The 144,179-nt window shown below is 48.1% G+C and overlaps 1 protein-coding gene across 4 annotated transcripts; it reads left to right on the forward strand.

The window, feature by feature from the left end:
• Positions 1-19,724: 19,724 nt before the first annotated feature.
• Positions 19,725-77,207, forward strand: SYT6 (synaptotagmin 6; the record flags this gene model as incomplete). 4 transcript variants are annotated; one of them, XM_082673455.1, is made up of 7 exons in its annotated part: positions 19,725-19,887; positions 30,467-30,815; positions 32,610-33,165; positions 65,746-65,866; positions 70,324-70,495; positions 71,704-71,854; positions 77,136-77,207. In XM_082673455.1, 7 exons carry the CDS (start codon positions 19,725-19,727, stop codon positions 77,205-77,207), a joined length of 1,584 nt encoding a protein of 527 aa, XP_082529581.1. The 4 variants fall into 4 exon arrangements, with proteins under 4 accessions (XP_082529581.1, XP_082529582.1, XP_082529583.1 ...); XM_082673456.1 differs by lacking the exon at positions 77,136-77,207 and adding an exon at positions 75,389-75,406 and having other exon boundaries at positions 71,704-71,833; XM_082673457.1 differs by lacking the exon at positions 19,725-19,887 and adding an exon at positions 20,589-20,713 and having other exon boundaries at positions 30,550-30,815.
• Positions 77,208-144,179: the final 66,972 nt, after the last annotated feature.

Below are 144,179 nucleotides of genomic sequence, written 5' to 3' on the forward strand. Positions count from 1 at the left end.
CAATATCCCTGTGCCATGTGGCTGCTTCCCACTAGCTATCTACCTTACTACATTTGTTAGTGTAGTAACACTAACACAGCTCACCCTTCCCCCTCCCCATATCCTCAAGTCCGTTCTCCAGTAGGTCTGCATCTTTATTCCTGTCTTACCCCTAGGTTCTTCATGACATTTTTTTTTCTTAAATTCCATATATATGTGTTAGCATACGGTATTTGTCTTTTTCTTTCTACTTCAGTAAAATTTGAAAAAATCAAAGTCTTCCTGGAAACACCCCAGACCAGGTTACGTGCCTTGCTGCTGTGCCTGCCACGTCCTTGTACCTATTATAGTGCTGCTGTTATAATAGCATAATTGTGTAAGCATGATTGCTTACTTGTTCTCTGCCTACTGGACTATGAACTCTCCGAGAATGGAGACTGCATCCTATTCAGTGCCATCCCCTGGGATGTGACACACGACACATACTTGATATATTTGATGGAAAGGATGGGTGGATGGGGTGACTCATTTCAAGTCCTCAACTGAAAACCCTTTTGAAATGCTGTGGAGGGCTGGGCTGTGTATGCTTTATTTAGAGCAGGAATCCTTAATCCGGAGTCTTTGTACCCCATGGGAGGGCGTGCGGTTCATGCATGGGAGGGGTGGGTAAGTTTGAAAAAATTGAATACGATATTTATGTGCATGTTCATTTTTCTGGAGAAGGTGCCCAGAGCTTTTTATCAGTTTTTCAAAGTGATACATGACCACAAAAAAGCATGAGAAATTCATGTGCTTATGTAATCTTTGGCCTTGACCCTCATGGAGGAGGAGGGATGGGAGCGAGTTCTGGCTTTGTTGGGCAGCACCAGACATCTGCTGGAGATACTGAGTGGTAGACAGTCACTGGCAGGCCCTGAGCCTCTGCAGATCATGTGTCACTCTGCCCAGTGTTTCCTTAACACAGTGAGATAAACACATGTCTGAATTTGAGTTGCAATCTTAGAGTTTTACCATTTTGGATTTTAGAAGGCCACGGGCAGCAGAAGAGACCTTAGAAAATGGCAATCCCAAAGAGAAGTGATCAGAGATGTTGGACCCAAGGGAGATGGAAAGGTTGCCTTTTGATACATGAAGAATTGCTGTGTGTGGGAGGCTCTGGAAAATAGAACTGGGATCAACAGGTGAATGTGGCAGAAAGTCCATTTCTGCCCTTACAGAGGAAGAAACTTCTCCCAATTAATATTGCTTAAAAATGGAACAGTCTGTCTTCACAGGTAGTGAGTTCCTTATCACTAGAGAAATTCAAGCAAAGGCTGAAGGAACAAATATCAGGGATATAATGGGAGGAGGTATTGCTTCTAAGGCTCTGAGTTTTCTTTTCATTCTCTGCTTCTCAAGTAATTCCGTTCATTTTGAAAGACATTTCACTTTTCTTAATTTGATTCCTGTAAGAGATTCTCTTTCACCAGCCTCACCCACAGTCTCTAAGCTTTTGTCTTCAAGTTGAAGTCAAGAGCTTGTGCCGGCAAGCTAACTCTAAATAAACTGATGAGATTCTGAGCAAATTCTCTCTGGAAAATGTACTGAAATATATTCTTCTAAACAATGAAACAGATAAGCAAAATAGCTTTTATTCTGACGTACTGTTTTCTTGAACACCCTAGAAGCAACCACTCTTGAAGATGGAGCTGTTGGAGCCAAAGGCTCTGAAATTAATAGAATGCAATTTCCTGTCATTTCTGATAAATTTCTGGCCTTTCTATGCATATGAAAGTCATAGGGATGAGCAGAAGCAAAACTAGTAGCCAGGAGGTTATTTTGACAAGCTTCTTCCAGCCATCCCCCTATTGTCTTTTCATGATCACAGCCTTTTGTTTTGCACTGAATAACAATAAAATAAAAAATGAGAACAAGTGAGAGAGAAGACCAACGACGCAATGTTCAGCCAACAATGCAAACAGAATAAAAATGTTCTTCGATTTTAGACAAAGATAGAAGAATTTGGTTAAGGGCAAAAAAAAAAAAGTGAAACTTTATAAAAAGCGGGTATTGGGAATACTATAACTTTTCTGAGCCACACAGAGATTCATCAGGAATGTTCTTTTCAGTTCTAATACATCCCAAGGCATTGCGGACAAACAACTCCAGTTCAGTTCTTATTTCTTGGGGGCTCTGTTTGGCTAAGTTCCTCTCTCAGACTTGGAGCCCAACCCCCTAAGTCTGCAGGATCCTGACCTTTTCTGATCTTGCTTCAAGCATCATGATTTTGAACTTGTCTTTACACTTGCTTTTCACTATTCCTGGGAATCTGATCCCCACAGGCAACTCACTGAGATCACCCTAACTGGAAAGCAGCTCTACCCCACTCCCAATGGCCAGACACCATCAGTAACATCACCATTTTCATTTCCATCATAACACTTCTCATTTTCTGACATTATCTTGTATATTTATTTATGCACTTGTATATTATCTGTCTTCCTCATTTGAAATATAATCTTCATAAAATCCATGCCTGTCCGGTTTGCAGCATATTCCCAGCACCAGGAATCCAATATCACATACATCTCCCTGGACCCAGACCTAGGGTCGGTGCCCTCACTCCTCTTTGCCACTTTCAGATGATTTTCTCTCTTTCCTTCCTAGAACTCCTCAGCTGCTTAGGAGCACAGGTTGTCATGTCATACCACCAAGTATCTTCCCTTTTTGTAATTATCTACTGTCCCTCCTAAAGACTCCTCCATTCACTGACTAGTTTATCACCTGCTTTACTTGCTCTCTCTACGTGTCATGATTCCTGGTGACTTCCACAGCCATATCAAAGTCCCTGGCCTTTCAGTTTCTCGGTTTGCTCACTGCCCCAGCCCTGCTCTCCTCCTTAGCCACTTGCTCCCATTCATCTTTACCTACAATGTCACTCTGACTTGATCACCCCTCACTCTCCATTCCCCAGCTCATGCCTGCCTTCCTCCTTATGTAGTTTAGATTCCCACATCCATTTGTAGCATCACCACCTGGCATCATTGTAATAAACTCTCTTGCCCTGTCTCATTCTTGGTATTTGCCTGGCAAAATCCCAACCCTGATTAAATCCAACTCTGCCTACCCCTCACCTGCAATCATGGCTGAAAAAAAAAACCCCACACACCCATATTGATTTGTCTCATTTTAAATTCATGACCGCAAACCTCAAGTGGGCCCTCAGTGCTGCTAGGCAGTGCTCCTACATTCGTCTAGTTGATTCACGCTCATATGCTCCAAGGGGACTTTTTCATACTTTCTCCATCTCCTCAAACCCCCTATACCCATGATGCCATCCTCACTCTCAGCTGATGACCTAGCATCACTGAAAGAATAGAAATTCCCACAGCTGTATCCATCTACCCACCTGCACGGTGAATGCATGAAGTCCACCTCCCTCCTGTTACCAGGAATGAAGTGTACATGCTGCCATCAAAGGCTAAGCCCTCTCTCTCAGTACTGGACCTCTCCCACTCAAGGTCATCGCTTCTGCACAGACTCCTCTTTTTGCTGCATCATCACTTTCCCCTCCCTCCTTGGTCATACTTATCAGCATACAAATGTGCTGTAATATCTCTCATCTTAAAAATAAAGGTATCCCTTGACACCACAATCTCCTTCAGCAGCTGCCTCCTTTCTCTGTGCCCCTTTATAGCAAAACTCCTTGAAAAACTTGACCATTCTTGTAATTTCCACAACTTCACCAACTACTCTCTCTTGCATGCTCCCCAATCATGTTTTTCTCCCAAACACTCCACCCATAGAGTGATTGTCAAGGTCCCCACTAGTCTTAGCTTTAAAGGTTGCTACTTTAAAAATGCCATGGACTGCATGACTTAAAAGAAAACATTCATTTCTCAAAGTTCCAGAGGCTAGGAAGTCCAAGATTGAGGTGCTGGATGATTCAGTTCCTGGTGAAGGCTCTCTTCCTGGCTTGTAGACTGTGGCTTTCTTGCTGTATCCTCATATGGTGGAGAGAGAGAAAGAGAGAGAGAGTGAGCACAAGCTCTGGTCTTTTTTTTTTATAAGGGCACTGATCTCATCTCAGGGGCCCCACCCCCATGACCTCATCTTAACCTAAGCGCTTACTTCTGGAAGTCCATGGGAGATGACTTAGCATTGGCAAAAAATACTTGTATAATGTGGAAGATCCTGTGGGAAATGCTGGGACCTCCACTGCAATCATTGAGTGCAGTGTGTGTGGGCAGGTCTGCAAAGTTTGACAAGGAGAGCAAAAAGTGATGCAAGAGAAGCTTTCCTGAAGAAGAGTGTGTGAGGGGCACGATATGACTGAAAGGATTTAGGCAGGGTCCCTAAGCCAGGAGAACACCTTGAGCAAGAACACTGAGGCCACAGACTAGACTGGAAGCCTTTCTCTCTCTTTATGTGTGAGACCTCACTGAACTAATGATCCACAGCTTCTCCTGGCCCATGCTAAGACAAACTTCTCAACATCAAACTCCAAGGTCCACTCTAATGAAGCTCTGACCTGTTTACAAAGCATTTTACAAACTGCCTGGTATTTCTTTAATGTTGCCCTCTGTTCTCTGCAGCCTCAATGCTTCCCTGTTGCATTTAACTTAAAATCACTCAGGACGAGGAGCAGGTAGCCCCTTTGGGCCTTGGATCTAAGCTGTTTTCTCCAATTCAGCTTTACCTCTGATAAAGTAGATATTTGATCTCTTTCTGATTTCCATGTCTGCTTCTGATTTAAAATCTGCAGATTTGACTTATTGGCCCCTCAGAAACCACAGAAGCAGTTCAAAGTGTGACCCCTTCTGGAAGTCTTCCCTGACTCCCAGTGGACTCAGTGGCTCCCTCTGGCTTCTGCTGCTCTTTGCACACACTTGCCAAGGGGCTTAAGACATTGTCTTGTGGCAAGCTCTTGTAGCACCCAGACTGTGTCTTCTCCTTGTCTGTTCCCCGAGCTCTCAGCTCAGAACAGATGCCCATAACCATCCCTTAAATCCATGAGTGGAAGAGACAGCACAACTTCTGAGACAGGAGCAGTACGAAGGCTCTGGCAAAGCCCTTAGCCCAGTTTGTAGTGATCACATGAGACCTATCCCAGAGGATGGCTATCGTACTATGCCAAAGGGGTATCTCTGTTCCCAAGACTCCGAGGCACACTCCCCAAATGCCCAAGCTTAAAACAATTTTCTGGGGCTCAGGCCTTGTCTTTGGAAAATGTAGATTGTTTTTCCCCATGTCCCCATCCCCACCCTACATTAATGACTACGAGATTTTTCTCTAGGTCATTCCATCGGGTCACCAACTTTGGCTAAAAAGCCATTAAAAACCAACCACTTTATGTGGCACATATATACAATGGAATATTGCTCAGCCATAAAAAGAAACGAAATTGAGCTATTTGTAATGAGGTGGATAGACCTAGAGTCTGTCATACAGAGTGAAGTAAGTCAGAAAGAGAAAGACAAATACTGTATGCTAACACATATATGGAATCTAAGAAGAAAAAAAATGTCATGAAGAACCTAGGGGTAAGACAGGAATAAAGACACAGACCTACTGGAGAACGGACTTGAGGATATGGGGAGGGGGAAGGGTGAGCTGTGACAGGGTGAGAGAGAGTCATGGACATATACACACTAACAAATGTAGTAAGGTAGATAGCTAGTGGGAAGGAGCCGCATGGCACGGGGATATTGGCTCGGTGCTTTGTGACCGCCTGGAGGGGTGGGATAGGGAGGGTGGGAGGGAGGGAGACGCAAGAGGGAAGAGATATGGGAACATATGTATATGTATAACTGATTCACTTTGTTATAAAGCAGAAACTAACACACCATTGTAAAGCAATTATATCCCAATAAAGATGTTAAAAAAAAAAAAAAAAAAACCAACCACTTTGAGGACTTCCCTGGTGGTGCAGTGGTTAAGAATCTGCCTGCCAGTGCAGGGGACATGGGTTCGATCCCTGGTCCGAGAAGATCCCACATACCGTGGAGCAACTAAGCCCATGTGCCCCAACTACTGAGCCTGCGCTCTAGAGCCCGCGAGCCACAACTACTGAGCCCGTGCACCACAACTACTGAAGCCCACGTGCCCTAGAGCCCACACGCTGCAACTATTATTGAAGCCTGCACGCACGCTCTAGGCCTCGCGTGCCACAACTACTAAGCTTGTGTGCTGCAACTACAGAAGCTCGCGCCCCTGGAGCCCGTGCTCCTCAACAAGAGAAGCCACCTCAGTGAGAAGTCCACGCACCTCAACAAAGAGTAGCCCCTGCTCGCCGCAACTAGAGAAAGCCCGAACACAGTCAAAAAAAAAAAACCCAAAAAACCAACCACTTTGGATCCTAATTGAAACAAGGCAACTATAAAAAGACATTTTTTCAGACCACAGGGTAATTTGAATATGGACTGGGTAATATTATAGAATTATTATTTTGTTAGTTTTATTAAGTATGTATAATATATATGGTTTTTATTAGTTAGAAGCATATGCAGAAGAATTGGTTGACGAGTGAAATGATATAAAATCTGTAATTTGCTTTAAAATACTTTAGGAAAGTAAAGGGATGGGGGAAGAGATGAAACAAGATTGGGAGGATGCTGATGACTTTTCAAGCTAGGGGATAGGTATGTAGAATTTCATATTACTCTCTTACATATGTTTGAACTTTTCTATTAAAAAAAAAAAAAAAGGTCAACATCTTGGTTCTTCCCTCTCAAGGCTGCAAACTAACAAAATACCCCTCAGGTTCCAGAGGGTCATGGAGTGCCCTGAGCATTTTTTGTCTGAATGCATTTGTTTCTGTGTATCAGTTCAAGAACACATAGATCTATTAGTATCTCAGCTTCATTAATAACCCTCAGGTTCAACTTAAAAAAATAAAAAAAGAGCTGGCAATGATATCAAGCTTAAAAGAATGATAAGTTAATTCTGCAAAGGTCAAGGGATTAGAAAAGCCCAAAGGGGGACAGCCCCTGACCTAGGGTGTGACATTCATCACAGTGAGAGAATTTTCCTCCCACCAAAATAGCTACACGAACTAGAGTGGATGAAAGCAGAAGCTCGAGGCCATGGGCTTGCTGACTGTGAGAAGAACTTGCACCCTGGGGGCCTAGCACCAGAGCCTGGACCACCCAGCAGCAGGAGTAATTAAGCTAGGAAAGGTCACCCATTCATAATTTATGTCAAATGGCTCGATTTAACCAGCAGCCCCCTCCTCCACTAGTGCCCACCTCAGTGTTGAGGCAGAGGGGCCATCTGAAGATTTCCAGGCCCGCAAAGACCCTGCCTGTCTTATCTGGGGGCAGAGCACTCCTGCTGGACCTGAGGACAAACTGGGGCCGGGGCAGGGGCGGGGCATGACTGTCCCCATGTGGTTAAGGTGTTCAGTTGGGGGCCTAGGATAGGGGACTTTACCAAGGCCATCCCCTTGTACTTGAGGTCACTCAGTAATCACTTACCAAGTCCGAATCATCATTATTATTAATAAGTGTTTACTGTATGCTGAGTGTTTTTCAGGTATTACCACATTCGATCCTCCGGACAACTCAACAGGTGGTCATATTAGCCCCTTTTACAGATGACAAAAAGGAGGTTAAGTTGGGGGGGTGGGGTTTTATATACATTAAATGAATAGGATCCCCAGTATATATAATGATCTCTGCCTAACTCCAAGGCCCATGCTCTTAGCCTCTGCTGGGTCTTGCCCAATGACAGTTGTCTTGGGCTGAAAATGAAGGTCATCCAACTCTCTTGGTGACAGTTTACTGTGGTCCTATTTCATGTTTTGATCAGAGAGGTCAGTGTAGCGTGACCAGCTCATCTGAAGATTGGCAGTGGCTGGAAGGAAAGGAAGCTTTCTGATCAGCCCCAAACTCTCTCATCTTGCTCAATCCACATAGCCCTACTCACACCACAACCACTCCGTAAAGGCAAGTTGCGAACATTCACAAGTGTTTGTGACACTTGCCCTGGGGCCCAGCCTGCTTTGTGTTGACCCCATCCCTGCTGGCCTCTGACATTCTGGGTCTGCAGCAGGGATCTCAGCTCCTGCCCCTGGTTCTGGTAGCCTTTCGCTTTGACCTCTATGCTATTGCACAAGCAACCAATGAGCTGCTGCTGCAGAGCTTACAGTGAATGTCAGGACTCCCTCGTTCCAACCATTTAGTTGGTGAGCCCTGAGAACCCAGCCCTACTGGCTCAACCTCACCGGGCCAGGACCCCAGTGAGGCACTGGTGACATGCACCTGCTCTTTCTGGCTTGAGTGTGGTGACTCTGATCATAGGCTCTGCTTTGGGAATCTAACTACCCAAAGCTTTTTATATGATCTAAAATTCCTTCCTTAGTTGTTCTTGAGGTTCTTTTTCAAACTGCCAACCTGTCATTGCACCCTGAGAAGACCCAAGGAAGAGAATTCTGTCTTCACTTGGGTGGGACCACTAAGGGATGGAGCAGCTCCTCCCGGAAGCAGAAGGTGGCAGCAGAAATCTGCAACAGCTCTCAGGTGAAACTGAGCAGAAGCAATGAGGCTCCTGGTCCAAGAAGAGGATTTCCAGGGTGTGGAGCCAGTCAGGCAGCACCTGCCCTGAGCTACATCTCTAGAGGCACCTAGCATTGGATCCTGGGAGATCAGAGAAGGAAGGGAAAGGTCTCCTCTGATGGTTGCCCCTGGCTCTGGTCCAGGTGACTGAGGTTCTGAGAAGGTCTCAAAGCTTTACCTGGCAGATCTTCAAAGCAGTTATTCTCACTGTGCAGCCGATTTTAGGAATTTCAGGTTGAGGACACGCCCCTCTCCCATCCTGTGGTCCACAAACCTATCCTTTGCCTTCAAACACTTCATGGCTATTCCCTTCTTGGCAAGAAAGAATCAATCAAATTAAAAACAACTCCCCTCATCACTACCACCAATGTTGAAACTCTTATCTCAGTTAATCCATCTGATTAAAATTGATTGAGCACCTACTAGGCAACAGACCCTAAGCGAGGACTGAGAAAACCAAAGTGAACAAAACAGATGCAGAACTTGCCCTCACCCGGCTGATGGTCTGGTCCTTATCTGGTCTAGGAGACAGATAATTAGGTAAGTCGTTCCCATGAAGTCTGAGGGCAGTTAAGGCAGCAGATATATAGGGTCTATAAAGGGTTCTCGGGGTCTAACCCAGATAGGAAGATGGGACCGTCCCCTCCTCCCAAAGCAGATCCTCAAAATGAGGAAAGGCTCAACGTTTGTGTCTCTGGGCCGTGTGGGGGAATGCAGAGGCAGTCAGAGCTGAGGGAGGTGCATGGGAATTGCTTTCTCGGCCAGGGAACTGTCTGAGCAGGGTTTGAGGGTAGCCAGAGGGAACTGAGGAAAGCAGAGCCCAAATTCCGCTCACAAACCCCACGGCAGCCTCCAGGCCAATCAAGACGCCTTTCAGGGAGAGCAACTGACTTCCTTTTGTTATACTGTTTGGCTCTAACAATTTAACGCAATGAATAGTGGAAAGCCCCCCGCCACCCTCCCTGCCACCTTCCACCCCAGATGAGCACAGCTGTGAGGAAAGCGATTGGTTTTTGGCAGTTTTCACGTGCAAGAATCATGAACAATTGGATATGAGACAAGCCAGGCTGTTGGCGCCTCCTGTAGGGGCTAGAGGCACTTACCTCACTCTCTGTGGCTTCCCCGAGCTATGGCGCTGTGGCCTGTCTGCCACCCCAATGCCTGCTGTATCTGGAAGTCTCCTCTGCATCCAGATCCCACTTCAGCCACCTCCTGTCCCTGATTCCTCCTCCTTAAGCCCTAGGCTTAACCGTTTCCTCCTCCTGCCTTGTTTCTTCCTCTCTGCCCACCGCCCCACGTCCCCGCTGCCCCCACGGTGCTAGGCTTGGGCTCCATCAGCCACTGTTGGTTTCCGCTGGCTGGGGCAGTTGGGGGCTCTCCAGCCCTCCCCCCACCCACTGTGAAGAAGCCCACTCAGGAACTGAGGCCTCAGTGGGCTCTGGGCCTCCCCTCCATGATTTTCTCAGCACTTTCAAACCTTGTCCCACTCCATCCTACAAAGACTGCTGAGATTTCCTAAAAGCTCAGTAGCCTCCCAGAGGGAGAGTAAGTCAGAGAAGCTGTCAGGTGCTTTCAGGAGCAGGGCTGAAAAACCCCCCTGGCGGCGTGTGTCTGACTGTGGCCCGTGTGTGTATGTCCCTGTGGCACGGGAGGTGCGTGTGCGCAGGGGAAAGAATTGGTCAGAATGAAGCAAAGCATGTTCCCGTCAGCATGTTCCCATGTTAGCTGCTGTCCTTACCAGCAGCCTGGACCACCCAGGTGAACAAAAATGCATCACCTGGGGCTTCCCTGGTGGCGCAGTGGTTGAGAGTCCGCCTGCCAATGCAGGGTACATGGGTTCGTGCCCCGGTCTGGGAAGATCCCACATGCCGCGGAGCGGCTAGGTCCGTGAGCCATGGCCGCTGAGCCTGCGCGTCCAGAGCCTGTGCTCCGCAACGGGAGAGGCCACAACAGTGAGAGGCCCGCGTACAGCAAAAAAAAAAAAAAAAAAAAAAGCATCACCTGGCTTCAGCACTGGGCCATCTCCACACTGCTGGGGCAAATCCCCCAATTTCCAAGGTGCTGGACAGGGTCCTGGGGGGCAAATAGCTGTCAGGTTGCTCCCCCAGGCTACAGGGCTCCTCCCTTTTTAACTTTACAGATGTTCTCATCCGAGGCCAGCCTCCACCTCCCCTTCATCCAATGCCCTTTGTTCTCTGCTCCCCTCCCAGTTCCAAGGGCACTTTGCTAATTTGGAAGGCCTGAGAGTCCCACCCTGGGCCCTCTCTTCTCCCACAGCCAGCTCAGCAGTTAGAGGGAGAGATGGGAGGAGAACGTGTGTGCAGGGGTAAGAAAGAGCAGAGATGGTAGAAAGGGAGGGAGGTGAGTGGGAGGTGGGGTGTGTACTCCGAATTCCCCTTAGCAGCGCTCATTGCACAGTAATGACTTGGTGTTATCATCAGAAACGTTTGCTCGAAAACAGTGAGCTGTGCCAGCAGACACACACTTGCTTCCCAGAAATGGCTTGATACCTGGAAAAATGAGCAATTTCTTCTCATGAAGAAACTTTTCAGGACCCAGACTCTGGTGTGGTCACAGAGGACTTTGGAGCTGGTTCCTCCCCCCAGCTTCCTGTAGCTTCATCATAAGCTCTCTGAGGGCAGGGTTTGGGTCTTCCTCAGCTGGCCTCCTGACTGGCTGGAACAAACTGGGCTCTTTGTAAAAATCCAGCCAAGTGAGATTGAGCTTCCTAGAGGTGAATCTGGGAATGCGTGAAGGCTGGTGGTTCTCTCTCCCACCTGTCCCTCACCTATGCTCCAGTCAAGAAAAGCTGCTCACTTCCCCTTCACATGGAGGGCTTATTTTTGCCTGAAAGCCTTACCCCAGGCTGTTCCTGCAGCCTGGAAGGAAGGTGTTCCCCCATTCCTTCCAGTCTCGCCTGCCTAAAAAACTCAAAACTCTACTCCCCCAGGAAGCCTTCCCTGATTTGGCCCATTTAATTGTATTCTGGGATTCTTCTGGCACTCACATCCTTGCTTTGCACTGCATTACATTCACATATGTACCTGTCTTCAGAGCAGTAGTCACTCACTGAATGTGGATTAGGTGTGAGGCACTGAGGAGATGAAGATGATGAGATCCAGACCCCAGCTCAAGGAGCTCATAGCCTAGTTAACCAAGTTAATGGTGTGCTGTTGCAAAACTCTGTGAAAAAAAAGTGAGCATTGGGCTGACGAGAAAGGGGACATCTTGAGACAGCTTTGGAAGTCAGGGAAGGGGCTGTTCTGAGTGCTTCATGTATGTCAACTCATTTAAACCTCTTGGTAAACTGACGAGAGAGGTACTGCTATTATCGTCTCCATTTTATGAAGAGGAAAACTGAAGCACAGATAGGTTTAGCAACTTGCCCAAGGTCACACAGCTACTACGGCAGATCTAAGATTTGAACCCAGACAGCCTGGCTCCAAAGCCCACAGTCTTTACCTCTGTACCCCTCTATGTCCTATAGGAACCAGCTGGGTGACGAGGAAAAGAGGAAAGGTGTTCAAGGCAGAGGGACAAGCAATTGCAAAGTTCCAGAATCTAGAGGGGCCATGGGTAAAGGAGAGAGGATGTGCGGGAACAGTCAGCCAAAGCAGGAGGTTGGGTGGGGTGGAAGGATGAGAGACAGGGATTATCACCCTGTGACCGCAGCACAGGCAGCCTCCAGGGATACCCGGAGTGTCTGGAGAGGAGGCTACATAAGTGGACGGAGGCCATGTCTGGAAGGGACTTGTATGCGATGCTAGAGAGTGTCAACCTCATCCTGAAGGCCCCGGGAAGTCTGTGAAGGGTTTCAAGTGAGAGGATGACATAATTACAGTATCCCGTAAGGTGACTTCCATGATCCAGAAGAGGAAGTTTGAGTGTCTAAGCTGGGACAGTGACAGTGGTGCGGAGAACAGGGCTTAGATCATTTTAAAGATAAAAACAAGAGGGTTTGGTGACAGGCCGAATATGGGTAGAAAAGGAAGAGGCAAGAATCAAGGTTTTGGGTTTAGTTTGGTTTGGTTACGTCCTCCTTTAAGGAGGTACGGCAGGTTTGTGAAGGAAAATATGAATTCTACCTTGAACATATTAGATTCAGGAGGTCTGGGGTGAAAGTGTTCAGAAGAGGAATTTAGAAATGCATGTGTAGGACCAAGGAGAGACTGATGAGTCAGAGCAGAATTGGGAGTCCTTAGGAGCTAGGTTCTGGAGTGAGACTGCCTGGGTTCAAGTGCTGGTTCCATCACTCGATACCTATAAACTGCAGATAATAACAGGGTTGTTGTAGGAATTAAATGATGTAATCCATGTTAAGCAAGCAACATAGACCCTGAAACACAATAAGTCTTAATAAGTGTTTAGTACTATTACTATTCGTATTATTTAGTATTTAAAGCCCTAGGAGTAGATGAGATCAGTGGAGAGAATGTGCAGAGACAGAAGAAGGGACGAGAGTTGAACCCTGGAGAAAATGGAAGGGCTGGGAGGAGTCAGAGGAGAGAGTGAGAGAATCAGGAGAAAAGAGCGATCCAGAGAGAGTCATGTCACAGGAGCGAATTTCACAGTCGATGTGGGCATGGGCAACTCTGCAGCAAAGAGGTCGGAGAACTCATCTTAAACCAATTTCATGTGTGGTCTCTCTCTGCAACCGATTATGCGCACTCCCCCAGGACAAAGGCCGTATGCTTAGGACTCTGCACACTGTGTGTGATGGAGGGCTAGTGCTTATGGGAAACAACACAGGTCTGTTCTTATGTGCCTGGTCCAGAACTGGGACTTAGTAGCACCTCAATAAATGCTGAATGAATGAATGACGTAAAAAGACAGGCTCAGGTTCTGGCTCTGTCACTTGCTAGCTGTGATCCCAAGTCAGTTATTTTTAGCCTCTCTTGAGACCTCACCAGTAAAAGGAGGATAATAATATTCACTTCCTAGGGCTGTTGCAAGTATGAAATGAGACAACATACGTGAGACCGTTGTATAAACTGTTCCACTTTACAAACGTACAGGAGTAGTAATGAAGGTGGGGGCTGAGCCAATAAAACCACTCACTGTACCTCTAGCAAACAGCAGACACATAGATGATGCTTGGGGGCTGGGATGGAAAAAGATTTTTATCCTACTGAATGGATGGAGGCTAAAATTTAGGGAACAAATTTGTTCTCTCCAGGGGTTCCAGCCCTTCATTGCACAGGGGGCAGTAGGCCCCTGACCCAATGCACACTCTGTTGATTCTTCCTGCTTGGGTTCTGTTGAAATCCAGTATTAAGACTTCCTAGTTTTGACAGGGCCTTTTTTGGATTTGTGACTTTAATTAGTTTTGGCTTTTTTTTTTTTTTTTTTTTGCAGTATGTGGGCCTCTCACTCTTGTGGCCTCTCCCGTTGCGGAGCACAGGCTCCGGACGTGCAGGCTCAGTGGCCACGGCCCATGGGCCCAGCCGCTCCGCAGCATGCGGGACCCTCCCGGACCGGGGCACGAACCCGTGTCCCCTGCATCGGCAGGCGGACTCCCAACCACTGCGCCACCAGGGAAGCCCAGTTTTGGCATTTTATCCGGTTTCTTTTCATTAGTGGAACAGCCAGAGTCCTGAGACTACAAACTCCCTCCAGGCTCCTTGGGGATAATTCCAGTCCTTGGGGTCCTGGTCGTACAAGAATCTTGGCTTGGACCTTTCCTGGAAGCTGTGCTATGACCACAGGACACAACCCAGCTGTAGCAGAGACTCCCTAAGCTGTCCTCTGAGGAGCCCTATCTCTGTCGAGTGAAGCAGCCAAGCATGTCCTGAGCCATGAAGCTGTCTGGTCCCAGCCCTGTGTTTCATCAATGACACTGTCTTTTCTTAAGACCAGCAACTGGGTCCAAGGGGTAATTGGATGGCTAAGGTCAGAGGGCCAAGACCTTTGCAAAGAGACACAGGAGTGAATCTTTCAGTACTCTGTAATTTCTTTCCAAATACTTTTTATTTATTATGAAGTCAATTTGAAAATATTATAACCTTTTTTTGTAAAAGAAAAAAGTTATTCATACCCTCACCATCCTCCCCAGTAGAAGGAAGAGACACTCACCAGGGATCAGAAGGCTTAGATTCCAGTTATCTGCTACATCCTAGCTTGTATGACCAGGGACCAGTCACTTAACTTCCTCATTTACCAAATGGACTACTAGCACCCACCCATTCTGCCTCTTAGGGTTGTTATAAAACTAAATGAGGCAGATTTGCTCTTGGCAATCTTCAGGGTATGGTTAACCTTTAGACGATGCTCCTGCTGGCTTTCCCTCTATGATCTGAGAGAAGGAAGAAAGGGATAGGAACTGTCATTTGTTTGAACACCTGCCATGAGTCAGCCATAATATAGTAAGCATTTAACTCCAGGTACTTAATCCTTGTACACTATAAAGCAGGCCTTATATGTCCCAATTTACAGATGAAAAGTTGAGGTTCAGAGAGCTAAGTGCCTCAAGTGATACAGCTACTAAGTGACAGAGCCAGGATTTGAACACAGGTCTGTCTGACTCCAAAACCGATGCTCTTTCTTCTATCCAAGGTCAGTGTGAAGAAGGGAACAATTGGCTTCCTTCCCAGCCCTTCCCCTCCAATATCCTTCTCACTTCTCAAGTAATGCAGAGAAAGCCCTGGACCCAACATTGTTAGGTCCATGTCTAAAACTGTTTTAGGGAGGATGTTGCCTTCTGACCTTGAACCTGTATCTGCTTTTCTGGTCCCCAGCCTGCTTTAGCCCACAAAGCCAGGCTGGAAGCAGCAAACTCTGTCCAGTCTTCCCAAGTCTGATCTGGAACTCTGTATGCTTGAGCAGAAAGCACAACAGAAATGGGGCCTCTGAAATGGGGAAGAAATGAGACAGGGGCAAATATACCCTCGGCTCAGGAGGTTTGAATTGTCAAGGACCTTTCCTAGAATAAAAGCAAGACTGGACTCTCAAAAATACCTGGGCATCGACTCAGGGCTCTGCAATGTCTTCTGCATCTTTCAGGCAAGGAGGAATTCCTGAAAACTCTTATAATGGCTTGGAAGGGCATGGTTTGCAGAAGTCACCCAGCTTTGGCTAGAGTTGCTATGTTGGTGTGAGGTTGGGGGCATAGGGTGATATCTGCTGGAAACACCAATAAAGCTGTTTTGGCAGAAACCCCATGTGGATTCCATAGAAGAGCGTGTTCCAAAAAATGGGATAAAGTTACTCCCACTCCCCAATTCAGGACGTCAACTGAATTCTCCACCAGCAGTAGAACAGGTTCAGCTGATGTCTGTTTTCTTTAAGTTAAAAACCTTCGCAGAAAGTGGCCAGATGCCTCAGTAAGCAGAAAATGGGAGAGGTGGAGAGAGGCGATCAGTGGTCCTCAAGGTTGGGTCACAGTCCCCTTGGCTCCAATCTGCTCGGCAAAGCAGTGGGTCTGCTTGTGTCTATTTCTCTGTATCTCTCCCTGAGCGTCAGACAATCCACCTATGAATATCAGACTGATTCCTTCACATCTCTGCTGGGGGTTTGGAGGGGAGGAGGGAATGGGGAAAGGGTTCCCTATTTAGAAATTGCATTGAGATGGAAAGACAATATGACACATCGGCTCATGTCAAAAGAGCTCATTCTTCCCGCCTACAGCATTAGCAATTTCCTACTGAGGTTTAATTTCTTTTTTGAAATTATTATTTTGTTTTAATTTATTTTATTTTTCGTATAACTCAACAGGACATTGCTGCTCAGAACAGGTTGGGAAGCTTCCAAGGGCAGTCAGGCCACTGCCTAAGAGACTTGGGGTGGGGGGCGAAGGGGAAGTGTACTTTGGCTATTTCTGATCAGAGGACGGACAGCAAAGCAGCGAGAGGCTGCTGGTTTTTGCCTCAGGTCTCTTCTCCTTCTTCCTCTCGCCTCACCCCCAACCCCCTCTCCTGCTTCTGAGCAGTCTGGCCTCGGGGGCTCCAGGCTCAGGATGCTCCAGCCATGACTGTACAGGAGATGAGGGTAATGAGGGAGGAGAAGCCCAAAGTGGGTCTGAACATCTGTGACACACTCTTTTCTTGAGAGCCAGAAAAACCTGCTCCTCACTCCCTCCTTCCTTTCCCTGCTCAGCTTCCTCCTTTCCCCTCCTGTAAAATCCTAGAGTGTGGTTGCTGGACGGAGACTCAAAGAGCTCCTTATCCCACTTCATTGTCTTGCCAATAAGAAAACCTAGGCCCTGGCAGGGGAGGTGACTACAGGGGAGGGGCTGGTTTGGTGCACCAGTCGTGGAACCCAGCCTCCTGTGCCTTTGTTTGCCTATGCCATGCTGGCTGTTTCCACCCCTCCTTCTCTTCCCCACCCCTAAATAAAACTCAGAATGGTCTTCCTGTGAGAGGTAGCATTGAGGGGCAACAATTTCACTTCTTCCCTCTCCTTCCCTCCCCAGGTCTGAGTAGGACGGACCCTGGGAGCCTGAATTTGGTCTCTTCACATGGGAAGAAGCATAGATGTGTTTTGGGAGTGGGCTTGTAAGGGAAAGGGGTTCTAGAGAGGAAAGGGTCCCATCTTTACATGAGGATATTTTTTCTGCTTTGTGTCTGGTTATGTGACCACAAGTATCAGCAATTAACTGTGGAGGAGAGGGCAGGAAAATGACTACTAAGGCAAAGCTTTGTTCTTAATGTAAGAAAAACCACCTTTCTCTTTTATCTCTCTTTCTGAATGAGTGTCCCTTTATACATCCCTTTACATGCATGCCAGTTCTGTCTCTCTCTGCTCTCTGAATCTATCTCTTCTATTTGTCTCTTTGTATGTCTCTCTCCTTCTCTGCCTCTCCAGGTGTCTCTGTCTCTTATCTCTATCTCGGTCTCTGTCTCTCTTGTTTCTCTCTCTCATTCACAGGCACACAGTCACTTGCACAATCCAGATTCAATGGTTATTGACTGGGGAGCCCCAGCCCCTTTCCGCAGCCCTGTCAGAGCAGAACCTTTTTCTCCCCGTTAGGATGAGAAATGCCAGGTCCGGAGCTGCTGCCGGGGCACCAGAGACGCTGCAGAACCGCCTGCCGAGTGTGGAGGCAGAATCCTGGAACAATGAGAAATTATCTGTTAATTCTCAGTTCCTACCACCTGCTCTGCTCCGAACAGGCTCCTTTGCCTTCAGTTTAGATGCAAATTCCCCCACTCGTTGTAAAGCAAAATATTGATTTCCCTGCATCAGGGGCCTGGGCCCTTGGAACAGACCTGTGTTTTTTCATTTTCTGCAAAGGCAACACAAGGCGCTTTGTTCTGCAAATTTCCCCGGGAATTTGAGAGGGGGAGGGAGAAATCGCCGCGGAGTGAGAGTTGCCATAAACATGGGCAGAGAGCGGTTCTTCTCCATTTGTTGTTTTACATAAACACAAACCAACCCCCTCGGAAACTGCTAATGAGCGTGTGACAAGGGGCCTCTGAGCTCCAGTCTCTCCCAGCTACTGAGCTCTGCATCGGGTGGTGGAGGGAAAAGTGATGGGGCCTCTGGGCCCCTCAGGTGAGTTCTAAGAGCACTGGGAGGAGAATGGGGACTCCACAGCCTCACCAGTTCTTGGAACAGCAGCTGAGCACCTCCCACAGGAAGGCAGCCTGGATTGCATTGTGTGGCTGGGATCATGCCTACTCAGTCCCTCCTGCCTGAGTTCCTAGCCCTCCCCTGTCGCAAGTTCCTGAAGTCAGGGTGGAAGCTTCGAACCCACCGCAATTGCCCGCCCCACCCCCCATCCCTAACGGGGTGCCCACGCGACGGTCGCACCAACTGGGCCTTCAGCACCACGGACAGAGCTAGGAAGCACATGGGGGAGAGGAAAAACCGCCCAGTTAGGCCACGGTCCTCTTAGGCCTTGGCTTGACCCTCTGTACCCAGGGCATGCCCAGGGCAGTCAAGTGTCGGCTAGCGCGGCTGGTGCAGATGGAGCACGATGGACACCGCCAGGAGCTGGGGCTCCGAATCTCCTGCCTCCGGAACGCGAGTCACCTCCCGAGCCACTTCCAATTAGCGTGTTAATTAGGAGGAAAGACCCTCCTCCTCCATCCGCCACCCAGGTACACACCAGCCCCGTGGCTTCCAGAGGCTCCAGCTAAAGTTTCCTTCCCAGCTCCGGGAAGGCAAAGGGACCTGAGCCTGGGGTTTCAGGTGAACCGCACAGAGGAAGAGGCCCACCCGCCGACCAGCTGATGACGCAAGACTTTTGTGACAGGGCCCCCTCTGGGCCGCGACCCGGTGGCTCTCCACAGACATCCAGGCTGAGTGAGGCGCCTAGGAGCCCCTCAGTCAATCTGCTCCTGGACCTCACGCCACGATTCCTGGAGGGAATTGTTCTGCCCTATCTAGCCTCAATCCTCCCGTTTAGTTTTCGGTCTTCCTGGACCTTGTTACGCTTAATAGCAAGCGTAACATCAGTGGTGTTGCACGGATGCGGAGAGATGGGTCTGGCGGGAACTGAGAGCCCTCTTGAAACACCCCCCATTCCGATTCGCCAGAAACTTTCCCTTCCCGTTGCCATGGAGAGAGACGGCCGCTGCCTCCCGTCGCCATAGCAACGTGCGGGTACCGCGGACCTCAGGATTGCGGGGCTCAGAAAGTCTTTTTGCAGTTCGCATCGCCCCACAGTCTTACGGTTTTCTGTCTTCGAAGCTGCGACTTGGGCCAAGTCTGACTAATTTCTCCCATCAGGAACCTTGGCCAAGGTCCTCCCACCCCCAGCGGGGTCATCCTTCTTTCTGTAATAGGTTTGTCTATTTCGTTTCCGCTTGTGTGGCATGTGGCAATTTACCAAGTGTTTTCACAAACACTATCTTTATATCCCCAGTCAACCCGTGAAACACTCGTAATTATTATACCCCTTATAGAGAGAGGAAAAATTGAGGCTCAGAGAGGCCCAAGGTCACACCAGGCCGTGAATGTGGAGCCAGATCCCAGGCTCTTTTCCGAGTGTTGCACCCTCCAGGATGCAGAACAACCTGGCTCCCCCGCCTTGAACCGCCCGGACTCAGACTGGTCGCTGAGTGTAGAGGGGGCGGCCGTGAGGCGCCAGACTTGCCAGCTGCTGCGGGATGCCACGTGAGGGGCGGAGACCCTGCGGGGAAGTGATTAAAAGCCGAACGGAGCCCGAGGGGGCCGCTGCGGGGAGGGTCTTTTTGGGGACGCCTTGCCCCGCCCCAGTCCGGCCGCGGCGCGGTTTCGGGCGGCTGCTTGGAGGACTGGGGTATCCAGGGCATGAGCGGGGTGTGGGAAACCGGGGAGCCTCGGTGCCAGGCGGCGCTCGCGGTCCTGGCCTCGCTGTGCCGGGCTCGGCCGCCCCCTCTCGGGCTGGACGTGGAGACTTGTCGGAGCTTCGAGCTAGAGCCCCCAGAGCGGAGTCCGAGCGCTGCCGACGCAGGTAACAGAAAAGCCGAGGCCCCCTCCCTTCCTGGATTCTCGCCCTGGCTGTCCCCGCTCCCCAAAGCCCCAACCCCGGGAACCCCGGAACCTAGATGGAGAACTCCGGCGCAGGATTCTGGATTCGGATCCAGCCTCGGCCAGTGCCCTGGCCCATCGCCTGCAGGGCAAGCAGAGAGACGTGAAGGGGACCCGGGAGGGAGAGAATCCCACTGCCCCCTCCTGTGTGACTCTGCGGGACCCCCGCGGAAAGCCGGGCTCCCGGGACGCGGCGCCCCAAGGAGCCTCAGTTTCCCTCCTGTCTCTCTGCTCGCTCTGCGGGCGATCTGCCAGTGGAGGGGTCTATAGAGCGAGCAGGAGACCAGGGACATCCCGGCTGAGGAAGTAACTCGTCTCTTCGGGGGTGTCGACGTCCCTGGGTGCGTCTGTCGGTCTGTCCGTTAGTTTATCTGTTCTCTCGGGGAACGTGGCCCGAGCCCCCTGGGTCTCTCAGGGAGAAACTTGGATCTGCGGCTGGCACGAGGTCTTTGTGTCCGGGTGTCTCCGGCTGCGAGTGGCTTTCTGCGTCTCCGCTGGGGGGCGGGGGGCGGGGTGGGGGAGGGTGTCTCAGCACCCTACCCCCTACCCCCCGCCCCTATAACTTGCTCCCTCGGTCTCTCTCTGACTCACTCGGACTCGGGGCCGGTGCGCGACTGAGCCGGTGCCTCTTGCCGACTTTGCCAAGCGGGCGCCTCCTGCCCGAACGGTGCGGACCCGGCGCCGGACGCAGTCCCAGGCGGCCGCCGAGCCCAGGCGGGAGCCCGCGCCGGTCGAGCTCGCCGGAGCCGGTGAGTCTGGAGCCCGAGCCCCGCAGGGCCCGGGCCCGGCGCACAGCTGCGGTGTCTCCCGGGAGTCGCGACAGCGGGAATGGCGTGTCGCGCCCTGGCGGCCGGAGCCGCGGGTGGGTGGGCAGCTTGGCGGCCGGCCGGTGGCGGGTATTTACCTGCTTCACCGGCGCCGCGCGGCCGCGCTCTCCCGCTACAGCCGGGCTTCTTTGTCCGGATCCCGACGTCTGGAGGGTCCTGGGCGGAAGGGAGTACCGGGTCGCGTTCCCTCTGCGCGGGGAGAGGCTGGGAGCAGTGCGAAGCCTCGAGAGAATGCGGAGTGGGGGTGGGGAGATCCTGCAGGGACCAAGGCGCCGGGGTTCCTTTGGCTCCGCAGACTGCACCCCTCCTTGTACCCCGGCCCTGACCCCAGTGGCACTGGGCCTAGAGATACGCTGGGGTCGCCCCGCGGCTGCGCACCACCCGCGCGGGAAAACGAGGAGGGGGCCTCGAGAGGCGGGAATTTCGTCTCCACACGCTTCTCCTGGGACCGGAAGCCGCGGTTCTTGGAGGGAGGTACAGGTGGGGTAAGCTCCCCAGAGGCCGCAGGTTCCAGGGCCCTGTTTTCACTTGAGGTTAGAGATCGGAGATACAGATAGGTCCTAGGTTAGGAACAGTGCCGCTGGGGGATGGGGGAGAGAGAAGAGGGTGGTGGGCCAGGGGAGGCTTGTGTGCGTGAGGTGGAGCTCTGTCCAGCATCGGGGCGCGTGGAGCCCACCTCGGCCCTGTGTAGGTTGTAGGGGGCGCTGCTCCCTCTCTCTCTCTCTCCCCGGCCCTGGCAATGTTTAATCAATGGGTCGATTACTGCAGCAGAAGGGACTGAGGTTAGACATGCAGAAGAACTTTTAGAGGGTGGTACAGTGATGGAGGTTGAAGAGGTTGATTCTTCTTGAAGAATCTCTGAGCAAATTAGGCCCAGCAAGTATTATCAGACTTTGGTTCTCCGTGCCCTCACCATCTACACCACCCAGCTCCCTATATCCAACAGACACACAATTTTCCCCAAGTCAGGGTGTCTCTTCCTTCCTGCCTCCCCAGCTCCTTCCATCCTTTCCTCCAGTGATCCATCTCCAGTGGGGCCCTTAATGCTGGTTCTGACCCCTCCGATCCTAAAGGGGCTAATTCAAGGTGAGAACTCACCTGTCGAGTTCCGTCGGGTATGGAGGCTCTTTCTCCTGTCTGTTTAGGGCAGAAATGCTAAGAGTGGGGGGGGGGGCGGCTGGCATATGTGTGTAGCACATCCTGATACAGGGAGGCACTGGTGTTCTGACTCCAGAGGGACACCCCATAGTCTGGAATGACAGGTACCTGGGTGGCCAGGCTGCGGGTGAGAGAAGGCTGAGGGGTGAGAGCCAGCAGGCCCAGATGAATCAGTATGCCTTTCCTGCAGGCTGCTTCAGAAAGCGAGGTTGAGTTGTCAGCCTTGGGGAACTTTAACTTTGGCTGCTGAATCACAAGTCTCAGTAAGCCCTGGGGCCAAGCTGGGGCGGGGGAGGGCTGAAAGGGATGGGGAAGGCCGAAGGACACCCTTGATCAAAGCAGAAGAAAGAAAATGGTTGAGTGTGGCTTTGGGATCTTGGGGGTTTAGGGGAGCATGGCGTCTGGGGAGATGCTGTGGTATTCGGGACCAGGGCCCGCAGGTATCACATCTCGCAGCCTACTCCCTGCATCCCAGAGCCACTGTCTGGGTCCAGATTCTCCAGTCAGAGAAACGCTGCATCTTTTCATTTGCAGTTGTATGAAAAATGCAAGTGGCAAGAGCATGCCCAGTTCCCTTTACCATTGTATGTTTTCCCCTGCCTTCACTCCTTCTCTAAGTCTCTAGCTCATGGGATTTCTAGTAACACCCTGAGATTCAACAACAGAGATTCAGACTCTGTTATCATTTACTGGGACACTCCTATATGCTAACGTCTGTGCTAGGAACTGCACAGGAAATCTCAATCAGACCCTGACTGGGAAACATCTCTACACAAACTGTCCAAGCTGAAAGCAAGTCCCATCTTTTTTTTATTAAAAAAAAAACTCTAAAGGTAAAGGGTCTGCCCTCCTTCTTAATATCCACCCCCACAACCCCACCCCAGGGGAAACTGGCAGGCAGTTCGTCACCTTTCTTTATGTCATTTGCCTTATGGAGGTGAATAAACTTTTTCCATGAGCCAAGTTGCAGAGAGTTAAGTGTGGGTAGCATGGGTTCTGCGTTGTATGGTTCTCAAGGTAGTGAGCAGAAGTACAGAGTTGTTCCAGAAAATGCAGGAATCTGTTGAGAGAGCCTGAGCTGCCCTGCCCCTCCCAGACTGGTAGGCAGGAATGGTTATTCTCCGGCTTACCTATGGCCATGAGATGCATGTGATGTTTGTTCACTTTTCTAATGACTATGGAGATGTTCTGTGATTCAGCCACCTGGCTTTAAAGTTGGCCTTTTGCAGCACAGGTATTTTTCCTGCTTGTGATGCCAAATTAAATGCACAGCATTTCATCAGAATACAAAAGTCCTGTTTCTATAACTGAGTGAGTCACTCCCTCACTCCTTGATGGAAGGAAGGAATTCTGCAGATTTCGCCTTCTTTGGGGAAAGGTGCAATCCACAATCCTTTAGAACCCATGGTGATGCTATTCGGACACTACGGTGTGTCTTGGGCTTTACAATTCTAGAACCAGGGTCCAGTATCTAGGGGTTGTAGAGCCCTTGGATGTACAGGTCTAGAAGTTCTCTTCTCTCTGTGTGGAAACTTCAAGAGTGGGGATGGTAGATCCAGAATGCTGCATCCCTCCAAGCTCTGTACAAAAGATGTGTTCTCTTCTAACTGTCCTAATGTTACTCTGTCCTCCCTGTCCATAGAGTTGGGATATGATGTATGACTGAAAATAAGGAGGAGTAAGACTGAGGCATGTGGATCAGGCCAGGTTTCCTTGGTCTCTGTAGGGCTGTCTGGAGCGGGGCACAGCAGGCTAAGAGAAAGTCCTGACCCAGCTAAGTGGCACCCCTGCTGGTCCAGCTTAGGAAAAGAAGCCTCTAAAAATGGAAGGACTCAGCCACACTTGAACTGAAGGCAGAGGGGCTGAAAGTAGAAGTGAGCAGGGCATCCAGCCCTGAATGCTCCAGGTGTCTGACACTACCTCATCCCTCCCTTCTCTCTGTGCGGGGCGCTGAACTGTTTTTCTCGCTCCACCCAGGCAGAGGACCCAGGCAGACCTCTCTTCTCACTAGTTGCAGGTATAAACAGGGAGAGGGGAGTAGAGGGAAAAGAATGAAGCTTTCTGTCTGCCTCTCCCCCCATCACCCCAGGCTTGATTGCCCCATTCAGAGGGGCTGCATGCCCTGACCAATCAGGCAGAAAGGCACAGTTATACCATCTGCCAAAATACTAATAATTGCTAAATTAACGCCAATGCTCTGTTAGCTCTAACACTCCACATTAGTCTCTGATTTATCCCTGAATCCCCTAATGATGGTGGAAACAGGCTCCCGGTCATAAAGCTTGGTGCGGCCGTAATTAACCCAGCATTGTCTCTCCTCATCACAGCTTTTCCAAGAGCATTAATTCCTTCTCTGTCTGGACTCTGCTAATTATCCCCATTGGTAGTTCGGCCTGGATCTCGGAAAGGAAGCCAAGGCTTTCTGCTCCCCCCCCCCCAACCCTACATTTTAATTATACTACGTTCTCCTAATACATTTACAAGCCACAGCAGAGCTTATTATTAATGGAGAACGTCTGTGAGCCTCAGAACAGAATAGCCGCTGTTGCCCCAACACATACACACACGCTCAGGTATTTCTCAGGTACATCTCTGAATGGGACTTTTCCAGGGGCCATTGGTTATTTGCCTGGTGGCTGTAGTGTCTGCATCTTCCAGGGAAGGAGAAAGAAATGGAGGATGGGGAGGCTGGTCATAATCCTAGTCCCCGGGGCTCTGCCCCGGTTCAGAGGGTCAGGCCAAAAAGTAGATTATGCAACCCACCCTCTCCTGATTATAGTGAAGAAATACCTCTCTAGCTTCTCTGCCCAGGCTTCTCCTCTGTAGTTCTTCAGCTCAGCCTTCAGACCCCTCAAGGGCCTGGCTCAGGAACCTGGGCTTTGGCATCAGAAAGTCCGGGTTCAAATACCAGCTCTTCCACTTAACTGAGGTACACTTGAACAAGTTATTTTGTTAACATCTCTAAACGTAGTTAATTTATCTTTGAGAGGTGAATTTCTTAGGGAGGATGTGAAGGTTAAATGAGATCACTGAGGGCCACAGTGCTTACCATGTAGAAATAAATAACAAATACTATTACTAGTATTAGCAGTAATGTTTCTGCCCAGAGTCTTTTCCCTTCCCAGACTACCCGCTGCTCCTTCCAGGCTTTAGGGCCTCTGAGTTTCTTGCTGGTTGGTCTCTGGGTTGTGCTGGTCTATCTCTCCATCTGTGTCTGAATGGCAGCTCCTTGGCCAAGGCAGCTCCTGCTCTGCAGAGCCTGGCATTGCCCGTTTCCGAGGGTCCATCAGCAGCCCCAGACCCTGAAGCCAGCCTTCTCCAGCTTTGAGGGGAGCAGGGAAAATGGTCCTTTCTTTTCACTTCCTCTCCCCAGTTTATCTTTTCAATTACAATCTGTTAGCGAGAATGTCTGTTACTATTACAAAATGGATCTTCCTGACATGGAGGCCCATTAGAAAAATGGAAACAATAGCAAGCGATGAGGACTGCTGATAAATCCTAACACTGTGGGTGGAGAGAAGAGGAGGGGGCACCGGGGCACCAGGGCTCTGTCTCTGGAGAAAGAAGTGTCATTGGGGTGATAAGAAAGCCCTGGGTTGCTAATTAATAGCTTGCCATTTTCCAGAAAGAGAGGGAGGCCATGAGCCATCACCCCTGTCAGACAATCTCACTTAAGGTGACAAGCAGGTCCTGCCTTGATGGCATTCAGGGGACCTTAACTTCCCAGGAAAGAAGGAGCCTGAGGTCTCTCAGGTGCTTTGCCCTCTGGTCCTGGGTCCCCTTCCCTGCCTCAGATGGCCAAGCTTTGGGTCCCTCCTGTACCCAGTAAACTATTATCCTCCACCAGACAAACAAACAACAGACAAACACAAACAAAACAAAACAGGAAGAAGTAATAGCAGCTTACTTTTTGGGAGCATTCACCATATATTGGGCACTGTGCTCAAAGCCTTAGTTTATTTAATATTCACAATGATTCTGTGAAGTAGGGATAATTAGAATCCCCATTAAATAAAAGAGGAGACCAATGTTTGGAGAAGTTAAGTAACTTGCTCAAGGTCACGCAATTAGAAATGTGGGCGGGTGTGCTCTGTGGTCATTCTGGCACTGGTGCTCAGCTGAGATGTCTGCCTGGTGTCTGAGCACCCAGTGATGCCCACTTCCCCAGCCCAGGCCAGAAGCCACGTGCCCTGCACAGCGCCAGGTCACTGGGTGTGTTTCTGAAGCCGAATTCCACAGCTATTCGCTCTCCCAGAGGCTGCTGGGTGACTGGCCAACAGGGTTTCCCAAACCAGGGACCCATGGAATACTGGTCTCCTCTGATACCTCCATGAAGATGTTTTGCACCTAATACTGAGTAATGGACTTCTTTCCCCCAGTTTCCAAGAAGACTTTGCAAAAGCGGAGCATGTTCTCGGTTGAACATTTTTCTTCCATGAATTTCTTCTCATTGCTTTGGAGCTTGCTCCTGTTCACCAGCTGGCTGGTGACAGTAATGACAAAACAACTGAACAAGTAGCAAGCAAATGAGTGTTGACAGAAAAACTTGGAGATGTGAGATCTTTGATATATTATGTATTATGCCTTGAGATACAGAGACACCTAGCTATATATGAAATAGTTATATTATTTCTACTAGTAAGGCGGTTCCTAGTTTGTAATGATAAAGTTAAAGCTACCTCTGTTTATTAGTGTTCATGGTTTGCACGTGTTCTGCCCACTAAACAAATTTCAGAACTAGGAGATGTCCAAAATCATATTGGGCAGAGCTAGATAATTCTAATAAAAATAGCAAATATTTATGATATGGCTTACTACATTCTAGGCACTGTCCTGAGCAATTTTGATGCACTTGATCTCGTTTAAATCTCACGATGACCCTATGAGGTAGATACTATTACTGTACCCATTTTACAGATGAGGAAACAGAGGCTGGGAGAGATTAAAACCAGTAGAGATGGACATTGAATGAGCCCAGTCTGACTTTAGAGCAGTGCTTCTTTCTCTCCAGCCTGAAGGGGAAATAAAGAAGGAAAAAGGCAGGGAGGAAGAATACAAATAAATATGAAGAGCACTGGGTCAGGACTCAACAGGTGGCTGGATTGCCCGTCAAAATTCTATCTGCCTCATAAGGTTGAGGTTCAAACAAGACATGAGTGGAAAGAAGGCTTTGAAGGCTGCTATGCACCTGTGATTTACTAGAGGGCAACACATCCTGGTGGGCTGGTCCCAGCAGGCCTAGGGTAGGAAGGCACATATCTTAGGTCATCTGGGCCTTTGGACAGCCCTTGGGCCATTATGTACCTTCAGCCAGGCTACACGGGCTGGCTGAGTTCAAGGCCACATGTAGTGATTTTAAAGGGGCTAAATCCTATACAATCATACCCATCCTGGCCTAATTCTGGTCTTACCAGCCTTGCTCACCACCTTGTTCCCCTGTGTGGGTGAACCCACTCAGCATCAGGACCTAATTCTCCTTGCACTGCCTGCCTGCGAGATATCCCGGAAGAAGATCCTCCAGGCAGAGGAAGGGCCTCCTGGTCTTACATAACCAGTATCGAGCGCGGGGTGCCAATTCCCAATAATCCATACCTCTGCCTTCCCTAATCACATCTCCGAGGGAATAACAGCCAGGGCGGGGGTCACGTGGAGACGCATTCAAAATAGCAACCACACGGAGGAAAAATTGATTCCTCCACCTCTCTTTTCATTTATGAATTCAGTTTTTTTGTCAGGCTGAACATTTAAATGCACTCTCCGCTCTCTGGATTTCCCCCATTCTCCCCCTTTCTCATTAAAATTCTAATTATTACCAGAGCAAGCAAGATGTATGATCAAAGGAAAGCAAAACCCTAGAAATACCTTTTGTTTTAAGGTGACCCATATTGCAGAGACTGCACCCGGAACAGCTGTAACAGAGAACAGATGTGGAGGGCCCAGAGATGGCCAGATGCTTAGAATAAGGGCACCCATACCTGTGGTAGCGTTCCTGGTGAACCCCAAGGGGATCCAGGCCTAAAACACAGTCTTCAAACCATTTAGATCATGAACTCATAACAGCAAAAATTATTTTGATTTAATACCTCCAATATGTGTTTTTTGTTCCCACGTTCTATACACACGTACAGAGGGGGTATTGTAGAGCTGAAGTGTCTGGGTTGTATCTCAGTCCAAACACTTACCAGCTGTGTGACCCTGAGCAATCTAGTTAACCCTCTGTGCCTCAGTTTTCTCATCTGCAAAGTGAGGATAATAATCTTTACGTATTTCACTGGAGAGTATTAAATGAGTGAATACATAAAAAGCGCTCTGTACCTTGGACATAGTAATGTTCAATAACTTGACTAAATCCAACAATAAAATGGTATCATTCCTATTACTGTCAACCTGTGTATTACAATTTTGCTTTCTTATTTTTAAGATAATAAATAAAAATAAATATTTATTTATTATAATAAATAAATATTAAGCAATCTGATATTTTTTCTCTTGTGCTCCCAGGATGCATGCACACCATAATTGCAGATCTTCAGTCTAGAAGTTAAATAGGAGTCAGTTTTCCTGGTCCCTGGCGGTCTCTGGTGGACTAACCTCAGTTCCTATATTGGGGAAAGACTCTGCTGTCTCCATGCAGGGACCTGGGGGCTGGAGTAGGTTGCTAAGGACTTGAGGATCCTGTGCTCTCATCCCTTATTCCTGAAGGTGGTAGCTGGTCAAGGCCAGTACCCTCCAACCAGGGAGCTGGGAGGCAGTGCTAACTCCCCAGAGAGGGTGGCTGATGTTCTGGCCTCCTTCTCAGGTGCCTTTGGATGGCGGACAGCTTTCACGGGGGCCCATGTGCCGTGAGAGTACTCTTGATCCCCCAAAGAGGGACTGGGCATCTCTATACTCCCAGTCTAGCTTAGCACCTGGAACATGGCAAGTGCTCAGTAAATGTTGGCTGAGAGATAATGACAGCTGTTTTATGTGCCATTGATTGACTCATTCATTCTCATGTGTCAGTTTCTATGCTGAGCCCTGAGTCAGACAAATATAAAAAACACAGGGCTATAGTAGCCTATAGTTTAATCAGGGACAAAGAGTCTGGGACAGTGGAATGAGCCCCAGGCTGGGCAGTGGACATCTGGACCCTGGTCCAGGCTCTGTGTCTGACCTGTGACCCCAGGCAAGTCCCTTCTCTGGACCACTGCTCCCATCTGCAAAAGCACAGCCTCACTTGTAGGGTCATTTCTCATCTTAAATCCCAAGCTTCTTAAGGCATGGGGACAGGATAATCCAGAGACTACAAACTCACAGGCCTGCAGGGGCCAGGCAGGTAACAGGGAGAGCAGCTGGTGAGCATGCAGCCTTCCGAAGGGCATCGCCAGTTCCCACCATGCGGGAGCATAGGTCCAGTTAGCAAGTCCTCAGGCCTTTTCCAGAGAAGCCAGAAATCTGGTGTGATGATGATGATAGTGATGACGGAATTGCTCAATGTTTCAATCATCATGTAAGCCAGGCGAGCCTCCTCTGCTGGCTTGTCTACAAGTGACCTTTGTGCAAACCCATCATTGGTTCAAGGCCTCTGACATCTCAGAGTAAGAAGAGGCCTTGGGCTCAAAGTTTCATTCCTAAAGATGGGGTGGGAAGCCTGCTTACGAATTTCTCCCAGAGGGAGGCATCCTTCACAGTTCTCCTGGGGTATTGGGCATCCTACTGGGGGCAGAGGTGGGCTGGGTGTGGGACAGTGAATGCCTGCCTCTGAACGAATCGCGACATTCAGTTTTACAGCAAAGCTCTCACATAGCCACAGGAATGGGGGGAAAGGACAGCTATCGGAATCATCTGTATTTAGCTTTGAAGTCAACTGTGTGGATCAGATTCCGACTTAATACAAGTATTTATTGAGCCTACTGTGTGCAGAGTTCCGGGAGTACGGCAGAAGCATTAGACCTAATCCCCCTCCTCGAGGAGATTATGCCCCATCTCATTCACTTCAAGTCAACCTACTAACTATACATCAGCTCCTGCTGTGGGCTTGGCAGGCGCCGGGTAAGGGAAGGGAATGAGGGTCCCCGAGGCCCCACAGCCTGTGGAGGAAGAGAGCTGTCTGCAAAACCAACCCTGCTGTAAATCTGGCCATAGTAACAGCTCTAATAGAAATTCAAACAGCATCCAAATGTGACTGCTTCACGAATTTGCACATTTGCTTAGGCTGCTATTTAAATTACGTTCCCTTCCCCATACACGTGCCCACGGGGAGGGGAGGCAACCCAGGTGCTCCCCAAGCTGGCGGTGGGGGGAGGGGCAAAGCTGGAGAAATCAGACTGAGGTGAACCCGAGGCTGCAGATATTTCACAAGGTGGATACGGAGCATCAGCCCTACAACCATCCCTCCTCTACCTGGGCAGCCTTCTCATGACCACTCTTCTCTCTTCTTCCGTCTCTGTCCCTTCTGTGTGGCCCCTCTTTGAACACCCTTCCCTGCTTCTCCCCTCCTGTGTCTGTCCCTGTCGCTCCCCGCCTGGCTGAGGGCAGGCACCTCTGTCAGCCTCCTCACAGTGGTAGTTATTGTGTGTGGCGTGGCCCTGGTGGCAGTTTTTCTCTTTCTCTTTTGGAAGCTGTGCTGGATGCCCTGGAGGAACAAGGAGGCCTCCAGCCCCTCCTCTGCTAACCCCTCCCCGGAGGCCCTCCAGAGCCCCAGCTCCAGAGGCAACATGGCGGACAAGCTGAAAGACCCCAACACCCTGGGCTTCCTAGAGGCAGCCGTGAAGATCAGCCACACGTCCCCAGATATCCCTGCCGAGGTGCAGAGGTCGGTCAAAGAGCACATCATGCGTCACACACGGCTGCAGCGACAGACCACAGAGCCAGCGTCATCCACCAGGTGAGGGGTGGACCCCTCCCTTCCCTACCTCCACATTCCTGGATCCAATACATTAATGAGATTCCAGCCTGTGAGGATCAGAGACCAGAAATAATCATGTGCATATTCTGGTTGGAGAATATGTCCGATGATGTGCTCCTTGGTGGGTGGTCAACTCGGAGGTGGGCGCCAGGAGAGGGGAACCTTTGAGGTGGGGTGCTGTGCAGGTGGTAAGCCCTGGGATGTGTGTGGGTGCGAGGTGTTGGCTTATCCGGAGGGAAGGAAAGACTTCAGGCTGAGGGAAGAGAATATGCAAAGGCGCAGAGGCAGAGAAGTTCATGATGTGTCTATGTCAATACAGCCTCCTAGATGGAGGCTGCAGTGCGTGGGAGATAAAGCAAGAGATTCCTAACACTTTGAGAATGAGGATAGCTTTTGACAGCGTTCCCCGTATGACAGCAATTGTATACATGGCATTCTTTAACTGAAAAAACAAAATGACAACAAAAAACAACCACCACATAATGACAAAAACCTACTCCAAATTCAGAAACACTTTTCAATGATGTGGTACGTGCAGGTATAAGGCATTGTATTTGTTAAAAACTTGGGGCAATGCAAGAGGGAAGAGATATGGGAACATATGTATATGTATAACTGATTCACTTTGTTATAAAGCAGAAACTAACACACCGTTGTAAAGCAATTATACCCCAATAAAGATGTTAAAAAAAAAACAAAAAAAAACTTGGGGCTCTTGTGGATTCCTGGGTCCAGGCCCCCAGGGGACCAGCCAAAGGGAAGCAGGCCTGGTCTTCAGATTGAAAGCCAGAAATGATGAAAGTGCTGGGTCACGTTTACAGTGTTTGTTGTTTGACCTCAGGCAAGTTGCTCACCTTTCCTGAGCCTCACTTTTCCCAACTGTAAAATAGGGCTAATGACTCTCATAAGGGTATCCATGAGGAGCCAGTGAAAGAATCCATGTGATAATAAGAGCTTAGTATAGGGCTTCCCTGGTGGCACAGTGGTTGAGAGTCCACCTGCCGATGCAGGGGACACGGGTTCGTGCCCCGGTCCGGGAGGATCCCACATGCCGCGGAGCGGCTGGGCCCATGAGCCATGGCCGCTGAGCTTGCGCGTCCGGAGCCTGTGCTCCGCAACGGGAGAGGCCACAACAGTGAGAGGCCCGCGTACCGGGGGGGAAGAGCTTAGTATATGCCTGGCCCTGTTCTAAGCACTTCATTGTATTTATTCATTTCACCCCCACAGCATCCTATGCAATTACTACTTTTATTATCCTCATTTTATAACACAGAGAGGTTAAATAACTTGCCCCAGATCATACAGCTAGAATGTGGCAGAGCCGAAATGAACCTATGCAGTCTGACTCCAAAGCACAATAAATGTTAACTATGGTGGTGGGGATGGTAGTGGTGGGGATGAAGGAATGCCACGTGGAGGGTGGGAAAGGATGGTCCTTCTCAGTCGGGGAGTTTATGGTTTAATGGGGGAACCAGAGTCATGCCTACCAGGAAAGAAACCTAGAAAGCAGATAGCAGAAAAGCAGGAAAAATGATAATGATCACAATGGCTAACACTTACTGAAGCTTGTTATGTACCAGGCTCCATTCCAACTACTTTTCATATACTAAGTCACGCACACCGAGTGTGTGCAGAGGGAAAGGGGGTCAACTGGCAGGAGGAAAAGGGGGCCTCACAAGGGGTAGGATGAGCCAGGGCCCCGAGCCATGCCTGCCGGCATTCCCCCACTCCTTCCCCCACCTCACTCTCTCACCCCCTCCTGCCCTCCGCCAGGCACACGTCCTTCAAGCGCCACCTGCCACGGCAGATGCACGTCTCCAGCGTGGACTACGGCAATGAGCTGCCCCCTGCGGCGGAGCAGCCCACCAGCATTGGCCGCATCAAGCCCGAGCTCTACAAGCAGAAGTCAGTGGAGGGGGACGACGCCAAAACCGAGGCCAAGACCTGTGGGAAGATCAACTTCAGCCTGCGCTACGACTACGAGAACGAGACCTTGATCGTGCGCATCCTGAAGGCCTTCGACCTCCCCGCCAAGGACTTCTGTGGCAGCTCTGACCCTTACGTCAAGATCTACCTCTTGCCTGATCGCAAATGCAAGCTGCAGACACGGGTGCACCGCAAGACCCTGAACCCCACCTTCGATGAGAACTTTCACTTCCCCGTGCCCTATGAGGAGCTGGCTGACCGCAAGCTGCATCTCAGTGTCTTCGACTTTGACCGCTTCTCCCGCCATGACATGATCGGGGAGGTCATCCTGGACAACCTCTTTGAGGCCTCTGACCTGTCCCAGGAAACCTCCATCTGGAAGGACATCCAGTACGCAACCAGTGTGAGTACCGCCCTGCTCCCTGGGCTTCTTGAGGACTTGCAGTCCTGGATTTGACTGGGATGTGTCCCGCATCCTCCTCACCCCTAGAGACGAATGGGCCTCTGCCCTTCAGGGTACGAAGGGGACTCTGACTAATAGCCCAGCCCACTCTGGGGAAGTCCTTGCCCTGGGGCCCACGTTGTGGGGGTGGGGGGGGCAGGGAGCAGAGCCCCCATGTGGGTGGGAAGGGAAGGGAACATATCTATGGCTTCTGATCGCATGTTCTGAAGTGGTTCTCTCTACCTGCCAGGCCTCAGGTCTACCACCTATAAAATGATATATGTCTTTAATCATGGGTAAGGATCGGGCCAGGCCCGTAGCCTGACTCAGACAGCAGTGCGAGCCAAGGGCCTCGGTGTGTGCTGGAAGCCCGGCACGAGCAATCAGGAACAGGCTGTATTAATTGGGATAAACCAGGTTATGCCGTAGCCACAAACCATCCTAGGATTTGGTAGCTTAACGTAGCCAAAGTTTAGTTCTCATTCATGTTACATGTGCTTTGCAGCTTGGCCGTTCTTCCTTGTTACTTAGGGACCCAAGTCAACAGAGGCTCCGTTTTGACCTGTGCCCCTATAGTTACCACCTGAGGAGGAAGAAGATGTGGCAAATCATGTGCTCGTTCTTAAAGCCTCCATGCAGAAGTGGCACATGTCACTTTCACTCATATTTCATTAGCCAAAGCAAGACACATGCAACTCCTACTATCAAGGGGGCCGGGCAAAGCAATCCTACCACGTGTCCAGAAGGGGGACTGGAAGTACTTAACGACAGCACTAGTGACTACCATGCAGCAGAGCCCCTGCTCTTAGGCCCTGCCTGCCTGGGCCAGTCCGGGAGTTGGAGCGGGGCGGGGGGCGGGGCTTGAAGGGAGACCTGGCTAATCCACACATGCGGGAAGGGGATGCTTGCCTGTTCATGATCAACTGGAATTAACCATGACGGTGTCAAGGAGCTGGGGCTCAAGTTGGCTTTTAAGAGGGAGGACAGGTTTGGCACAGAGAGTTAAGAGGGCATCTCCAGAGCCCTTTGGTCCAGTGTAGACAGTGTTCTCCAGTCCCTTGGTTGGCTGTTGAGGAAGCTGTGTAATTGCATCCCACAGATGTAGGTGGCATGCCTCTCTCTAAGCCCAGCCAGACAGCTGAGAGCCCTGCAGGGGTGTTGCCACCAAACACCAATGGCCTTGTGTCTCGTGTCTTGAACTCTAACTGATTGAGTGTCTCCTGGGATATTTCTTGCACTATTTCCCTGAGTGCAGACCCTCCCTTTGGACAATCAATACTCAATATCTATGGGCTGAACTTGTAAGGAGAGAGGCTGGGAGAATCAGCCCCACTCTGGTGGGAAAAGGATAAGAATCGATTTGTTCAAAGAGAGAAAGCTTGGTGGGCTCCGTTTCTGCTCCAGAGAAGGTCTCTGGGACAGCCCATTCTCCTAGCTGCTGCTGACTTTGACCAGCCCTGTCCGATGTCTCACTGCCTCCCCTACTTTTGCTCTCCCGAAATGTCATCCGCAAGAACAGCACAAGCAGCGGGGCCGGCAGACAGGGCGGGCAGACGGGGCGGGCTGGAACAGCAGCTGTGTGCCCGCCTGAAGCCCAAGAGCTCCGCTTTATAAATCACTCTGAAGTTTACATCTGGTGCAGCTCTTCCCTTGTGGGCTCGTAAGGCAGCAGCTTCATTATCGTGACTATACGGGTAGAGAAAAGCGGCTCAGTCCCCCCCATACTGAGGCTGAGGCCCAAGTGCTCAGAGAGAGGTAGGTGTGAGGGCCAGGGGCTGTGGGAAGCAAGGCTCAACTCAGCCCTCTGAAGAGCCTCCCTTCTCCTCTCCAGAGGCCTCCCTTTCCTGTAACTTGAGCTCCAGGCACGATGAAAGCCCTAGTCCTGGAGCGTGCGGTCCGTGCCCAAGGGTGCCCCTCCCCTGAATGCTAACTTCCTACATCCTAGAATTCCGTGGCTGTCCCTGCACTCATCCCACACCCCTTCCTCAGCCCAGCTTCAGAAAAAGGCAGGTCGTCCAAAAGGAGCTGGACAAATCATTGCCACCCTCATCATCCTCAGTCAGTACCACTCTAATCCTCCATCTCTTTCTAAGCAGGACTGTGCCAGGAACTCGGGAGCAAGGGGGGCTGGGACAGAAGACAGCCTCTTTGAGCCGCGGAACTTTAATGCAGTAGCTAGTGATGCAAAGTAGCAAATACTGTGAGGCTGTAAGATCTGAGAGTTAGGACAGCCAGGGAAGGTTTCCTGGGTGGGGAAGGAGAATTCAGGTGGGTAGGGAGGGACTGGTATATATAACTTGATAGTCAAAAGCAGGAGGAGTCTGGGCCCAGGAGTTTCTGGAGCAGAAGATCGGGTCATTTGCTCACACTCTCTGTCTTGCTCGCAGTTTGTCTGCACTGAATGTTCTGCGTGGTGAGGCCCCTGGGGCCCTCCCATCCACAGCCTCTCCAGCAGGCCAGCTCTCAGGGGTGGGCTCTTTATCCTGGGGGGTGAGGAATCAGACAAAGGAAAGGAAAAGGTAATAAAAGGCTGGTGCTTTTACCTGGGCTTACTCTAAAATTGGAATTATTTTGAGGCCAGAGAGGCCCAAGCCCTAGTAACGGGCAATGATTGAGCACTCAGTGTACGTGAAATCCTGCAGCCAGCATCGTGGGGCGCGGTGCACATGAGCACAGCCGGCTCCCATCTTTCCTGCATGCCAGATTCCTGCCAGATTTCATTCCTAGAGCTGCATTTTGGCCCCCAGCTCCTCCGGCCTGCAGGCTTGTCGCTGAACACGTCCAGCATTTCTGCCTCTTGCCTTTGCTCCCAAGGTTTTCTCTGGCAGACAGGCTTTTCCCCCACCTCTCTGCGTGGCCCAAACCAATCCACCTTTCAAAGCTTCCCTGAAGCCCTTCCGCTCTCACAGCAATCACTCCTCTGGATTTATTTTCTGGGTCCCTCATTTATACACTGAGTCATCTTATGCCTTGCAGAGTCCCCAGTGGCTCAGGAATGGCTTGTGTCCCACATTTGACTGTCTCTTGTATTCTCCCTCAGGGCTGAGTGTGTCATTTTATGCAAACGTAAGAACTCAGCAGTTCTTGTTGAATGACAGATGGCTTAGTTAATTCAAACAAAACTATGTGTTGGTGCACAAGGAAAGGATTATTAAAGAAGAAATGGAATTTGGGTGCAGTTAACCTGGGAAGGCTTCCTGGAGGAGAAAGTCAAGTAGTATTTTGAAAGTGAGTAGAGCCAGGCGTGGTGGGGAGAGACCTGGGCTGTGCATTCCTACAGAGAGATGGTTTGGGTAGATGGTTTATGTCTGGAGTAGCAAAGAGATTAACCAGCCTGGACTGAAGTAGAGGGTCAGGGACCCACAGTCTGGACTGAAGTGGAAGGTCAGTGACCAAGAGTCTGGGTAGAAGGAGAGGCCCTGTGAGAAGTGGGTTCGGGAGGCTGCTCTGATGTCACAGGAGTCCATGAATGCTGCTGCCCTGGTACTCCTCACACTTGTATGGGAGAATCAGGTGCGGCCCTGGCAGGTGGAACCAGACAGGTTCCTTGTTTTGGCCCCCGCCCCAGTGCCCAAGGTGGTCTGAAGTAGCAAAGCCTGGAGCATTTGTGCTGTTTTCTTACAACTACTGAACATGGAGCTTCAAGGCTCGTGAAGGGGAGGTGTTCATCTGGGGAGGCTGGCCCTTCGTTAATTGCAAATCTTCAGCCCCAAGGGCCGCTCCCCCCAGCATCCCCAGGTTGTTCTGGATGGAAGCCTAGGCTGTCATGGAGCTAACATACACCCCACCAGAGGGTGAGCAACAGGCAAACAAGATGTGCTAGCACAGTCAGAGGTCTCTGCTGTTCCCTGGAATCCAGAAGCTCAGGCATGGGCAGGTCTGCCACTGAGGCTTCCACCTCCTGCCTGGCTTGACTAAGGTCCTCTGCTGGTCTCCTGGGCATTCCCCGTGGTCTGTCATTTTCTCTCCACACACAACTTCGATTGGCTGAAATCATTCTGTTCTTCCCTTCCCCCCTCTCCAGCCCCCAGTCTCATTATTTCTATATGAAGCTGTAGATTTATCATTAAAATAGAGCCGCCATCACCAGGGTTTGGTAACATCTCTGTATTCTTGTAGTTATTGTTACAGAGGCCTCAGACCCCAGTGCACACAGGTATTCCTGTTGCCATCCCAGCTCCTTCATGGAGGCTGTCATTGGGGCCATAAACATGTGTTGTGCTTGGTGGCATTGATGGACTCGGCCAACTTCCTGCCTTACCAGGTCCCCACCAGGTCAGAATGAGTGTGTGTGTGTGTGTGTGTACAGGTATGTGTGTGTTTTGGGGGTGATGGAGTACTCTGTATAATTCCAGGGAGCCTGGACTCGGAGTCTGCAGAGAGGAGGGGGGGCCTTATGTGGTAGAACAGTCTCTTTTCTAGCCTGGGAACGAGCAGAGTTGTGTACAAAGAGCTCAGGCTTTGATACCAGACAAACCTGTGTTGCATTCTAGCTTCTGCGCTTTCTAGCTTTGAGACCTTGGGGACATTGTCTAAACCATGCCTCAGTTTCTACATCAGTAAAATGGGGATAATGATGGCACATACCTCATAGCGGTATTCTATGTAGTAAATGAAATAAAATGCACAAGATGCCTAGGGCAGCACTGTCACAGCGCAGCCTCCTGAGCCCCATTCTTACAGTGCCTTTCCTTCTAACTCGGCCTGTGGGTCACTATTTGTACCACTCCCAGGCCTGATCCCCCACTTTTTTCCAGATCACCTATTCCGACAGGTTGTTGGTTGTTATTATTCCTGTTTTATTTATTTCTCTCTTTTACTTCTTGTCCTATCATGTGTTCTCTGTGTGACCTTGGAAAAGTGATTTGCCCTCTCTGAGCTGTGGTTTCCTCAGAAACTAGTTTCCAAGTTGTGAGATTCTGAGATTCTCAGCTTCCCCTATAGAGAAGTGGTTGGCTCTCTTGCTTTCAGAGCAGGGATACCCAGTCGCTGGAAGTGTGGTCTCCCTAGTAGAGGCCTAAACCCCAGGCTGACAGGCCACAGGGCAGAACTTCCAGACACACCCTCCTCCTTTCAGTGTCAGTGAGAATCAGTCCTCTCTTTAAGCCCCTTGGAAATGTCCTCCGGGGAGTTCCTGCCACAAGCAAGTCCCCACCAGCAAGCTTCCTTCCTCCTTTTCCCATGAGGCACAGTCCTGCATACAGGCTCAGCGCCCTCCCCACCTTTCAGGCCCCCCATTTACTGGTTATTAATACGCAGGTTATTATTTGAGCTCCTACTGGGAGCCAAGAGCACAACCAACTTTATCCCATTTCATCCTCACCATAAGCCTTATTATTGTGCCCTGTATGTAAGTAAAGAAACGAAGGTTCCAGGTTCAGTGACATCCAGTGTCACCCAGACAGAAGGTGCTAGAGAGCCAAGACTCAAGTCCAGGTCTTCAACAGAGCCCACATCCTTGCATGGCTAGAGGGGAGTGAGTGTGATTACATTGCTCCTTGGACAGAAGACAGACCCTGAAACTGTGCAGCTCGTCAGGGGACCCAGAAGAGTGACTGGTTGGATTTTCTCTTTGTGGCCTGGATCATTCCTCTCGTTTCAGGGGGCAGCTTTTGTGCTGACACTTGGATTCCGTTACCATCTCCCCAGTGTTCTTCCTGCGGCACTGAGTTTGACATTCATTCCTCTTTCATTCAACAAACATTATTGAGTGTCAGCTATGTGCTCTCAGTTTGATCACTGAGCATGTGTTGGATACAGAAGCTGGGCCGGGCTGTGGAAAGGATGGCAAAGAAAAAGCCCCACCTCTGACCAAGCTACTGGGAAGTGTGGAGCATGCCCAGTGACCCCCAAACCCCTCAACCCCCTTGCACACAGGGCACATACTTGGGGACAGAGCAATTCAGGAAGCTCACAACCAAATCATGCAAGCCACTGCACTGCAAGCCATGTGCAGAAGTGTTGAGGCGAGATGGAGAAAAGAAATCAGAGCCAGATGAGACTGGTCTGGGAAAGCTGCTAGAAAAGGAAAGTTTTAGGCCAGGCTTTGATGGCAGTGAAGGAAGAGAGTGTTGAAAGAGGGAGGGGAGTGTGTTTCTCTATTTTCTTTGGATTGGGGGAAGGATCTAGAAAGAACTTCTCTCGAAGACAATGGGTTTCTTTGCTTTGTGCAGTAACTACTTGTGGTGTAATTACCGTGTACCAGGCACCAGGCTAGCACAGGGGATACCATAACTTCAACTCAGTCCAGTCCTCAAAGCCTCACAGTCCTATGGGGAGTCAGGAAAGCACCTCCACCATCCCAGGGGACACACAGGTCCCAGCATGCTGATGGAAGGCTGGCCTCCTGGAATGAAACTGCCTTCCTTGCCAGAAAAGAGTTACATTCTTTTCTCACACCCACATACTCAAGTCTAGTGTGATCCAAGGGTAGCTTACAAGAGGCCTTTTCGAGTAGAACCAAAGAATCGGCACAATTGATTCGCTATGACTCAGTCAGTCACCTGGGATGAAGCCTCCCAGACGCTCACTGACCAGCAGCTTGATGCAATGCCGTCAAAGTACCCACCTTGGATCTTAGGATCCCAGTTCTATCCTGGCTAGGAGCCGGGCAGGAGAAGGAGGGAAGCATCATGAACCTTCATCCACTCAACATGTCTTCAGTGATCTCTTCAAGAACTTATTCGGGTCCAAGAACACTGGGTATTGAAGGACAAATATAGTCCTTGCTTTTAAGGAGCTTACAGTTGGGTGGAGCTTTCGGAGCAAGTAAAAATGTAATCCAAAGGACACAGTTATTTAAGTTGCACGAAATGGGAGAAGGGGAAAATAGAGGTCATTGCTGAAGCTGGTAGAGTAAGGGAGTGGAATGGGAGATGCAGATGGCAGAAGGAGAATTTGAGAACAAGAACTGAGTTTGGGGAACACCCAGAGTCAAGAAGAAGAAGGACAGGGGCCAGAAAAGGGTACCAAGCAGGGGGAGATCCGAGAGAAAAGAAGAGAACTGAGGAAGGCAAAGGAGGGATAGTTCGGGAACTAGGCAACCAGAAGTGATGTGTTCCAGCATCTGTGGGGTACCAAGCACCGTCTTAGACACTGCGGATGCAGTGGTAAATGAAGCTTACAGTCGTGTGGGGGAGACCATGAGGGTGTGAGATAAATAGTGTGGCTGAGGGTGGTAAGTGGCCTGGAGAAAGTAAAGCCGGGAAGCAGCGGGGTGGGAGGGGGGTGGTATTGGGGTTGGGAGGGTGGCTAGAGGAGAGGATTGCAGGGTAAAACAGGGTAGGCAGGGAGACATCCCCAAGAGGAGGCCATCTGAGTAGGCCTGAAAGGCAAGAGGGAGAGAACCATGCATATATCTGGAAGAAGAGAGGTCCAGGTGAGAGAATGGTAAATGGAAAGACACTGAGGTGGGAGGATGCCTGGCTTGTTCAAAGAACCGTAAGGGTCCAGTGTGGCTGAAGCAGAAATGGGACTGGGGAGGAGAGAGAATAAAAGATGAAGTGGGAGAGGTAAAGGGGCAGGAAAGGTTCATGGTGTTCCACAGTCAAAAGTTTAAAAGCACCACTAGAGTTGATGGGTTGGGAACAGACTCTACAACAAGGGCAAAGACAGGGAAGTCCGTTGGGAGGCTATTGCCTTGAAAAAGAGACAATGGTGGCTTGGACAAGGATGGGGGGTAGAAATGTAAGATGTGCTTCATTCTGGATGTATTTTGAAAGTAGAACTAGCAGTATTTGTTGACAGATTGGGTGCACGGTCTAGGGTGTAGAGAAAGAAAAATCAAGGTTGTCGGCCTGAGTAACTCAGGAGGGAGTCGCCATTGACTGAGCTGGGGAATGCTGGAGGAAGAACCCATATGGAGAGGAAAGTCAAGAGCTCGGGTTTGAACATGTTGTAGTTGAGATACCGTCGGGACATCCAACTGGAGATGTTGGATAGAAACTTGGATACAGAGTGTGGAATCCAGGGATTTCCCTGGTGGTCCAGTGGTTAAGAATCTGCACTTCCACTGCAGAGGGCACGGGTTTGATCATCCCTGGTCGGGGAACTAAGATCCCGTATGCTGCGTGGCCAGAAAAAGAGTGTAGAGTCCAAAAGAGAAGCCTCGGCTAACCAACTGAATTTAGGGGATGTCAGCATATAGATGGTGTCAAAAGCCATGAGACTAGTTGAGATCCCACATTTAGAGAAAAGACCTAAGACTGAGCTTTGGGACACTCTAATGTTTAGATGTGGGGACCACGAGGAAGTAAAAGAGACTGATAACACCCAGCCAGTGAAATAGGAGGAAAACCAGGAAAGTACAGTGTCCTAGGAAACAAGGACAGTGTGTCCAGGACGAGAGAGGGAAGGATCAAGTGTATCAGACGCTGCAATGGATCAAGTAAGGTGCAGACTGAGACGTGACCACTTCGTTCAACGTCAGCCTTGCCACGAGCTGTTTGGTGGAGCCCTGTTGGAGATGAGGTCATTTGCGGAATATTGGGACATGGGTTGTATCATTTGGGGGGAACTCTTTTTTTATCATTTATGTATCATTTAGGGAGACAAGATTTCAAGGCCTAGGAAGGCTGGCTTTGCAGTGTGCCAGCAGGCTAGCTCCATGTATGGGCCATACTTGGGGAAAAGGTGGGGTGGGGATGGGGGAAAGTGGGTGAGCAGCCCCAGTTCACGCAGAGCAGATCAGGCCAAGACAGCACGTTGCATCAGGAATTTGCAGCAAGTCTAGGTATCCCTAGAATTCTGCCTTGAATTCCCGAGTGTCTGGACTCTTGCAAGCAGAACCAAGCCAGGATAGAAGCAGAGAGAGAGAACCTTCTAAAAGAGATCAGATCAGGGTCACATGGAAGCCCCAGGAGGTGTGAAAGAAGCAAGGCTGGGCCCGGGCTGCCCGCCAAACCCATGAAGACTGTTCCCCAAGCCCTCCAGCCGGAGCTGCTCTGAACCATGTATGAAGCCGGCCAGCCCTGCCCACTCTCTGAGCGGCCTGGCCCCCCGCGAGCCCTGGCTGTGCCCTCCCGGCAGCCTGACCCCACTGCCCGGGTCAGAAGCCCTGGGTCACTCCAGGGCTGCAGGCCTCTCTTGTTTACTTTCTGCTCAGCTGGAGCTCCTTGTCTCTGCTAATGTTCATTTACCCACACACTCCCCAGGGCCTGGCCTCCTTATACTCATTATTCTCTGGAATGCTGAGCTCTCCTGCACCCACACCCTCAGGCTGGGGGAAGGTCAACAGTGTCCAGTCCCTGCCCCCACGCAGTTTATTCCTTCAGCTCCTGCCAGTGCAGAGGGCAGCTGGCTGGGCTCTTTCCTCTGCTCTCCTCCCTGAAGAGAGGAGGAGGGGAAGGGCCTGGTTGGTTGCCTCCCGCAAGGATGCCATGTGATGTTAGGGATGTCGAAGCCAGGAGCAGCTTTTCCTGCTCCAGAATAAGACCTGCAGCCCCGCCCTCCAAGCTCATGTCCTGTAATGACCAGGAGGAAGTTGGAAGGGGGTGCGCCAGGGGTCCCTCCATGCTTCAAGCTCAGGTACTGAGAACGTGACTCAACCCGCTAGGCTCCAGGTTCTGCAGCCAATGTGACCTTGACTTTTCTGGGAAATACTCAAAGGGCCAAGGCTCCTCTAGCAAAGGGTTGCTGAAAATCTATCAAGAACCCAGAAAGGGGGAGGGGCGGGGTGTAGGGTCCGAGCTCCGTTCCACAGGCAGTGTGTCTGTTCAGGAGAGAAAGGGGATAGAATCCCAGAATGACAACACGGTCCCTGCACCACAGGGGAAAGCTCCAGACCTGCAGGTTGTCCCTTCAGCAGAGGTGACAGATGTGCACCTTCCACACCCTCTCACTTGGGCCAAGTGTGGCCAGTAGCCGTTCTTGGGTACATGGGGTTAAAGGTTTCCCATGCAGGGCTGGAAAACATAGTTCATCGTTCCACGCAGGGCTCTGACCCGGCTGTAAATAACGGCTCCACTGGCTTCTTTTAAGTTGTTTCTAAAATCAGCCTTTCACAATAGGTCCTTCCCTGCAGCTTCGGAAGAAGTGGCCTTAAGAGACTGCCAGAGGCTCAGAACAGTGGAGACAGTTCCCTTCTCACCCTTGATAAATTCCTAGCTTCCGGACAGCCCCACTGCCCACTCTGGCCAGCTGCCTGCAGAACCCAGTTCCCACTGGCAACCAGACCGCAGCCCTGTTCTGCCTCCCTCCTCTGCCAGCAGCTTGCCATAGCTCCGAGCTGGCTGGGCCAGCCAGCACTGCCCTGCCCCGGCCCCACGTGCCCTTCATTAGTATGCTGTGCATCTCAATGGTATAAATATCCAATCTTTCCCTTACAAGAGAATGAACGGGAAATCAGTAGGCAACAGGCTCACGCATCAACAAAAATCTGTTCCTCAACACTGGTGCATTTCATGCTCCCCCCACCTTGCCGTGCAGAGCACGCACTTGTCTTACGGCTTCTACCACCTGATGACTCACAGGGACGTTTTTCTCCTGGAGAGAGATTATTTGGTCACAAGGGAAGCAACAGCCAGACATCCCTTCTGGACGCTAACAAGGACATTCAAACTGCAGGATTCATTTGGGAGGAAGGGATTGCAATGGGTTCCCTACATCAGCAGCAATCCAGAGAGACTGGGGCCACTGGGTATAACTACGACCAGAATGGCAACTGACTTGGAAGAACTGGGGCAGTTCCTGAGGGGTTTCTAATTTCTGCGGATCCCGGTGTTCCGACTCTGCTTTCTCGTGGACTCGGGGAAGGTCAGAGCTGGAAAGGGCCTCGGAGATGATCTGGCCCAACGTCCTCCTGCCACAGATGAGCAAGTTAAGACCAGAGAAATTGCACAACTTGTCTGGGGTGGCTCAGTGAGTCTGTGTGAATCTGGACCCCAACCCCGGTCTCATGAGACCCAGCCCCGTGCTCTTCCGACTGACTTCCTTGCCTCTAGGCTTTTATAGGGAATTCTCTTGGCCTGGTTATTTTACTCCCTCCTTCCTCCCTTCCCTTCCCAGGCCTCTGCCCACTCCCTGGCTTCATTCTGTGCCTGTGAACCTCTCTATCCTGTAGGGAAGAGGGCCAAGACTTGGAGTCCAAGGCATGAGGTGTCAAAGGGCACAGAGCAAAGACGACATTCTCTCTGTCGCAATTAGTCTCTTCCACGCAAGAGACGTCTAGTCTCTACTGGGAGTGGAAATAGGCAAACCAACAGGCAACGCCAGCAAGGAAACCAAGGAGGGAAGAGAAACTACGTATCAAAGTGCCTCGGACCCTAAGCCAACGAACCCCCACCTCCAGGCCTCCCACTGCGCACACATATTTACTCCTTGGAGGAGGAAGGAGACAGAGCTAGCTGTAGAGTCTGGGTCAGCCTTGTCCAAGTGCTAGCGTATTTTAATGATGTTTCCATGTCAGCAACAATGAAGAAAGATGTGGCCTCTTCAGCAGGCAGCTCCCATCCCCACCCCACTCCCTTGCCAACCCCGTGCCCAACTGGTCCTCATTCATCCTCATCAGTCGTCCCCTGTAGCCACGTTTTCTTTGCAGGTCTGAAATGACACCTACTCATTCTCCATGAATGTTTAATGCCTTCCTCTCTGGACAAAGTCTCTGAGACCTTGAGGGTTTCTCTAGGGCTGCAGCGAAACTTGGGATGGAGGGTTTTCCATGGAATCCACTTGGCCTTGGGAATTCGAGTGGGGGAGACAGCCCCTGGGATGGGAGGGGCTGGGGCAAGATGTTTAAACCCTCACCCCTCTCTGGCCAGTGCAGGCTGGCATTGCCCTCGATCTTGATGGCCGAGAAGTACCAATGATTGCTTCAGAAGACTGCCTGTCTTCCTGCTAATGGTCTGGACTTGGCAAGGTTTGGATTTCAGGGAGGGCGCCAACATCCTTGACATTGGGACCAGTTTCTCCAGGAGCTGTTTTCTATTGTGATAAGAAATCGTGTGTCTGAGCACGTACGTGGTGGGAAGGAGTTGAGGTGAGATGGGAACCGATCAGAGAACAAGATTGAGATCGCCGTCTGTGCACACAATTCCGACTGCAGGCATGAGCGGGGCATCAGCTGGGGCCTCTCTCCCTCCACGTGCCAGGCTCTGTGCACTTACCTTTAACCCTCACTACCACCCTGCAGAGCGGGTACTGTTGTGATCCACTGCTCACAAAGCCAGTGGGAAGCAGAGCCCGGAGTCACACCGGGTGCGTGGGCTCCACTGTATGTGCCCCTAACTCTCTCTGCTGCCTCAAGAGCTGGCTCGGGGGGCTGTCCCCGAGAGCCACCTCTTCCTAGGATGGATGGGGACAGCAGATGTTCTCCGGGTCCCTCTCTGGTGCTAATTGTCTGTCTCTTCTGAAGGGTCCCCTTCTCAGCCTTTTCTTTCACTGACCCAGTCACGGGATGCAAGCCCAGCTCCACTCCACCCCAAGCAACACAAAGGGAGTAGCAGAGCTCGATTGGAGGTTTGTTCTCGTGGGAATCGGGTATCTATGCCCCTCTGCCCAGTGAACAGCCTCGAGCGGCAGGGGAGGCTGCGGGAGGCACCTGCTCCCAGAGGTTCTTGCTGCCCTGCCTCCCATAGAATGCCTGCTCCCCTCAGCCTAATGGCTCCTCTCCACCTTCTCCAGGCTCTCTGCCTCAATCACAAACAAACTGTGCCCCTCTTTAAATTGCCCTGGGAAATTTTGTTCTTGCCAGTCCTTAAGCCGGGGCTCAGTTCCAGCCCCATCTGCAAACATTCAGAACCCAAGAAGGTATTCAACTGAATGACGGGCCCTCTTCCCCAGGAGCGGTGGAACCCTGAGACTCTTATATTGCCTTTGCTGGCTCCACTCTCCATAGAAGGCAATTGTGGTTTCACATAGCATTTGTTTTCTCTTTTTACCTAATAACTGCTGTGGCCACTGGCATTCCTTGAGCCCACAAAGGGGCATGTAGGGCCGTCCCTGTATATGCAGGAGAGGCCCCTCTTTAGGGGGACAGGTGAAATTGCTACCTGAGATAGGAAGGGGGACCCACTTTCCAACTCAGCTCTCCCAGTTCTGCCAGTAGGCTGAGAATGAAACAGCCCCGCCCACCAAAATGAGGCCTAAGTGGGAGGCCCCAGGTGGTAGGATTGGATGAGGTTTCAGCCAGGAAGGATACAGGCTGTTAGGAGACCACAGATGAATGTCCGGAAAAGAGAGGGTGCCACTCCCCAGAAATGGGCAGAGGGCTTCCGGGGAGGGGCCTGTGAAGCTGTCCCAGCCCTTTGGGCCTGGAGCCCAGTGGTGAAAGGCTTCGAAGGCGCCCTGTCTGTGTGCCGTTGTGTTTTCTGTGGTTACTTCTTTGGTTCACCTTCAGCATTTGGAGTGCTTTTTCACATTGCAGGGCTATTTCAGGGAGGCCGTGGGGACCAGGAGTAGACCAGGTATGGGTGTCCACTTGGGTTGGAGCTTTAAACAGAGTGCAGAAGGTGCTAGGGCAGAGAGAACTGAAGAGAAAACCCCAAAGGGAAGATGGGGCAGCTCAGGGTCGGGGGAGAAGGGAGGTACCGCTTCAGCCCTTCCCCCCCCCCACCCCCGAGGCTAGCCTCCTCCAGAGCCCTTGTGGGGAGGGATGGCGGGCGGGGTTCTCCCAGCCCAGCCCTAGAACAGCACTGGCATGCAACTCCTTCCCCGCGGGGCTGATTCCACTTTTGGAGAGCCTTCAGTTGACTCACAACCCTGTAGTGACACATTGGACCATGTGCTTGGAACAGTCCAGCTTCCAGAGAGAGAAAAACAGCTCTGGTGGTGTGTCATGAAAACACAATAAGCACGTCCCTTCTTAAGGAGTTGGGGACAGGCTGGCTTTGTGACTGGCGGCACCTGCTTGAAAATGCTTTAAGGGGGAAAACATGGGACCAAACTTTCTTCTTGCTTCTGGGCTGTTTTGGTAGGCCTGGGGAGAAAAAGGGGCCATGGAAAAAAGGCAGGCAGCGAGGGCCTTTGTAATTCCAATTCCCTGACAGGGGTTTTTTTTGTTTTGTTTTGGTTTGGTTTGGTTTGGTTTTAGTAAATCCTATCCAAGGCTGGGCAGATGCCCAGCTCACTTTCGGGAGTGACTGCACCCTAAGGAAAACTATTCCCCCAGCCCAATTTGGGCAATGTTTACCAGAGAAACTCTGGTTGAGCAACTATTCCTCTTGCGTGAGAAAGGAAGGGAGGACTCAGCAGGGTCCCCTGACCACCTTGGGTCTGGCCAGCTGGAGGCAGCCTGGGCCTCCCTGGGCCAGACCTCGGGCAGCCCTGTACGCACGCGCGTGTACACACACACACCTGCACGCACGCTCCCTCCATCAGACACTGGGGACCCAGCAAGAGGCTTCTTCCCATTCAATCTTGCTTAATTGGCTCTCTGGGACTCCAGTCCCCCAGAGAGAGACACCTTTTGGTTGCCCCGAGAAACTGCATTTGGAAAAGAAGAATTTCAGGAAGACCTTGCGTCCTGAAGATTATGCAGCTTGTGACATACCCATATGGGTGACGATAGTAAGCCCACAACTGCTTCCACAGGCTGTCCCCCACATGTTGAGAAGGGAGGATAAGGATTATCTCTTCACTCTTGGGGAAGCTGAGGCACTGATAAGGGAGCAGGACTGTTCAAGGCCACACGGCCAACTCTGGTCTGTCAGTCAGGATCCAAGAGGCCTCCGCAAGGCATTAGGCAAACACAGTGCCATCCCCCAAGAACCTGCTGGTCAGCAGGACTGGGAGTCAGGAGACCAGAGCGAGAATCCTGCCTCTGCTGTGTGGCCTTAGACAAATCACATCACCTCTCTGTTTCCTCATTAGAAAAATGTGGGAAATAACCTGTATTTCACAAGGTTGAGGTGAAATGCCAATGAGAAGGGGCCTCCAGAGGTTCTTGCCGCAGTTGATTGTTCCCGGGACTAACAACAATAACACCTAATGTGTTTATAAAGCATGTTCCAAGTACGTTATCTCATTTAACACTCTCAGCACAGTAAGAAATCAGCATTTCAATTTTGTAGATGAGGCAAACTGAGGAGATTCTCTGGAGTCAAGTTTTAAAGCAATAGAACAGAGAACCAAAAGTGAGATCATTTTCTTTAAAAGCTGTAAGACTGTAATATATTTTATCCTTCCTTGCCTCAAGGCAAAGCCTTATATTCTTGTTTTAGATATTCTGGAAAATACAGAAAGCCACAAAAAAAGAAATGCAACGCACCGTAAGCCCATTATCCCAAGATAACCTCCATTAACATTTTGATGAAATCCAGAATCTTCCTCTTAGAAAAATCACCTGAAGGTAGTGAGGGGCAGGAATGCGCTGGAGACCGAGAGAGGGTTGAAGCATTGTCTAGGTTAGGCCTGGAAGTTCCTGGGATTAAGCGATTCTGGAAGAATGCTAGCATGAAGGGAAGGATGCGGTGTGGAGAACAGGAGGGGGAGACTTAGGTGAGCAGGGCCGAGGCTCAGAGGTGGGGTTGTGAAGACCAGGCTCAGGAACCTGGGCCCCCCAGGCCTGCCTTCTCACCATGGACCATGGCCATTGCTCATCTTTATCAGTGAACCCCTGAGTTCCTAGGGATGTGAGGAGTGGTCTCCTCTTCCCAGCTGAATGAGGTTGGGACATCCTGGAAGACCCTCTGGGGAGCCCTACAGCCTCACAGTGAATGCTTGACCTTCTTCTGGGGCCCAGGGGTGGCCCTGGGGATATTACCTCACCCTCTTCAGCCAGCTGGCTTCCTAGTGGGCAGAGCCCCAGGGACAGCCTCCAGGTATGGGCAGTGTGGTGTGGTACAGCTCTAACCCCACCACGGCAGCATTTGGGCCACTCTGAGAAACCCATCAGCAACTCTGGGTATCTTCCCAACATGCAGGACTGGATCGCAGCCGACCAGACCCTCCTCACCAATCCCTGGGTCCAGACCGCTCATGGGGCACGTGCCCCAAGGGCCCGGACCCCATCTTGCTATTAATAACAATATTACAAGTCCACCTGGCCCTTACATAGCATTATTGAATTTACAGGACCCTTTTACACACATTGCCTCATTCGGTCCTCAGCAAGTCTTCGCAGGGACATTCTAATTCTGCAGATAGAGAAAATTAAGCTGAGGCAAGACAGAGTGAATTGTCTGAAGGCTGCACAGCAAGTACTAAAAACTTTCATTTATTTGTGTCTGTCGCTTTGTGTTGCTCTAAAAAGGATTTAGCTAGCTCACAAGACCTATAATATGATTACAAATAAACTTCAGACAACATACAAATGTGGCAAAAGAATAAATGAAAGAAAGTCAAATGGAGTCCAGAGAGGCCACCACCCAGCACGTGTGCCCCACCATCCGAACGCTGTACGGAGCAGACTCACACTTGCCTGGAAGCATTCCAGCAGCTTGTGAGAGGGAAGCCTAGTCCCAGGGTTCTGTGTCCATGAAATAAGTATAAACCAGATGCTTGGGGAAAACAAAGCTACCCCCTGCTCCTGGGACCAGAGGGAATAATGAACAACATCACGGGGCCAGTTCAGAGCCTGGTCTTTGAACTCCAAAACGTTATGAACACCTCTAAGCTTCAGTTTCTTCAAAGGGGGTGGAGGTAATCATAAGACCTAGTTCATGAATTTGCTATGACATGTAAATGAGGTTCTTAAAGACACAGACCTACTAGAGAATGGACTTGAGGATATGGGGAGGGAGAAAGGTAAGCTGGGACGAAGTGAGAGCGTGGCATGGACGTATATACACTACCAAACGTAAAATAGATAGCTAGTGGGAAGCAGCCGCATAGCACGGGGAGATCAGCTCAGTGCTTTGTGACCACCTAGAGGGGTGGGATAGGGAGAGTGGGAGGGAGGGAGACGGAAGAGGGAAGAGATGTGGGGATATATGGATATGTGTAGCTGATTCACTTTGTTATAAAGCAGAAACTAACACATCATTGTCAAGCAATTATACTCCAATAAAGATGTTAAAAAAAAAAGATTTATAAGAACAAGTAACTGAGATAACAGACGTAAAGCACTGACACACACTGCTTCACCAGGGCTCCAGAAGCATTAGAGGAAACCAGAACACTGGCTAGTGAGGGTAGCGGATATGACCCCCGAGGACAACCTTTCAGAAAACCAAGCTGGTTTGGCACGGTGGTTGAGCGGGTGGCCCTGTGGTCCGGCTGCGTGGGTTTGAGCCACATCTCCCTCCTGTTTAGCAAAGTGGGCTGGTTAATATCTTTGTGAATATCTCTGTGCTTGCGTCCTCATCTGTAAAATATGGCCAAGAGTAACCCCTAATCTATAAACACAGAGCTCTTAGCCACTTGCCCAGCACACCACGTGTGCTTGATGAGTGTGAGCTACGAGTGGGACCTTGAAGGCTCTTCCCTTGTAATCATCCTCACCGTGGTGGAGGTTAGCAGTCTCTGGAGTCCAGGGCTCTCGACTTTCCACTGCTGCCCCTCGGGGTCTTGTTTATTTGCATGTCCTCTGTAGCCCTTAACCCTGGCCTTCACCTGTAGGTGCTCAATTCATACATGTGGAATGAAACTGGAAAGTGAAAGAAGGGGATTCCAAAGTGGTTTAGGGGTTAAAAAACTCCATCTAGCGTCAACTGGGCCGCCCAGGCTTTCAAAACCTCTGTTTTCTGATCTGTAAAACGAGGAGGGATCTTTGTAATATCCAAAGACCCTTGAGCTCTTATACTGATTATCACAGAGAGGTCTTTGCTCTCAAACTGCTAATTGCGGTAGTTGCAGAAGGTGCTTGGCTGGGAATTCTATAAAGAGACCCACTTCCCACCCTAGTCTCTAAGAAGGGCGTGGGCCAAAACAGAGTGGCGGGTGCTCTGCAGAGCCGTGGGGTGTGTGGTTGGCGGTGAACGCAGGTCCCGGAATCTGTGATTTCGCATTGCCTGGCCTGGCAGGAAGGGGCCCGGATCAGCCTGAGAAAGGCCTACCTCCTTGAGGACAGGTGGCCTCACTGCTGCAGACAGGAGATGGTGCTGTCTGGCGTGAGAGCAGAGGCAGGTGGAGGTGGGGTGAGAGGAGGAGCTGAGAGAGGATGGCAAGGAAAGCCGGGCTGCAACTTGCGTAAGGAGCCTGAGAGGTGGGCCTGAGAGATGGGGGTGTCCAGGGAGCAGCAGGCCCCCGGTCAGCAGCAGTCGCCACAACAGGAGTAGCGGGAACCCTGGGGATGCCCAGCATGAGGGGCTGAGGCTGGGCCGGGCCAGGAGTACGGCTGTGGGGTATGGCCTTGCCTTAATGCCAGGCTGGCCTCTTCCTGAACCTGGGGGCTGTCCAGGCTCATTCAGTGCCAAGAGGCAGTCCCTCCGGGAGAGGGAAGGAAGGATTTGAAAGAACGTCCGCTCTGGAGCTCAGGCAGCACTAGCCGTGGCTCTGGTACCGGGCAGTCAGGAACACTGATTGCACGAAACCTCTCTTCCCCACCCCCGGGGCCGCCTCCCAGCCTGAGCCTCACTCTTTGTTTCTGCCACTCTGCACTTGGTGCCTGGAAGAGAGGAAATAACCATTAGTGTCACCTGCTCCCCAGTGGGAGACATTAGCTGGCTCTGGCAGAGCATGTGGCCTATAATTTTTGGAGGAGTTACAATAACGGAGCTAATTTGGTGTTTCATCATCATGCTTCTGGGTGAGCAGAGGGGGAAGGGAGGCCCTGGGCCTGGTGCAGAGCAATCTCCCGGCACAGAGCTCTGTACTTCCTTGGGCAGCTTTAGGGGTCCTGGAGCCACGCTCCCTCCTCCCTTGCCCTCCTCTTCCACCAGCAGCTTCTCCTTCCAGAGGTGGATTGGAGACTCCTGAGGCCAAGCCCAGCCCGAAGCAGCGCCACAGCAGGACAGAGCAGGAAGGGGCCTGGGCGTTTGAGGAAGTGTATGAAGAGCCTGTGCTGCACTAGACACCCCGTGCGAGCGGTTTAAGTGCACACATTCATTCATCTTCACGGTTAAGCCCATTTTACAGATGAGAAGGTGAGGTCATCTGGTACAACGCTTTCATTTTACAGCTGAGGAAACCGCAGCTCAGGGAGGCCCCATGACGCACCCTAGATCACTCGGCCAACCATCAGCAGAGCTGGGATTTGAACCTAGGCCTCCTGGCTCTAAGTTCAATGTTACCCCTAAGTTTATCCTGTTGCTGGGGACACCTGAGCTGGTGCCTGGAGCCCAAGAAGACCCACAGGTGTCCTTCCCTAACCCCACTTATTGAAGATGCTTCTGGGTGGGGAAGCCCAGGGCTGGGAGGAAAGAATGAGGCAGGCTGCTAGCCAGCACAGCTTCCCATGGGCCTTGAAGTCAGGAGCTGTGGCCTCTGAAACCCAGGCCAGAAGATGTCCTCGTTCCCACCCTCTACCCAGGGATGTGCCCAGGGCAGCTGCCCCTCTTCCTCTTCCTGACTCAGATGTCCACAGAGCACACCTGGCCCCTCAGCCCACCAGGTGGGCTTTGGATAGCACATCCATTGGGTGCAGGGCCACCGCCTGCCCCAATATGGCAGGAGAATGATTGTATGCTCGCTGCATGTAAATCTTGATTTTTCTACTAGCAGCTGGCAAAGTCTTCCCTGTGGTTTCCTCCTATGCCTCCAAATCAGGGGCTTAGAGCAGCTGCCCAATAGGAAACCACCTTGAGGATGGCTCGTTGTCAGAGAGGGTTAGACAAGTTCAATGGCGTTCACGGTTATGCAGCTGGAATGGAGTAGAGTAGGGATTTGAACCCTGGGTTCTGCCCCAAACCCCATGCATCCCCCACTGGGGCTGTTTTGTAGCAGAACTGTGATGCCCTCCCCTCTGGTTGGATGAAGAGCCGAGACCTCAGCTTCCCACCAACCCCCCAGCTGAGAGTTCTTTGTTGATGACTACTGTGGGTCTGGATGAGGGCCACTGAAATGCCTGGAAACTTGAGAAGCCCAAGGACACTGGACTTCCCAGCTTTGGAGAAGGGAAGGCAGTCAAAACGGATACTGTCTTCAAGACTGTGAAGGCATAATGTCTGCGTTTTGATGAAACAGCAGGTGGGAACTAGGAGGGAAGGGTGTAAGTAACCTGGGAGGCACTGGGTTGCACGTCAAGGAGAACTTCCTGAGTTCCAGGATGATGGAACACTGCGAAAGGTGTGAGTGAGATGTCTTTAAAAAAGGCCTCATTTGTTGAGTTTAATGTGGTCCTGCTTGGAAGCTAGGCTTGGATGAGTTGACCAGTCACTCGTGGTCTCTTGCTGCCTAGTGGCATGTGGAGCTGTCTTGCTCTGATCCACGAAGATCCCACCCCAAGGGAGTGAATCCCAAGATATGATGCTTGCAACTCTCCCAGGAGGCCCACAGGGCCTGCAGACCATCCCCTCGCCCCACCTTAAGACCTGAGGAAGCCGGAAAACAAAAGTGAGGAAAATAACTCCAACTCTGCAGGACACAGAGGGAAACACTTTACCTGCCCAAAATTTCTTCATGAAGGGTTTCCTCCTCCCAGACCTGGTGTCTGCACCCCAGAGAAGTTCAGGTGGGAAGATCCGTGTAGAGAGAGCACAGGGTCCTTCCACTGCTGGCCTGGCTTCCTCCTCTCCCAATCTTCTTGCATAAGGCAGTGTCCACTGGAGCAACTGAGCACTGGGTGAGATGATGACATATAGGTGCATTTCATGAGGAACGGCTGACTGAGGATGCCGGCACTGGCTGGTTGAAGTGAGCAGGAGATGGGTCCCCTCACATCACACACTGGTCCCCTTTCAAGAGGAAGCAGACTGGGGCAGCCAGAGAGAAGCAATGACTCTGAGTCTCAGAGCCTTCCTCTTTAGGGCTTCTTGCTTCCAGAATACTGAAAAATTTTGCTTTCAAAACCCAGAGGGACTTCCCTGGTGGTGCAGTGGTTAAGAATCCCCCTGCCAATGCAGGGCACACGGGTTCAAGCCCTGGTCCGGGAAGATCTCACATGCCACGGAGCAGCTGGGCCCATGCACCACAACTACAGAGCCTGTGCTCTAGAGCCTGTGAGCCACAACTACGGAGGCCACATGCCACAACTACTGAAGCCCGTGCGCCTAGAGCCCGTGCTCCTCAACAAGAGAAGCTACCGAGATGAGAAGTCCGCACACTGCAACACAGTAGCCCCTGCTCGCTGCAACTAGAGAAAGCCTGCACGCAGCAACAACGACCCAACGCAGCCAAAAATAAACAAATAAATTTATTAAAGAAAAAAAAAACCCGCACGTGTCCTTAGCCCACCTGATCCTCAATAACCAGGAGCAGAAGGTAGGTGGAGTGGAGCACAGTTCCAGAGGAGGCTGGGTGGCATGAAGGAGGAGAACAAGGCCTCAGAGTCAGCAGACGGGAGTCCAGATCCAGACCTGGTCGATCACTCTGAGACCCTAGGTGATTACTTAACTTCTGTGATCCTCAGTATGGCAATAATTGTGGGTTCCTGCCAGGAATGTTGTATGAACGAAATGAATTAAGTACAGTATGATAAGTACCCAGCATGGTCTCTACAAACAAGCAGATGCTTCATATCTGTCAGTCCCCTTGTCTCTTGACTTTGGCTTTGATCACGAAAATAAGGAGACAAAGTGGAAGCAACGTCAAAATCCCGGCCAGAGTGTGCGTGGTCAATTGGTTCTTCTAACTCCGCAAGGCAATGGTTCTCAGCCCCTAAGACTTCCCTACAGGGCTTGTTAATATATGGAGTGCCAGGTCCCACCCCCTGTGAGGGTGGGCCCAATAATTTGCATTTCTGGCAAGTTCCAAGTTCTGCTGCTGTGTCAGACCTTTCTAGAGCGCCATCCAGTTTTCTTAAACCACCTAGATTTGGGTGAGGCCCCTTCTTGCTAAAACTCAGCTCTGCGGAGTGCCTGAGGCGCGTAGGGAAGAAGTGGAGGGTGACGGTGAGCAAGCGCTCCAGGTGGGTCAGCGTGGCTTTGATCCATCGGAACTTTGCACCTAAAAAAGGAGAAGAGGCCCTTCTATGATCCTAACTTTTGCTTGGCAACACTGATATTGAAGGACTTTCGTCATACTCCACGTCACAGAGGCTCTAATAGGGTCTTGTCCAGGGCAGCCTCGGAATCTCCTCGTTGGCCTTACGTTACAAACCGAGCATATAGAAGAATCACCTGGGAAGCCTGTCAATCACTCGCACACGTAGGTCCCACCCTCAGAGATCCTGACTCTGTAGACCTGGGGCGCAGCTCAAGAGTCAAGTCCCCACCTCCCCAAGTGAGTCCAACTCAGGAGACCTCCAGACCACACCCTGAGCAACAACTTATGAGGCTCCACCCCAAGCTGTCACCCACATGGACACTGCCGGACAGACCCAAGGCCGAGGTTATGCAAGGGCCCACACCCGTCCTTTTCACCGCCTTCTAACCAGGTGCACCTCATGAAGCTGAGTTGCTCATTCATTCAACAAATATTGGTGAGCCTGTGTTATTTATTTACCAGGCACTGTGCTCAGTCCCGGGAATATCGTGGTGAGTAAAATACGGGACAGGGACCAGGGTACGGTAAGCCAGGCACCGAGAGGGCAGAATGTATGGAAGCATTCGCTCTTGGAGGCATGCGTGAGTGAAGCTAAGAGTGAGGGCCTCCACCGCCTTTGCTTTTGCAGCCTGGGCACTTTGGTTTACTCTGCCCTAGTCCTGGACCTGGTAAAACAGATCCAGTCCCTGTCCTTTGGGAACACACAGTCTAGAGCAGGGGCTGTGGCTTTGGAGGAAGCGGCCTGAAGGATGAGAGGACACCTGCCATGTGAAGAGTTGTGAAAAGAATGATCAAGCAGAGGGAGATGAATGTGCAAAGTCCCGGGGGCACAGTTGAGGAGCTGAAAGAGCCTGAGGGGCTAATGCGTAGTGAGGAGGGCTGAGGCAGGGGGAGGGGGAAGCGTTGGGCCCTGATCACGTAGGGCCCTGTAGGTCTTGGGAAGGGTTTTTGGCTTTTATTCTACCACAGGGGGAAGCCACTGGAGGGTTTCAAACAGAGGAGTGACGTGGTCCATCTTACAGTTTTGGAAGTGCTTTCTGGCTGCTGTACGGAAAGTGGGGCAGGAGAACAAAGGGAAGCAGCGGGCCTGTTAGGAGGCTGTGGCATGTGAGCAAATGAGAGGGGATTTTGCCCTCTGTGTGGCACTGGAGGTGGAGAGAGGTGGGTAGACTCAAGATTGAATTGAGAAAGAATTGACAGGGCTTGGTATTGAACTAAATGCAAAGGAGCAAGGCGGGCAGGCATCAATGACGAGGTCTTGTTTCTGCCTGGAGAAACTGGATGGATGGAGGGCCCATTTCCTGAGTTGGAGAAAACGAGAGGAAAATGTAAACAGAAGCAGCTCAGAGTTCACCCTGAGCATCTGAGAAGTTTGAATTTCTGTGAGATGTCCAGGATGGGATGTCATGTTGGACATACGAGGCTGGAGTCTAGAGGAGAGGTCGGTGAAGACGCCATAAATTCGGGGGTCACGAGCATGGAGATGGGTGTTAACGTTGTGGGTGAGTGAGGAGAGAATGAGCATTTAGAACCCACTGCTTAGCGGTAGGGATGGGAAGAGGATCCAGCAGGAACTGGAAGGTAGCTGCAGAGGTGGGAGGAGAACTAAACGAAGAGAATGCTTTAAGAGCAGCATAGGCAACCCCATGAAAGGCTGCAAAGAGGGTCTTCGGAGAACAGCCTCATCACAGCAAGACCCAGAGGTCTGGAGCATCTGGAGACAGGTGAAAACCTAAACCTTCAGGTCAGCAAAGATATGAAGAAGCTAAAGCCCCCATCACTGGTGGTTCAAGCACGTGCCCTCGTCTGGCACCAAAGCCCTGCCTGTTGGCATCCCCGGGGCCCTTGTTTGCAGAAATGTTCCTCCGCTGTCCCAGGAGACTTGCCCCACTGGGACCAGGGCAGCTTCCCTCCTGCTGAGAGCCCCGTGGCCACAGCCCTGCTCGGGCAGAGAGCAGATCACTCACCGCTGAGCTGCCCGCCCTTTCCGGGGGAAACTGACACAGTTGTTTGACAGCCACGCAGCAGGACGACTTGAGGCAAGAAATGAAGACAGATTCTCATCATTAAGTTCATTAACGTGCCATTAACTCCTCTCTGTCATTAGTGAAGATGCCCGTGGATGGACCAGAGAGGAGATGAAGCCCTCGACCCTGGCCCCTCACAGAGAGAAGCACCCGTGGTGCACACTTTTCCACTTGAGCAGGCATTGCCTCCATCTCTTCTAGAACTTCCCCAAACTCTGCTCTGCTCAGACTCCTTCCAGCCCCTCATAGCTCCTCTCCCTCTCTACCCACTTTTTTTTTTAAGTCATTAGGAAGAGATCTGTACCTCCCAGTGTGTGATTCTGACTCATGGATATTTGCCCAAAAGTAATGGTGCGTGTGAAATGCTAAACCTCTTTTCAAGGGCAGGTTCACGAAGGAGAGGCTGTGAAAAAGTTTCCTAAATAAAACCATCCGTTTCCCTGAAGATGTTCAGAGAGAGAAACATTTGTCTCCCACTGATGTGCTGTAGTGTCTCAAGGGGTCCCCCGGGACCAAACCCCACCGCGAGGGTCTCCCTCACCTCCCCGCTCCCTGTGAGCTGGAGGGCCTCCTTCTCCATGGGCCGGGCCGGGTCCCAGGCTTTCAGTGTCCACAACACAGGCTGCAGCCGGAGTGTATGGAGTTCGTTTAAGGCGCCTCCATTCCGCTAGATCATTTATTGATAACGCTGCAATGCCCTTGGGGCAGAAAACACTTGAGAGAAAAAGCAGGCATGGAAGTCAGAAGAAATAGAAGCTGCCCCAGCTCCCAGCACAGCAAACACAGCCCACCCTTCTACCCCGGCCACACCCAGCGCTGGGCATTCTCCCCAGCCCTGCAAGCCCAGGCCCGAGGGGGAGCAGGGAACAGCCCGGGGCTCACAGCCGGAGCCCTCTTCTGGCACCCGGGGAGAAGCACCCCCCCCTCCGCTCCCCTCCCCCAGCAGAGAGTTGATTCAGCCATGCGGGCATGGGGCAGCCGGGGTGCCAGTCTCTGCCCTCCTCCACTGCATCCCCTTCGGCCAGTGGGTCACCAGATCCTGCTGATTTCTTCCCAGATGTGCCTTGCCGGGCTTCAAGGCGTTTGTAACTCCTGTCCCCTAGGCCATTAGACCCAGGGGCCATGGGAGACACCCCAAGTCAGACCAGAGGAGTGAGAGGAGGTGACCCAAGAGGAGGGAACAGGACAGCTGGGCTGGAAAGAGGAGTGTTGTCCAGGACAGTCAGAGGGAGGGAGAGGTTATTTCAGGCAGTGGAAAGAACAGGGTGAAGACACGAAGGTACAAAAGAACCTGGAGGGTTTGGGAGGGGCAGTTATAGAGAGGCAAGATGCTCTAGTGCCTGAAACTGGGGGCTCTCGAGCCTGGCTGCCTGGGGTCACATCCCAGCTCTGCCATGGAGTAGCTGTGGGCTGGGCCAGAGGCACAGCCTCACTGCACATCAGGGTCCCCGTGGAGAAAATGCAGATAACCGTAGGCTTCTGTGAAATTTATACGGCTCGGTACATATGAGCACTTAGGACAAGACAGCCCATAATAGGGCACCTGGACCAGAATGGTTGGCAAGAAAGGCAAGGGCCAAATCATGAAGAATCCTGAGTGCCCCATGATGCTGTGGGTAAGGGGTTTTCAAGCTGACTCCTGGAAGCTCCAGGGAGGGGCTGAAGGTAGGAGCTCTGGGTGCTTTGTCTCTAAGCCACTTTTCATCCGTTGTATATATTTGGACTTCTAACAATGTTTCATTTGAAGAAGGGTTTTCCAGTTACAAAACAGGTATGGAATGGGGAGCCACTGAAGGATTCTGAGCAGGAGAACGACCCCCTGTTTATAGCAAGGAGGATAGATCAGAGGGGTCGGAGGGAGGGAGTCAGAAAGCTGGGAGGTCCAGGCAAGAGTTGGTGCAGGTCAGAGCTAAGGCAGTGCAGGCGGGAGGGGAAGAGAGGGCCTCGGAGTCTGCGGACCCTTAGGTGGCAGAACAGCATGGCGGGGTAACTGACTGGGTGTGGAGGCTGCAGGAGGGCAAGGAAGCTGGGATCCTTCTGGCATCCACTCTTCCCCCGGCCATTCATTTTCTGCAAGCCTGCTGAGGTCCTGCTTTTCAGAGGGGAGAAAATGCAAACATCTTTCAGGGCCTCTGAAACCTGGGCCTGTCTCCCTAACCCGGGGCTCCCCAGCACAGCGCCTGTCAGCCACTCCCGTGGTGGTCCTCACTGTTCCCTCCTGGCAGGCCACCTCCCCACCCCCTCAGGTCAGACCGGCTTCCCGACCCCTCTGTCTAAACTGCCCCACCCCCACCCCGCCATTCGCTACCCTCTGTCCCAGCCCTGGTTCACCCAGCACCTTTGGATACTCTCTTGCTTACTTTATTTTTGTCTCCCTCCTCCAGAATATAAGATCCTGGAGGGCTGGGACTCCGTCTGTCTCACCACTACTGTCTCCCCGTATTTGGGAACCTTTAGCAAGCGGGTGACGAATGAATGACACACGTGAAGATAGTCTCTGGCGTGGCGGTCTGGGTGGAGGGTGGTGCGGTGGGCTGAGAGGGAAATGGGGCAGAAGATACCTGCAGGGTCAAGGGCAAGCTGCTAGGTGTGGGCCCTGAGGCAGACACGGTGGGCCCTGCCCCGTTCACAGCCTTGTCTGGGCTCCTGTTGCCCACCCTGCGTCCACGTTGCCCTCTAGCCACGTGGGACCTCCGCGCCTGCCCCCTGTGTCTTTATGCACCCGCTGACCCCCTGCCTGGAATGTGCTTGCTTGTTTCTTCTGCCGTCAGCTCCTTTCACTCACCTCACCGGATCCTACCAAGCATCACCCCCTCTGGGAAGCCTACCCTGAAATCCCTCTTAGAGTTTATTCTTCCCTCCTCTACCTCTTACATCTGTCCACACTTCTCTTACAGTGCTCACTGATCAAGCCAGATACCATTGCTTACCCACGTGCCTTTCTCTCCTCTGCCCCTGCACCAAGACTGTGAACTCTTGATAACAATAGTCATTATAGTTATAATAATTATAATAGCAGCTAATGCTTCCTGAGCGCTTACTCTGTGCCAGGCGCTATGCTAAGCGCTTTACACAAATTACCTCATTTAATCTTAACAGTCCTAAGAGGTAGATACTGTTATTAGCCCCATTTCACAGATTAGAAAACCAAGACAGTGAGAGGATTAAAGTAAGCCGCACTCCTCATAAATGTCAGAGCTGGAACCTGGACCCAGATCGGCCTGACCCCAAATCCATAGGTTCAACCATTCCTTCATCAAGCCAGTATTTCCTGAGCTCTTACTGTGAATCAGGCCCTGGGCTAGACGTGGGAGTTGATGATGAGTAACACCAAACCCTATCCCTGCTCCCAAAGAACCCACCATCTAATGAGGACACAGCATTCATCATATAACCCCACAATCAAGGTAAAGGTTACGGTCGTGGTGTGGGCTCTGAAGAGGTCTGGGGGGGGCTGTGGGAGCAGTCCCGGCATCCAGCCTCCACATCTGATTCACCTCTAACCCCGCTTCCAAGCCCCAGGCCTACACAGAGGCTCACTGGCCATTTCTTTACCCATTGGAGGCAAACTTGCTTCCACCCCATCTCTCTTCCAGCCCCCCAGCCCCAGGGTAACTTAACAGCACTTTCTGCCTAGAGCTTCAGAGATCCTTTTACTCTCCTGTGGCTTTTCTGAAAGTGTAGCGGATGCTTCTCTGCTGTTGATGGGAAATTCAGGCAAGCCACTTAATGATTAAGAGACTAGAAGTGTTCTCTAAGAGATGGGGAAGCATCGTTCTTGTTTCGCTCAGCCTGGATTCCCAAGAGGGATGCTGAGACATTGACGCTGCTCATTGCCTATGTAGGAGGAGGAAGGCTAGCCCTGGAGAAGAACAAAAAACACTTGGGGGGCATTAGGAACGGAAGGAATGAGTGTCTTTGAATTTCAAAACAAAGTTGCTAGATACCTTGAGGCGGGTAATAAACCGATACCAGTTAAGCATCCTTGGGCCATCTCAATTGATGATGCCTGACAATGGATTTTCCAGTTTGAATGCTTGGTTTTTATGGCTGGCAGGGACCTTAAGGCTACAACATCTAGTGCAACGCCCTCATTTTTGCAGACCGAAGCCCAGAGATGTGAAATGATGAGCCCGACATCTCTGGGCTAGTGAGTGGTGGAGGGACTAACGCCTCCACAAGCAGTGACTTGTGGTTCACTGCTCTTTCCGGGACAGTCCACGGATAGGAATTTTTTTTCTATGCCTACGGCTGTGTGAGTGCATCAAGGAGAGAGAAGTGCTTTAATGAGCTGTTGCAGATGGGCAGCTGGGGACAGCAAGGGCAGTGTGGTGCAATAGATGGGCCTTTACAAATCTTCCTGCCCAGACGCCTGGATACTGCAGCCAGGGGAGAGTGCTACCATAACGGGCGACAACGTAGCTGGACAGGCTGTATGCACGTAAGGACAGACTGCTCCAGGAGCCGACATCCTGGCTGAAGGCCTACCCCCTGCAAGCATTAGCCAAGACGCTTACCAGCTGCTACTGGGCTCAGACCCACGCTGTCAGCCCCTGGGTTAGCAGTCGAGAGGGGCAACTTGGATTCTGCTGCTTTCTGGACAGCAGTGACCTCCCCAGCACCAGGGAGCTCATTACCAGCCAGGGGCCCTATGGCGGCCTCCCCTGACAGAGGGTGAAGATGAAAGCAATAAGACGCTGGCTGTTCTGCGGCCCCTGGTCACCCCTGGTTTTATTAAAGCCAAAGTCGCAAACATCCCTAATGAGGATAAAAGGCTGGCAAGGTGCACAGAATCTGGAACTGAAACCCCCTGAGAAAGGGGGTGGTGCTGAGAGAACCCAGGAAGGCCGCCCATAGGGTCAAGCTGGGCCTGGCTTTGCAGAGAGGAAGGTGGCGACCAGGAGATGCTGACTCTGTTTGCTCAGCTCCATCTATTTACTCGAAAGTAACCCATTTATTTTCCTTTATCAAATAACCCGTCCTCTGCTGCCTACGTGTGCAGGGGAATTACACTCCCCTTGATCCACGGAGCCAAGAGCAGCTATCTTGGCATCAGGTCCAGCGAGGCCCAGTCACCCACAGCAGAAGGTCCTGGACTGGGCTTCGGGCCCCCCGGCCCCAGTTTCCTCTCTGCGTCCAAGTCGTAGGGGGATATTGGCTCACTCCCTTTGCCTGTCCGGGCCCAACGATGGAGGGTGGAGCTCACTATTCAGTGCAGGGACCAGGATGGGGGTGGGGGTTCCAAACCTGGCTGCAGACTCAGCACCACGAGTGCCCCCCAGCTGCCACAGTTCTACCACAAAAGGAGGGGGCCCGCTGGGTCGGTGCTCTCCCTAGAGGGAGCCATCCTTGAGGGCAGCCCATAGCACCCCCGATGATTCCGTTCACCCCGAGGGATCTCCCACATCCCCAGGCAAGTCTTCCGAGCTCACAAACCAATCAGCTCAGACTCCTGCGACAAGACAGCCTTCGAAGCCTCCAGAGTAGCCGTGTGGGGAAAGGGTGACAGCAGCCTTTTGTTCACCCCCCTCACAGGGGGGCCCTAGGAGCTTCCAGATTCCTCACCAGGGCCCTAACGTTATCCGGGCGTGTGTGTAGCTCCTCTTATACTATCGGGCACCCCTGAAGCCCAGCAGGTGTAAAGCAAAGCCCCTGCCCCTAAGGGGCCTCCAGTCCCTGGACGGCATGGGAGGGCCCAGCTGCAGCGAGGCAGGGACTCCGTAACACCTGTGAGCAGCTCAGGGACAGAAAGTGCTGCAGGGGTGTAGGGGAGATATGCTCTGTGTGGGCTGGACCCTGGACGAGGAACCCTGTGAGGGGCATGGCCCTGGGCCCTACAAGAGGCATGGGATTGTCCAAGCAAAGATAAGAGGAGGAGGCATTTTGGCCAAAGGGACCAAAGATATACCAGCCAGCTGGAGTAGAGGGTTGGCATAGAGGAACAGAGAGAAATAATCAGGTGAGGAGGGAAGACAGGACCCGGTTGCTGAGGGTTCGGAATGCAAGCTGGGAAGATGGGCCTTGATTCCAGGAGCCGAACAAGGGGAGCCACTGAGAGCGTGCGAGCAGCCGCGCTGGCCTAGGAAAGGCTTAACTTCACCAAATAGTCATTTCCTCCTGTGTGCAGTAGGGATACTAAGATCACCTACCTCACGGGGCTGTGGTGCGACTCGACGGAGATAATTTAGTAAAGGATTTGGCGCCTGGTACGCATGCAATAACCTTGGTTCTTATTCCTGTTATTGCGTCTGAAAGGGTTTCTCTGAGTCTGGGCAGGATTGGAGAGTTACAAGGAAATAAAGGGAGCTGGGGGCCTCCTTGTACCTCGGTGCCCCCACCAGAGATGAAACATTCAGCCAGGTGCACTGCTGACCCGACCCCTGCTGCGTGAGGGGACAGTCATACACCCACAGCACCTGTCATGGGCCACTTCCTGTGTCTCCCTGAGGGAGAGGGAGATCCTGGTGCCTTCTTTTAATTGGTTACACCCCACTAAACATGGTGCCTCTAGCAGGTTCTCGGCAAATACAAACAGAAGAACAGGTGAAGTTGTGGTCTAAGGTCTAGAGGAGCCAGGGTTACCTTGAGGTGCTCCCTAGGTGGGCTGGGAGGGCGTTGCTCTCCTAAGGGTCGGAGTCCAGCTGTGTCTCCCACCAGCCACGCAAGCCTGGTCAGGACTTTACACCCAGGTTTAAACACTGAATTCTTCTCTGTGAGATGGAGGGAATAATGCCAATGCACCCTGCCTTGCACAGTGGCTGTGAGCCTCAGAGGTGGAGCTGCCCGTCACAGAAGAGCTTCGGGGGGCACAGGAGCTCGTGGGTGATGGTCTTGGCTCTTGTGCTGGGGTGGGGGGGGTGGGGGTAGCTCTCTCTACGCTGTGTCCAGCTCTGCCCCAGCCAGACACCACCCTTCCACCCCTCACATCCACCCCCAATACCCCCGCCCCCTCCACCTCTTCACCCAGGGAGCCGGGAGGATTCACCTGCTACTCCTGGGATTTGATTCACCAGTGGGTTAAAAAAGGACAAATCCTGGGCTAGGGAAAGGGTGGGTATCAGTGCCACCTAGGGGAGAGCATTGAGACCACAGGCTCTGGAAGGGGTGGTGGGTTATTCTCCAGGTGAGGCCAAGTATCAGGGGTCTCTTGGAGTCCCCAGTAGAGGGTGTTTCTCTGTGAGGAGAAGGGACAAGAAACTTGGAGCCACCCTTGACTGCGCTCTTTCTCAAAAGTCACCTCCTCCAGGAGGCCTCCCCGGCTACCCTGTCTAAAATTTCAACAACTATAGCCTCACCCATGAGCATTTCATATCCTGTTTCCCTGCCTTATTTTTTTCTCCTTGATCCTTTTTACCAACTTACTTACCATCTTTCTTGTCCTTTGTCCTATTAAAATGTAAGCTCCGTTAGAGCAGCGATTTTTGTCTATTTTGTTCTTTTCCATATCTCCAGTTCCCAGAGCAACACCTGGCACATAGCAGGTGCTCAATTACTACTTGTTGACTGACTGAATGAGTGAACAAATGGATATCTGCATCTGAAATCAGAGCCAGCCCAAACCCCGACCTCCTCTTCTTCTACCCTGGGTCTGGGAGATTTAAGAGGGGAAACACCTCCATGTCTTGGAGCCCCACGTCAGCCTCAGAGCCCGAGGGAGAGGTTTTGCAGTGACAGCACCCTCCTCCACCAGGCGTGGCACAGGAAGAGAAGGCAGTCCAGCGGGGTGCTGTTTAATTCAACAGCTGGACACGCTTACCATCTTTGACATTTTCCTATTCCCTGTTGCTCAGAAACTTCCTAGGATTGGGATCCCTGGTCATGACGATTCTAGGGGCAGGAGAGGCAGCAGAGCGTGTGCTCCATGCTGGGCTCACTTCTGAAGCATGACCACATTTAAGGACAAAGCGGATCCAAGCCCTGGCACAAACTTGGAATGACGCGTGTACGTCTTCTTGGTCAGCACATATCCTGGGCAGGTCCTGATTCCCTGTGCTTCCACACTGAAGCCTGGAAGTTGGAGGGCTAGATGTGTTTCAGGAGAGGCAAGGAAGCTGCCAAAGCAGAGGGACTCACAAAGAATGACTGAGCTGAGAGCTAGAACCAGATATGTGGGGAGAGGGGACCCCTGATGGCCAGAGCGGGTCTTGTACAGAATACTGTCATGATCCCAGGCCAGGCAGGGTGGGGAGTCAAGGGGTCCAGTGACTGAGAAGGGTAAGTTGGAGAATAGGGCTGGGCCCCAAAAGGCCTGGTGGTCTGGAGGCTGCAGCCAAAGGGCAGAGGTAGGGCAGGTGAGGCCAAAGCAGGAGGGGGAGGACAAGGACCAGAGTCTGATCAGAGCTCAGAAGGAATACTGAAGGGGACAGATTCTGCTGAAGACCCAGCGTTGTTATCATTGCCTTTTATACCCAGTTACTCTCAGCGTAGAGGCCAGAACGTCAGGCCTTAAAGACATAGCGCTCTCCCTCAGAGAGCCTTCTCCTGGGCTCCGGAGCAGCCCTGCAGCTGCACTGGAGCTGCGTGCCCCTCATCTGCCCTCTTGTCTGCTTCTTTGCAGGAAAGCGTGGATTTGGGAGAGATCATGTTCTCCCTCTGCTACCTGCCCACAGCAGGCAGGCTCACCCTCACTGTGATCAAATGTCGGAACCTCAAGGCGATGGACATCACAGGCTACTCAGGTACCTCTCCTACCCGAGTGCTGGCCAAGTGGCCTGCCAGCAGCCTAGATATTAGGATGTGGAGAGATGTTCAGAGAGAAGGGGGAAGAATTGTCAGTATTCTTCGAACAGGAGCACAGCCCTGCAGGCAAATGGTCTGGCTTTGAATTCCAGTTCTGCCCCTTCCTTGTGGTGTAATGCTTTGGTTTCCTGATCTGGAAAAAAAAAAAAAAAAAAACTTACACAGGTTGCTTTAAGCATAAACGAGTTAATTCAAGTAAATGCTTAGAAATGTGCCAGATACATAATAAGCAGTCAGTAGATATTGGCTATTACTATCATTCTTTCTCTTTGAGGATGGAGAGAATAAGAAGCAAATAAATAGCTGAAAAAATTAAGGAACATCTTTCTAGTTTGTGTGAGGCCTCAGGACTTCCAAGGGTTATGTCAAGTTTGAGTGTCTTAAGTGTTTGTAGGTCCAACGCAGCGATGGCAGCCCTGCAGACCGAGTCAAAGGAACAGAGGCGCTGAAAAGCAAAGTGCACTTGTATCTGAGGCTTTCCTGCAGGGCTCTGGGCCTCTGTCTCAGCACCAGGAGAGCTGCTAGGTACAGCAGGAGAAAGAAGTCCTGTTCTAGTAACCGAGGAGATGCTGGTTTGGACGCAGCCTCAGAGCCTGCAGGCTGGACCCGGCGTCAGAGGTTTGATCCTTTTCCACGATTCTGCAAGTCATTGTCAGAGAAGGTTTTTGAGTTTTGATATAACAGAGGAGTCCCAGGAGCCTCCTTCCCCGTGTCGGCTCAAGTTAGCCCAAGGGATGGGGTAGAGCATCCTGGAGAGCAGGCACGTAGAACCGCCTGGGCTGCACTTAGTAGCAAATGCAGGGAAAGGCTTGGTTTGTTTCCCTAGACCCCTACCCAAGAGGCTCTTCTGGAGATCCCAGTTAGCGATATAAATCCACTCCACAGGTGCCTCTGAACTTGGCTGGCAGTATATGGAAGAGGTTTCCTTTTACTCATTAATTATTTCCTTAGTGTAATCACAGTTGCCATAAAGAAGTGACCGGTCTAGCTGAAAACATCTGGGCCCAGGCCCAACCTAGTGCATTTGGAAGAAGATGAGATATTAGGCCTTGAAATATGAGGTTTCAGGGAAGGGTGGTCAAGAAACGCTGAAGTAAGGTGTATCTGTGGTGGCTTTGAATCCCTCAGAGCCTCTGCTCCCAGCCCGCACTGTCTCTCGGCAACACTCATACCTTCCAGGCCAAAAGCTGCCCCAGATAGCTCCTGACCCAATGCCTCTAGCACCTGCCCTGACGCCTCTCCTTCCACTGAAGCTACCACCACACATCAGGATGTGGTGAGGAGCTTAACGAACCTCTTCCGACACGTGCAAAGCTCTTAGGCAGAGCAAGCTGGCTTCCTCCAAAAATACAACCAACGTAGATTGCATTTTAATATCAAAATAAGTGTGTGCAGGGACAGAAATTCACTGAGGACGCTCAAGACTGCTGAAGGAAATAGGATTTTGCTACCCAAGTCCCCACACTATCTTCTCTGGTGTAATTAAATTGATGTGCTAGAGAGAGAGCTTACAGCGAAGCCGCCAAGGCAATCGTAAAGGCTGTTCCACATCAGAGGGTTGGGGGTGAGAGACTTTTCTCACGCTAAGTTCTAACCTCCCTCTCATGATTGCCTCTCTTTTCTACCTGGGTTTGGAATCTGGTATTAAATCTCAGCTTGATTCAGGGGTTCTCTTTTTGCTAGGGATTTCTATTTTGTTCATTGAGGTAAGCAAGTGTCTGGGACAGTTCATGGAACACACTAAGCATTGAATAAGTATGTATTGAAGGATGAATGAATGAATGAATTTATAGGCTAAAGAACTTTGTGGGGACACACCTGCCAGGGGCTTCTCAAACTAGATCTCCTGTTTTGGAGGGTAAGTTTGAGGTTGCCTTCAGCCCGGACTGCTTTGATGTTGGACTAAACTAGGGAGTGGATGTTCTTGATTTATATGACTTTGACCTCTAAAACCAAGGATCTTCCTATTCTCCTCGATCTAAACTAGTCATGAATCAATTCTTTAAACCTATCCACTAGAACCATGACAATAAAAAATAATACAAAATAATAATAAGGATCAGTATACCCCAAAGGGATGGTGAGTGAGTGAACACACCCATCTCTGCCACATCTGGTCCTACTGCTTTGAGTCTAATGGTTACAAATGTAAACTTTGGAGTCAGAGCTAAGTTGAAATCTTAGGCAAGTTTCTTAATCTCTCAAACCTCAATTTCCCTATGTAGAAGAGGGGGATGATGAATATTTTATAGGGTTGACATGAAGTTTAACTGACATGATATGTGTAAATCTCTTAGCGTGGTGCCTGACACATACTGCATGCTGAATTATGATGGCCCTCATGACAAGGAGGCTGAAACACACGGCTGGTCGTTGTGCCCCCTCCCTCAGCTGCATAAACATCATTGGCTGCAGGAGAGGAAAGGGCCTCAGAGGTCGTCTGGAGCCAGCATTCCATTAGAAGCACAGGCTTCTGCCCTAGAGCAAAAACCCTAAGGAAGAGTCCTCTCTCTGCTTAGCCTCTTGTTGATGGTGAGAGTATGGGTTCCTTCAAGGGAAACACCCACTGAATTTTATAAATTAGATACGCCTCATACGAGTGAATAGAGGTGGGGAAGGAAGCTGAGAATCTCCCAGCTAGTCATCAGGCATTTGCCTAGTGGCCCGTGGGACAGGTGGCTCTGTCACATCTTTCCAAGCCTGGCGACATGGAGGTTTGCTCCGCTGTGGGTGTGTATGGAAATAGGTATGGCAGGGGATGAGGCAGGACTTGGGCAGCCTCAAGCCTGAAGACGCTTTCCAAGGCAATGTTCACACTTCAGGAGCATAGAGGTTGCCAAGTTAACAACAGGCCTCGGAGGTAGCTACCCCACCCATCTGCTTGGACCTCAACACGGTCCGGGGCGTATCCATAGGGAATGGAGCCTGCGGACACGAGAAAGCTATCTCACAGCAGTTCTAGGAACTCCTCCTTCCTTTTTACTGAACGTCCTCCTGAGAGAGAACCCTTGCAAATGGGTCGTCAGAGACAGCAGGGTGATTAAACACCTCATGGTCTCCCCAGGTACCCCATAAACCCAAGTGCCCCCACGGCTAAGGCACAGCTGCTGCTGTCACGTTGGTGAGTCCGTAGCACATGTGGGCATCTACAGAACTGCCTTTAAGGCTTGAGTTTCTGATCCCATGTCACAGGTCTCTGTAGCTTCCCCAAAGCTGTGCACCTCTTCCGCCACCTGAACAATTTCCCAGGGAGCATGAGCGCCTCGTTGGGTAATTGGGTGCCCAGGAGATAGAGTCATACGCCTGTGAATGAGGAGCTGGGAGCGGCTGCTTGGTCCGCACCTCCTGACAGAGTCACAGGAGCCCTGGCTTCTGGGCAAGCAGGTGTCTCAGCACATCGGTGTCTCAAAAGCTGTTATTACCTGTGTGTTGCCCTCCCGTTTCTTGAGTTGTGCAGCATAAATAACAGTTATGACGGTGACTGAGACACCAGAGCGATGAGATACAATCGGTGTCACTTCACTTGGATGAGTAGAAAATTTCAGGGTAGGAAGCTGACCATGAAATACCCATTCAGAAAACTAAAGAAGGGACAAGGATGGGAGGCGCGTGGGAGGTCAGTAAAAAGACATCTCCTCGAGGGCTGGATCCAAGATCCCACTGAGAGATGAAATGGCAGCCGGCCACCCTGAGTCCCAGGAGGCTGCCTCCCTCAGTCCCCCGGCCACGGCACCCTCCTCCTCCACTGCCCAGAGTGGGCACAAACAGCTTCCGGGGAGGCAGAGAGCAGGGCTCCTACCCACTCCCTGATGCCAGATGGAAATGAGCTTGATGGGACAATGAGACCCATAATCCTGTCCTCAGGTAGGGAGGACCAGACAAGCATCGTGACTGTCGCTGTTCATTTACTCTGTCTCATTGCTACTCCTTGGGTGTCATCGATTCTATTTTTACCCACTTTATGCTTTGGTTAATAATGCTGACAAGACCCCCCAGAGAAAAGCCTGCAAGTAGGTGAAGGGAACAGAGTGCCTTTGTTTAGCTTCCCCACCCTTTGGAGCCGGCCAGCCAACCATAGAGTTGAGATTTAGTGAACTGCATACCCACGGGCAAGTATCCTGTCTGATGTGGGGCCAGCTTCCCCATTAGTGGAAGTCCGTTAAGCACTCTGCTAAGAAGCCTGAGGTCACCAAAGACTCTGTGTTTATTAAGCGCAGAGCATCTGCAGAGACAGGTGTGCTACCTAAATACAAGGTGGTTTAATTATTTTAACAACCCACTGATACCATCTGAGAATAACAGTAGGTCTGGGGCTTCCATCCTTCTGCTGCACAGGATGTTTAAGGACATCTGTTTAACAGGCTCCCTTCCCTTCTCACTGCCCCCATTGGCACAGATCCATACGTCAAAGTGTCCCTGCTTTGTGACGGGCGGAGACTGAAGAAGAAGAAAACCACCATAAAGAAGAACACCCTCAACCCCGTCTACAACGAGGCCATCATCTTTGACATTCCCCCGGAGAATATGGATCAAGTCAGTCTGCTCATCTCGGTCATGGATTATGATAGGTAGGTACAGGTCCCTGAGGGCCACGATTCCCTGCCCCTCGTCCCCACCTCAGTGCAGCACAGGGCTCTCGGACCTTGGACCTTGTGGTTCATGGCTCAGACACTCATTGGTCTCAAATCTGGCCCCACCCAAGGAGGGTACAGGAGTTTGAGGAAAAGCATGGCTTCCCCGCCAAAGTAGAAGCTCAAGCTTCACTTCCCAATGGGCTCATTTCCATCAGGGGCTGCCCCACCCATCAATTTCCCTGAATTCACCCCCGACTATTCCCATTCCTCCATCTGGCATCTGTCCTTTAGAATCCCGCCCACCCCCCTCCCCCCATCCTCTCCATTTCCACTGCTGCTACCACTCCCACTTGGGGATGTCTGTGCAGCCCTCCTAGCTGACCCCTGCCTCCATCACTTCCTGCCTCAACCCAGCCAACATACCAAGGCACACCTTCCTAAAAGACCACTTTGTTCCTGGGCCTGCCCCTCTCAAGAACCATCAGTAGCTCCTGCTGTCTGGACAAGCTCTTCCCCTGGACTCTCGAGACCTTCCAGATCTGGACCCAGCACATCCATCCAACTTGATTTCCCACCTTGTATGTGTTTCTTCTCCACCACTTTCCAAATCCTGCCTCCCCGTCAAGGCTCGCTCAAACACATTCTCCAACTACGTCAGCCACTGTGACTCCTTCTCTCCAGGTGTCACTTTCACTGAAGGAGAAAAAAAACATGCAGTAAAGCCTCAATCCAGGATCTTTAGCACAAGTTCCCAGACATAGTAGATGCTGGGTGAACAAATATGAGTGATGATTGATGTTCTTACTGAGCGAATAAATCACATCACAGCCGCTAGGTATGGAGAAATGGTACTCAGAGCAGGTTGATTTATTTCCCAATAGCGCTAATGTCTCAAGTGCTCGCTGAGTCAAATAAAGGAAGAGACTTAAACTCTCCCACTCCCCAGAGTCAGGCCATCTGCCCACCATTCCTGAGATTCCAAACAAGTTGAGAACCTTTTGCTCATCTGTCTGTGTCCAATGTCCACCCAGGGAGGCTGGGCAGTATTTTACCGTCGCTGGCACCCTGAGGGCCTGCCAAGCATCTGTTTACAGAGCTCAGTATTCTGAGTTAGACCTGGGGGGCTGAGACCGAGACCGCGGGACTTCCCTTTCTGAGAGCATGTCTGGTCACCGATGCCAGGCCCTTTGTTTCTCCCTTAGAGTGGGCCACAACGAGATCATAGGAGTCTGTCGTGTGGGGATCAGTGCCGAAGGCCTGGGCAGGGACCACTGGAACGAGATGCTGGCATACCCGCGGAAGCCCATCGCACACTGGCACTCCTTGGTGGAGGTAAAGAAATCCTTCAGAGAGGTGGGTGAGGTCACGCTTGGCCCTTGGCATGTTTGCTGCATGGCAGCGTGGGCTGGAGAATGGCAGTTGGCTGCCGTGAGACCTCGCCTTTGTGGGTCCTTGGGGGGCACTGGTGGGGGGGGGCATACATGCTTCTCACCCAGGGTGTAACAGGCAGAAAGGAAACGGGGAAGATGGTGGGAAACTGCTTGACAAAAAGCCTTTGATGTTGAGTATATTGAAAGTGACACTGAGTTCAAAACAGAAAAGAAAAACTTGGAGGAAGCCTTCCCGGCAGCTCACTGTGCCAGGTCCGGAATGCTTCCACGAAGTCCCTGAGCCAAGTCAGTCCTTTCAGAGAGAGCCCCAAGAGGGTGAGATCAGAACTTGGCAAGAAATTCTACCCCTGTCGAAGCAGTAAGTTCCCTGAGGCTCTAGCCAGACAGTCCTGGGGCAGTTCTCGCCACGTGGATGGAGCTGGCCAGAGAGAGGATCCTACCCTCGTGAACGTTGCTTCTCCCCGTTGTTGGAGAAGAGAGTGTGGCTTCAAGGTGGCCCAGTTTCCAGCCGGATCCTAACAGAGACGTAATGGACACAGCACTGCCTGGGAGTCCCGAGACTTGGGCTCCAGCCCTGGACCTTTCCAACTTGCAGCATAATCTTGAGCTAGTTATTGGTCTCTCAGCTGCAAAGAAAATGTTCCTTCCAGTGACACAAGCCTGCCCCACCTCCACCAAACAGCACCAATTTAAGATCCTGCCGTTCATCACCTTTGTGGTCCTCTGGCCGGCTTTTTCTTAAATGGTTTGGGACATGGGGGTAGCCGAGCAAGTTTTAAACCTCATCTTATTACTTCCACCCATATCCTAGAAAGCCGGGTGATCATTCACTCATTTTAATAGGTTTCCAGCCAGGGAGTCTAGAGAGTTGTATAAAAATTGGAAAATCTACTAATAAAAAAATAAGCCACATGGCCCCTCAGCTTAAAAGCAGCGTAACCCCTTCCCCGTGTTCTATGACACAGAAAAGGTGTGGGCAGCAAACCCAGAGGATCCGCCGTCTCCTCTTCCCTCTCAGGGTGGTCAAGCCTGCTGGCCAGCAGCGCGAGGCTTCACATCTCTGTCTGGTGTTTGCCTTGGTTTTACCACAGCTGTGGAGCTTTAATGAGTGAGGCCAGTCCCTCAGCTCCTGGGCTCCCCTTTCTTCCAGAAGGCCCTCTCTGCAGGGTGTGGGTGAGGTACACACAACCAGCCTGCACCTACACAGGAGGCAGCCAGTGGGCATCCAGCACCTCACCGACTGCAGGGCTGATTCAGTCTAGAGAGGGGGTGTGGCACCCCTCCTTTTAAAATCCTTTGCAGATATTTAAGGATAGAATAAGTATACTAAAACGTTCAGGATGGCGTGGGGCAGGGGCAAGGAATGGGAGCTGAGAGGCCTCTGATGGGCTGCAGGGCCTCAGGCACCTCACTGCCCCACCTGGTCTTCAGTTTCCTGGTTGGTAAAATGAGGGGGGTGGGCTCCTCCCATCTCAGCTTTTCTAGGAAACTCTGGCCCAAAATGACAGGACAACAGGTGGCAGGTGAGCCCACAACTTGCATCGCCTTTCTGACCTTGAAGCTGCAATAATCCATTGCTGTTACCTGGTTAGTCTGGCCACACAGACTGGAGTAACCAGCCAACAGTGGCTGGAGATGGGGCTGAGGTGCAGGGTAGCACAGAGGGGCTGGGGCTCAGCCCCAGCATCGCTCTCCATGACGAATACCACCTAATTAAGCCCAATAATTGATTTCAAGTCCTGTTGCTTTGAGAACTCCAACTCACTGGTCCAGACTACAAAAGAAAGATAAAGTAGAACCAAGTCCTTGAAAATGAATATTTGATAAGACAGAAAAGGGAAAGTAACAGTATATGGAAAACGGAAAGAGAATAAATTGATTCATATCCTTTGGGTTTACTTTTTTCTTCACCTCGCACACCAAGTTCCCGAGACTTTCCCTTCCCCCACTCCCTGGCCTTCCATTTTCTGCTCAGCTGATCATTTCTCTGTGTGAAGAAGCTGAAAATGACATTCATCTTGGCGACTTAGGATTTCTTCAGTACAAATTTGTAAAAATGTGTACCTGCACTTTTTAGCATCCACAGTTTAAGTACCTGTATAGAGATGCATCTAAAAACCACTAGGGTAACATTAAATACACCCTCTTTGTGTTCATGTGATGCATTGTACTTGAACATTTATCATCTCAATCATCCTTAGAGCTCCTGCCTTCTTTTTGGTCCTGTTCTGGACACTGAGCAAGAACCTTGCTCTTGGAGCTTGTTTCTCCCATTTGTATAATACATACAAAACTCTTATTCTCCCCCTCCTGGGAAGATAAGTGGCATCATATCTAGAAAGCACTATATTTATATTCTACCTTTCTTAGAGGAGTTTCAAGTGCTGTGATCATTTCTTTTTTTTTTTTTTTCGTTTTCCTCTCACTGTTGTGGCCTCTCCCGTTGCGGAGCACAGGCTCCGGACGCGCAGGCTCAGCGGCCATGGCTCACGGGCCCAGCCGCTCCGCGGCACGTGGGATCTTCCCGGACCGGGGCATGAACCCGTGTCCCCTGCATCGGCAGGCGGACTCTCAACCACTGCGCCACCAGGGAAGCCCTCATTTCTTTTTTATTAACGAGAACAGAGGGCACCATAGTGGCTTGTTTGTTTGGAGTTTTAAAATTAGGTTGAAGGAACAATTTAACTGAAAAGGTATTTTTCCCTGCTGGGGTTTTTTCATGAATAAAAATTGATTAAGCCACAGTGAGCATCCTTCCCCAGCAGAGGCTGTGGCCTCTTTCCTCTCAGCACTCCTGCCCAATGCTACGTGCTGTCGCTGTCACCACACACACAGCCCACGTTGACCAGCGATCTTCTCCAAGGCGGTTTACTATGAAGGGTCAAATTCAGATCATCTGCCAGAGATTTTATATCTCTGTTGGAATGTCACACATTTCAGAACAATAAAAGATCTCACTGGACCACAGCCGCCCTTGAATAATCATCCTCATTGGTGTCCCGGAGACCAATTCATGCTATTTCAGAGCCACCGTGATAAGCCTGCAGGAACCATTCATCTTCCCGTTGTCCAGGAACCCCATCTCCTCCCTCTGTTTATCTTCACAGGAAAAATCAGGGGCTGGCAGGGGAGCCAGTGTGCCTTCTTCATGTGTCCTGGATAAACAATTATGCTCCGTGTGACTTCTCTTTGAGCTATTATATAAAGGAAGAAAGATGTACTCTGTGTAGCCCTTTCTTTTTCTCCTCCTCTGAGCTGGCCTATCAGTCGGGTTGTTTAAGAGGCATGCTTACCCAGGGGAGAAGCCAGTAATTACAATGTACCTTTCACCGACATTAAAGGTTGTAACAGAAAAAGCAGAAGCTCTAAAATGAAGATCTGTTAAATGAAAGCATTAGTAATCATCTTATGTCACCTTCTGGTTAAGAAACACTTGAGTCAGAAGTCACAGTGGGCTCAAAAACCAGGCATTTATTTATGTAAAATATTTCACCAGGGAAACCCTCGGTTGTGATTTCACTCACGTGGATGCTGCAATCAGAGAGACTGCCACCGGAGTTAGGAGTAAGTACCTGGTATGGCACCAAAGAGGTTAGGTTTCTTATTCCATTGTGTGTCTCCTTCTTCTCCTGATGTGGCCAGGTGCAAAGGTGGCCACAGGATGGAGCGGAGGGAACACTGAGTGTGGACGGAGTTAGGAGACCTGGCCTCAGATCCTGGCTCTGCTCCTAACGAGCTGTGCGTTGACTCCTCTGTGTCTTGGTTTTCTTATCTGCAAGAACAAAAGAGCTAGCCTCGATGATCCCCCAGGCCTGCCTCCGGGTTTCGCATGCTAAGATTGCTCAGGCCCAGGTCACGCTATGGTGGTCATCAATACCTGCCTGTCCAGCCTTTGATTACTTGTAAAGATCTTCAGGTTGGCCTGCCCAGTGGGTACTAAGGGACCATGAAGGACCGAGCCTGGGGACAGGTGACAGAGGCTTTCCTAAGAGCCAGGAACATGAAAGCAATCAGCAGGTCTGGGTCTCTCCTCTGCGTTGTGGGTTCCCACAGGAGATGCTGGAAGGGATGGTCTAATCCTTAAGTGGCTTGGCTCTGTCTAGAAAGGGCTGTGTTGTGAGGTGTGGGGTGGAGAAGGGACCACGTCCTTCCCCATCCTACCCCTACACATAACACAGAGGTGTAGTCCACTTCTCCTCAGCCCCATCCCTCCACATGGAGACCCCAAAAACCCATGAGAAGCAAAACGGGCTGCACTTCAGGTTCAGAAAGGCCATCTCACCCACGTACCTAACTTCTCTCCCTGGAGCCTTGTCCCGCAGGCACCTAGGAGAGTATGGCATCTCCTCTGCTCACAGAAAGGATGGAGTGAGCAGTGGACACTGACTTGCTTTGAAGTTATACAGTCACCAGACGGCTCTGGAATATTCACAGGGTCAGATCCTTGTCCAGAAAACATGGCTCCAGCTCTGCCTGGCTTTTCAATGTAGAGAAGGGTTCGATGGTCCAAGCGTGGGTCATCCACCCTCAGCCCTCTCCTCACTCCATTACACCTCATTACATCACCATCTTCACAGAGGGGTTAGAGTCGGGCTGAGGGGGTGGCAGCCTGTGAGACAGGAGAGGGAGGAAAAGAAAGGTGGAGGCACCCGAAAGGGCAGGGGGCTGCCATCTCCTCCCACCTCTTCACAAGTTGAGTGTGAAGTTCCCCCCGGGAAGCACTCAGACTGAAGAGGAGAGCCCAGCGCTGAAGCGAGATCAGGGCTTTAGCTGTACGAACAGCTCCCAGACAAACTGCTAAGAATTCATGATTGCAGGATCTTGGCCGTAAGGGCATACTCTGCAGACGGCCTCTTTCGCTGCTAACAAAATCCGATTTTCAGCGTGAAAAATGGCTGAAGCATTCAGAAATGGTCCAGTCATAGCACCTCATTAACTAACACACATGCACGCACGTGCACGCACGCACGTACGTGCACACACACACACCTGCACGCATGCATTCCACACGCTAGAGAAAGCTTTCATTATCTCTGCAGCAGGTCTTTTCTAAAAATCAGGCCTTCCAAACTAGAAGCTCGAAAGCTGGTCTCCTTACGTCTTTGCATGGCTAACAGCAAAATTCACGAAAGCTTATGAAAAGCCGGGAAAAGGTGAATTCAGTGCATGGGCCGGATGAGCTTCAAAAGTTGAAATATACATTCCCTTGGCAACGGGTAAGTGGCTTTTTCTCCTCTCCCCAGTGGCAGGGCCGAGCCGCCAGCTTCGACAGCGAGAGCTCGTGCCCGTCTCCGAGACCACCTCCGACACCCTGAGCTGCACGCGGGCCGGGCCACACCAACGAGACTCAGCAGGGTTCTTTTTGCACTTGTTCAACCGTCTAAACACAGTGTTGTGCAGCAGCGGCGGTAGGGGCAGTGCCTCTCACTCCAGAGTCTTAGCTGCCCCGTGTAGGTCAAGGCCGAGACAATTGTCGTGTGGTCAGATCTGTCTTAGTCTTTTCTGTCTCCCAAGGTGATGTTTTTCTGGTTCTTTCACTTTTTATGGATCTGTTGTCAGGAAGAAAAGAAGAGAAAAAAAAAAAAAAAAAGAGGGGAGAGCCCTGACATTTGTTCTATTAAATACAGTGTAACATAGTCGTCTTTGAGGGGGAGGTGGTTTGAGTTTCTGAAATTTTGTGTCTCCACTGAACTCCCTAACCCCGGAGGAGAGGGAAGTGGGAGACGGGCAATGGCTACTTTGTTAAGTGGGCTTCAGCGAAGAGCCTTTACAAAGGCTACTGCTTACGACTCTTAGAAGCTCTTTGCTGATGTGACATAAACCGAGATGTGGACTCCTGGCCCCATGTTGAAATTGGGAGCATTCCGAGCTATCTGTGAACCTTCAGCTGGTCGTGCAGGGCTCCTCTCTCCCAGTCCTCGTGAATTGAACATGTCTTGATTCCTCATGGGAACTGAGTCACTTCCTTTAGGAATAATTCTGTTGAAACGAACATGCCCTATGTTTTCTGACGCGCCACAGCTAATGACCATATTTGTTTGAAAACAAGATCTTTGTTCTCAAAAATAACCTTCTTGTAAAAAAAAAAAAAAAAAAGGAAGCACATATGTTCTGGAATGATTTCTGCGTTATACCTAGCTTTATAGTTCCATGAAGTATCAAGCAACTGTTTAAAATGCCTAAAGAGATCAAAGAAAAAACTACATACAATGTTCTTTTCTGAATGGGAAGTTTTGAAATCCAAGGAATAGGTGTAGTCTTTTTATGAACAGTACCTTCTTGATTGAAACCAAGTCAGCTTAAGTCTATTTCAGCCCCCTAGATGCTAGGACAATGTTCATCTTAAACTTTAGTTCTATAGATGATAAAGGACTTTAGTGTTTGTTTCAGTGGTAGTGAAGGATTTTTTTTTTTTTTTCTTTAGATCTCTACCGTAGGTCAAATTCAGTTTAGGAAAAAAGAATGTTTGAACTATTCTGTATTGTAATCGTCCATTTCTGTTGAGTTAATAGTGGCCTTCCCACCAACCCCCTAGAACTAGATTGATTTGCTCCATCTCAGTCTGTATAGCCCTGGTAGATGTGTGGGTGGGTTTTCACTTCAGTTTGTGGCTGTGAAATGCCAATTTCCAGAGCTGTGCGTGTGACTGCTGCTGAAGTCTGCTGAAGAAGCGCTTCCTTCAACAATGGCAGGTCAAGAACGTAAAAACTGTTCACACACCTTGTGTCTCGCTCTTTACATATGTCACATGCTTTAGGAGCAGCGATTCAATAAAGTAACCCTTGTTTTAAGCCAAGTTATCAGGTTTCTGTGCTGATATAACTTTGGGTAGTGTCTCCTAAGTCCTAAAAATGACCAGATTGGGCAGGAGGTAACAGGATATCGTGGCAAAAGAAGTTTGCATCTTAAAACAATGGAGATAAACTGAGAATTCACCCTGTACTGAGCTTTAGGCTAGGGGCTAATGTGTCATTGGTGTAAAGATAAGTCTTGTGACTGACAGGCCTTCCCAGTCAAGTGGCCTTGCGGCTGGATGTTCTCTTGAGAGAAGAAGAAACTCAAGGTCATGACAAGACTTCCAACAGGCCATGAACGTCATTCTGTTTCTTGACTCTAGAATGATCCCATCGAGATGGCCATCTCAATCATTGGGCAGGTGCTGGGGGTCCTGTAACTATGAAGGGGGCATTGACTTTCCAGCCTCATAGGGAGCCCAGAAATTAGTGCGAGGGGTTCCTTCCAGAAGTGAGCTTGAAACACATGTCCAGCTGTCGTCTTCAAACCTGTAGGCAGATGGGGAGGACTGAGAAGGGAATAGGATCAGTGCGAATCATGGAAGAGTCACTGCTCTGAGGCATTCCTTTTATGTCCAAGCAGCCACCTCACACGAGTGAGCCTCCCAGTGGCTGTGAAAAATCATTTCCTGAGCAGATTATGGTTAGCCTCCACACCACCCTGACCGACTGCTACCAGTCCCACTACGGCAGTTTTAGTAAACATCTACAGGCTGGGGAGCCCACGCCAGGGAGGCTCTCAGCTCCTGGACCCCCGCCTCCAGCATCCTCAGGGGAGACTAGTCCTCAACCCAAAGCATGAATGGAACCTGAATTTCTGCCCATTTCGTTGTCTACCCTGATCTCTCTCCCTCAAAGATGAGCATAAAATGGTTACAAGTTGCGGAATAAAATGAAATACAAGGTCGATTCATTTGTCAGCTTCCTCTGCCACGAGTAACCTCTTTCTTGGGTTGGTGACATGGGCTTCGCTGAAGTCATGATAACCAGGGCCTTTTGTACATCGATGTTTTTCTGAAAGTGCAAAGTTCCCTTTATGGAGCAGTGTTTCTAGGCTGAAGAATGCTTCTCCCCTCCCCTTCCCTCCCCTTACACTCAGGATGCAATTAATTGCATCGTCATTTAAAAAAGTATGCTGTTAGTTACTGCTTTGTGTCGTCCCACCCTTGTCACAGCCTGGAGTTTTTATTCAATTAAATCTCCTCTTGCCTGTTTCTCTTATCATCGTACATTCCTGAGGTTTAGCAGTCAGCACACACACAGGACACTGGAAAGCTTTTCTTTTTAATCTGTGTTTCACATAGATAACCACTTCCCTTCAATCAAGGTACAGTGGAAGGGCTTGTTCATATTTTATTCTGCCCAAGGAATACCTGTGTACCCCGGAAGGCTGGAATCCACCTGTTTTGTCAGGTTTGTAGCTCACAGGGCATTTGGTACACGGGGCTCTGCTGTTTTCTCAGCTGTTGAGCTCAACAAGCAGCCGCTCCAGATGCTGAAGCTTCTCTAGGGAAGGGGTCACACACTCATACTGGGAAAGTGCAATGCTTTCGCCTACCGCGAGAGGAATCCTGCTAATTCTCATAAAACGCAACTTGAGAAAATCCTGTTGCAGACTCGAAAATTAAAAGAAAAACAAAAACAAAAACATTCTAACTTAATAGAATGTCCTCTGTGCTCACCCCCAGCTTTTAATTAATTTAGAAAGCAACCCATAGAGTAGAGAGTGGAAGGTACTAGCTCTTCCTGCACATCTGCATCTGAATTACTGGCACTCCACAGTGAGAAGACACCAAGGGAGCCAAACTGCTGAGACAAGCACTCTGCTGCCCAAAGATGCAGCTTCCTCTTGCTTCTGACTTCCCATCAGGTCACCCACCAGCCACCAGGATCTGCCGCTGTGCTAGTCACATCTACAGCAGATCAGCCATCAGGGTAAATGCGTCTGGCTGGCTGGACTGGGTTATACAGCAGTAACAACATTCAGATTTCAGCGACTGAAAACAACAAAGGCTTATTTCTTATTCATGCTATATGTTCATCACAGGTCGGCAAGGCGGGGCTCTGCTCATCGGATTGATTCAGGGGAACTCAGGATGACAGAGCAGCCAACATCTCAGACATTGCCAGTTGCCACGCCCGAGGGTAAGAGCACTCGGAAGGGTCTCATCCCGGCCTCAGTGCTCTGGCCCAGAAGGAATATATGTCACTTTCCTTCACAGTTCATTGCCCAGAACTACTCATGTGGCCTCCAAAACATAAGGGGTTCAAGCTCCCAGAGGAAGAAGAAGTAGAAATATTTGGTCATCAGGACTTGGTAGGACCACAGTGAACTTCACAGACCCGTAAAGGGTGACAGCCACTGAAGGGCTGATTCCGAGAAACCAATAAAGGGAAACTGTGGTCTATTCATTTTTGAATGAAATCAAGGACTGTACGTCGAGTCACACGGCTATATATTGGGCCACACACCTGTGCTAGCCTCAGGCTTGAATCTTGCCCACAAAAAGCTTTTTAGTCTAGTAACTTGGTAACATAAGTAACTCTAGTCCAAGGTAGAAAGTGGTAAATGCAGGAAGGGAGGTGAAATAAAAGGCTACAGAAGTCCAAGAAAGAATACCACAGCTCTGCAGATGGAGTGACAGCTCGAGGAAGAAGGGGCCCCTGATCTAGACCTTTTAAGGATGGGTAGGCGTTGGGGATGTGGAAGTTGTGAGGAGGGGGCACATTCCAGGCTGAGGGGTCCATACACGTGAAGACCCAGAGCTGAGGAATTCCGAGGGCTGCCAAGCCACCTGCATCCAGGGGAGACAAAGGAGCCCCCTGAACCACTGCCCCCTTGCTTGCACTGCTCTTCCCAGACAGAATGCTGGACTTCTGCCCGAGAAGCGCTCCTTTCCCCTACCCTGGTCCCTGCGTACTTCTTGTCAGCTGCCTCCACTGGGAAACAGACTTGCTGCCCACCCCCCATTGGAGGCTAGGCTTCTGCTCCCAAAAGGGCTGATCACCTGGAACTTCAAAACTTGCCTGCATCTGAGACTTAGCCCAGCTGCCACACCTCATCCACTTACCCAGTCTTACCTCCTCAGGCTATTTCTCAGCGACAAGCCACTCGGGACTTTATGATTTGTCCTGTCCTGCTCTGCTCCTCTTTGAAGTAAGCTCTATCCTCATGTCTGATCTTCTAGCTCAGGGAACGGGACTGGCTTCTCCCCGGCTTTCCTCTGGCTGGGTCACAGCTGCACCCCCCGCACAGCTGTGGCAAGCCCATTGGGAGAGACTGGAGACCAAGAGACCAGCAGGCAGTTGCAGTGGTCCAGTCGAGAATGGACCAAGGGCTGGGCTAGCACAGGCAGTGCACAGGGAAACAAGGGCACATGCACAGGATGTGGTGATCACAGGTGGAAAACACCACAGAGCTGACAGCTGAGCAAATCTGGAAGAAGGGAGAGGGAAACGGGATGCAAAGCTGTTGGCTTTACACTCGAGGCACCAGAAGAATGATGGTGCCTTCCGAGGGAACCAGAAACTCAGCAGAACAAGAAAAAAACTGATGAGTCCAGTTCGGGCCCAGCTGAGTTTGAGATGCTGGAAGGATGTCCAGCAGGCAGCTGCAGTCCAACATGCTACTTGCCTGAGAGGTCAGGCATGAGATGTTAATTTATAGAAAGCTTACACACCAAAACGAGATGTGAAGACAGGAGGCTGACGCTGCCACGCCAATACAAGGAGAGTCTCAAAGAGATGTTCTTCAGGACCTATAAACATTGAGAGGTCAAGGAGAACAGAAGTGATGTGAATAATAATGGAGGTGTCCCCAAGTGAAGCTAATCGATGAAAATGCTAATGAACAGAAACATCAATCGAGGGCTTCATAAAATACTTCTTCATAACAAGTTAATCCAAAGTGCTTAAACGTAACTTGACTCACTAGTCTATTTTCACCCACATTTGCAGGGACCCACCTCTTTTTTTGCCACTTCAGCTATGCTCTTGCCTTTTTTTTTTAATTGTAGTAAAATATACATATCATAAAATTTACCATTTTAATCATCTTTAAGTGTACAGCTCAGTGACTTTAAATATATTCACATTTTTGTGCAACTATCGCTGCCATCCATCCACAGAACTTTTTTCATCTTGCAAAACTGAAATTCTACACCCATTATTTAGCAGCCCCACCACTCCCTCCCTCCAGCTGCTGGCAGCCATAATTCCGTTTTCTGTCTGTAAATTTGACTACTCTAGGTACCTCATGAGAGTGGAATCATATGATGTTTATTCTTTTTTATTTTATTTATTTTTTGGCTGCACCACACAGCTTGCACAATCTTAGTTCCCTGACCAGGGATTGAACCTGTGCCCCCTGCAGTAGAAGTGTGGGACCCTAACCACTGGACTGCCAGGGAATTCCCATGACGTTTATTCTTCATCCTGGATTATTTCGCTTAGCATAATGTCCTGAAGGTTCATCCATGTTATAATACGTGTCAGAATTTCCTTCCTTTTTAAGGCTGAGTAATAGTCCATTATATGTATGTACCATATTTCGCTTTCTATTCATCCACAGTGGACATTTCACCTTCTGGCTATTGGAATAATGCTGCTATGAACGTAGGTGCACAAGTGTCTCTTCGTGTCCTTGATTTGATTTCCATTTTGAGGGGGCATATACCCAGAAGTGGAATTGCAGTATCATGGTAATTCCATTTTTAATACTTTGAGGAACCATCATACTATTTTCCATAGCAGCTGCACCATTTTACATTCCCACAAGCAGTGTACAAAGATTCTAATTTCTCTATATCCTCACCAATAATTGTTATTGTTTGATTTTTTGATGGTAGGCATCCTGATAGGTATGAAGTGGTATCTTGTTGTGGTTTTGATTTGCATTTTCCTAATGATTAGTAACACTGAGTATCTTTTCATGTGCTTATTGGCCCTCTGTATATCTTCATTGGAAAAATGTCTATTCCAGTCCTTTGCTTATTTTTGAATTTTTGCTGTGGCCCTTATTAAGTTTTAAGAGTTCTTTATGTATTCTAGATATTAACCCCTTATCAGATTTATGATTTGCAAATATTGTCTCCCATTTTGTGGGCTGCCATTTTACTCTGTTGATCATGTCCTTTGATGAACAAAAGTTTTTAATTTTGATGTCATCCAACTTTTCTAGTTTTTCTTTTGTTACCTGTGCTTTTAGTGTCATACTCAAGAAATCATTGCCAAATCCAATACCATGATGATTTCCCCCAGTGTTTTCTTCTAAGAGTTTTATAGTTTTACCTCTCATACTTAGGTCTTTGATCCATTTTCAGTTAAATTTTGTATAGGCTGTGAGGTAAGGGTTCAAATTCATTCTTTTATCATGTGGATATCCAGTTTTTTCCTACATCATTTGTTGCCAAGACTGTCTTTTCCCCATTGAATGATCTTGGCACCCGTGTTGAAAATCATTTGACAATATATGTGTGGATTTATTTCTGGGCTCTCTATTCTGTTTCATTGGTCTATAGGTCTGTCTTTATGTGAGTACCACACTGCTTTGATTACTATAGCTTTGTAGTAAGTTTTGAAATCAGGCAGTGTAAATTCTCCAACTGTGTCCTTTTTCAAAATTATTTTTGGCTCTTTGGGGTCCCTTGAGATTCCATATGAATTTTAGGATGAATCTATTTCCAAAAAAAAAAAAAAATCATTGGGACTTTGATGGGGATTACATTGAATCTGTAGATTGCTTTGGGTAGTATAGGTAGAGATCCAACTCTTAAGGACACTGTGATTACCCACAAATGCCATTTGCTGACAATCTGTCCACAAATTCATCGTTACCTCTGGGGTTCCTACTTCTAAACACATGTTGTGATCCTTGGTGCAGGACCAAGTCATGGAGTTCAAACCAGCTAACTAGACCTTTTACACTAAACTCAACTCTTGCCAAGTTTCTGTAGAAGTCACCTCTCACAACTGCAAATGTCCTGGCACAACTCCCAACCTGCTGACCAAACTCAACCCTATAGCCCAGTTTCTCTTTCCTGCCCACTCAGTTCCAGAACACTCAAGAACTTCAGTTGGACTCATTCCCATGAATGAAGAAGGCTCATCTGCTTCTGCATGCACATAGGTATTCACTCAACAAACATGTGTTGAGCAGCTAGTATATATCAGGTAACATGCTAGGGCTGAGGGCACACAAATTAATAATAACTAATGAACACAAAACATTTCCTATATGCCAGACACTGTTTTAAGTTCTTTACATCCATTATATCACTTAATTCTTCGTCTAGCCCTAAGAGGTTAAGAAACTTGCCCAAGGTCACACAGCTGAACCCAGATATCTAAATCCCAGAGCTCACATGCTTAAGCATGATGCCAAGCTGTCTTCTAACAAAACATAGCTCTTCAAGGAGCTCACAATTCAGAGGAGGAGATAGACACAAAAATAGAACATTATTCTACAATATGGTAAGGGCAATGCTAGAGATATACTAGAGACTTAAGGCATCCTAGAGAAGGATTTCCTACCCCAGCCATCTATGCATATCCCCTTCATGGCGCATCCCAAATGTACCCTCTGAGAGCCCAGCCTCATCCCTTCCTGGAGACAGCCCTACAACGACCTCTTTGTGAACCCTCAGTCACACATACTAACTTGATTCCCTACATCAGTTACTCCTCTAGGAACAGCTAAAGACTTGGGGAGTCTGCCCATCACGCCCAGCCCCAGCCAGCCAGCCCATAAATGTGTTCTATGTTGGACAATACAAGGAAGAGTGAAGGCAGTAATTCAGCAGCTCTACTGGAAAGCAGTGTTGAGCACAGTCAAGGGCTTATCACTCTACCATGTGCCGCTCCGAACAAAGCCTGTGCCATTAGCCGGGATGAAAAGGGAAACTGATGATGAGCTGCCATGGGAGAGGACAGACAGAAGAATTCAGAGGGTTCAGAGGAAGCCTGGAAACTCAGGAATGCACACAGGCTAGCTCTGCCTTCTTGTATCTCTTTCCTTTCAGAACCAGAGTGGTGAGTCTCCTCCTACAGGGATCTCAGCCGAGGACGAGTAACTCACGGTAAATTAGTCCTGGGGGTAGGAGTGGGGAGGTATGTGACTCTTTTCCCCAGGTGGCTCTTTTTTCTGCACAGATTGGGGAAGTTTGGTGACACATCAGGAATTATCCAGAGAGACACAGAGCGCCAACGTGGGCAGGAGCCTCAGGCATACTGAGACATGTAGCAGTTCTTTTCTCTGTGGCTTCACCTTGCAATCTGTGCCTGAGTCAGGTTTGTGAGGCCCCTTCAGTCTGGAGCAATAAGGAATGAAAACTCGTGGCTAGAAATTCTCAGTGTTTTTGGAAACGTGAGTCCCTGAGATGACAGAGGACTTGCTAATCATGGCAGAAAGGGCTATGGCCCTTTATACCATGGTCTTTCATCTCCCTGGAGAAATTACTGACAATGACACACTGTAGTTAAAATGGATTGTGAAATCAAAGGGCCAGACGAGCTTCAGACACTGTCATCCTTCAATTACCAGGAACTTTCTTTCCCAAATGATCCAAATATATGTGACTTGCTATGCAGAGAAGTTCTTCCTGTAACCCCTGGTCTCGAACCTGGAGCTGCCCTTATGCTCCCAGGGGCTCTCTCCCTGGCAATGAAGCAGGGGGTAGAACTATATTCTCCAGTCTTTCAATCCCAGCAGCTACCTGTTTCCTGCCAGATTTGCCTTGTGAGGGTGGATTCAACTCTCTGACCCCAGTATATCTGGAAAACTCAAGAACCTAGAACCAGAAGATGTGGGTTAAGTCCTGCCTTCTCAAGCTTCTCCAGGCTACCCTGGGCGGATCACGTAACCTCTCTGAGCCTCATTTCCTTCATCTGTAAAACAGGGGTGTAGTTGCTTTGATGGCAGTGGTCAGGCTCCACCTCGATCTGCATCCTGAGAGCTTACTGCAGCACAGCGGCCTGGACCCTCTCCTTTTCCCTTGAAGACCTGTCACTTTCACAACTGAGTAACCTGAGAACAAAGGGGATAAGCCAATGTACTGCTCTTAAGCTTGGAGAGGGTGGGAGGGAGCAGGGAGGGGGAATGTAAGGAATAAATCAAGTGGCTATGTAATTAATTTAGAATAACTTAAGCACTGAACGTTGAAAATTTCAGAAACAAAAGTGGTGACCTTTAGTTAATGTGTCAGTCAATACCTCACTCATTGCAGCTGTCTTTTTAAATGTCAAATCTCTCACAATCCCTTTTCCTTGCAGCTGGAAGGCTCGTGCTAACAACCACCACCAATTCTGGTTGATAGCCAGTAGGTCAGCACGGGCACATAATTTCAGAAGTGGGAGGTCCTAGAGGCTGCAGGAACAGTAGACAATGCCTGTCACCCCCAGAGAGCTGGGCACCGCAGCCGTTTCCCCAGGGTCCCCCACTGATCCATTCTCCTGGCCCTTCACCCATCCGTGGCCGTCAACCCCCAAAAGCACACAGGGTGTCCACACCAAGAGAAGACAGTGTGTTGTCATGTCCATCCTCCATTTGTGCCTCCTCAAACTTCTCAGAACTTGAAAGTTTTCAAGAGAAAACCTCAGCTGAACTCCAGGGAGAGAGAAAGCCAAGAGCCGGTTGCTCCAGAGAACTCCAGGCTCAGGAATTTCCATTCCGAGCTGATTGGCCCTCGGTTCGGTCCTCTATAAATACCGGATACAGCTTCAGAAGCAAACCAGGGAGGACGAGCCAGCTGGGTTTTCACTTTGGGGAGAAAAACGTGAAGCCAAGTGGCACGGATCAGTTTTCATCCCCAACCCCACGCCTGCCCCCGCAGTGAGCTTCCCCACATTCAGCCACGGCCGAGCGGCCAGTCTCCTCGACCTCACCGGCCGCCGCCGAGGTGCAAGGAGGAGGGGCAACTCAAACCCAAGCGGAAAACCAGCTGGTGTTCAACCAATTTGGAAGTTGAAGTGGCCTAGGCGGACGAGAAAGTTCCAGCAAGTCCAGCTCATTTAGCAGAGTGCAGTTTCTGGCTCGAGGAGCAGAGGAGGGCCATGGTGTTCTAGACTGCCTGGGGAGCAGGGCATGGGAAGCCAGCACGGGGCAAGCGGTTAACAGCTCAGCCTTGGCCAAGCCCAGTTGCACAGGGAGGACACGGTGACATGTCAGAGGAGGGGCTCCCCTCCTACTGCCCTGTTGCAGCCCGCTTGTGCGAGAGTCCATGCCAGCCCCTCAGGGAAGCCAAACGCACAGGTGCTCCACCGCCCAAGTGTACCCCACTTAGAGCAGAGCCAAAGCTCGTGAACACTCGCCTCCACTGTCTCCTCGCCAGTACGCAGAGCCAATGGCTTGTTAAAGCAAGTGTTCCCACTCCATCTCTGTGGCTCCTGGATGGAGTGCCTCCTGCACCATCAGCTCTCCCTCCTTGAGGTTCTCCCCTTACCTGACTCTGGTCTCCTTCATAGGATCCTGTTTTGCATCCATCCCAACTCTTATACCAACATCCCTAGAAGGGAGAAGGCCCCCAGGCCCAGTGCTTGGCATCTCTCCACCTCTCCACCCTCTCCCTGGACAATTTCACCCACCGCCAACTCCACGTCACCTACCACCTCCGTGCCGATGCTGGTCCACATCCCAGAGCCCATGACCGTTGGAGCACCAGACCCAAACTGCCACCTGCCACAGACAAGGCCCTCCTGCTGCAGCATAAACCCAGGATTTCCCAAAGCAAACTTCTCCCTCGGCTGTCTGTGAACTTCAGCATTATACTGCTGGTTTGATCCTCGACTCCCAGCTCTCCCCACATCAGTGAACACGATCGGACCCTTTTTCTTGTCCAGCTCCCCCTGCTGCCCTGCATGTCCAGGCGCCCCATCATGGTGGGCCTGCAAGAGAGGAAGCACCTACGGCCAGAAGCTAGAGGACACACGAGCCTAGACCAGAGTCAAGTACCCAGATTCAGAACACAAGCGTGTGGTTCAGGAAACAGTTTCTAGAAAACCAAGCGTCATGGTAATACGGATGGTCTCCAGCAGTGGCTCTCAAACTTTACTGTGCATTCGAACCACCTGGAAACCTTGCTAAAAATGTAAATCATTATCACAGGGATTCTGATGCACCAGACCTGGGGTGGAGCCTAGGAATCTGTATTCCAACAAGCTGGCGGATGATCCTGATGCTGGTAAAGTCCGAGCCCGTGCACGGAGGACCGTTTGGTCCCAGAATTAGAGACTGGCTTTACCTGGCGTGGGACAGCTGTTCCTAATCAAGAAGACCCTGACCCAGACCCACCTCATAGGGTGATTGTGCTCTGAATTCCTGAATTCCACACAGTGGGCAGTCACAGAGGGCCGCATTCATGGGAAATCTTGGGGTGGGATTATGCCCCCCACCACGTATCTGTCTGGCAGCCCCAAGGGCAGCACACTGTCAACCTGAACAGGAAGGAGTGTTAGCAGCAAAAGTACCCACTCTGGAAACTCTGCCCAGTGCCCCCACCACCAATATTGCAATTCAGTCCCAAGTACAGCAGGGCAAGCCATCTGCTTCCTATTCCACACCCTTGCTCTGTCACCACAGAGCAAAAGCAGAGACAGAGAGGTTGATCATGACTGAGAGCATCTGCTCTAAATCAGGCTGACCACAGGCTGGGCACGGACACAGGAGGTGGTGGCAGAGTGCCATCCAGAGCCCCTCCGTCCACCCTACTTCCTAACCCAATCTTTGCCTTCTGAGAGTCAACAAGCATTGCCTAGGCTCCAAGGGACAGGTACAGGAGAATTTTAGGAAGTAGACTCTATGTGATCAGGGATTGATTGGAGCATACGTTAAAAGATAAGGTGGAATATTTCAAAAAGAGTCATGTAGCACAATGTTCACTGCTGGTCTATTTACAATAGCCAGGACATGGAAGCAACCTAAGTGTCCATCATAGGATGAATGGATAAAGAAGATGTGGCACATATATACAGTGGAATATTACTCAGCCATAAAAAGAAACGAAACTGAGTTATTTGTAGTGAGGTGGATGGACCTAGAGTCTGTCACACAGAGTGGAGTAAGTCAGAAAGACAAAAACAAATACCGTGTGCTAACACATATATATGGAATCTAAAAAAAACAAAAGGTTCTGAAGAACCTAGGGGCAGGGCAGTAATAAAGATGCAGATGTAGAGAATGGACCTGAGGACACAGGGAGGGGGAAGGGTAAGCTGGGACGAAGTGAGAGAGTGGCATGGACATATATACACTACCAAAGGTAAAATAGATAGCTAGTGGGAAGCAGCCACATAGCACAGGGAGATCAGCTCGGTGCTTTGTGACCACCTAGAAGGGTGGGATAGGGAGGGTGGGAGGGAGACGCAAGAGGGAGGAGATATGGGGATATATGTATACGTATAGCTGATTCACTTTGTTATACAGCAGAAACTAACACAACAACGTAAATCAATTATACTCCAGTGACGATGTTAAAAAAAAAAGGTAAGGTGGAGGCCTAGGATCGCTAGTCCCACCCGCTGATCCCATGCATTGAGCCTGAGGATAGAAGGTCAACAGAGCCCCAGTTTTTCTGCCCATGAGAAAATGTCTTGAGATGCCCCCCAAGCTCCCAACCTCCTGCTGGAGAACTCCATGTGGATGACTGTAGGCCCCTCAAACTCTGTATCCCACTCTCTGCTGACTCCTCCCTTGGAGTCTGCCCCCTCCCTTGGTTAATGCACCACTGATGGTCTCATCCCCAGGCCCAGGGCCTCTGAATCACCTTCTTTCTTTTCCTCCCTCTCCTCTGCCCCACTCCCTCACAGGTCCTGTCCATTGCACCCACAGACTGTCTCCCACCTATCCCTGCCTTTTGGAAAGCACAGCCCTGCCTAAGCTCAGTCCCCCGACTTTGGCCCAGGAGACTGTGGGCATTTACTAAGGGGTCTGCAGATCTCTGCTCTTTGACCTCTCTCGATGCCCTTGGTCCCCAACCCGGCACTTTCAGATTATCTATGGATCTTCAATATTTAAAGGAACTACTAGAAACTGTACATTTACCTCAATACAGCCTCACAAATGTTAATAAACAGAATTTGTTAAATGGCCCAAATCAAACTGTGAGATCTATGGAGGTAAATTAAGGAAAGGGGTTTCCTCGTGGTGAAATGTTGGGAGCAAACCCACCTTCACACAGTCCCAGTTAGCTATCTCTCTGAAACAAAGATCTGATGTCACGTCTCTTTGGCCACCCGCTCCCATTCCTTCAGACTCCCTACCGGAGCATTCAAGTCCAGTGCCATGTTCCCCTCTCTCCACACAGGCTGCGTTTCCCAAACAACTATGGATCTCCACTTCGCCATGACTTTGCTAATGCTGTTCCCTCATCCTGGAGTGTTCTTCCCTTCCTCCTTCGCCTTGAAACCTTTTTTTTTTTTTTTTGTGGTACGCGGGCCTCTCACTGTCGTGGCCTCTCCCGTTGCGGAGCACAGGCTCCGGACGCGCAGGCTCAGTGGCCATGGCTCACGGGCCCAGCCGCTCCACGGCATGTGGGATCTTCCCAGACCAGGGCACGAACCCACATCCCCTGCATCGGCAGGCGGACTCTCAACCACTGCGCCACCAGGGAAGCCCCTTTGAAACCTTTTTTGTCCTTCATGTTGTTGCTCAAATGTCCTTCCTCCGCCATCCCTGAGTTCTGCACCTCCCAGGTCAAAATTAACAGCTTCTTTTTCTCTGTGCCTCTAAGTCCAACTTTTGTATCTCCTTCCTAGAATACGTTTCATTCTGATGTATGTCATAGTTAGGGTCTTCCCATCAGAGTAGAGCCTGCTTGAGAGCTGATGTCCCCACTGCACCTTGCATAGTAGATGCTTGATAAACGTCTGTTGGCTAAGCTGGCATGTGAATGAATGAGTAGATAACCTCTCCTACACACTAGAATCAACGTCATCACCATGACTCAGAATTATCCTACACCATCCACAGAACACAGGATAATTTCTGGGAGAAACGGGCTAAAGAGAATACATCTGTGGAAGGTTCTCTAAGTATCCCCACTGCCCCGTGGTCCAGAATGGCCACTGAGGACCACATGGCCACTACCTTCCAACAATACTAATACTAATGCTAGCAGCTGTTATCGGTTAAATAGTTCTGATGTGCCAGTCACCATGCCAGTTTCTTTACCTGCATTACCTGATTAATTCTGACATCAATACAGGGAGGTAGGTACAATTAGTATTATCTCATTATACAGATGAGGAAACAAGTAAGAGATGTCAAGTCACTTGTCTAAGGCCAAGGGGAAGAGCTGAGAATAAAACCTGGAAAAGTCTGACCCTAACTACTCTGTCCTGCTTCTAGCGGGCGGGGGCACCGTCACAGCCTGCACCCCTGAGTCATCAGCATGGACAACAGGTTTGTCTCTTGCCGGGGAGGCTGTGAGCTCCACAAGGCAAATTGGGCCCAAGCCATGAAGGACAGGCCACTGGCTGCTTGCCCAAAGTGCTGGCTCCTCCACAGGTCCCCAAACACCGCCCAGGAAGCATCTTCTTTTCTGCCCTAGAAACCTGGACCCGTGCCACCGAGTGTCACCAGACAAAGCGCTGCTCCTGTCCCACGCCAGCCTTCTTTCCTCTGCAAAGTGGTACCTGGAATCTATGCCTCTGATGATAGATGCTTTCAATACTTTGGCCATTCCCACTAAGAGGCTTTGAATATAAACTGGGCCAGCAGGAAAAGGTAATTAGGCAACACCTTCCTGATGAGACGGGAGGATCAGCAGGTGTAAGATCAGGGATCTGAGTCCTGGTGTGCATTTAATTAAGCATCGCTGTTCTGTTTACACATTGGATGGCAAAGCTTGAAAAGATCCCAACCAACCTCTTTCCTCATAATTTCAGGCAGAGGTAGAGGAAGGAGGCCAAGGGTGCCAAAAAAAAAAATCAACGAAACAAAACCAAAACACAAGACAGAACACCCAGAGTCTCAAACCTTCTTCTTCTACATGCTCAGTCCTTGATTATGAAAAAGAATAACCAAAAGGCAACAGAGAAAACCCCGGGGAGACAGCGCTCTCCACAACCCCAGGGCACACAAAAGGGTTGTAGGAAGGGGAGGGAATGCTTCAAATCAGTAAGGCCAAAGCTGGGAGTCTTTCCATTTAAATTCTAACAAGGGGAGTGTTCAGAGATAACAAAGGCCATGGTGTTTAATTAAGGGTATAAATGGTAGAAATGTGAGACAGGAGCTTTATGAACTGTTAATGAGGGGGATGGGAAACCTCTAAAAATAAACCAGGGCAAGTTGAAAGGGTAATTAGGGGTGCAAAAATAAACAGAGGGTGTCAATTTGAGAGAAGTTCCCTGCAAGGCTCCTCCAACCCATCCTCAGTAGGTAGGGCAGGCCAAAGAGAGGGCCCCCAAGGGGTCAGGGCCAGCAGCAAGGGCCCAAGTGTCCTCTTATCTTGCCTTGTCTCCTTCCTAGACTTTCTTTTCTTTTTTTTTTTTTACTTATTAGGATTTTATTAAAACATATAATAAATATGCATTGAAAGGTTTTATAATGAGCACTTTCAAAAACAGAATTCATGAGATCACAAACATCATGGTGAAAATATAATTTTAGTAGAAAGTAGCTATTGGAAAAAACGATATAATAAGCCAACTTTGATAAGAATGATAATGAGCTCTCCCACCCTGCCCTGCCCCGTTCCAACCAACTGGAGACACACACACACACACACACACACACACACACACCACCATGTGAGGCAGGCTGTGCCTTATTTAACAGGGAGTCCTCAAAGCTCAAAGGGACCTGAGCAAATATTAGGAGATGAAAGACCTTAAGGGCTAAGTGATAAAAATCAATCTGGTTCCTGCCTTTGAGCTGATGGCCAGGAATTCTGTCTGCTTGCGGGTGCATAGACACAAATACACACTTGCTAAACACACACACACACACACACACACACACACACACACACACACACACAGACACACACACACACACACACACACACACCAGTCGGGAGAGTTCCCGTCCAGGCCAGTAGCTTGCAAATAGAGAGGGGTGGTTGCTTACCCAGGAGGTGTGTTTGAGCCTCCGGCCTCCCACCTCCGCAGTATCTCTCCCTCCCCCATCAGATCACAGCCACATTCGGAAGCGTTCTGGGGTCCAGTAGGTTTAGGAAATTCTTTCCATAATATGCTCCTTGGGGAGATGCACATTAACACATCTAACGCTCTGAGAAGTGTGGTAAAGAAATCTCTATGTTTATTCAACTCAGCATTTCCCAAACTAACCCTCTGTCCAAAAAATACCATTTACCATCTCCCCCCACCACCCACCCCCAACTAGTAAAATTTGGGGGCATTAAACACATCTCAGAGGGACTGGGAATTGACCTTGGGAGGGATAGGTTTGTCATTTTTGTGTGTGTGTGGGATCTTATTTCCCCGACCAGGGAGCCAACCCGTGCCCCCTGCAGTGGGAGCACACAGTCTTATCCACTGGCCCGCCAGGGAAGTCCCAGGGAGGGATAACTCTGGAGCACAAGTCCCTCCCTGCTGCGATGATGGGGCATCAGTGGTCTTCCTTAAAGGCTCTGGAGACCAGCAGGCTCGTCATGGGGATCATGACGCCCCTCATTTCATTTACTCCCTTGACAAGTTCTCTGCAAATAGCAGGCGATGCTGGTTCTTAGAGTTACAAAGTGGTGTCCACCTCAAGGGGAGAATGATGCCCCCAGATTCCCACCCAGAGCAAATAGCTTGGCTCCGTGGATCCCTACCTGTTCCTATCGGGGGATTAAAAATGGATCAGTCAGAAGACAGGGCCCATCGCTGCTATTGCTATAGGCAGTGTGACCTGGGCAAAGTGATTCAACCCTCATTATCACCTTTCCTTAGTTGTAAAAATAGGTTAATAATAATGGCTACTTCACAGAGTTATTTAGACGGGAAAGTAAAATCATATACACCAGGACTTAGTGTCTTTTAAAGCATGTAAAGTATTTAAAATGATCAAAAAAGCAACATTTTCTGTTTCCCTCTATACCTTCCTTAGGTGATTTCATCTACTCTCAGGGTCTTGATTCCATGGAAATGTGGATGGGCCCCAAAACCATATCTCCACCCAGATCTCTCTCCTGAACTCTAGATTTCTGCTACAGTTTGGGATTTAAAGTAAGCAGAAGTCCAATGAACTCCAATGACAGAAAATAAAACACTGCCAGATATGAGAGGATCTGGAATTGAAATCAGGAGAAACCCATTAGGAACAGAAGCAGCAATTCTGTCTCCCCACCCTCCAGGGTCTGCTCTGCTATCATCTCACACCCCATCACCTTCCTCTGCCTACATATTAACCCCCAAGTGCATAGGACCCAACTCCAGAGCCCACTCCAAATGGCAATAGATTCCATGAATCCTTGTGCAAGTGTTGGAAGAAAGAGTCTGCTTGGATGATTCTATCCACTCAATCCAGACAACAGAAGTCATAGGATTGGATGCCCGGGGTTAGGTGTCCATCACGGGTCCAAGAGCTGTGACACGATAGAGGGAGGCAATCATGCAATAGATAGAGTTGCCCCTCTAGCATCACTGGACAGGACAAGTAATAAAGGCCTGTCAATTTCATTCTTCTGCTTCCCTGCCTGGCACACAGAACTTTTCCCTCTTCAAACATTTCCAAAGACACTCTCACCTAACTTGATCACATTTACAGCTACAAATCATACACCTCCCCAACAGAAACACCAGGAAGTCACAGTCACATTCTGCTCCTCATCCAGAGTTGGTGAGTATCCTAAGGCCATCTCAAAGATTGCTTGCTTGCCCCAGAGGCCACAACATTCAGTCTCTGTCTATTCCTCTTCTATTTCTGTGAGATCCTGTCCAAATATGACTGCTCGCTTTCTTGCAATCTGTGAGCTAAATGGTAAATGCAACCTCTGCCATTCCCCTGATATCCAACAATGGAGGAAAAAACAGGAGGACAGCAGGGGGGAAAATCATTCACTTTGACAAATAGAGGAAAGAAAGAAATCTCTAGGACAAGAATCATACAGTGGCTCCTGGTCCAAGCATATATCAGATCCCAAAGCAACAGGGAACCCCTAGCTGGCACAGAAAGGCCAATGTCCTTGGGAGGCTGCCTATCCTTCACAGCCCAAATGAATCCTGAGGACCAGGTCCACAAATCTGTTGTTTAGAACCCAGGATTAGCTTCTTCAATCTGACTGTCCTTCCCTTAATGGCTGATGCCACATGGTACAGAAGGGATGTAGCTGAAAAACCCTTGGTTCGTCTTTCCTAACCTGTCTTTCCTTATCCAAATTCCAACTCTGACTGTGAGACTTGCCTCTCGGTGGGAGGGTTCTTCTTGGGGAAGGCAGAGTGAGAAATACCTAGGAGGAGCTTGTGGGGTGTGTCATCTTCTCCAGCAACCCTTTCTCCTCCCAAATAATTGTTTCCCCGTGGCCTGAACATCCATCTTTGTCTATCAGAGTTTTTAACTTTGGCACTAGAAACTCAATGAGACAGAAAATTAGGACCAGACCAAACTTTGGCAGGGCCCACTGGTTTTTGGACTTGGTTCTAAGTAATCAGACAGCTCCAGCTACAGGCAAAATGGGCTTCCTGCACCAGAATTACATAATCACCCTGTTTTTCTTATTTGCTCATAGACAGGTATTCTGGACAGAAACTTGTCTCTTTGCTGTTGGCCCTTATCTAAGGTTTCAAGCAATAAGTAATCTACTTCATTATCCTTACATTCAGGCCTCAAGCCTCCCAAAGTTTCACCTTTGGTGTGCCTATGGTCTGGGTCTCAAGGGATAGCAGGTGACAACTTAATTAGTGTTTTTCCACCAAAAATCACAGACTGCAAACTTCCTATCCTATAATGAAAGTTTTTTATTATGTCTCATTCCAATGATACCATAGCTGGTCTCAAGTCTTAAGGCTCTAGCACTTGAAATCCCACTCCTGGTACCAATTTCCATCCTAATTACAACTTTTCTGGTTGCACACTTTTAAAAGAACTAAAGTAAAAAATTTTGAATATGTTTATGTAACACTTAAACATATATATGTATATATACGTGTGTATGTATGTGTGCGTACATGTATGTGTGGATATATATGAGTGTGTATGTGTGTGTATATATCCATATATATATATATATATATATATATAGAGAGAGAGAGAGAGAGAGAGAGAGAGAGAGAGAGAGATTAAGGGATAGAAAGAACAAGGACAGCCAGGCTCAAGGAAACTGGAAGTAAAAATTAGAAAATAAACCAGACATCTTCTCTTTCTCTGTCTCTGTCTTTCTCTCTCAGAAGTGGTGACGTGGTCACCCAGTTGTTCATCAGTCTGTGTCTATTCCATCCTCCTGTCTTTTCAGGCCTTTCAGGAAGACAATGGGGGACCAACTTGCTGCCCTCTCAGCCACATACTTATGGCCCCAGTGACTGCTACCACAGCCCCTGATTCTATAAGACCTTCCAACACCCATGTCCCTTAATGACTGGCAGTATTCAGTGGCTTCGTTGAAACTCTCCAGAGACGGAATCTAATTGGTATCACTCATTTGTTTGAGCCAGACCACACACAAACAGTTGCTGGTCAGCCAGTGTCTGCCATCAGTTCTATGTGGAGCCAGCATGGGCAGTCACGTAAGAACAATGTACTCTGTAATTCTGTCCCTTCCTGCAGTTATGAGCAGCCAAGCATCATGAAATAAATATCAGAATAGCCAAATACTATGTCTGTTTCTACATGGACTCCCTAAGCCCTGAAAATGAGTCACAGCCCAAACTGAAATTATCATCTTTCTCTATGGCCACCCTTCTCCTTCCATGATCTTGAGCTGAGTAAATGACACCACCATCCATACAGTTCGTCAAACTGGAAATAAGGGCGTTACCCTTCACTATCTCTTCTACTCCAAGCCTCATATCTAATTAAACATCAAATTTTATTGATTTTTACCTCCCAAATATCTCTTGAATCCATCTACTTCTTTTCAACCCTCCAGCATTAGCTTAGAGAATGCTACTGTAATCTCTTAACTAGTTTATCCCTGTAGCCTTTTAACTGATCTTCCCCATTCAGTCTTCCCTCTTTCCAAAATATTCCTCATGTGGCTTTTAGACATATCTGAGTGTCACTCTTAAAACCTTTCAGTAGTGCCTCAATGTTCCAACCCCCCCGCACCCCATAATCTAGTTCTGCCTGTCTCTTCAGCCTTACCTCTGGACTTCACTCTTAGAGCCATACTGAACAACTTACAGTCCCCAGAGGCCTCCGTCTTCCAGTCTCTCTTTTGGCTCAGCTTTGCTCATGCCCCACACCTCTTCCAGGAGGTCTTCTCGGAGGTCTCTTAGTCTAGGGTAGATGTGTTTTCTGTGCACTCCCATACGGGACTTAGTATTACCATAGTTCTTATCTCTCTGAATTGTAAGCATCTGTTTTCTTGTCTGTCCATAACACAAGACTTTAAGTTCCTAATGCAGGGACTGTGTCTTATTGATCACGGTACTTGGCACATACTCAATACAGGTGTGTTGAATAAAAGAGACAGCTTAGCTATTGCTGTATATATACCTCCCACCTCCTAGAGACGCTTCTTGGTTATTACAATGACTGCTAACTTTCATGCAGCGTCTTATATTTTGTAAAGGATATTCACAAGTTGTGTCTCATCGGATAATCCCAGCACCCCCTCCCACGCCCCCAGCCCTGGCACAATGCCAAGAAAGAAGGACGGGAGGAATGTTACTCTTATTTACCTAAGAAGGATATATGATTCAAATATACTAAGTGACTTGCCTGATGGCAAGTGGTTAGGGAAGGTTCCTACTGGAGAAATCCATAAGTGACAGCTGGGGAGCAGGTGCCAAACTCTGGTAGCAGAGAAAGCACATGAATGAGCATGTTCTAAAGAAAACTATGCTGGGACTTCCCCGGTGGCACAGTGGTTAAGAATCCTGCCAATGCAGGGGACGCAGGTTTGAGCCCTGGTCCGGGAAGATCCCACATGCCATAGAGCAACTAAGCCCATGCGCCACAACTACTGAGCCTGCGCTCTAGAGCCTGCGAGCCACAACTGCAGAGCCCACGTGCCACAGCTACTGAAGCCCACGTCCCTAGAGCCTGTGCTCCGCGACAAGAGAAGCCACTGCAATGAGAAGCCCGCGCACCGCATCAAAGAGAAAGCCCATGAGCAGCAACGAAGACCCAACTCAGTCAAAAATTTAAAATAATTAATTTTAAAAAATAAAAATAAAAAAATAAAGAAAACTATGCTCTGAGGAGTGAGATTTGAGACCCCAACTCAGAAGACACTGTATTTGTTAAGAAGGCAATGACGGACCTATTCCAAGAGCTTACAACTGCTGCTTGGACACAAGGGAGAGGGCAACCTTGTGTTCTAACCATTAGAGTGGATATTATGGTCCTTAAGCGATGATTTGTCATGTTCTCTAATGGCAGCACACATGGCTAGGCTGAGCAAGGATTAGATACAGCACAACAAGCCCAATAAGTGGCTAAAAGTCATGGACCAGGGGAAAGTTAGGTACAGGGTGACCTGATTTTCTAGAGAACAACATGACAGGGTAGACCGAGCAGACGCAGGATCAGGGAGGATGACAGAATACAAAACAGGCAAGGCAGCAGCCACCTATGAGGGATGAGGTCTGCTCGTCTCACACAGCGCTGTCCCAACTGCATTCCAAGCACCATTCAGAGCCTCCATTCTTGACGAGCAGTAAAAGCACTGTGTGTGTGTGTGTGTGTGTGTGTGTGTATGTTTTGTGTTTTAGTGCCAGGACATCAGAGCACTTTAGCGACAACAACAACAAAAAATGCTTTACACATAGGGAAAAAAACTCAGGCAGAAAAAGACCTGGCTCCATTAAACAAGATTATATCCGGAAAATCCAAACCGTTGATAGATCCACAGTGACAGACGCACATCTCCATTTGTCTTACCAGCTGTACAGAAAGGAAAAAGAAAATGGTGACACCAAAAACAAAGAGCTACCAACAAATAGCTTTGCCTCTGAACAGATCACAGGCAGTCAGGAGTCCCTTCACTGGCACCAGTTCCTGATGGCTGTATTAAAGCTCCCAAATGCTGACACAGTGGTTCTAGCGGCGAAACGGGTGTTTGCACAGTTGATCTCACCAAGAGTAAATTTGAGGTCTGTGTTTCTGGGTTCCACTGCTGAAATGCATTATGGGATGGCCTAGTATGGAAAAAACCATTTCATCCAGGAGAAGATAAACCAAGGATTTTCCCGGAAGTTTAGGACCACAACTTCTAATGGGAAGTGATTTCTTCCAATTGCCTTGTAGAATTACAGAATTTGCAGCTGTTCCAAACTTTTCAGCCGGTCTTCCAGTTCTCCCTGCCTCTTTGCTAGCTCCCTACAGTTGTACTGCTAACTTGGGCTCAGCCCAGCCCCAAAGCCAAGAACATAAAATTGACCTGTGACATGAGTAATCAAAAGAGCCTTAGTTCCCCATTTCTCCATCCCCAATCTAGTGGGGATTAGTTTGAGAATGAAAGACCTGGGGTGGAAAAACGAGCTCCCGCATCGTCCCCAGTGTCACTTTCTTATTAGTCTTACCCAGGCTGCTACCTATCCTTCACATCCAACTTGCAAGCTCTGTTGGGTCTATCTGTGAGATCTCTATCTTTATTCCCATCTCTACCCCAACCCTACCACGCTACTCTAAGCCACCATCACCTCTCTCCTCTTTTGGGATGACTGCCAAGGCCTCCTGATTGGTCTCTTTGCTTCCACTCTTGTCCCCTGCAATCCATTCTCCACACAACAGCCAAATTCTTTTCTTTGTAACTTTTAATATGCATTTCCCCCCAATTTTTTTGAGGTATAGTTGGTTTACAATGTTTCAGGTATACAGCAAAGTGATTCAGAGATATATATATATTCTGTTTCAGATTCTCTTCCATCATAGGTTATTACAAGATATTGAATATAGTTCCCTGTGCTATATGGTAGGACCTTTTTAACATATTTTATATATAGTAGTCTGTATCTGTTAATCCCAAATCCCTAATTTGTCCCTGCCCCCTTCCCCTTTGATAACCATAAATTTGTTTTCTATGTCTGTGAGTCTGTTTTGTAAATAAGTTCCTTTGTATCAGTTCTTTAGATTCCACATTTAAGTTATATCATATGCATTTTTTAAAAGATACCTAAGTAGAGGGGCTTCCCTGGCGGCTCAGTTGTTGGGAGTCTGCCTGCCAGTGCAGGGGATGCAGGTTTGAGCCCTGGTCTGGGAGGATCCCACATGCCGCGGAGCAACAAAGCCTGTGCGCCACAACTACTGAGCCCGTGCGCCGCAACTACTGAGCCCGCACACCACAACTACTGAAGCCCGCGCGCCTAAAGCCTGTGCTCTGCAACAAGAGAAGCCACCACAATGAGAAGCCCACTTACCACAACGAAGAGTAGCCCTCACTCGCCGCAACTAGAGAAAGCCCGCGCAGTAATGAAGACCCAATGCAGTCAAAAATAAATAAATTAAATAAATTTTTTTAAAATTCTAAAAAAAAAAGATACCTAAGTAGAGAACATAGTATAATGAAGCCCCAGTTTTCTGTTGTTTTGTGTGAGTTTGTGTGTGTGTGTGTAATATGTGAAAGCAAACCTTAGATATCATGGCGTATCACCCATAAACACCTGTGTATGATGCGTCTCAAACTAATACAGAATTTCTTTTAAGAATCCTGCTATTATCCCACCTAACAAAACTAACAATAATTAATTAATATCATCTGACACCAAGTCTGTATTCAAATTTCCTAGGTTGCCTCAAAGATCTCTTTTCACAATCTGTTTAGATAAGGATTCAAAGCAGGTCTATACATTGTGTTTCATTATGTCTTTAAGGTTCTTTTCTTCTATAATAGTTCCCTCTCCTTCTTTCTTTCTGTGTCATTGATTGATCTGTTTAAAATATAAATCAGATCAGGTCATTTCCTGCTCAAAACCCTCCAACAACTTCCCCACGCAGTTAGAACAAATCCAAAACCCTCACCAAGCCCACGGTCCTGCATGATGCAGTCCCTGCCCACCTCTCCAATGTACTCTCATCACTTGTTCCATTCAATCCAGTCTGTGGCCTTCCTTGATCACACCGTACCTGTTCCCCCCGGGATTCTGTTCCTGCTGTTCCCACTGCCTGAAATGCTTTATCCTCCCTCACCCCCGACACAGCAGCAGAACTGGCTGATCTTGGCAGAACTGGTTCCTTGTCTTTCAGGTCACAGCTCAGGTTGCCGCGTCCTCCAAGATAGATGCCTTCCCAGATCACATTTTCTAAATTAGCTCTTCTTCCCCTCAGGCCACCCTCTGTCACATCATCCCATTTCCATTTCTTCATGCAGCTTATTAAAATCTGAAATTATCTTCTCTTTGTTTACCTGTGTAATAGGACATTGAAATGGAAGTTTCCACCAAAACACCAAGGAACAATAGATGTGAAATTTCAAAGCTAGATAACCGTATACAAAACCTACAAAGAAAATGGTCAAGAATGTTTCCATGATTGTTGGTCCCCTCAGCCAGTTCACATATATAAAAAGAGAGGTAAGAAAATGAAGAAGGAGGGATTTATAGAGGATTTTTTTGGAAGGAGTTGTCGCTGTCCTGAGAGAGCCAACTCCTTCACCCAAGCCTGGAGAGAGGGCATTAGAAGACCACTTGGAGGGCTTACTGTGTGTTCTCTCAGGTTGGCAAGAGAGGAGGAGAGTTAGATATTGGACTTGTGCCCAACTCCCCTCGAGAAAACCAAAGTGGTCAGCCTGGGAAAACAGGATGGAGGGTGCTGTACTGGGTTCAGTCTGTGCTTCCAGAGCCTGTTGGAATATGAGATGCTTGAGTATTTCCTTTGGACCAATGTGAACATGTGAGAAAAATCAGAGAAGGTTTGTCTTGGGTTCTTCCGCCCAGTGAGGCCCCCAGAGGATGCAGTAATCCCCAGCAGCAAGAAACTGGAAGAGAAGACCAGGTTTCTAGGGACCAAGGAAGAAAAGCAAATAACCCCTCACAATAAAGATGCATCTACCTAGGCCAAAGAAACTGCAGTGACTGTAATCTCCAAAGAAAGGGTCAGCTTTAAACATCTGCCTGACCCAAAGAACACAGAATCTCCCAATCTAGTAAGAACTGCCCCATCCCCTTAACACACACTCCCTCTCCCTCTCACATACACAGTCTCCACCCTGAAAGGAGCAAAATACTGGCCAGGAAGAGGTGAGAAGGTGAGGTGGGGAAGATGATGTAATAAGAGAAAGCAGAAGCTGGCCACATCCCTCCTTTTTCCTAGAGTCAAGAAGCCAGCTTTGGATGAAATTGGAGCATTTAATCATTATCTTGCACCAGACATTCTGGTTTCCAGATTGAGGCTGTTTTTACAACTTAAAGTGACCAAAGGATTGTCTACAACCCAGGTGTGAGCAGACCAGTCCTCAGATCTGCCCACATTTACACTGCAGAAAAGATCACCACCACTGAATTTATTTTGCTCCTATAAGTCACGCATTTAACGTGCCCACTTGTTACATGTCTCCCTCCGCTGGCGTTTAAACCTCACAAGACTGTGGACTTTGTCATCCTAACATTGGATCTCCAGTTGGAGATACAGCTACCACCACTGTCACAGTGGCCACCTGAAAGGCTGACAAAAGCCTGTCTTGCTTGCATAAATAAGTCCCCTTCCCAGCAGAATGGTGCCCAGGTGATGACCACAGCCAGACATCTGGGCTGAACTAATCCCAGACTCACCTCTCTGGTGCTTGTTACTTACTCCAGCTTCCCCTCAGGGTCTTTACTATTTAGAAACCCTGCTATTTCATTAGGGGTCTCAGACTGAATGTCTGCCTGCTATATCAGTAAAGGTGTCCACTCATTCTGTAGGGCTAGAAAGGCCACATTCTCCGCCCACAGCTGGGTCAGCTGCCAGGTGCTAGTTTCAACTAGTAAAGGCCCTCCACTCTGACCCGCCCTGCTGTGAGTAAACCCAAGCCTCCGAGAGCCCTGAAATACCTCCTTCACTTTACAGAAGAAGAACTTGGACCTGGCACTTGACTTGCCCAAGGTCATAGCTGGTCAGAGGCACAGCTGGAATCAGATCCCAGACCCTCATCCACTCTTTTTGTTTGTTTCCTCGATTAATTTATTACTTGATCTTCTGACTTAGAGCTCACACTGCAGTTGGTGAATAAGAACTTTTTTAAAAATTATATTTTATTGACGTATAGTTGATTTACAAAGTGTTAATTTCTGATGTGCAGTAAAATGATTCAGTTATACATATAGATGCATTCTTTTTCATATTCTTTTCCCTTATGACTTATCACAGGATATTGAATATAGTTCCCTATGCTATACAGTAGGACCTTGTTGTTTATCCCCCGTCCACTCTTTCCATCACACCACACACCTTCAAATCTTCATCTCTACTCAATCCCCAAATCACCTACTATTCTACCCAAACTGAGCTTTCCTTATCCCCATGTCATGGAAGCCTTTCCACATCTTCTACCTCAGCTGCACCTCCTTCACTTGACTCCCAAGTCACACCTTCCCCAGGAAGCCTGCTCCTTCCTGCTAGTCTGATACCTGACCCATCCTTTCTCCTCAGGTCCCATTTGGAAGTTTTTTTCTATGCGGAATGTTGAAATCAAAAGGGGCCTTAATGACTGAGTTTACTGCCCCATCTTCCTGCCCTCCTACCTCACAGATGAGGAAACTAAAGCCTGAAGGGCTGAAATGACCCACCTGAGATCATACTGCTGGTTGTGGCCATTTGAAGAAGGAGGCACTGCATACACACACATCTTCAGACCCTCTTGGCCTTACCACTCTCTCTTTATGCAGTAGTCGGGCCTCTGTGGGCTAGGACCACCTGCATGCTGTTAAGCCTGGCAGTCACTACTGCTTGCTCCCCAGCCAGGACTTCTCAGCTACAAGGAGGGGAAACTAAAAGAGCTGGGGAGTCAACACTTGGCCAGTTGGTAGAGGGACAAACCTCTGACCAGAGAGGGATGGGAACCCATGGAGAAATGCTTTCTCTTTCTTTCCTTCAGACAGGCGTTCTCAGACAGTCCCACACAATCAGGCAACCAGGAAGTAGCCCACCTGATAACGCATCTTTGAATTAGCTCTCTCCGTCCCTGCTTCATGCCCTCTGATTCCCACTCATGCTCTCTTGTTCCCACTAGCCGATAAAATCTCACATTTAAGGCTTTGTCTCGGGCTCTTCTTTCCGGCGATCCCAGGCTCAGACAGAGACAGGAAAGGTGACCCCAAGGAAAGGTGACTCAGAGACAGGAAAGGTGACTCGCCTGGCTGCACAAGTGGGTTCCATGAGAGGGCACTGATCTTGGTTAATTCACCGATCTCCATGTCTTGTCCTCAGCCTTCTCGGCTCAGAAATTTGATTTTTCCATAATCAAATAGAGGATCTCTCCCAGGGGAAGCTTATGTCACCCAACCTCACCAGGATAGAATACCCACCAATTTAATTACCATACAAAACACAACTGTCAAACAGGCCAGAGACTGAAGTGAACCTAACCAGTGCCTCTTCTCTCCGTGGATGAGAAACATGAGAGGCCACATGACCAGAAAGTCCTTAGTGAGCAGTGAGTCCCTAGCAGTTCTAGGAGATCCCATCACCTTGGGGCATATCACTCAGCTAAGTAGCTTGAGGACCTCTCAAGACATCAGAAGTAGCCTTGTCCAGAAGATCTTAGCAGTTAGTCTACTTGGGCAAGAGCTCCTTTCCCTAAACAGTGCTTAGATTGGCACCATCGATAATTGCTTCTGTTACATTCCTGTTTCTATGCATCTGTATCGTTATTATTGTTATGATGAAGATGGTGAAGTCAGTGTTTTGAAAAATAATTGATGTGCTTTTCTCTTTTGCCTTTCAGAGGTTATGACTTTCCCTTTACTTAGCCCCAAGCATCATGTGCCTGGAGAGATTAAATTGTTGCAGAAGAACGCAAAAAGAAATAAAGAATTAATATTCTGCTATGGACATTTAAAATGAGGTTTCTCAGCAAGACACTAATCTTTCGATCCAGGCTATTATCTTGAAAGAGTTAGAATTGCCAATTGGCTAAAATGACAGACTCGGAGGCATAAGAGCTGTATTCAGATCCAGGTTCTACCATTTGCCAGTTGTGTGACGTTAAGAAAGTTACTGAATTTCTCTATGACTCGGTCTCCTTATCTGTAAAATGGGAGTAATTATGGTACCTTCCTCAGAAGTTTGTTATAAGAATTTAACAAGCTAATACACATAAAGCACACATTCAACAAACTGGATTCCTTTTAGATAACAAACTCTGAAATACATGGAAGTAGTTAGAAAGTGTCTGGAATACAATGAGTATTCAATAAACATAGGGTATCACTTTCAAAATTCCTTTATCTTCCCCTTTAGTGTATCAGGAACCAGCTCTTAGAGTGCCAGTGAAGCTGTGAAGCTCTCTCTATGGTAGATGAGGGACATGACATAGAGAAAGTGATGAAAACCTTTCCTTTCAGTCCTGAGGGATTATGGGGAGAGGAGGTGAGAAAGTGAGAAAGAAAGGAGATAACTTCCCCCCTCTCATCACACACACATACCGCCACACATAGACACACATCACACACTACACACACACACACACACACACACACACACACACACCCCACTGTTGGGACTGACCTTCTCAGACACCCAGAAAGTGAAAAGCACTAAGGACATAAAGACCTCATGAGTCAAAGCATAGACAATGAGGACCGAGTAGCCATGTCAGGCAGAATGAGGGTCTAGAAAAGACTATGAACAGACCACCAGTGTAGGGGAGCCAGGTGAGGGACATGATGGAAACTCAGAGGAACCTCCTCCCAGCCAGGAACGCTTAGGGAGGCTGAGTTAGCCAGGGAGTAATGTAGGGCTCTGCCTAGGCTAAGAGGGACCAAATCACAAATCCCTCTAGCTGCCGGCTTTAGCAGAGCGAACAGTGACCAGGACCAGGGACAGAGATAGAGCCCTGGAGACTCAGGAAGCAGGGACACCACCACATGATTCCAAGGGGGCAGTAGGGTGGGGGTGAGTGGACAAAAGGCTCCAGAAACTGGGAGACTGAGCATTTTCATAGAGAGATTCTTCCCCAGAGGTATTGTTTACATTGTTGCCTGGATTGAACTGAATCTACACTTTTCTCCCAGCTACACAAAGGCTGGAGACAAAATAAAGATTCCAATTCCCTCTGGATGTCCAAGATATGGTATACGTCTCATGACCCTAATCCAGTATTCATTGTCAGTATTGTTATTTAGTGGATGCTATTGTCCGTGGAGCCCCGCTTCTGTGGGAACTGCCGTCCACATCCACAGGGCGGACAAACGAAACATCTTCCCATAAAGAGGTCCTGCTCCCCCTCCCCCCACCCCCAATTCCAACCTCATGGATAACTGGTCCAGGATGGACACCGGGCTCAAGCTGGCTCAATCTGGGTCAATTGCAATTTCTGCCTTGGGATTTGGAGATTTTGATCTGAGGAAGATGAGTGAGCTGTTAGTTGCTGGAAATCATGGTAGATTTCCAGAGCAGTGACTCCCAAAGTACGTGGTGAGCCTCAAACCTTCCCAAAATGCAAGGCCTTCCTTCTATTCTTCTGTGCAAATGACATTTCTATATAATGCCATACATTTTATATATAATGAGTGACTATTTTCTAATACTCTACTGAATGGGTCATTGTGGATCACTAAAATGTAGGGTCCACAAACTAAAGTGACTGTTATAAAAGAGAACTCTAAATTGATGTTCTGCTGAGGAAGCTGTCTGCCGGGCCAAGTTGGCAATGAGGAGATGCTCTCACAGCACAGGCGCACAGAGAGATGGAATTCCTGGCATGTGGGATAATGACACTTCATTGTCAGTGCCTCATCAGTGTTATTTAGAATTGACTGTGGGTTTTGATAGCTTAATTATATTGATCATTAATTATAAATTGCATACATTATAAATTACCGTAGATTTGGCTTGTTGATTGTTTAGCGTTATAAATATCAGTTTAGTTTATTGTGGTTGTTGTGTAGTGATCTTTTAGACCTATCATTTTTCAATAATTAGGCCTTAAAACTATGCACTATAATTCGATTAACATTGTCATGCCCCTATATATGCATATGCATGCATTTTTCCCCCCTGCAATTTTATTAGTGCAGTAATCATTCATGTAATACTTTTATCCTCTTGAAATTGGGAATAATTGAAAGGTTTCATGGTTTTTCTCCTCTTCAGTGAGTCACAGTGGAGGAAGAACCACAAATATCTGACGTTAAGCCCCTGGAGCTGCCCTTTTTCTTACCTCTTCAGGAACCTCATGAGTCAACTCCTCTTTTGATTCCATGAATGTATGTAGTAAGTTCTCCTTTTGACTTAAACTGGCTTGAGTTGGTTTTGGTTACTTTTATCCAAAAAACCTTAATTAAGAAAGTCATCATATTTTAGATAAGGACACACGTATTAGTGAATTCACAATCATTCCTCCTCCCTCTACATTCTAAGGAAAATTCCTCTACCTTTTTTTAGGGTATGGGTGGAATGGAGAAGGTAAAAACCAATCAGATTTATGTTACAAGAGGCATGGCACCAGAAAAAAAAAAAAAAGAGAGAGAGAGATTCAGAAGACAAGAGGAAGGGGGTTGGAAAAGAGAAGAATTAAGGAGAAGCCAGATGGGTTGGAAGATTCTGGAAGGAGAGTGAGAAGAGCTTTGCCAAGAACAGCTGCCATAATGAGTGGGGAGATAGGAGGATTTTTAGGAAGTTTTGCTGTGCGCAGAGACCACCCAAAAGTGGCCAGCGGTATTCAGGTTTGAGCCTGACCAATCCCCTTCAGTGTACACAGATTTTTCTTAAAACAGGTGCAATGATTAGAACCTCATCACTGGATTACTATCCACTAAGTTACAGTCACATTTTAATCCTATTTCCCTGGGATTCCTCCCATAACACCCTGAGTGGAGTTTAGGGTGTTCCCAAATTCTTCATTCCCACATTATAGACAACCTCTTGGTTTATTCCCACAGACATACAATCATATCCACTGATAAGGGATTCTTTTTTCTCTTTCCAGTCCTCTTCCCTCCAGAACAATTCAATCCAAAGCCATTAGATGGGCCAGAAAAATTGGGCATCTGCCCTAGAGGAGGCGAAGTAGTGGTGTCTCAGAGTGGGATGTCAGAGCCTAACTGAGGTGAAGTTGTCTACACTGGGTAGGAAGTGGGCGTCCAGTGCAGAGTATAAGGGCCTGAGTGGGGTGAGGAGAACATCTGCAAGGGAGGGTGAGTAACACAGGATAATGGAGCCTGATCAGGGTAAGGAAGGAGGTGTCCATGCAGGAGAGAGTGTCAGAGTCCAAGAGGGTGAGGATGGCAAGCATGTGGGGTATGACCCAGTACAGGGTGTCAAAACCTGAGCAGGATAAAGGACGCTTTTGCATAAGAAGGTGACCTGGGGCAGAGTGTTCGAGCTGAGAAGAGTGAGAAGGATATTCACATAGGGATGGGGCCATCCCAGCAAGAGTATTTGAGCTTGAGAGGAATGAGGAGGGTTTGGATATAGGGGGTGGCCCAGTGTGCAGTTTGGGAGCCCAGGAAGGCTGAAGAGGGCATCCACACGGGGGGCAGTTGCAGTGACTCAGCACCAGTATCAGAGCCCAGAAAGGGTGAGGAAGGGATACTTGCTGTGGAGGGGGAAGCAACAGGAGACTGGCTACATATAAGGAAATTGACCAAATAAGCAACTTAATATTAAGCATAATGGAGCTAGGTTTCTTACTATTGGAGGTGGAAAGGGAGAAAACTAGAGTAAACACTGTGGTTTGAGAATTGAAATGGGGGTATTGGTGTGAATTCATGGTTTTCAATATAAATAGAGAAATAAATACATATGTAAATTTGTGTACACACACACACACACACGTGCATGTGAGCTCATATGTGTATTTTCCAGCCCTGTGTCCTGAGAGAACAGTGACACCACCAGTGTAATGAGCACCTGTAGCACCCAGATGGTAACTTCTAAATACCACTCTCAAGTGAGAGAACTAGAGCTTCTTAGAGCAACAGCTAATTCCATGATCTCTTAGTCTCCCTGGGCTGCCATAACAAAATATCACACACTGGGTGGCTTAAACAACAGAAGTGTATTTTCTTACAGTTCTGGAGGCTAGAAGTCCAAGATCAGGGTGCAGCTGTTTCGGTTCCTGGTGAAGTCTTTTTTCTTGATTTGCAGAAGGCTGTCTTCTCACTGTGTCCTCACATGGCACACACAGAGAAAGGAAGCTCTCTGGTGTCTCTTCTCGTAAGAACACTGATCATATCAGATCAAGACCCCACTTTGATGATCTCATTTAACCTTAATTACTTCCTCATAGACCCTATCTCCAAATATAGTCACTTTCAGGCTTAGGCCTTCAACATATGAATTTGGGGACACAATTCTATCCATAGCACAGAACTGGAACAGGGAAACTATAAGTTGAGCCTAGAACATCTTGTTTTTCCAAAAAGTAAGGAAGTGCTCAAGGAATGATGGAGATGTGCCCCAAAAAGTTAGAGAAGTCAGTTTAAAGGGGATCACAATGACAAAATCTGGGGGAAAATATCATCATTGTAACACATTATAACCCTTTGAATAACATAGAAAACAATGAGTCACTACTGATATAAAAATAAATTGACAGTTTGATAAGGAAGAAGATATTTACATAGTCTCTGTGTACCTCCTCACAAAAGATTAGTTACAAAAGTAATAAAGAATAACTGTATAGTGGAGAGGACTGGTAAACATCACCTTAAATTAAGTGATCAAAGTTAATGCCATCAGCAGTGGAACAAATAGAACTCCTGTGCCACCTGGTAAGATGCAATGAAAATAAAGAACATCACTCCTGTGTTATATGTACCAAAGGTTCATAACCTAAATACAATCATGAAGAAACAGCAGACAAACCCAGTTGAAGAACGGTCTACAAAACAACGGGCCTGAGATCTTCAAAAGTGCTAAGATCATGAAAATCAAGGAAAGATTGAGGAAAGTCTTCCAGATTAAAAAGAGACTAAAGAGACATGACAAATAACACAACATGTGAGCCTCAGTTGAATCCTTTTCCTCTAATAAACACTAATGGAACAATCGGTGAAACTGGAATAGGGTCTAAGAATTAGATGGTAGTAATGTATCTGCCTGCATTTCTCTGTTTTGAAGGTTACGTCTTGGTTATGTGGGAGAATATTCTTTTTTGTAGGAAATACGCAGTAAAGGATTTGAGGGTAATGAGGTACCATGTTGGCAACTTCCTCTCAAATGAATCAGAAAAAAAGTTTGTCAAACTTTGCTTGCAAATCTCCTGTAAGTGTGAAATTGTTTCAAAATAAAAAAGAAAATTTTAAAAAAGAACCCGGGAACCGTAACATGACACATGTGTACTCCACGCCCTGCGTCACCACTTTTCTCCCTCCGTTCAGCAACCACCTTACTCCCTCCTCAAGGGAGAGTCGTGACTGACTTCCTCCACCCCCGCACAACAGCCCGGCAACTTACCTTCCTTCCCATCCATCCTCGCTGCCTTCGCTCTGGGTCAGTGAAAGTGACCTCCCTCCCCCATCCAGGCCAGCCCTGCCGCTTCCACCTCAGGTCCCACTTCTCTTTCCTCCTCCCCCTCAAAAACATCATTCCATCAGGCAGTCCTCAGCCCTTCATCTTCAGCCTCCTCTCCATACTGCTTCTGTCCCTTCAACAACAAACCGTGCTTATGCATCTTCCACTGCTATATTTTTCAAAGCCCTCTCCCTTCCTCCATGATTACTACTTCAGACCTTCGGCATTTTCCTCAAGCCCGCTGTTTCATCAAGGATTCTTAATTTTAGGTAGCAGAACCCACCCTAGTAGTTAACTAGAAAAAAATATTATCAGATATGATTAGGTAACTCATACTATCTTGGGAGCACCGGAAAGTCAGATCCAAAGGTGTGTGACGTCGAAACAACTCCTGTGAGCCTCTATTACCAGCCCCCTCCTTCACTTCACGACAAAACTTTTGGCGAAACAGGTCTACCTTGACTGCCTCTACTGCTTTCCTCCCCTTGACCCTCTGCCCTCACATTCCACTGAAATTATCTTTGCCCAAATCTCCTGCAACATCCTAGTTGCTAAGTACGTGGACTCTTTTCCATTCTTATCCTGCCTGAAACCTTTCCAGCATCTGAGGCTGCTGTCTTGCCAGATACTTTCTCCTCACTTGATCTCCCTAATCCCTCCACCCCCCTCACCTACCACTGGTTTTCCTCCCACCTCTATGGCTGGTGCTTCTTATTCTCCTCCACAGGTTCTACTTACTCACCCAGCTCATAAGTGCTGGTGTTCCTCAGACTCACTCTGTCACTTTTTTCTCCTGTCACTGTGTCATTCTTCCTGGGTGCACCCCCTTCCTAGGTGCACGTCCACTTCACTGGCTTCAACTCCTACCCACATGCCGTTGGCACCTAAGTCTTTGTCTCTAGCTCAGATTGTCCTGAGTTTCTGACCCATGTATGTTATCCAGTTGACACCCAACACTTCCACCAAGATGGCCCCTGAAAAAGTTGGTGTCAATGCTACAAGTGAAAGAAAATCCAAAATGCTTTAAATGGAAAGGAAATTAATTGGAACAGCCATAATGCATGTGTGTTATTTTAAGCTGCTAAGTTTTTGGTAATTTCTTACTCATCATTAGAAAACCAATACAGGGATTCTCTGGTGGCACAGTGGTTGAGAGTCTGCCTGCCGATTCAGGGGACACGGGTTCGTGCCCCGGTCCGGGAAGATCCCACATGCCGCAGAGCGGCTGGGCCCGTGAGCCATGGCTGCTGAGCCTGCGCGTCTGGAGCCTGTGCTCCGCAACGGGAGCGGCCACAACAGTGAGAGGCCTGCGTACTGCAAAAAAAAAAAATAGAAAACCAATACAGCCTCTCTGAGGCAGGCAGATTATTCTGCAAGAAAGCTAAGCCATGCAAGTGGAATAACTCACAATTCAGATCCCTGAGAGAGGCCAGGACTGTTCATCTAATGAAGGTGCCACCACGTGGAAACATGAAACCAATGAGAAGGAAAACTTTCCCCTCCCTCCCCCACCCCCACCGACCCCTGTCTCAATAGGAAAAAGAGTGGAAAGAGAGAGAACTGTTAGGAGGCTACAACCATAGTCCAGGCAAGAGATGATGGTGGCCAGGATGGGGAGAATTATATGGATCTGAGACATATTTGGAAAATATGTAAATTGCTAGAATTGCTAATTGCCTGGTTACAGAAGATGAGAGAGAGGAGAATCGGGATGACTTCTAGGTTTCTGGCTTGAACAGCTGGGGCCACTAACCAAGTAGGAAATGCTGGAAGAGGGACAGTTTGAGGGAAAAAGTGGAAATCTAAGAGTTTCATTCTGGACATGTTAAGTTTGAGTGCCTGTGAGGCATCCAAGTAGAGACGTCAATTAGAGGGCTGGGTATGCCAGTCTGGAACTCAGAAGAGAAGTCGGGACTGGAGATATAAATGTATGAGTCATCAGCATAAAGATGTTATTTAAAGCCACGGAAAGGGATAGAACCACCAGGGGAGGGAATGTAGAATCCTGCCCTTCCAGTCTCTCCTCTGTCCTGCCCTCATACTCGTCTTTCTAAAATGCAAATCGGATTTTGTTGTTCTGCTTAAAATTATGCATTGGCAGTCAAAGGGGTTTTTTTTCGTTTCAATTTTACGAAAAGGTTGTTTAAACTGTAAAAGGAAAGTTATATTAACACGTTGTACGTTGACCTACTTTCACAAAAGAAATTATATAGCACTGATGAAAAGCCAGTCCAATATTTGGAAAGTGGAGGAGAAACAGAGAACCGGAAGAAGCTATAATGAAGGCAAGCAACTAATTAAATTACAGCAAATGTGTCACTTTTTTTTTTTTTTGAAGATGTTGGGGGTAGGAGTTTATTGATTAATTTATTTATTTTTGCTGTGTTGGGTCTTCATTTCTGTGCGAGGGCTTTCTCCAGTTGTGGCAAGTGGGGGCCCCTCTTCATCACGGTGCACGGGCCTCTCACTATCGTGGCCTCTCTTGTTGAGGAGCACAGGCTCCAGACGCGCAGGCTCAGTAGTTGTGGCTCACGGGCCTAGTTGCTCCGCGGCATGTGGGATCCTCCCAGACCAGGGCTCGAATCCGTGTCCCCTGCATTAGCAGGCAGATTCTCAAACACTGCGCCACCAGGGAAGCCCAAATGTGTCACTTTTAATGTTATTTTCTCAGAGTAACTATGATCATTTATATAGCCAGCCAAAGATTTTAATTGCTTAAAAAACTACTCGCTAGTTGTGTGACCTTGTAAACTGCTTTAACCTCTCTATGTCTCCTTTTGCTTTTTCTATCAGGCGGGAATAATGATGCTTGCACAACTTTGCTGGAAATGTTGCTGAGAGGGCCAAGTGAGATCACGGAAATAAAAACACTGAAAAGTTTACAGAAGGAAGAGGAGGTCATAAGCTCCTCAAGTTCAAGGACTGTGACATATTATATTTGTATTCTCCCTGCCTAGCAGAGTGCCTAGAGTTCATCACAGGATTACTATCAGAAAAGAAAAAACTGCATCGAGGGCTCCCTATTGCCTTCAGAATAAATCTCAGTTGGGTTCTCTTAGAACAGAATTGAAGATTGAGGCTTGGGTGCAGATAGTTTATAAAATTGTCCAGAAAGAAGGAATGAGGGAGCAGGAAGAAAGAGAAAAAAGGAACAAACCAATGTGTGCTATGATAGGGACATCACTGCTGAAGCCTACGGGACTCAGTTCTGCAGAGATCCCTGAGATGCTTACTGGGTCGCTCCCAGAATTATTCACCTAAAAGACAGGAGGCTAGAACACTTATCCACCTGGGCTCTAGCCCCTCCACTGCATGAGGTTGTCCCGAAGTGTATTCACCACCCATCCCTCCCCAAGTGGAGCAGCTCCTGTGGCCTCAGAAATACTCAGAGGCAGCAGGTGGAGCGGGCCTGGGTGGAACCTATCAGGGAGCCGTGAACCTGAGCTTGCACAGAACTGATAGGAATAGAGTAGGATAATGAAATAGTCAGTTTAGAAATCCCACTAGGGGATTGAGGACAGGAAGGGAATTTTAAGGAAGTTTGGGAGACTGTTGTAAGCTAATGACGACTCAAGAAAAGAATCCAGTAACCTAGCAACAATCTACACTACCTTGAAGGAAGGCCAGGTGCATCCAAGTGCCGGACACACTCAAGCCACAAACCCTGAGAGTTAAAACACAAGACAATAGATATGGGGTCTGAATCTTGTTACATGAAGTCAGGGAATTCATAGTCCCTGAAGAGCAGCATTTCTGCGCATAGCCAAGACAGAAATGGGAAAGAAACTAGGTGAAAGGGGACATTATAGGGAAACCTGAGATGAATTACCATATTTTAGTATATGTTACCACCCTTTTGCTAATATACATATGATTTAAATAGTCCCATGATCGTCTGAGTTAAACCACATAGGGCCAAAGGAGGAATTGATGATGTAAGCCTTGACGTCTGCCCAAGAATGAGGAAGAAGGTGGTCTTCTCCCCTCCCCACTTCTTCTTTGATTATAAAAATGTAGCGCTCTTTGTTCTCAGGGCTGCTGCACTCGCTTGCCAGCCCACTTGTATCTCTCCTAAGCGTCCCATGCTAATAAACTCTCTGCCTGCCACTTTGCCTCTTGCTGAATTCTTTCTGTGCTGAGGCAAAAGGACCTGAGCTTCAGTAAGTCCTGACGTCAGTAAGTCCTGAGCAGTTTCAATTGAAAGACAGTGGGTTCAAGTCCCCTCCTAATTCAGGGATTGTGAGTTCAAGTCCCAATCTGAGGTACAGGTGGGTTTAAGTCCCACCCAAGAAGGAGTTTTGTTTCAGAACCACCCACCCCTGCAGCAACTGAAATCAGAAGTGGCCCAAGGGGACGTGATGCAAGGCACCAAACGCTGTCTGCTACAAGATCCAAAACCTTTCCCCTGACATCGGTCCTCCGAGTTTTCCTGCCATCGGACTCTGGGGGCTCTTTTGTGCTTCACAACTTTGCCTGCCTCCCTGTGCCCCAGCTGATTGGACAGTGAACAGACACCCATCCTGTCTTAGTCAACTCAGGCTCTTATAGCAAAGTACCATAGAATGGGTGGCTTGAAAAATAAAAATGTATTTCTCATACTTCTTGAAGCTAGGAAGTCCAAGATCAAGGTACCAGCTGACTCAGTTCCTAATGAGATCTCTCTGCCTGGCTTTCAGATGGCCACCTTTTCACTATATCCTCACATAGGAGAGAGAGAGGTTATTTTCCCTGGGATTCCCCAAAACCACTACACCCTCAGTTCCATGGCTCTCAGACCCCTCCTACCCTTAGATGGTCCCACAGGGGAGTCAGTCCTCATCCCGGGGATTGGTCTGCCCTTCGTGTTTTGTTGGATGGCAGACTAAGCTACTTAGCTTTAACTCAAGAATATCCTTTTTGATACCTCTTCTACATGTGATGGAATTTTTGGTCTCTTCCAGAACCTTCTTCCAAATCTCCGCACTCACTCTGGGCACCTTGAGCTGTTCTGCTTGTAAACTCTGCAGCTGCCCATGTTGGCACTTGTGGACTGTGCCCTGATCCCTGGACACCAGGAAAAGAAGGCCGAACCACACCCACAGATATTTTCTCCCCTCGTTTTGGGGTGTCCTACACAGACCTGAGGGTCACAGCACCATCATCACTTGCTTGGAAAACTTCAGTAGCCCCCTAACTGGTCTCCCTCCAAACTGCCCTCCACACCATCACTAGAGTGACCTTGCTAAGTACAGATCTGACCTCCCTGCTCCTTTTCTGGAGATGCTTCCAAGTCTCTTCATGGCCCCAGAATCAAGTCCACACTCTGACAAAGTCTACAAGACCATTCATGATATTGCTTTGACTCAGCTCTCCTGACATCAGCTTTCAACCAGAGACTACTAGGCTGTCCAAGTTCTGTCTCACCTGTGGACCTTGACATGTGCTGTTTACTCCATCTGGGAAGTTCGCCTCCCCTGCCTCTGCCCCCACCTCACCCCACCCTGCACCCCAGGCCTGCCTCACTCCTGCCCACCTTCAGGTGTCAGCTTGAATACCACCTCTTCGAGAGCATATGCTTCAAGCTCCCACTTTTCACACTCAATTGAATTTTGCTTGTTTGTCCATCTGTACTGTTAAAACCTTGAAGGCAGAAACAAGGTCCTGAATCTTTACCGCCGACTACAGTTCCTGGCTCATAGCACTTGCTCAATGAACATTTCGGATTGAATGAATCAATGAACAGAGGCCCCTCACTGCTCTCCTCCGGGCGTCTGTGGCTCTGGTCTCTGGAAGGCCTGCCTCCTCGGCCCTGGCCTGTTCCTGCCACACGCAGCTGCCTGTAGAGCGCTGACTTAGTACATAGACAGATGGGTGCTAAGGTGAGCTCAGCTCTCGTGTGACCTCTGCTGCCCTGGGCCACTATCACAGCTGTCCCATTAGCTGCCATGTGATGTGGCGGACCAGCATCACCATCACCAGCTTAGGTCTGGCCCTGTAATCCAGGCAACAGGTCCCTCCAAATCTCCAAGTGGCAGGGGACTACCTACCATCTTGTCATCCTCTCTGCCTGCATCATCAGAGCTGTGGTGTCGGACGACCACTGAGTATGGACTCTCCTTTTCCTGGCCAGTCTTTGCCGGGCTGTAGAGCCACATTTCTGATGGCAGTTGAAGCAGTTCTTTACCAAAGGCATCCGAGCCTGGGAAGACCCCAAGCACGGGGGTTGCATCCGTTTTGCTTCCATCTCCTTGTACGGGTTCAGTGCGGGGTTTGAGAGCTGAGGTCCAGACTCTCACAGCCCAGGATGGATCCTACCCCTGCCACTTGCTGGTGGAATGACCCTAGCCAAGTCATCCCTGGATTTTGTCCTTTATGCCTGTGCCATTCACAAGACAACCTTGAGGTAATGCTCAATCTTCAGTTCTAACTCCAGATCCTTCCACAGCTGAGCAACATAGCCCTCGCCACCTGCCCGCTGAGATCCTTGCTTTCCATCTATTGTATTCTAATGCTACAATCTCTACATTTCCTAAACAACAACAAATATGATTCCTTCCAGGGGAAGAGAAGGCCCACCCCTAGCCTCCAAGAGTTAATCCCACCTAAATCTTAAGCCCCACACTTCCGGAGGCTGCCAATATACCAGGCGCCCATAATGGGTGCTCCCTCCACCCCGATTTTCTAAGTCTGCTGGGCAACAAGAGCCATTAAATCCAGAAACTAATTTGTAAGGAAAACAAAGAAGAGTAATCGTCTCTCTGTAGGATTCCAGTGGAAGTTCCCCCTGGACTGGTGCTCTGTAAAGAACAGAGAAGGGCACCTGAAGAGAAACGCCTATTAACGTTCAAAAGCCCCCTAGTGGAATGGAAGTTGACCTGCTGGAAAATGGAAATCTGCCCCGGCCCACGGGAGCCCGCCCTCGGAATAACATTATTTATCCTGCAAACGGAGTCGCTTAAGAGGAAGAAGCAATCTCAGGGCCGTTCCTGCAGCTCAGGGGCACCCGGCAGAGCCGTCCCCAGGACGAGTGTCTGGGTGCTTTGGAGCTGTGCTATTTGGAAAATAAGAAAAGGAAAAATAAAGTGGGGAACTGGGAGGGGGAGAGAAAGCCGGAAAAGCTGAAAAGCGTCAGCGGCGGGAAGAGGGGGCAGTCTGGGAGTCTTTGCGGGGTCCCTGCAGGGACAGCCAACCTTGCCGGCAGGGAAACACGGCTTTGGTCTTCTGTTGCTCATGGCTGGGGGCCGGAGACTCGGAGATGTGCAGAGAGAGATTCACCTTGAGTCATGCCATGAGTCAGAGGCAGGAGGCAGAAATAGATCTTACGACCCGCTGTTCCTTGTCACAGACATCTTGGAGGATCTTTAACCAGGACTCCTGAGTGGGGATGAATTTGGCTGCTTCTTGCAGCCAGGTTGGTGCATTGGATGAGATGCCTGTCCTCTCTCATGCCAAAGGCAAGTGATTTAAAGTCAAGAAGGACCAGGAGCTTCAAACAGACGTCCGTGGCCAAAGCTGCATTTCCCCTCACGTCAGGTACACCTGTTTACCGTCACGGCCAGGGGTGACTCATCTGCTTTCTGTTTCTCCTTCACCTCTACCACCTGCTCACTTCCACACACCACACACGCCAAGTCTTCTAGGACCCCCAGCTCTCACTGGAAGCTTGTGCACTCAGAATGCCTTCCTTGATTAGTTCCACCCAATTTTTATCTTTTCTCTTGCTTGTATTCTCACAGGGCTTGTGACAGAAAGTGTGGATGGCCTACCCAACAGCCAGGGCCCCCCCAGTTGCCCTTCATCAGAACTCAGATTTGGTTCTAATACTCACCCTCCCCAGGTACTCAAGGAAGGTGTTCCTTCCCCAGCCCCTTCATGTTTTGAACTCATCATGTGAGGACATTATTGTTTTTAAAATGTGAGTTTTATTATTTTTCAGGTATGTTGAAGCCAATAGATCAGGAGTCAATTGCCACCAATAATTACAGCTTCCAAGAGGAGGGAGCATGCCACACCACACCGGGGCAGGGGGTGAGAGATGGGGTGATACATAGTGAAGCACTGGGGCAAATCTGGAGGGAGAAGGAGCTGGGGGAAATGTGGGCAAGAGAGTTTACTGCAGTTTCTACAGGCAGAACAAGTGAGGTAGGGTAAGCAGGCTTAGGATTGGCTAGGTGAATAATTTCTGTCTCTGGGGCATTGGGTATGTTCCTATTTGCCTGGTACCTGACCCTGGGATGATTAGGGCAGGTGGCCCAGAGAGTGAGAGCCCTGTGAGAGCCTGATAAAGAAGGTGGTTGAGGTATGAGATATGGGATCTGGATCGGTTGGTTTGCATATGAAAGGAGGCCAGCAGTTTACTATCTCTAGGAAATTAGCCAGCCCTGGGAGGGGCAGTTTCTCTCCGGTCAGCAAAAGTCCAAGAGGTCAGTACATCAAAAATACAAAAAATGGAAGGGCGTGATTATACAGTTAGACTTGAATCTGTGGCAGACATCTTGTGAGCAGAGGAAGAAGCCAGCCGGATCCCAGAGAAGCCACTTCAAGCCCCCTGACCTTGTTGAACTACTGAGTTAAGCAACCCTGAATTGCCTTGTTCTGATGTTCTCATTATGGGAGATAAATCCCTTACTGCTTCAACCACTTTGATTGAGCTATCATGTTACTTGCAGCCGAAAGCATCCTAACTCATATGGCATTTAAGCCATCACTTTACCGTAAAGGTAAAAATTCTAACTCCAACTGTTTTGTTACACTAGAATTGTTTTTTAAAGAATGAGTTGCTTGAAATAACATCATTTCCAAGTTGCAGGAAGTCTAGATGAAGTCATAATTACCTATTACATTTGTTTAGAGTTTTATATATTACAGCCTCTCAGTAGCTGCTTACCCTCCCCAGAGTCAAACAGGGAGTGAAAAATAAATGTTCTGAATCCAGCTGGAAAAGGAAGGAGGTATCTTTTCCCTCTTCTGATTCCCAGATCTTCTTGTGTGATGTTTCCTCTCAGAGAGAGGTTTGGACTTTAGGTAGGTGGTTGGTTGGAGGGGGAGACTTGATTAGGAAGGGGCGAAGGCAGTGAAATTCGATTGCCATTTGACCGCAGGATCAAATAAGTATAATGGGAGAAATGTTATCTTAGAAGGGAGAAAACAAGCTTCCCAGAGTCAGCCTGACTGCTGTCCAGATATGTGCCCTCTGCCAATCACATCACATTTCTAGGCGTGGGTTTCCTCAATGACAAAATGAAGGATTTGGACTAAGTTATTCCTGGTCACTTCAAACTCCAAAAATGCCATGATTCTAAGTACAGATAGATCATCTCAACTCTCTGTTAAAATGCCAGTCACATACCACCAAGTTCTCTATCAGAGACCAAGACTATTCCGTGAATTGAAAGAATTGGTTGTAAGTGTTTCTGTCTGGCAGGGCCCTCTACCCAGATAAGGAAATAACTTATCAGTGGTGTTATTAAGACTACTGTTATGGGCTGAATTGTGTCCCTCTCCCCAGCCCAGAGCACCTCAGAATGTAACCTTACTTGAAAGTAAGGTCCTTGCAGATGTGATTAGTTAAGATGAGATTGTATTGAAGAAGGGTATAAGCCCTTAGTCCAATGACTGGTGTCTGCATAAGAAGAGGAGAGAGAGACCCACAGAGGGAACACTGTATGGAGACACAGAGACACACAGGAAGAAGACAGCCAGTGACAACAGAGGCAGAGTCTGGAGCAATGCGTCTACCGGCCAAGGATCTCCGGCAAACACTAGAAGCTAGAAAGGGGCAAGGAAGGATTCCCCCCTACAGGTTTCAGAGGGAGCGTAGCCCTGATGATACCTCAATTTCAGACTTCTAGCCTCCAGAACTGTGAGATAATAAATTTCTGTTGCTTGAAGCCACGCAGTTGGTGGCACCTTGTTTTGACAGCCCTAGAAACTAATGCAATTACCAATAGCAACTATTTATTGAATGCTTACCGCATACCAAGAGCTGTGCTCTATGTGCAGAATCTCTTTTAATCTTCTCCACAGCTTTGTGAAGCTGATGCTATATTTAATCCATGTTTTACAGGTGGAGACTATAAGGTTTTAGGAGTTAAGTACGCAGACGCAATCATTAGGTAAATGGTGCGTTTGGAGCTTTGAGGATCCTTTGTTGTAGGATCTTAAGTGTTAGGGATTTTATATATCCGAGGCCTCTTGTGAATAACAAGCTTCTATACTACTTGAATTGTTTTGCCTGTGTATGTTTGTCCGACCAAGTCGTAGAGTAAAGCACCTCAAAGTGAACATGTCCAAAATGATACTCATTGTCTTCCCCTCCAAACTTCTCCTTCAATGTCCCACTAAAACATCTCCTTCCCACGCTTCCCCAGTCTTAGTGGGGGCTCTGTGCTCAGGCCAAAGTCCTGAGTCATCCTCAATTCTTCCACTCATCCCCAATAAAGGAACCTCCAGCAAGTCCTGTCCCCACTCGTCTCACTGTCCCCACCGCCCACCACCCCAGTCCTAACCACCAACATCCCCGCTCTGAGCTCACCACTCTGGCCTAACTAGTCTCCCTACTAGTAGCTTCCATTCCTGCTCTCCTGGAGTCCACTCTCCACAAAATGGCCTTTCACAGTTTAAAACAAATCAGATCATATTACTCTTCTGATTAAAACCCTCCAAAGCCTTCTCATTCCACCTAGAATAAAATCCAACTCACGGGCTTCCCTGGTGGCGCAGTGGTTGAGAGTCCGCCTGCTGATGCAGGGGACACGGGTTCGTGCCCCGGTCCGGGAAGATCCCACATGCCGCAGAGTGGCTGGGCCCGTGAACCATGGCCGCTGAGCCTGCATGTCCGGAGCCTGTGCTCCGCAATGAGAGAGACCACAACAGTGAGAGGCCCGCGTATCGCAAAAAAAAAAAAAAAAAAAAAATCCAACTCTTTCTGTGGTCTGCGAGGCTCAGATGATCCGGCCTTTGGCCCCTCTGTAGCGCCAACAATTATCACATTTCTAGCTGTGCTGCTCGTTTTTGTGGTCCTCAAATATTCCTTGGCTTTGTTGTTTTCTTCACCTAAAATGCTCTCCCCGGGCTTCAGTTGACTGCTTGCTTCCTTCTCATTATTCAGGCCCCAGAGACTTCCCTGACCTTGTATTTAAAATTGTCTCTTTGCCCAATCCCACTTCATCCCATTACCCTGTTTTATTTCCTTTAGTCTCTGAAAATTAACATATGTATTTATTTTTCATTAACTTTCTTTCTTGTTTTCGTCTCTCTTCATTAGAATTTAAACTCCATGGGACCAGGGACCTCATCTACTCAGGTTCACTATCTTATTCCAATGCCTTGAATGTGTCTAGGTGCTTCATAAATGCTGCACGACTGCATGAATGAAATGCTAAGGTTCTCAAAGTATGATATGTGCTTCTGGTGACTCTCTTATGTCTTTTGCTGATCCCAGTTCAGTTTTGTGGCCCAAGTATTACTGAACCAAACTTGGGTCTGCTCACCCATGCGCAGTAAAGCCAATCTACTGAGGCTGCAGTTGCGGTGAAGGAAAGTGCAGCATTTATTATAAAGGCGCCAATACAAGGAGGATGGGTTGCTCGTGCTCTAAAATCCTGAACTGCCTGATGGGTTTCAGCAAAGCATTTTTAAAGGCCAGGTGAGGGAAGGGCATCCCAGGGTATGTGATCAGCCTGTGCACAGTTCTCTGATTGGTTGATGGTGAGGTAACAGGGCAGAGTCACAGGGTTAACATTAGCAACCTTTAGGCTTCAGTAGGCCTGGGGGCTATGTGCTCATGGACATCAAGCAGTTAATTTCTTCCATTTGGTGGGGGTTTTAGCATCTGTAAAACAACTCAGGAAATGTGCATCAAACACTATTATCTAGGTACTTAGAGGAGCTAAAGCAGAGGATATGGGGGAGGGGTCTGTCCTGAGAAGGCCCCATAAGGTCCTGCTGGTTTACAAAAGCAGGTGTCCACCAAATGCTTGCTGGTTGGATGAGCAGAGAAACTTTTCTTCCAGAATTTCTGATCTCAAGTAATAGAGCATTCTCTGGGTGGTACCAGGATTTCACATTCAGAAACCCATCACTCAGTGTGCCTAGATACGACTCAGAAAATTGTCCTCAATTTTTTCCCTAGAGGAAGTCTCTGTTCAGTGAGACAGATTCATCCTCCACACACAGAGAGGCTTGACCTGCCCCAAACTTGGGACATTGCTGTTCTAACTAGGCTCACATATGTAAATATTTTCTGGATTTTTAATTACTTCCAACACAGAGGACACATCATTTGGAGGCCCTTGCCAGTCATTCTGCATCTCTTACCCTCCAAACTGCTTGGAGAAATGAGTTTTTCCATCATGGGGGACATAGAAGAAAACTAAGGACTTTTTTTTTTTAATTAAGTCCATATTTGGTGCTCTTCTCAGGTACATTGCATCTGTTTGTAACAAATGGAAGTGGAAATTGATTTCTCCATTCCCCTTAGTACTCTGTATTTGCTGGCTCGCTGACTTTAAAGCCCCTCGCAAAGCTGTTCTGAACCCCAAATCTACTGTGTGGAGGTGGGGTAGTGGTGGAGGGGTGGCCAGGTCCAGCAGCTAGAACTGTGGCAGCAAGTTCCCTGAGACCCTTGAAAAGTCTGCAGGAAGCAGAGTCTGATGAGGGAAACTCTGAGCTTTAGATGACGAGTCCTGGGCAGTTGCTGCTCTTCCGAGAACACGAGATCACACAGGACAGGAAGTCTCCAGTACAGCTGTTTGTATCCTGTCCCTGCCCCCTGTCACCATATTCATCCATTCCCATTCCAGCCTAATGACTCCAGGCCAGGAAGGAGGAAGAAGAAAATGATTTAAAGCAAGTTAAGTAGGCTTGGCATTAGCCTCAAAGAAGGAAGCAGCTGTGTCTATTTTGGGCAATATCATTTCTCAACAAAATTATCCAAATCCCTCTACCTTTTGCAAAAGGTCTTGGGAAACCAAGCTGACTAAGCAATGTATTTTGGTTAAGGCTCTTCTGGTTGCAAATAACAAATACCCATTTGAGCTAGCTTAAATAAAATAGGAAAATGGATAGTATGGGTACAAGAGGATCTCACAGAACCGAGGACCAGGGAGTGGATGTGGGTCTCAGAACACATCTAAAGTAGGAGCTGGAAAGTCCACGGGAAACTAATTGGCCATTTTCTGTTTTTCTTTTACTTTAGGGTCACATAGACACTCATCTCTGCTTCTCTCTGTACCTCTGTTTGATTCTTCTCTGTCTCTGTAGACTGTTTTTTTCTGCTTCTCTCTACCTGAGAGCCATCATTCAACTCTCAAGTTTATAAGTTCTCAGTTCAAGCCACACGCAGGAACTCACTGTCCATGAATCACAGCTCCAGGTTCTCAGGAGAAAGAGTCTGATTAGCTCAGCCGAGTCGAGTACTCAATCCTGATCCAACCCAATGTCAGCCAAGGGGACATAAACTAACACATACTGGGAAACCATCCCACAAGTGGACGGGTCCCCTGAGGGCTAGGCAGCGATCCCCCAAATACCTATGCTGTATTATTACCCTGCAGGGACAGAGAGCCACTTTTTCATTGTTGTCATTCTGTTCCTTTAATTCCAGCAACATTGAAGTATTAAAAATGACTATAATCTGACTCTTCATTTATTGCTTTTTTATCTGAGAGAGGATCGTTGGTTATTAGAATTTTCTAATGAATCCTAAGACCATTTTTTTCCCGAGTAGTTTTTTCCTTCTTTTTGAATGTCTGAACAACGGTTTTCAACCCCCTAGCTCACAATTAGTCATTCAAACACTGGGAACTAAGGTAGTGGTACTGGGACCATGTTAGTTAAGCCTAAGGAATAATAGTAACAATAATCATTATGGGAAGAGGGAAGTAAAGGAGAAGAAATAGATGTGGAAGCAGAGGAGCGAACATGTATCGAACACTTATGACTGCCAGGCATTGTAATAGGCATCTTAGGGACCCAGTGGCCAATCCTTTCCTCAAGCAAGTTAGAGACACTGGGAGCTCTAACTGTATTACCCACCCACCAGCAGCACTGCTGCTCTCCCCCAGCGAGTGCTTGGTTTAATTGCACAAAATATTACTGATTATTTTCATTTACAGAAATAGCTTTGATTTATACCTAATCACCATGCAGCACAAAGATGATTATGTGTTAATTAACTTTGCTTTAAGATTAATCTCACCATTAAACTCTGCCCATTATTTTCAGGCTTCCTAGTTTATTGTTTGTACAGAATTGTCTACTCAAACTTAAAAATAATTAGAGGAAACATCACGATACTAGGCTGTAATATAGATGACACACGTATGGGTCCTTCCCAAGCAGTGGAGGATAGTGGGATATTCTGAAGAATTAATCTTAAGATATCTGGATATCCCTTTGGAAATGGAAAGAATATTAGTGTCATGGATATATACAGTATATTCTAGTTGCATTTTTGAGGCGCTAAATAGAGGGTGGGCAACAAGATACTGTGCAAGGATACCAGTACTAAAGTCAAAGCCATGGCCAGCCTGGGTCCAGCAATGACTAGCTATGATACCTCGGGGAAGTGAGGGCTTGGGGTCGTGTAGGGAGAAGCTAACACTTGTTGAGTGTACACCATTATGAGTAATAATGCTGTCTCATACTCTAGTAACAGTAGTAAGTAATGACAATACAGAAGCAATAGAAATAAGATAGCTAGCGTATTTTGAGCTCTCGTGCCAAGCAATATAATATTTAATCCTCCGAATAACCCTAAGGGACTGCGGCTGTCCTTGCCCTCAGTTTTCGAGAAGAGGAAACCAAAGCTCAGAGATGCTAAGTAATTTGACAAAGACCATGTCGATCGTTCACAGCTAGTCTGGATTTGAATCCAGGTCTGCTGGACATCAAAACTTAAGGTCTTTCCTGTTCTTCTAGGCTGTTTCCAAGATCTCGAATCGCCAAGAACCTCAGCTTCCTTGTTTGTAAAGTGGGATGATAGTATTTTACTTCCATCACAAGGTCTTCATGAAGGTCATAGGGTCACACACCTGAGAGCACTTTGTAAAATGCTAGAAAATGTAAATTTGTTAGACTCATAAAGCTTACCTGTTTTCCTTGAAAAACATAGGCAAACCTACCTCCTTCCCTTCCTTCCTTTCTTCCTTCCTTCCTCCCTCCCTTCCTTCCTTCCTTCCTTCTTCCCCTCCCTCTTTTTCTCTCTTTCTCCCCTTCCATTCATTTCATCCCTCTTTTTTTCTTCCTCCGCTTTCTTTCCATCTTGCAACAACTTCACCACCCTTCCCACCCCTGCCTCGTTTGGGAAAGCATTAACCAAGGAGCCCGGGAGAGCGTGCATTTTAATTAGTCACCTGTGATTTACCTGGAGACGGCTTTGTTACTCTGAGAGCTGGTTGCACACCCAACAGTGGCTCAGGGCAGAGTTGCTACATGACGGATGATACTGTTGCTCCACTTAGGGTACTCCCTGGAGAGATATGAGTAATTTCCTTTCATAATATCATCTTCATGCTGAATCTCAGGCACCAACCTGGAATTCTCCTAGAGGAAATTGGACATCTGCCCTTGACAGAGTGTAGTGGATAAGGCATAACATCTGTGATCAGAAGATTTAGATCTGAGTCCCAATTGTGCTACTTTTTCGCTGTGTAACCTTGAGGAAGTTATTTAACCTCTTTTTCGCTGTGTAACCTTGAGGAAGTTATTTAACCTCTCTGAGCCTCAATTTTCTCAACTCTGAAAAGAGGCTAGTGGTAATAACATGTGTTGGAGATGTGTGTATAAAATGAGGTAACAGATACTTTGTAAACAGTGTGCTTGTGACTAATCACAAGTTAGTTGTGATTGTAATTATGTATTTTTCCAGCAATGAGGAGAGGACAGGGTGAAAGGTAGTGCCCTGAAACTCTCCCTCATGGGTCGGTTCTACAGAGGGTTCACCTGGCACTTATAGTCCTTTATAATTTTTATTATCTATAAAAACAAGCACAGGTGTCTCTTATCAGAACTTGCAGCGTGGACACCTGCACCTGAGACAGAGGCAGTGATGCAGGTGGGCAGGTGGGGTAAATGCCAGGGGACTGGGCTTTGTGGAGATGGGGCCATTTCCTGTAGGTGACTCAACAATGGCTCAGGGAAGTAAGTGAGGGAGAGGCAAGTGTCCATAATACACAACTAGCAATGACCCCCCCAGCCCTGGCCCTTGTGGATTCTGACAGCCCCAAAATGTTGCCTTTATGCAGTGTCCTCCTCCCTACCTCCAGCCCCAGCTGCCCAGACACTCCTTCTAGTCTGAGTTTGAGGAGGCAGGGATGCTAGAGAAGGAGGACATCTAGTAAGGTTTGCCCTGGGACTCTCTTGCCCCTGACCGTCAGAGCAAGGTCAGATCTACCACATCCTTAGAGAGAGCAGTGGTCACACCCGCACTGAGAAAGGAGCGTGACCCTTGACCACAAACTGAACTTGGTGTTAGAGGACAGGGAACCATTTGGGTTCTGCCCCCAAAATGCTGCGACTTCGGCAGTTCACTTAATCTCTGAGCTGTGTCTGCTCAGTCAAACGGAGATATTAATATTTGTCCTGACATCCTCACATTGCTGAGATGAGGATCAAATTAAAAAACAAAACAAAGAAACCACGGGAACAAAAGAGTCTGTTTAAATGTTTCTTTTTAGGAGAACAATGAAGCAGTTAAAGACAATAGGCTAGGTGTCCACATGTCAACACAGTTGGACCTTACATTTCTTGCCCTGAATAGAAAATGCTAGAAACATAATGAGCTCTATAACACAATACTAGTCACATAAATTTAAAATATTTGCTCACAAAACAGTCATATACATTTTTCAAAGATTCAGCATTAGGGACTTCTCTGGTGGTCCAGTGGGCAAGACTCTGCGCTCCCAGTGCAGGGGGCCCGGGTTGTATCCCTGATCACGGAACAAGATCCTGCATGCCACAACTAAGTGTTTGCATGCTGCCACTAAGAGCCCACGTGCCGCAACTAAGACCCAGGGTAGCCTAAATAAATAACTAAATATTTTTTTTAAAGATTCAGCATTAAATTAGAACAGTGATAAGACTAAGGATTAGGGATAAAATGAATGAATGAATGGGGTTTTGCATGGACCAATGGTGTTAGTATTTCATGAGCTGAGGAGTAGATTAATCCAATCCTGTGCACCTGAAATTCAAGAAAAAAGAAACTGCTATTATTAAGTGTCAAATTTGTGAAGTAAGAGAGGAGTATTGACAATACTTTCTTCTGCAATGTGGTCTTTCATTCATTCATTCTTTCAGTTAACATTTGTTAAATATCTACAACAGGCCAAACTGTGCCAGGTACTAGGATTATAGAGCTTAAAAAAAAATAGGTCCTGCTCTCACACCTCTTGTTTACAGAAAAGGAAACAAATGATTACAGTATGTGTGATGGTGTCTGACAGAGGTGAGGACACGGGGACCCAGAGAGCGGGCCCTCACCCAGCCTGGGCCAAGGGAGGGGGCGAGGGCAGCAAAAGCTGGGAGAGGGGTGCTTGAGCTGTGCTGGAAGGATAGAAGGTGGGGATAGAGACTTCAGGTATAGGAAATGGCAAGTTCAGTGGCATTGAAGCTTAAAGCACCAAGGCCCTGTACCAAGGCAGGGCCCTGGAGAGCTGAGGCTCGAGACCCAGGCAGGACCCCGCTCTGAAGAGCCTTTAAGACCGAGATGGGGAGTCTGGATTTTCCCTAAACTCACGGGTGTCAATGCGGCTTTGCACAGGAGAACACCACACCCAAACATGCGTTTTAATATCCTCTCTGGACACAGCGTGGAGACTGGGTTCTAGGAGGGAAGCTTGAAGGTGAGGAGACCATTTAGGGGGTTGTAGGAGCACTGAAAGTCTGAACTAAGGCAGTGGCCGTGGGATGGAGAAAAGAGACCAATCGTCTCTGACCACCTCTGACCGCTTCTCTACCCCACATCCGGTAGGACACAAATCAACGTGATCCTGGATTCTTCCTCCCTCTTCCTATCTCATGTCCTTGGTCTCCCTTCTCCATCCCCATGGCCACCTCGTTAGTTCCAAATTTCTTTTCGGACACCAAGGTCAGCTGACCATGCCCTTCTCCAGAACAGGAAATCCAGGCAGAGGCAGGCTTGTGCAAGACAATGAATTTGGTTCTGGAGACAGAGTTTAAGTTGCAGAAGGTGGTTGTATATGCAGGTATGCAACTCAGGAGAGGGCCCTGGGTTGGAAATATCCACATTTGGCAGCAGTGAAATGTGAAGCCACTGGAGGAGATGACACATCGGGGGGAACTTACAGGTGAAAAGACAAGAGGGTCAAGAATGGACCATTCGTTTAAGGGGTGAATGGAGGAATTGGAAACTGTAGAAAGAAGAAACCAGAGCGGAAGAGATTAAACGTGAGTCATGAAAATTAAGGAGGGAGGTTTCAGGAAGGAGGAAGTCGGGGTCAGCAGATAATGCAAACCAGTCAAATAACATCAAGCCTGAGATGAGGACAGCCTCCAAAAGGCCGCTGGTAACAACAGGGAGTGGACTGAGAAACAGAGAAAATAGAAGCAGCAGGTGCAGAAGACCTTTTCAAGAAATCTGAGTGGGAAGGGAAAGAGGGAGATAGAACAGTGACTAGAGGGAATCAAGGAAGGAATTCTTGGGGTTTCCCTGGTGGCGCAGTGGTTAAGAATCCACCTGTCAATGCAGGGGTCAAGGGTTCGAGCCTTGGTCCCGGAAAATCCCACATGCCGTGGAGCAGCTAAGCCCGTGCACCATAGCTACTGAGCCTGGGCTCTAGAGCCCGTGAGCCACAACTACTGAGCCCACGTGCTGCAACTACTGAAGTCCACGTGCCTAGAGCCCGTGCTCCGCAACAAGAGAAGTCACTGCAGTGAGAAGCCCGCGCACCGCAACGAAGAGTAGCCCCTGCTCGCCACAACTAGAGAAAGCCCCTGCGCAGCAACAAAAACCCAACGCAGCCAAAAATAAAAATTTTTAAAAAAAGGAAGGAAGTTTTAAAGAATGAGCACATACAGCACACGGAGCTGTATTCACTATCTTGTAATAACCTATAATGGAAAAGAATCTGAAAAAGAATATATATTATATATATCTGAACCACTTTACTGTATACCTGAAACATTGTAAATTATCTATACTTCAATTAAAAAAATTTTTTAAAGGATGAGAACAACTTGGGCATCCATAGAGGAAAGGTTTGGGAAAAGAGGAAGAGATTGAAGATACAAGAGTGATGGGAAAACTGATGGTAGGGGATCCTGGAGAAGGTGATGAGGGCGGAGTTCAAGGGCACAGCTGAAAGGGTTCACATGGATTGAAGAAGGGACACCTCTTCCCCTGGATGCAATGAATTTTCCAGCTTTCCTAAAATAATGCTGTGTACACAGCTTTCTGCTCCCTGTAAAATACGACTGGTATCTGTTAATGAGATTACTGTAAAGTTTGCTCCACTTCCTCATTTCCTCTTTCCCCAGCTTCCTCCAACAATGACAAGAACCTTGAGGTACCTGAGAAGCAGGACAAAGGGCCAGGAGCCGGTGGAGGTGGGGATGGGAAAGGGAAGCAGACTGTAATGGGACATAGAAAGGTGTTGACATCCCTCATAATCCCCAACTCAATGCCTCCGCTGAACCATAAGGCAGGCTGAGAACTCTCACTAATTTATGGGGAAACTGTCCTGGCTTCTCCACTGTTTAAACCTGTTCTCACTTCCCCCACCTCCCAACTCCAGCCTCCACCTCTCAGTGTTTAACTTCCCCCTGCTCCTTTGGTCTTTGGTGTTCTTTCATTGCTGGATCCTGATGCTTCGCTCCGCCTCCAGAGTTTTGCCTTGTATTCAATATTTTGACACTCCAGCTTTTGTCCATCTTGGGTAAAGGGATTTGAGATGGTTAACAATCATATATTGAATATAGCAAATGTTTTTTAAAATTAGATCATGAATCAAAAGGAAAAGCAAAGTTAAAAGAAATAAGATAAATTCAAGGGTAAGGTGAAAATGCCAAAAATACATTCCATAAGTCTCTGTAAACCTTACTTTAAATGGTTATAGATTTTCTGTGCCTCCTAGCAACCAGTGTAAAGAGGAAACAGGAGGAGGTATGCAATTCACTGTGCTTTTAAATAAAAACAAATGTATTGAAATACAAGAAAAAGGGAATCCAAAATGAAAGAGGGGCAAAGGGAACTCTCCAGGATGAGAGTAAGGAAAATCCCAGGGTACTAGTCATTAGAGATCACCAGAACGTTCTAGGAGCTGTCTCCATCAGAGGAAATTGATGGAATACCCAATTTGTTTGGAAGTATTAAAGAGTTTAGACGATTAGGGGAATGTTCTGCATGAAATAATGATAAATACTTAGAAATTAAGCATAAAGACAAGATAATAATTATCCCCAGCATAAAAAAATAAAATAGTGTAAGAAAGAAAAACTAATAACTCTGCTACAAATATCATTTCTGTGGTCCTAATTATGTAATCATGAAATATCAATATAACGATCAAATGTATTCTATAATATATTGAGAGGAGAAGGAAGTGATTGTGAGAGATAATGTTTATTGTTTTAATCTGCTAAGTTTTGGTGTATTTCTCACTATAAAAATGAAAGTGGGAAATTGATAATGCCTAAAACAAACAAACAAAGAAATCAGGAAGTAGCAGTTTAAGCTTGATATTTAGAGATATGAAAGTTCCTAACAAAAAATTAGGTTACAAAATTTGGGCCTGGAGATTCGCTTCCAAGACGGCTCATTCACACGGCAGGCAGGTTCTTGCTGGCTGTAGGCAGGAGGCCTCAGTTCCTCACCACACAGACCTCTCCATAGGGTTGCTTGAGTGTCCTCAAGGCAAGCAGTCAAATTCCCCTAGAGTGGCAAGATGAGAAAGAACATGGTGGAAGCCACAGTACCTTATGGTCTAGCTTCAGAAGTCACACGGCATCATTTCAGGTATATCCTATTGGTCACATGGGACAGCCCTACTCAGTGAGGGCAGTGACTACAGAAAGACATGAATTACTGAAGGCTGCTACACAAGTATTCAAAAAGTAGAAACTTGCCTAATAAAGTGAACCTCATCCTTAACATTCTTATGATAAGGACATCATTAGGCCAGTAGCATAGCAGAGAAGACCTGTTCTAAAAAGGCAGCCAACCAGAGGCCAAAATGATATGTTCCGCCACCCAGCTCTCTGAAGGTCTCTGTAGTTCTGACTTATATGTAGATAAGACGGGGAATCTAGAGGAATGGTGGGAATGCTTGTCTTTTGCCTCCATTGATGCTATTTTTTGCAACCGAGCATTTGGTAAATGTTGAGCTGCAGGGAGCTCAGTGTTATGCTATCTGACAAGTACATGGAGTTCAGCTCCTCCCTGCTACCAATTAAGGGCAGATCCACATTCTTTAATAGGCTGAGCAGGAGATGGGCTGTCATCCACCCGGGAAAGTTCAGGAGCCTGGCTAGGACACATGCATGGTTGGAAGGACAGTCTCTTGCATGTAATACCTGTCCTCCTTGCAGACAGCCATGACATTTAGGGCATCCCAACTTTAAATCCACACCCTTCCTTTTTGCACAAGAGCAGAAAAAAGGATTCGTTCCATCTTCTAAAATTCCCTCTTTTATAGTTCTGTCGACCCTCAAAGTCCAGCTCAAAATCTCCCTGCCCATCAAGGCTCCTTCACTGCCTCCATACCTGCTCCTCTACTTCCTCCAGACCAGTGTCCAGGCCTCTTGGACCTTTCCCTGTACAAAGTATGGTTAACAGGGTGGACGTAGTGACCCCAACAAACTCCACTGTCTCATTCAGGTACATGACACACTACATCCAGGCTTGTACCTTCCTAAGACCTCAGGTCTGTTCACAAGAAGCCCTTGTCACTTTTGCATCTACAAAGTGTGCCTTTAGAACAGGATGATTCCAGGGCCACAGGGATGCCCACAAAGGACATCCACGATTTTGTGTGTTTGTTCAGACATTTTTTTCCCCCTAAGGAAAAGACTAGTTTTTATCAGATTCTCAAGTCCCAAAGAGGTTCAGGGCATGCAGGCCAGATACAGCCTTCAAAGGTTATTGGTTTGGACTACACAGAGTTTGCGGGAGGGAGGGTTGCAATATTTAAAGGTCAGAGCATTTTATACAAAAATAAAGATTTCTAGCTTTAAAACAAACAAAAAAAAGAAAAATGAGGCAACCCCAAGCCCACACTCCCTGGCGGCAAGAATTGGCTTGATTAGGGCAGCAGCTGCCCTTCAGATGGAGCACAGGCTCCCCACAGTCCCCACAAGACCAATTTCTTTTTGATGATTCTGCCTTCTTGACCCTGGTTTAGGTTCTTTGTTTTAGATCTTCAAAAACTGGTGAATGTTTCTCTGCCAGCTGTTGGTTTTACTGGTTTCAGGCCTCTGCTTGCCATTTTAGGAACTCTCTCCACCCGGCTGCTCCTCTCCCAAGGGAGCTCACCCTCATGCATGCTCTTCTTCCCATTGCTGACATTTCCTTACCCAGGAAGGGACCTACCTGAGTGGACACTCTTGCCTGACTCCACCCCCCATTCCTGATTGGAGGGCGGGCTGGGAGAAACCTGGCGATGCGTTCCTTCCTCCTTCTCCTCAGGCCCAAACCTCCCACCCACCAAGCGAGGGTTTGCTTGGGTGTCTTCAGGACTTGTGGACGTGTGTCAGAAGGAAGAATGTTAACAACCCCATTTTGCTCTAGATATGAGAGCTTTAATCGTTAATAAAGGTGATACTTTGTTCTCCATCAGTCTACACAGTTGTCTATTTTCTCTTTAAACCATGGATTCAGGAATCACACTGCTCTATACTTACTAGCTCTGTGACCTTGGGCAAATCACTTAATCTCTCTTCTCCCTCAATTTCCTGCTCTGTAGAAAGAGGATAAGACTAGTGTCACCCTCATTTAGGTGTTGTGAAGACTACATGAGATAATCCAGGTTTTAATGCCTACTTAGCCTAATATTCAAAATATAGTAAGAACTCAGTAACTGTAGTCTATTATAATTTCTGATCTCATGACTTAAAAATTAAACCAAACAAAAACAAGAAAACCAAAAGCAAAATAGAGAAATGCAGATTTTCTATGGTTGGAGCACTCCCCTTCCTCCCTTCAATGGCCTCTGAAGTGATTCCAGGAAATCCCAAGGAATTCACCCCCAGGGGTCCTCCAAACTTAGTTTAAAACCACTTTTCAGGCTTCCCTGGTGGCGCAGTGGTTGAGAGTCCACCTGCCAATGCAGGGGACACAGGTTCGTGCCCCAGTCCAGGAAGATCCCACATGCCGCGGAGCAGCTAGGCCCGTGAGCCATGGCCGCTGAGCCTGAGTGTCCGGAGTCTGTGCTCCACAATGGGAGAGGCCACAACAGTGAGAGACCCACGTACTGCAAAAAAAAAAACAAAACACTTTTCTTCTTCTGACTGTACTACAAAGCTACAGTAATCAAAACAGTGTGGTATGGGCACAAAAACAGACATACAGATCAATGGAACAGAATAGAGAGCTCAGAGGGCATGCCACTGTCTGGCATTGGGCACCTGCCTGCAGCTGCTGCGGGGGATCACACGCAGCTTGCCACCTCAGGCTGGGTGGTGGGGCGCTGGGGTGGCAGCACGGGGTAGGCAGGGACCCTGCACTCCCGCATGGACTTGGAGGAATCCAGCAAGAGGAGTCTGCAAGGAGGAGGCAGAGGAGGAGGAGGGAAGAGAGAGGAAGACTGGAGTGCCTGCGACTGTGGCAGTGGCAGTCCAGGCTACCTGTAGGCCAGCTGTCACCTTCTTGAAGAAGGACCACACCTGTGCTTATTCCTCACTTTGGAAGGGAGATGTAGGAATAGAAGCTCTGAGAATGGTGGACTCTGCAGAAAAGAGGAGTGTGATTATGTTTCTGGAACAGCCCAAGACTCTAAAAGTGGAATATACTTTCGTACTGTACCATTAGCACCTGCCATCACTTGTTTTAAAATTAAAATCATTCGGGCTTCCCTGGTGGCACAGTGTTTAAGAATCCACCTGCCAATGCAGGGAAAACGGGTTCGAACCCTGGTCCAGGAAGATCCCACATGTCACAGAGCAACTAATTCCATGCACCACAACTACTGCGTCTGTGCTCTAGAGCCCAAGAGCCACAACCACTGAGCCCATGTGCTGCAACTACTGAAGCCCATGTGCCTAGAGCCCATGCTTCTCAACAAGAGAAGCTACCGCAATGAGAAGCCCATGAACCACAACAAAGAGTAGCCCCCGCTCACCGCAACTAAAGAAAGCCCATGTGTAGCAACGCAGCCAAAAATTAATTAATTAATTAATTAATTTAAAAAAAGAATAGAGAGCCCAGATATAAACCCATATACCTACAGTCAATTAATCCTCAACAAAGGACGTAAAAATATAAAAAAAAATGACAGCCTTTTCAGCTAGTGGTGCTGGGAAATTTGGACAGCCACATGTAAATCAATGAAGTCAGAACACACCTTTACACAATACACAATAATAAACTCAAAATGGCCTAAAGACTTTAAGACAAGACACCATAAAACTCTTAGAAGAGAAAATAGGCAAAGCATTCTCTGAAGTAAATTATACTGATGTTTTCTTAGGTCAGTCTCCTAAGGCAATAGAAATAAAAACAAAAATAAACAGATAGGACCTAATCAAACTTACAAGCTTTTGCACAGCAAAGGAAACCATAAACAAAACAAAAGGACAACCTATGGAATGGGAGAAAATATTTACGACCGAAAAGGTCTTCATTTCCAAAATATACAAATAGCTCACTCAACAACAAAAAAACAAACAACCCAATCAAAAAATGGGCAGAAAATCTAAGCAGACATTTCTCCAAAGAAGACATACAGATGGCCAATAGGCACATGAAAAATGCTCAACATAGCTAATTAGTAGAGAAATGCAAATCAAAACTACAATGAGGTATCACCTCAAAATAGTCATAATGGCCATCATTAAAAAGTCTACAAAGAGACCTCTGGGACAACATTAAAGGCAACAACATTCACATTATAGGGGTCCCAGAAGGAGAAGAGAGAGAGAAACGACCCAAGAAAATATTTGAAGAGATTATAGTCGAAAACTTCCCTAACATGGGAAAGGAAATAGCCACCCAAGTCCAGGAAGTGCAGCAAGTCCCATACAGTATAAACCAAAGGAGAAACATGCCGAGACACATAGTAATCAAATTGGTAAAAATTAAAGACAAAGGAAAATTATTGAAAGCAGCAAGAGAAAAATGACAAATAACATACAAGGGAACTCCCACAAGGTTAACAGCTGATTTCCCAGCAGAAACTCTACAAGCCAGAAGGGAGTGACATGATATACTTAAAGTGATGAAAGGGAAGAACCTACAACCAAGATTACTCTACCCGGCAAGGATCTCATTCAGATTCGATGAAAAATAAAAAGCTTTAGAGACAAGCAAAAGCTAAGGGAATTCAGCACCACCAAACCAGCGCTACAAAAAATGCTAAAGGAACTTCTGTAAGTGGGAAGTACAGAGAAGAAAATGACCTACAAAAACAAACCCAAAACAATTAAGAAAATGATCATAGGAACATACATATCAATAATTACCTTAAACGTGAATGGATTAAATGATCCAGCCAAAAGACACAGGCCTGCTGAATGGATACAAAAACAAGACCCGTATATATGCTGTCTACAAGAGACCCACTTCAGACCTAGGGACACATACAGACTGAAAGTGAGAGGATGGAAAAAGATATTCCATGCAAATGGAAACCAAAAGAAAGCTGGAGTAGCAATACTCCTATCAGATAAAATAGACTTTAAAATAAAGAATGTTACAAGAGACAAGGAAGGACACTACATAATGATCAAGGGATCAATCCAAGAAGAAGATATAACAATTATAAATATATATGCACCCAACATAGGAGCACCTCAATACATAAGGCAACTGATAACAGCTCTAAAAGAGGAAATCAACAGTAACACCAAAATAGTGGGGGACTTTAACACCTCACTTACACCAATGGACAGATCATCTAAACAGAAAATTAATAAGGAAACAGAAGCTTTAAATGACACAACAGACCAGATAGATTTAATTGATATTTATAGGACATTCCATGCAAAAACATGAGATTACACTTTCTTCTCAAGTGCGCATGGAACATTCTCCAGGATAGATCATGTCTTGGGTCACAAATCAAGCCTCAGTAAATTTAAGAAAATTGAAATCATATCAAGCATATTTTCTGACCACAACGCTATGAGATTAGAAATGAATTACAGGGAAAAAAACGTCAAACACATGGAGGCTAAACAATCCATCACTAAATAACCAAGATATTACTGAAGGAATCAAAGAGGAAATCAAAAAATACCTAGAGACAAATGACAATGAAAACACGATGATCCAAAACCTATGAGTTGCAGCAAAAGCAGTTCTAAAAGGGAAGTTTATAGCTATACAAACCTACCTCAAGAAACAAGAAAAATCTCAAATAAACAATCAACCATACACCTAAAGGAACTAGAGAAAGAAGAACAAACAAAACCCAAAGTTAGCAAAAGGAAAGAAATCATAAAGATCACAGCAAAAATAAATGAAATAGAAACAAAGAAAACAATAGCAAAGATCAATAAAACTAAAAGCTGGTTCTTTGAGAAGATAAACAAAATTGACAAACCACTAGCCAGCCTCATCAAGAAAAAGAGGGAGAGGACTCAAATCCATAAAAGTAGAAATGAAAAAGGAGAAGTTACAACAGACACCACAGAAATACAAAGCATCCTAAGAGACTACTACAAGCAGCTCTATGCCACTAAAATGGACAACCTGGAAGAAATGGACAAATTCTTAGAAAGGTGTAACCTTCCAAGACTGAACCAGGAAGAAATAGAAAATATGAACAGACCAATCACAAGTAATGATATTGAAACTGTGATAAAAATCTTCCAAGAAACTAAAGTCCAGGACCACATGGCTTCACAGGTGTATTCTAACAGATATTTAGAGAAGAGCTAACACCCATCCTTCTCAAACTCTTCCAAAAAATTACAGAGGAAGGAACACTCCCAAACTCATTCTATGAGGCCACCATCACCTTGATACCAAAACCAGACAAAGATACTACAAAAAAAGAAAATTACAGACCAATATCACTCATGAATATAGATGGAAAAAATCTCAATACTAGCAAACAGAATCCAACAACACATTAAAAGGATTATACACCATGATCAAGTGGGATTTATCTCAGGGATGCAAGGATTCTTCAATATACGCAAATCAATCAATTTGATACACCATATTAACAAATTGAAGAATAAAAACCATATGATCATCTCAATAGATGCAGAAAAAGCTTTTGAAAAAATTCAACACCGATTTATGATAAAAACTCTCCAGAAAGTGGGCGTAGAGGGAACCTACCTGAACATAATAAAGGCCATATACGACAAACCCACAACAAACATCATTCTCAATGGTGAAAAACTGAAAACATTTCCTCTAAGATCAGGAACCAGACAAGGATGTCCACTCTCACCACTATTACTCAACATAGCTTTGGAAGTCCTAGCCATGGCAATCAGAGAAGAAAAAGAAATAAAAGGAATACAAATTGGAAAAGAAGAAGTAAAACTGTCACTATTTGCAGATGACATGATACTATACATAAAGAATCCTAAAAATGCTACCAGAAAACCACAAGTGCTAACCAATGAATTTGGTAAAGTAGCAGGATACAAAATTAATGCACAGAAATCTCTTGCATCCCTATACACTAATGATGAAAAATCAGAAAGAGAAATTCGGGGTTAGTAGGTGCAAACTATTACATATATAATGGATGGACAACAAGGTCGTACTATATAGCACAAGGAACTATATTCAATGTCCTGGATAAACCATAATGGAAAACAATATGAAAAAGAATGTGTATATATATATATATATATATATATATATATATATATATGTATATATGTATAACTGAGTCATTTTGCTATACAGCAGAAGTTAGCACAACATTGTAAATCAACTATACTTCAATAAAAAAAAAATGTACTTAGAGCAAAAAAAAAAATTTTTTTTTGCAAAGCCCTTAAAAAAAAAAAGATTTTCCAGCTTCTTGAATGCCCTCCACCAACATAGCACTGGAGTCAGACACCTGAAAGTTGCCCTAGATTCCTCTCTCCTCTACTCCCCACATTCAGCAATGTCAGGTCCTGTTGGCAATCCCTCCTAAATTTCTCCCCACCTCTCTCCTTTTCTCAACCCCACTGCTACTACTCCTGTCTTCATGAATTTTCTTTCATCCATGAACTCAATAATTCACTCATTTAGCAAATACTTTTTTCTTTTTAATAAATTTATTTATTTTTGGCTACACATGGGCTTTCTGTAGTTGCGGTGAGTGGGGACTACTCTTTGTTGCGGTGCGCAGGCTTCTCATTGTGGTGGCTTCTCCTGTTGCGGAGCACGGGCTCTAGGCACACAGGCTCAGTAGTTGTGGCACACAGGCTTAGTTGCTCTGCAGCATGTGGGATCTTCCTGGACCAGGGCTCAAACCCATGTCCCATGCATTGGCAGGTGGATTGTTTACCACTGTGCCACCAGGGAAGTCCTAGCAAATACTTATTGATACCTACTCTATGCTAGACACTGCAGTAAATACTATGGATATAGCCGTGATCAAAACAGGCACATCCCTGCCCTCAAGGTACTTCCATTCTCCTGGAAGAAGACAAAACATAAGCCGGTAAGTAAAAGATATAGTGTGGTGGATGGAAAGAAACAAACAACCATGGAAGTGGGACATGGAGTTGAGGGTGGGAGTACTACCTTAAGTAAACTGACTAGGAAGGTTTCATTGAAAAGGAGACTTTAAGCAAAGGCTTGAAGGACATAAGGGAGTGAACCATGTGAACATCTGGAGGAAGACCATTCCAGAGAGAGGAAAGAGAAGGTGGCAATGCCCTGAGGTCAGTGTGATGGGCATGTTCAAGGATCAGCCTGAGTGGTCGGTGTGGCTGAGTAAGGAAAGACTGAGTGGGAGATGAGGTCACAGAGATAACAAGTCAGTCTGGGGGGACCGGTGCTTCATTGTAATGGTTTTGGTCTTTCCTCAGAGTGCAATGGGAAGCCTTAACTGAGACTCCCCATTTTTCACCTGCATTACTGCAATGGCTTCCTGTCTGGCCTCCCTGACTCCAGTCTTCACCTTGTCTGCCCCACTGGTCAGTGCTGCCAGAGTCAGCATTCTAAGACTCATCATTCCCATTCATGTTTTTTTAAACATCTTTATTGGAGTATAATTATTTTACAATGGTGTGTTAGCTTCTGCTGTATAACAAAGTGAATCAGCTATACGTATACATATATCCCCATATCTCCTCCCTCTTGCGTCTCCCTCCCACCATCCCTATCCACCCCTCTAGGTGGTCACAAAGCACCGAGCTGATCTCCCTGTGCTATACGGCTGCTTCCCACTAGCTATCTATTTTACATTTGGTAGTGTATATATGTCCATAGCACTCTCTCACTTCATCTCAGCTTACCCTTCCCCCTCCCCGTGTCCTCAAGTCCATTCTCCACATCTGTGTCTTTATTCCTGTCCTGCCCCTAGGTTCTTCAGAACCTTTTTTTTTTTTTTTTAGATTCCATATATATGTGTTAGCATATGGTATTTGTTTTACTCTTTCTGACTTACTTCATTATGTATGAAAGACTCTAGGTCCATCCACCTCACCACAAATAACTCAATTTCCTTTCTTTTTATGGCTGAATAATATTCCATTGTATGTATGTCCCACATCTTCTTTATCTATTCATCTGTCAATGGACACTTAGGTTGCTTCCATGTCCTGGCTATTGTAAATAGAGCTGCAATGAACATTGTAGTATATGACTCTTTTTGAATAATGGATTTCTCGGGGTATATGGCCAGAAGTGGGATTTCTGGGTTATATGGTAGTTCTATTTTTAGTTTTTTAAGGAACTTCCATACTGTTCTCTATAGTGGCTGTATCACTTTACAATCCCACCAACAGTGAAAGAGGGTTCCGCTTTTCTCCACACCCTCTCCAGCATTTATTGTTTGTAGATTCTTTGATGATGGCCATTCTGACTGGTGTGAGGTGATACCTCATTGTACTTTTGATTTGCATTTCTCTAATGATTAGTGATGTTGAGCATCCTTTCATGAGTTTGTTGGCAATCTGTATACCTTCTTTGGAGAAATGTCTATTTTGGTCTTCTGCCCATTTTTGGATTGGGTTGTTTGTTTTTCTGATATTGAGCTGCATGGGCTGCTTGTATATTTTGGAGATAAATCCTTTATCAGTTGCTTTGTTTGCAAATATTTTTTCCCATTCTGAGTGTTGTGTTTTCATCTGGTTTATGGTTTCCTTTGCTGTGCAAAATCTTTTAAGTTTCATTAGGTCCCATTTGTTTATTATTTTTTCCATTTCTCTAGGAGGTGGGTCAAAAAGGATCTTGCTGTGATTTAACACTGTCATAGAGTGTTCTGCCTATGTTTTCCTCTAAGAGTTTCACAGTGTCTGGCCTTACGTTTAGGTCTTTAATTTATTTTGATTTTATTTTTGTGTATGGTGTTAGGAAGTGCTCTAATTTCATTCTTTTACATGTAGCTGTCCAGTTTTCCCAGCACCACTTATTGAAGAGGCTCTCTTTTCTCCACTGTATATTCTTGCCTCCTTTATCAAAAATAAGGTGACCATATGTGCATAGGTTTATCTCTGGGCTTCTATCCTGTTCCATTGATCTATATTTCTGTTTTTGTGCCAGTACTATACTGTCTTGATTACTGTAGCTTTGTAGTGTAGTCTGAAGTCAGGGAGCCTGATTCCTCCATCTCCATTTTTCTTTCTCCAAATTGCTTGGGCTATTCAGAGTCTTTTGTTTTTCCATACTAATTGTGAAATTTTTTGATCTAGTTCTGTGAAAAATGCCATTGGTAGTTTGATAGGGATTGCATTGAATCTGTAGATTGCTTTGGGTAGTATAGTCATTTTCACAATGTTGATTCTTCCAATCCAAGAACATGGTATATCTCTCCATCTGTTTGTACCATCTTTAATTTCTTTCATCAGTGTCTTATAGTTTTCTGCATACAGGTCTTTTGTCTCCTTAGGTAGGTTTATTCCTAGGTATTTTATTCTTTTTGTTGCAGTGGTAAATGGGAGTGTTACCTTACTTTCTCATTCAGATTTTTCATCATTAGTGTATAGGGATGCAAGAGATTTCTGTGCATTAATTTTGTATCCTGCTAATTTACCAGATTCATTGGTTAGCTCTTGAGGTTTTCTGGTAGCATTTTTAGGATTCTCTATATATAGTATCATGTCATCTGCAAACAGTGACAGTTTTACTTCATTTCCGATTTAGATTCCTTTTATTTCTTTCTCTTCTCTGATTGCTGTGGCTAAAACAAATGTCCAAAACTATGTTGAATAATAGTGATGAGAGTGGGCAACCTTGTCTTCTTCCTAATCTTAGTGGAAATGGTTTCAGTTTTTCACCATTGAGAACAATGTTGGCTGTGGGCTTGTCATATATGGCCTTTATTATGTTTAGGTAGGTTCCCTCTATGCCTACTTTCTGGAGAGTTTTTATCATAAATGGATGTTTTATTTTGTCAAACGCTTTTTCTGCATCTATTGAGATTATCATATGGTTTTTATCCTTCAGTTTGTTAATATGGTGTATCACATTGATTGATTTGTGTATATTGAAGAATCCTTGCATTCCTGGGATAAACCCCACTTGATCATGGTGTATGATCCTTTTAATGTGCTGTTGGATTCTGCTTGCTAATATTTTGTTCAGGATTTTTGCATCTATGTTCATCAGCAATATTGGCCTGCAGTTTTGTTTTTTTGTGTGACATCTTTATCTGGCTTTGGTATCAGGGTGATGGTGGTCTCGTAGAATAAGTTTGCAAGTGTTCCCCCTTCTGCTATATATTGGAAGAGTTTGAGAAGGATAGGTGTTAGCTCTCCTCTAAATGTTTGATAGAATTCGCCTGTGAAGTCATCTGGTCCTGGGCTTTTGTTTGTTGCAAGATTTTACAGCACACTTTCAATTTCAGTGCTTGTGATTGTTCTGTTTATATTTTCTATTTCTCCCTCATTCAGTCTCGGAAGGTTGTGCTTTTCTAAGAATTTGTCCATTTCTCCAGGTTGTCCATTTTATTGGCATATAGTTGCTTGTAGTAATCTCTCATGATCCTTTGTATTTCTGCAGTGTCAGTTGTTACTTCTGCTTTTTCATTTCTAATTCTATTGATTTGAGTGTTCTCCCTTTTTTTCTTGATGAGTCTGGCTAATGGTTTATCAATTTTGTTTATCTTCCTTTTAGTTTTATTGATCTTTGCTATTGTTTCCTTCATTTCTTTTTCATTTATTTCTGATCTGATCTTTATGATTTCTTTCCTTCTGCTAACTTCAGGGGATTTTTGTCCTTCCTTCGCTAATTGTTGTAGGTTTAAGCTAGGTTGTTTATTTGAGATTTTTCTTGTTTCTTGAGGTAGGATTGTATTACTATAAACTTCCCTCTTAGAACTGTTTTTGCTGCATCCCATAGGTTTTGGGTCATCGTGTTTTCATTGTCATTTGTTTCTAGGTATTTTTTTGATTTCCTCTTTGATTTCTTCAGTGACCTCTTGATTATTTAGTAATGTATTATTTAGCCTCCATGTGTTTGTATTTTTTACATTTTTTTTCCTGTAATTGATATCTAGTCTCATAGCATTGTGGTCAGAAAA

The sequence above is a fragment of the Grampus griseus genome (assembly GCF_964374135.1).
Source record: "Grampus griseus genome assembly, chromosome: 1".
NCBI lineage: Eukaryota > Metazoa > Chordata > Mammalia > Artiodactyla > Delphinidae > Grampus > Grampus griseus.